Consider the following 106878-nt stretch of genomic DNA (forward strand, 5'->3'; position numbering starts at 1 on the left):
AAGAGCAAAACGTACGTAATCGCCTTCATGCGTCATCGTGCCACTAACCAAGCCAGCCAGCTCTGCCTCCCCTCCGTGGCCTTTGGGCTCCCTTCCTCAGGCTAGCTTATTCCTCTAGGTGGTCATTCCCTGGGTCAGGGTCAGAGCTGAGCGGGCTGTGGCCACCTCCCGGGCTCCAGTGCTCTGTCGGAGGGGGCCTCTTGCTTTAGCATCCTCCTGCCACGACTTGAATAATGGTTATTTACAAGAAGGTCTGTTCCCTCAAATCAGAACCCTAAAATATTAAAAACAACCCAACACACACGCAACTAAAGGTTTGATGTGAGTAAAAAGATAGCCCTTCTGCACGGTCGTCAGTAAATACCAGCACTAGAAAATCAGTTGCTTTAATTGCATTTCAGCAGGGAGCCTCAGCACCATGTGGAGGAGGAAATGGGGCGGTCTCTGACCAGCTTCTGAGTACTTTGGCTGCCGGAGGGAGGCCAGACAGGGCAGAGGGGCTCCCTCTGTGGGAGCACTGCCCACGCCGGTCACTGAGAGCGGGCAGCAGGGCGCTTCCCCACTCCCCCTCACCGCAGTCCTCCTGTGCGGCCGGCCTGGCCCGAGGGCAGGAAAGAGCCCGGGACTGGCTGTCCTCCCTGGGCGAGGTAACCAGCACCCCCCACCCCCAGGGCGTCTCCTCAGCCTGCTAAGCATGAAGGAGTCTGGGCAGAAACCATTTTCAAGCCAGATTTTTCACCTGAGGTGTCAACCAGACGTCACCTCTGCTGAAAACTCCAAGTGCAAGGCTACCAAGTGGCACAGTGTAAGTTCGGATCCTTCCTGTGCCACTCTAGGCCCAGAGGAACTGAGAAGCCACCTGCTGTCTCCGCCCCTGGGCTGCTTGGGAAAAGCCAGCAGCCAGCGCGGCAGCCGGGAGTGTGGAGTGTCTCCCTCCTCTGGCCCTGGCAGCTCAGGTCCTGGCAGCAGGAGGGCTGGTACCATGGGGGACAGGGAAACCGCTGCCCTCACATTCAAAACAGCCTTGACTGTGGCCTGGTCATGGGATTAAAAACTGTGTATGTGGTGGCAGGGAGGGTCAGAGGGGGAATCTTATTAATACAGAATACATCATAAGCCATATATATTAAAATCATTAACAGTATATAGTCCCATGGTAGCTCCAGCCCCTCACACATGCTCAGGTGGCATGGCCAGCCCTTTGCCTTGGTCCAGTCTCACCCTCGGGGGCAAAGAAGGGACCGCTTGCTCCCTTTCCCCAGGCTCTTGGCCCACAGCCCCTCCATGCCATCCGTGACGCGCTGCAGGCAGCCCCAGTGGTCATCTGTGTGCCAGCTCTGCCGTCACTGGGAAGGGGCCTTGGCCTCGCTGCTGCCCCCCTGGCTGGGCTTTGGCTTTAGCAGGATGAATCTGTTGAGGAGGTCCGTTTCTGAGCTGGCCTGGGCCGTCCCATACCCCTCACCTGTGGACACACAGGCAGGCTGAGGCCTTGGGCCCGGGACAGAAGGCCCCTGCCCAACATGCCTTGTCCTCCACAGAGCCTCCTGGCCGGTGCGGGTGGGGCCCAGCAGTGACTCACCGGCATAGCTGGAGGCCTCAGCGATGTTCTGGGAACCGGTGATGTGGTGCCAGTAGGCACTGCGGGGCAGCATGGTTGTGGGCGTGCAGGGGTATGAGTAATGTTCCGTGCCCTTGTTCAGCAGCTGTGGGGCAGAGAAGGGTCAGTGGCTAAGCCCAGAGCAGCCAGCCCAAGACCCTGCCTGCCTCTCCTGGACACACCAGCTGGAGACAGCTGCCACTCTCCCGGCCCCCGGCCCGCCCGCCAGCCTCCCCCTACCCTGGACCGAGACACGCACTGCCTCACCCTCACGTTCTTCTCCATTTCCAGCAGGACCCTCTTGTGCTGCTCGGCGATGGCCAGGGTGGCACTGTGGACCCGCTGGTAAATCTGTTCCCCATCCTGCGTCTGGAAGGTGTAGAGCCCTTCCCCAGCGTCACACATCCTGGGGACACAAGTAGCACCGAGAGCCAGGTGGTGGGTATGACCCCATGTGTGTGCACATGCAGTCAGGCTCTCGTCTGGGAACAGGCAGGGCTGTCATCTGAGGGTCTGACCACCCAGCTCAAACACGCTGAGCATTTTCTGTGTGTCAGGTGGGGGTCTATATGCTTTACAAGGATTAATCCATTCCGTTTTCCCCACCACCCCACTCTGGTCTGTGTGCTACTACAGTTTCCTCGTTATTATAATTTTTCTCAAGCCATTTTACAGATGAGGAAACTGAGGCATTCAGAAGGTAACGACGAAAGTTACACAGTGGATTATACAGAACTTGAGTCTAGGCAAGCTATACCCAGTCCTTACCGTAACCCAGTCTATGAGGTTAGGTACTTTTATTATCCCCTATTTGACAGAGGAGGAAACTGAGACTCGGGTCCACAATCACAGAGCTAGTCAATGCCAGTGCCAGCATCTGATCAGAGCCTGAGCAGTCTGACTTGGTAAACAGCTTCACTTGACCTACCTGCTGTGAGTCTCAATTTCTTCATCTGTAAAATGGGTTCCCCGTCAGCATGCTGTGCTGATAAATAACTTAAGCTTCCAGCACAGTGCCCGACACAGTGAATGGCAGCTACCATCATGACCGCGGTGGGACGGCGGGGAGGCGAGTGGGTCCTACCGGCCAGCCTCGAAGGTAAAGCGTGTGGCATCCCGGCCATAGCGGCGCAGGGAGCAGAGGGGCCACGAGACGAGCTTCACGCGGGGGTTGTGTATGTCCCAGAGGTAGATGTTCTCGTGGGTGATCTGCAGCTTGCACTCGCCATACACATCCAGGTTGGGGCAGGGCAGCAGGAAGACGTTGAAGCGATCTGGATGGGAGTGGACAAGTGGGCCTGGAGCTTTGTGGGGGGCCTGGGGGGGGTCTCCCTCTCACCCCCACCCCGTGCCAGCGCCAGGCCTCACCTGTTTGCTCGCACTGCACTCCTGGGGCCAGGAGGTCCGGCTCTCCCAGACTGATGTCGTTGAGCCTCGACCCCAGGCACTCCACAGACAGAGTCTTGTACCACTCCTCTGCCTCCAGCTCTGGAGAAGATAGTCCCTCTTCGTGCCGCCAGCTCAGGGGCCCACAGCAACCCACCCCATGTGCTTCAGCCGGAGTTACCCCACCCCGCCAGGCAGAGAGGGCAAGGCCAGTGGGTTCTGCGTGCCTGCCCCACCTCACCCTGGGGCTGCTCCCTCAAAGGTGCCCTCCACCCACACATCATACCCAGGCAGTGGACCTTGACCAGCCCACAGCCTGCAGCCGCATCCCCTCACCTGAGTCACAGGTGAAGGTACGTGCCGAGTCGTCGGTGAATATGATGGCCACTGCTTGTCTCTTGGTCTCCTTGGGGAGCCGTGTGACACACTTGACGTTGCTGATCTCTGTCACCTGGAACAGCATCCACAAGGTACTCGGCCAGGTTGAAGCACCTCCCTCTGCACCCCCCACGGCTCTGCCACCCCCAGGAGGGTCCTCTTGGCCCTCAGGACTCTGAACAAATCCCCGCTGCTTACAGGTTGGGAGAGCTAGGGCCCGGGCCCCCTAACCTTGGGGCAGCCTCGGAGGCACACTGACTTCTCATCTGGATACTTCTCCAGCCGCTGGGGCCCCTTGCTGGAGGATTTCCGGAACACCAGCCAGCACCTCCGGTAGATCTGTGGGACAAGATGGCAGGGGGATCAGACCCCGGACCACCCCCGAGGCAGCCGGTGACCCTGGAGTTACCCCTGCCTACCACAGCGGGCAGTGCCGCACAGCCTTCCAGGGAGCTCAGGCCCAAGAGATCTGGGGACAGCTGACACCAGCATGACACCCTGCCCTGGGGAAGAGGACCCTCCCCGAATTGAAGTCAGCCGTTTCTTGGCTGGCTCTGAAAGGCTGCCCCATAAAGGGCGCTCCTGAGGCACTGTTGACTGAGCTCGGCTCTGGGTGTCGCGTAGGTCGCCAGCATTCATGGGGTGCTTCCTATTCGTGCTTCTGCTATTAGCACTCTTCACATTTAATCTCAGGGTCACTCTTGAGGTCGCTTCTGTTATCATCTCCACTTTATTAGACAGGGAATGAGGCACCCCAAAATTGAGTAACAGCTAATGAATGGTAGAGCTGGTATTTAAAACAGGCTGCCTAGAACCAGGGCTGTCCTGGGAGCCCGCTGCGCTAAGGTTCTGCCCAGGGCCCCAGGAGCACCCGCCACGACAGAGGCAGTGCTGCGGGGACAGGGATTAGGCCCTTGCCCGGTCCCAGCCTGCAAAGCACCGTGGCCCTTGTTCTTAGAGCCGGGGGAGGGCTCTTGATGTGGGTGACACCCCCTCTTGTCTCTAGGACCTTTCACTAACCCTCTCTTCTCATTCTCTGACCAACCCTGGAGTGTAGGGAATCAGGGTTAGTTCCCTGTTCCAGCTGGGAAACCAGAGGCTCTCAGAGATCAAGGGGCAGAGCCAAGAAACTGGGGTTACCCCAGAGCACGGTGCCTTCCCGGGCAAGGTTCCCTCCTTGTCCCAACCACTGCCCGTACCTAAATCCACCCCAATTCTCTGTAGCTTCACGGACTCCATCCAAGAGGCAAGAGCCAGGGAGCAGGAAGCCAACCACTCTCTGGGGCTAAGGGGCAAGCTGGCTTGTCAGACAACCCCCCACAAAGGGGTGGCCCTAGCCACCTGCCTGGGCTGCTGACTCTTCCTCCCATGGCCCCCTCCCTCCCACCTTAGGCTCTCTTCCAGCCCAAAGTCTGGCTGGGATGTACCTCCTCTTTCAGCAAGCACTCCAGAAGCCTGGCAGAGCCATTCCCCGGGAATCTCCAGTGCTCCTCTCACTGGCAAACAGTGGGGAGACTGAGGGGCCCAGAGCAGAGGAGGCGAAGGGGCCTCTGGGCCACAGGCTCAAGCCCCCTCCCCTTCTCTGCGCTGCTGTGTGGGTACCAGGTCCTCGGCAGGCAGGATCCTGGGGTGCGGTGGGCTCAGGCAGTCCCCATCCCAAGAAGCTACTCACAACCAGGCTATTTCTGGCCCCTGAGACTAGGAGACATGTCTGTCCCTGCCCCCATGACCCTGGCTCAGCCCCTGGTCTATCCACCTAAACCCCAGCAGGCCTCAGCTCTCAGCTGGGGAGCTCCTTTAGGGCAGAGACTATATTTTATTCTCAGAATCCTCACATCCCAGTCGCTTCGTTAACAGACCTCTGCTGAACAAGTGAATGATAATATGAAGGGACCGTGAATGAATGGATGGATTGATGGATGAATGCAGGAATGCTGCCGACCCAGATATGCCCTGCCAGGATGGGCTCCATGCTGTCTGCAGAGGCAGGGGCAGAAGTCCTGGGGGCCTGAGCACTCCGGTTGCCTGGTTACAGGACACACACACACACACACACACATGCAGCACGCACACGCAGCACGCACACACACAGCCCCAGGGAGCCACTGCGCTCAAGAGCCCTCCTTCCCCACTTCTCATAGGTCTTTGATCAGCGCTTCAGAAACACTCTGCCAGAGCTCTGCCTTGGGAGGAAAGCCCTGGCAGGTAGGACGATCTGCTCCTGATCTCTTCCACCCCTTACCGCCTCGCCTCTGTGGGCTGAGGCAAGAATGGCTGCCCCGGGACAAGAGCAGCTGGGTGGCCGCAGCCCCTCACGGCAGGTCTGCAGGGGGAAGCCGGGTTCCCTGAGTGCGAGCGATTCCAGACCAGGCCTGGCCACGCCCCAGCCCCTAAACCGTCCCCCTGACTGTGCCCACCATGGGTTCCCAGGCCTGCCCCTGGAACAGGCCTGGTTCTGAGCCCAAGCGGCCACCCCAAGTGGCTTGCCTTCCTGGGAAGCTCTGCTCTGGACAGGGTCGCAGCCCAGCTGGCCCCTGGGGACCTGACAGGTCTGGGCCCTCAGGAACGAGTCACCACACTAGAACCTGGGCCCCCACCCCCTTGCCTCCCCACCTCAGCCTTAGTTCTTCTCCTTGTTCTGTGCGCAAAGTGGGTTCCATCCTTCTCTCAGGGCACGAACAAGGTGGCCGATGGCCACCACGGCCCAGGTTGGGATACAGTCCAAATCCAGTTAAGACCCCAAACATGCCCACCAGCTAAGCGGCCGCCTCCTGCCGGGACAGAAGAGCCTCCCGCAGGGGCCCTGGGGGTTGAGGGCACAGGAGGGGAAGGAGGTGCAGGAACCGCCCTGCTCCAAGGCCAGTCCTGCTCTGTCTGGTTCGCAGGCAGGGAAGCTGAGTATCAGAGCCCTGCTCCTCCCCCACCCCACTCAGCTGAGCCAGGAAGCCTTGAGCGGTCGGATCCCCCCACCCCATCAAGGCCATGGGGGAGGGGGGAACGGAAGGGCAGGGGACCCAGGTAAAACACAAGACTTGGGCCACCTCAGTCGCCAGGGTTTTCTTTCTACTGGGGAGACCCCTCACTGGAGGAGGGAGGAGGGTCCGGGAATAAAGCCCGCTCTCGGGACAATCTCACCAAGATTATTAAATTGGTCCCCGGGGCCCCTGCTCATGCCTTTTGGGCGGTTTCCAGCCGTACGGGGTGGGAAAGGGTGCACACCCAGCAGAGGTGTGTCTGAGGCCTCATCTCCACAGGCCCTCCAAGCCCCCAGCCACCTCCAACACCTGGGAGGAAAGCAGCCTGTCCCAGTGCCACGGGCCATCCAGCCCAGCCAGGTTCTCTCTCATAAACCACGTAAACACCGGCTTCTGCACCCCTCCCACCACTGCCCTCCCCCCAGCAACCAACCACTCTCCTTCTCAAATGCTTTTTTTAACTGGAAAAGCAACCACCAAAGATAAATAAATAAACGCCCGTACACAGAAAGCAATGGGAAGCAGGGGAGATGAGGTACTTAAAAGCAAAGAGGCCAGGAGAGGGGAGGAAGGAAACGAGGAGGTGATGGCAAGGGGAAGTGAGAAACCGGTCTCAGCTCGGACACAGCCCGGCATTTCCAGCCGCTGCCCTGGCGACAACTTCAACAATAGCAGGGGAGCCGCCTGCCCATCGGCTGCCACCGCTGGCCCAGCCGCTGGGATGCCAGCCAGCCAGCCCGGCTGGGGCGGGAGCTGCAGCAGGCAGAGCCGGGCCCAGGCACATGCTGGGCAGCCCGCTGGCCAGAAGCCTCGAGACCAGCAATGCACGATGCCGGGCCACAGGCGGGCAGCCGCACACCCCGGACACGCCACCAGGCGCCAGCCCAAGTTCCTTGGCAGGGCCCCCTGGAGGTGGCTCACCCCGAGCTTCCTGCTCTTCATCTTCACGTAGCCCTGCTTGACGATGTCGTTGAAATTGGTCGCCATGGTTTCTCCACCGTCTTTGAGGCTCTGGCCGGCCCAGGCGAGGGGAGGGATGCCCAGGTGGCCTCGGTTTCCCGGTTCCTCCGATCACCTGTTCGAGATACTCCGTCGGGGCTGCCTCAGCATTGTTCTAGCAGCTCTTTCGCCCAGAGCCTGCTGGAAGTAAAACTGACAGGGAGATTACACAGTGACATCTTTCTCTTCCCCTGGCTGTCTCGCTCTTTCTTCCTGCCTCTTCCCACACTCCTCCCTCCCTTCCTCCCTCAGCCCGCCCTTCTTCCTTCCCTTCCCTCCCCACCCCAGGACGACAGAACCATTCAGGAAAACCGAGGTGGAGGCTGCTACGAGGAAAATGGTCCAGCCCAGTCCCCTCCCTCACGGCTGGGGCTGGCGGTTAACCCCTTCCTGGGAGGACTGGCTCCGGCTCCTGCTGTGGAGGTGCGGGCAGAGGAAAGGAGGTGGCCCCGAGCTGCTGTCGGGCCCTATCTCCTGCTACAACTTAGGGGTAGACTTAGAGCAGGCCCCCCTCCTGTGCACAGGAGGCTCCACACGGGAAAGCCTTCCCAGAGATGGGGCTCTTGGGAGATGGCACAGATTCTGGGACCCATGCTCCCCGAGGTTAGACAACTTCCCTTGTCAGTCTCAGCAGACCCCCCAATCCCTCTGCCCCACCCCGTTCTATACCTGGTTCTCCTCAGCTCCAGGCAAGAGGCTGAGAATCGTCACCTCAAGCCCACTCAGGCCCTGCTCTCTGCCCCTGGAACTCTTCAGCAGCTCGTCTGGGTGCTGCTTCCTGGGTGGGAGGGCAGAGTCCAGTGGGGCGGGCTCTCAGATAAGCCTGAGGAATGTGCTGGGCAGGCTGGAGGTGGCCACTGTGGAAGCAGTCACCTCGCCCTGGCGCTGGGAAGGTCAGGCTGGTCTGTGAGGGCACTGGGTCTGGCCGGGACTTGCGGTGCCCCACATCCTGAGCACAGGCAGGAGTTAATTACATGGAGAACTAGCAATCACCTGGGCTTGGGGCAGAGGACAAAGCTGGACCACACTGAGGGGCACCCAGGGGCAGCCAATATGCATCGGGAAAAGGGGTGCCGTCAGGGGCTCTCAGAATCAGGCAGATTACCAGATAACGAAGACTCAGACTTAGGGGGGAGGTGTCTCAGTGATGACCCAGTCCAACATCCATTCTACGTCATTTTACAGTTGGGGAAAAGAAAGCTGCCCAGAGGGGATAAGCAGCACGGCCAAGGTCACACAGCAAGCCCATGGTTCAGCCAGGGACAAATAAGTTCCAGAGTGGGAGATGGAGGCAGGCCTGCGGGTGGAATGCCCTGCCACATGGCTCTGGCGGCCTGCCACCACCTAAGCCTTCTCTGCCATCCAGGCTCAGAGGCAGGGCTGTGCCAGCAACATGGCCCCCCGTGTCTCCAGGATTGCTGGGTGGGAATGGAGCAGTATTTCTGGGGTCAGCTGGGCATCTGTGCTGCCAGGACAGGGCCCTGGGGCAAGCATCCTGCTGGAGCTGCCAGCAGCTTGGCATTAATTAATCTTCTGGAGGCCTGTCGAGTCCCTAACAAGGAATAGATGTGACTACCCCAGTGAGCACACGAAAACAGGCAGAGGGACAGACGGTAGTGCTCCCTATGCCCCTTGTACCCCAAGAGCCTCTTCAGCACCCCTCAGTGGCCTCCCTGCCCATCCACTCGCTCTCTCCCAGCTCCCTGGGGGCCAAGACCCTTCCACACCCAAGTGGTCTGCTTTCCTCCTATAAGGTCTAGCGTGGGGTACCCTCCCTAGTACTGACCCCCAACATCCTTGCCATACCTGGGTGCTGGCACTCAAAGAAGAGTAAGTTTTCCCAGCTCTGCCTCTACCAGCTGGGGCTGCCTTGTCCCCACAGCGAGGACCAGCTCCGTAAAAGTCCCCTCCAAGGTGCCAGCTGGCTGGCTGCTGGCTGAGGGGCCACAGCGTGGAAGGCCCCTTTCAGAACACACCTACAGCGAGGCCCCTGGGTTCATCCAAGGCAGCCATAGACGTGGCCCAGCCAGGAACATGAATCGAACTGGCAGGTGGTCCCGCGTAAGCCATTTAACTCCTCAGCGCCTCAATTTCCCCATCAGTTAAAAAAAAAAATGAGGATAAATCCACCTATTTTAAATGAGGAAATGAATCTATGAGGCACCTGCCTGCCCACGTTGGACCCAGAGCTTCTGCCTTGAAAACCCCAAGGGCTGTTTTTATTGCGAGAGCTGCTGCCCAGCCGAGGACTGTGAAAGCACCCTAACTCAGCCTTCCACCTGCCCAGTGCAGGCCTGCTCCTTCCTGGCTCCACCAGTTACCTTCTCAGCAGCACCCCTTGAGTGACTGCCATCACCAAGCTCTCAGGAGCACCTGTGCCATGTCTGTCCACAGTCCCACACCCCATGCCCTAGCAATAAACCCACAGAGACAAACCACTGGGAAGAGCAACCTTCCAGGGGAAGCCTGGGTGTCAAAGGGCCTGGGAGCCCACACTGGCCTGGAGTCACAGGTGGTGCTGACCTTACTCAGTCCCTAATGAATATGCAAGAGCAAGACCCACGCTGGGGCCCAAAGTGGTACAGCAAAGGGGAGCTGGGGAGGAGGGAGAGAGGGGGAAGAGCCAATAGGTAGACTCACAAATTTGATGGGCAATGGGGACAAGGTGAGAGGGGGCACCCAGAGCCAACCCATGCCCCAAAGGGACTGCACTGTGTTAAGCAACAGAAATGGCCCCCAGGCTGAGCCTGTGCGGACCCAATGCGGCATCAAGGGACGGAGAGCAGCTGAGCTCAGCAGGCCAGGAACTGGGAAGGCAGCCCCCGCCCTGCTGCACCTGGGGCCACTTTCCCCATCACTCCTGAACAACCACCAGCTCTGCCTCTCACGAGCCTAGAGCAGGGGAAAAGGCCCTGATAACTGGAGAGGGCCTGTGGTCTCAGGTGTGCAAGGTTGGCTCTGAGCACCCAGAGGGGCTACGCAGGATGCCCAGCAGCCCCCTCAGCACTGCGGTAGGGAGCAGGGACCCCCGTTCCTCCTCCCAACCTGGCATCGAAGCAGCTGCTCAACCAGAGATCGTCCCCGCCCTGGACCAGGCCACCGCTGGCTCCTCCAGAAAGAGGAGGAGCCCCCCTCTCCCAGGAAGGGCAGGTGTCCTGTGCGGAGGGGGCATGAGACTCCCTGGTGCCCAGCAGAGGGGTGGGGAGCGGCCCCCTGCTCACCTGCCCTATGTGGCAGCCGTCTAAGCACCCCTCCCTGCACCTCGATTCTGCCTGGAGGCTTTGGCTCCAGAACAAACGCTACCCGCTGCTGTTGGCAACCAATGACTGAGCAGGAGCGGCTGCCTGCCTGGCTGGGCCTCCCCACCCCATGACAGATCGGATCTTATCAGGGCTTCAGGGACAGCCCTACCTGGACACTTGGACACCGTCTCACTGACGGCTCGCTGTCTCCAACCCCCGCAAAGATCCCATTGGCGGGATTCTCTCTGGCGTGAGGGTCATTTCCCATCACCTGCCTGGTCTTCTCTACCCCTGTGTGATTATTATCAGGGGCCAGGAGGAGGTCATCCCCTCCCCAGACGGCCCCACCCCTGACCTCCACCTATGCAAATCCCCACAAGCAACCACCACCTGAAACACTGCAGGTCCCAAGATGGGTGGCAAAGACAGATCAAAAACCAACGGGGTGGGGGTTCACTGGTGGCGCAGTGGTTAAGAATCCGCCTGCCAATGCTGGGGACACGGGTTCGAGCCCTGGTCCAGGAAGATCACACATGCTGTGGAGCAAATAAGCCCATGAGCCACAATTACTGAGCCTGCGCTCTAGAGCCCACGAGCCACAACTACTGAAGCCCATGCGCCTAGAGCCCGTGCTCCACAACAAGAGAAGCCACCGCAATGAGAAGCCCGCGCACCGCAACGAAGAGTAGCCCCCGCTCGCCGCAACTAGAGAAAGCCGCACACAGCAACGAAGACCCAATGCACCCAAAAATAAATAATGAATTAATTATTAAAAAAAAAAAACGAACTGGGCAGAGAAGACTGGCGGGAGGAGAGGACATCTGAACAGCCCTCCAGTTAGGAAAGTGGTGCTGTGTCTCCACACCACTGCCACTCCGCTCTCTCCAGGTTGCCTGCCCACCCGTCCAGCCTCATCTCCCCCAGGGCTGGCCTTCTTTCTGTTCTTCAACATGCCTAACTCCTACCCACGCAGGATCACCGCACTTGCTGTTCCCTGCCTAAAACTCTATTCCCTCAGATGGTCCAAGGTTCATTCTACTGCATCATTCAGGTCTCAGCTCAAAGACCGTCACTTCAGAGAGGTCTTCACAGAACATGCTGGCCAAAGGAGCTCCCCAATCAGCCTCTATCGCAACACCCAGTTTCACTGTCCCCCTATATCACTATAGGGTTTGCCTCTTCATCTGCTGATTTGCTACTCGGCCACTCTCTGTCTCCTACAGCGCCCTAGAACATCAGCTTCCTGATGGCTAGCCTGTGTCTGTCTAGTTAATGGCTCCATCCCAGCACCTAGAATGGTGCCTAGTGTGGCGTAGGTGCTCGGTATTTGGGGACTGAAAACATAATTATTTCCAGGACTTGTTCTCCTCATCCTTTCTCCCACCACCATCAATATCCACCTGGTCAGACCCAGCTCAACTTCCAGAGACGTGTGAGCAGCAGTGGGTTCCCACCTCCCTGGGCCCCAGACCCACGGTTTGGTTCAAAGCTGATCCCGGGAGAAGACAGCACTGCTGACACTGTGTCCAGGCCTGGCCAGGTGGCCCCACCTTGGCCTCGGTTGTTGGATGAGGTCATGCCCAGCTCTGCTGCCCTGCCTGAGAGGGAAGAGCTAGAAGTAGCCAGTGCCCAGGCTCAGAGGGGCAGGCAACTGGGCGGGAGGGGACACAGCTCCTGAGACCCATCCCAGGTGGGGAACAGGAATGGCCTGCACTGGAGCCACATCCCCTAAAAGGGGCAAGAAAGGAATCTGCACTAAATAAATAAGCCCAGCCTCGAACTGCTGCTGTGAACCCTGCCAGGCTTGTCACTGCCCTTGACTCTCAGCCCCCTACACCTGAAACGCTCCATCCAAGTCTCCTGGCAACTGCCACGCACCCACGGCTGGGGACAGGGAGACTGCACAGAGGCCCTGCTCTGCCCACATCACCCAGGTGCACAGGCTCCGCTCGTACACCTCTGCAGTGACAGAAAGCATTTAACTGGAAGCAGGGCTTTGGGTGTCCTGGGAGAGAAAGTGGACAGGACCCCAGGACCAGGGAAGAAGAATCAAGGAAAGGAGGCAGCTGGCTCCTCCTTTAAGTTGTAGGGTAGGAACCATTTGCAGGTAGGGTGGGCAGTACGGGGGCAGACGGAGAAAGTGTTGTAATTTGGGGGTGGGGTTTGAGAGAGCAAGAGGCCATGGGAGCAGGAAGGGTGGGAGGAGGATGGGGGCTGTGATGCGCTGGGTTATGCCCCTTCGGGATGGCAGGCCCAGGGCCAGGGAGTACAGAGACCTGGGCTCCTCCGATGAGTGAGTGTGGGGTAGGCGTGAGGTCAGGCCCCGACCTGGGCTCCCCTGGAGAGGAGAGCTGGGGGTAGGTGGAGCTCAGGGGGTAGTTTTCAGGGGCCGGGCTGGCTTTTGGAGGTGGACCCCTGAGGCCCCCCACAGGGTAGGAAGGTCCCACGGGCTTGGAGAGTTCTCAGGCTGGAGTAGCCGAGGGTCTCGAGAGTTCCAGCGCGGCCTAAGGTCCCTCCCCTCCTCGCGCCCCCCTAGTTACCTGGGCGCCGCGGCCCCTGCTGGGGGCGCTGGCTCGGCGGGCGGCGGGCCAGACTCATGCCCGCGTCACGGCGCGGCCGGCGGGGCGGCGGCGGCAGCGGCGGCGGCGCCCGGCGCCGGGTGGGGACTGCGAGGGAGGTGCAGCCGCCCAGCTCGGTTCGGGCTGGGACTCGGCGGCGCTGCCCTGCAGCCCGGCTCCAGCCACTCCGCCCCGCCCCGCCCCGCCCCGCCCCTACGGCGCGGCACTCCCACCCTGGGCGGCCCGCCCCCGCCGTATTCCTCCGAGCCGAGGGACAAGCGCTTCCGTCCCGGCTTCCTTTCCCTCCCCGTCCCCCAACCAACCCCCGTCCCCATCCCCAGCTCGCCTCCGCGGCCCCTTCAGGTAGCCCTCGGTACCCCGGCTCAGCCTCACCGCCCCTGCCTGGGCCCCAGATTCCAATCTCACTTCGCCTCTCAGCCCCTGAAAGCTGAACACGACATCAGCTCCCAGCCTCCAGATCTCAACCACCACCCCGACAACTTCTACAGGAATCATACACACATCCACTGCTCCCCTATCCCCTACAGGACTTCCGGGGCCGTCCACAGCCTAGCCAGGACCCCCAGTGACATCCTTATCGCCCCACCCACCCCCGCACAATCCTGAAGCTTCGTGCGCGCCTCTCTCCTAGCCTGTCAGCTCCCCTAGCAGTCTGCAGCCTCCCCTTCCTCCCCTGGCCTCCTCACCGCCCTCAAAACACCCAGTACTCCCATCCTACCTCCCCCCAACACCCCGAGACTTTGCCCTCAAGTGCCAGCCCCGTTGCCCTCCATCACCTCCCAGCACACACACTCTCCTCACTGCCCCTCAGTCCTGCGCAGGTGTCCTGTCATGGCCCTGCTGGAATCACAAACCACAGGCCTCCCCAGCTGTGCCAGGCAGGGATGAGGACTTTGCCTAGGGCCTCCCCACAGGAGGGACTGTGTCACCCTACTGGTTTTCTTGTCTGCACACTTCCACACCAGTGGTTTGCAAAGTGAAGGGTCAGCATCAGCATCACTTTGAAACTTGTTAGAAATGCAAATTCCCTGCCCCAGCCCAGACCTGCAAAATCAGAATCTCTAGTGGTGCCCAGAAATCTGCGTTTTAACAAGCCCCTACGTGATTCTAATGCACCCTAACCACTGCTTTACACCAAATATACAAAACTAAACAAAAGGCCACACCTAAACAACTGAAATCCTAAAAAATGAAAATGCCTCCCAGTCCAACCCTTGTCCAGGTTTCCTCAAAGGAAACCCCACTCTAGAGAAGCTTCCTCCAAGCTATCTAGGGCCCAAGAACCACAGCACTCACCCATGGAGTCCATGCCCCTGCCTCCTAGACACTGGGCCTCAGCCTGGCCTAGTCTTGCCCACGGAACTTCTTAGGGGGCTGTTTCTCTTCCCCTGAATATTTCCCAGAGAGGTCACTGTCATGCCGTGGTCACCAAGGGAGCCCCAGGGACTCCCAGCAGCCTCTGCCGTGGGCCTGAGCTAACCAGTCTTACGCGGCCAGGGGAGGAGGTGGACGTGCTCGACCTGTCCCTGCCAGCCAAGCTGGCCTGGGTCTTGACCTCCTGACCTCCCCCATGCACCTTCCAAATTTGAGCCCACCTGCTTTGCTTCAAACCACAGCTCATAAAGCCCCCAGCACTTGATCCATCACAGCAAAGTCTTTTCACCACCAGTGACCTTTGGAGGAGTTTTGGCCAACAGCAAGCACCAAAAGAGTGTTCATAATAAAAAATCATCTTGTCTGGAGTGGGGTTTCTGAAACTTCTTCATTCTCTCATTCTCCTAATTTTTGCCCAATCCACTCTCTGTCTGCAGTCTTGTCACCCAAATTTTTTTTAATTAAACTTCTTATTTTGAGATATTTGAAGATTCACATGCAGTTGTAAGTTGTAATACGGAGAGAATCCATGAGACTTTACCCAGTTTCCCCAATGTGACATCTTGCAAAACTGAGTACAATATCACAACGAGCACGTTGACATTGAAACAGTCAAGATACAGAACATTTCCATCACACAAGATCCCTCCTGTTGCCCTTTTATAGCCAAACTCACTTCCCTCCCCCTCTCACCCCTCCTTAACCCCTGGCAACCACTAATCTGTTCTCTATTTCTATAGTTTGGTCATTTCCAGAACGTTTTAAAATTAGAATCATAAGTACATAATCTTTGGGGACTGGCTTTTTTTTTTACTCAGCATAATCCTTTGGCGATCCATCCAAGCTGTTGCAAGTATCATTACTCTGTCCTTTTCACTGCCAAATAGTATTCCACGGAACGTGTGTGCCACAGTTCATTTTGCACACTCACTGAAGGGTGTCTGGGTTGTTTCCAGTTTTTGACTGTGATGAATAAAGCTGCTATAATCATTCATGTATAGGTTTTTGTGTGAACATAAATCTTTACCGCTCTGGGATAAATGTCTAGGAGTGCAACTACTGGGTCATATGGTAATTGTATGTTTAGTTTAAAAACTGCCACTCTGTTTTCCAGAGTGGCTGTATCGTTTTACATTCCCACCAGCAATGTATGATGACCTTATTTCTTCACATCCTTGCCAGCATTTGCTGTTGTTATCACTTTTCTTTTTTTTTTTTTCAAGCCATTCTGATAAGTGTGTAGGGATATCTCATTGTGGCTTTAATTCGCATTTCCCTGCTGGCTAATGTTGAACATCTTTTCATGTGCTTATTTGCCATCTGTGTATCTTCTTCAGTGAAATGTTTGCTCATGTCTTTTGCCCATGTTCTAATTTGATAATTTGCCTTCTTATTGTTGAGTTTTGAGAGTTCTTTATATATTCCGGATACTAGTCCTTTTGTGGATTTACAAATCGGTTCGGGCTGGGACTCGGCGAATATGTAAAGCACCTTTTGTGGTTTACAAATATTTTCTCCCAGTCTGTAGCTTGTCTTTTCATCCGCTTAACAGGGTCTTTCACAAAGTAAAATTTAAGTTCAATGAAGTCCAAATTATTATTGTTCCTTTTATGGATTGTGCTTTCAGTGCCAAGTCTAAGAAGTGCCAAGTCTAACAAGTGATTACTCCTCCCATAACCTCCACCCTCCAATGGGACTCTTTTGGCGGGGAGGGTGTGGGGACAGTGCTCTGTGAGGAGTTACACCCGATATATTACCTCTCCCATGCTGAGCACAGCCCAGGCCTCAGGGCCTGTCCCAGGCGTCCCGCTGGGAGGGGGTACTTGAAAATCCTCACTCAGGACAGAGGCAGGGAAGCACGTGGGGGTCGATCCCAGATGTGCTGCAAGACCCTTCACCATTTGGAGCCTCAATTTCCTCCCCCTAAAATGGGAACAATGAGAGTTAGGTAAAATAGCATCGGTGGAAGCATCTCCCCAGTGCCTGGTGTATAGAATGGAGGGAGAGCTATTATCACCCGTTACTGGGTTTTGAATCATTAATAATATACTCAGGCCCAAGATTTACCCCCAGGAAACCCAAAGCCCTTCTCTGGTGTTGACCCTTCTGGTCCCTCGCCCACACTCCTGTTTGTACATCACTTGACAGTTTTCAAAGTATTTTCACCCAAAGTACTTTCGCCTGTGCTGGAACAATATTTCCCAAGCCCTAGCCACTCCAGCCACTTCGTGATTTTTCCCAGATTCAAGCGTCTCCTGTGCTATTATTTGCTCAGTGCCTTTCTTTAAATCACCTCACATTTTTCTATTTGCTTCAAGAGCAAACTACATAAATAAAATACCTTGAAAAATAAAACAAATGCATTAAATGTGTGCTGGCTAACACTGCTGCCTAGAAAGCTAACTCCAAGGCTTTTGTTAAAAAGGAGTTTAGCAAGTGTTAGATAAACGCTGAACCTACACTTCCACCTGTCTGAGACCTTCTTGAAACTGTCAGAGGATGAAAAGAAAAATGAACACAGAATCGTTTATGCGTAGCACGATCCCATGGTGGAGTGTGTGGAGTGTGACTCCCATCATTCTACTGGCCATGGTGGTGTGAGTCCACACCTGGGGAAATGCCATCCGAGCTTACTGAACCTCATTGCAGCAACCTCGAGTAGATGTCGCAATCCTCATTGCACAGGTAGAAAAACTGAAGCCCAGTAAGTAGAAGAATTTGTCCAGGGGCTTCCCTGGTGGCGCAGTGGTTGAGAGTCCACCTGACGATGCAGGGGACACGGGTTCGTGCCCCGGTCCGGGAAGATCCCACATGCTGCGGAGCGGCTGGGCCCGTGAGCCATGGCCGCTGAGCCTGCACATCCGGAGCCTGTGCTCCGCAACAGGAGAGGCCACAACAGTGAGAGGCCCGCGTACCGCAAAAAAATAAAAAAAAAAAAGAATTTGTCCAGGATGATGTAGCCATGCCCGGACTTGAACTGGAGACCATGAAGTCTCTGTTTTTGGGGGCCTTGACATAACCTAGAAGGATGGGGATCCTTGTCCGTGCTGGTCTCCCAGGGGGGCCTCCAGCAAAGTCCTCACTCCTCCCATACCCCCAGGTCTGCTCTTGGGAAAAGGGCAGGTTTGACAGAGCCAGAGCCAGAGGAGATGAAATCTGGAGCTGGGAGGAATCCCCAGAATCCCAGGCAACCTTACCGTAGCCATCAGATTGGTGAGTTCTTTTCAAATGTTGTCGGTGACAGGCTGGCGCCCCTCCACTTGCTGTACAGGAGCACTGAGATCTGGGCCAGTTCGCCAGTCAAGATGAGGCCCTGATCTGTCTCCCTCCCTCAGCTGGACAGTGACACAAACCAGCCTCCCCAGGAACCTTCACATCAAAGGGGACTAACTAAGAGGGGGGTGGAGAAGAAGGAGGTGGGGCCCCCTTGCTCCCTCTGCTTCCTTCCAAGGAGGCTGGGCAAGGGGCAATTTCCGATGGATGCAGAGAGCAGCTCTCAGGAAGGAGGTGACATTCCAGCCCCATCTCCCAGCACATGCCTCTCTCTAGGCAGTTCTCTCTGGGCTGCCATCCTGAGCACATGTGTCATATGCTACTAGCAGGACTGACAAGCTGTTCCCTGGACAGGCATGGCAGCCAGCAGTAAAGGGAGGCCGCGTGGTCAGGTCAGCCTTCCCTCCCTCACGGATTCGCTGATTCATTCAACAAACATCTGAGCACTTAACTCTGTGCCAGGCGCTGGGCACTGGGGACACGGTGGTCGACAAGAACAGCCTGCCTCTCAGGAGTTCTTAGTCTAGTAAAAGCGATAGGCGTGGATCTAAGAACTCCACAGTTGCAGGTGCAACTCATGAGGGCAGAGAGGGAAAGGGGCTACAGGGTGCTGGAAGAGGTATGGGCAGCACCTGACCTGCCTGGGAAGGCTTTTACTGAGGAAGTGATTCTTAAGGTGAAAGCAAAAGGGTGTGTTAATGTGGTGGAGAGGGATGGCAGAGTGTTCTGAGTTGGGGGAACTGCCATGTGCAAAGGTCCTTTGGCTGAAGAGAGCCTGCCCTGTATGAGAGCGTGGGAGGAGGCCCGAGTGGCTGGAATGCAGAGGGAGATGGGGACGCACGGTGCTCAGTGAGGCTGGCTATGCAGAGTCTTGACGGCCAGTTCAAGGGTTTGGTCTCCATCTTAAGAGTAATAGGGAGCTAGTCAAGGGTTTTAAACGGGGAAGGGGATAGGATCCAATTTGCATTTTGCAAAAATCCTTCTGGCTGCCCTTAGAGAATACATGGAGGGGTCTCAATGGAATTGTGGGGAGCAAGACAGGAAGCGAAGGCAAGTCTTACAGGAGAGAGGTGGTCTGACTTAGGTAGTGAGAAGGGGTGATGGCAAGGGACAGATAAAAGAGATCCTCAGAAAGTCAAGTGTCCCTGACTCCTTGGCGACTGGCCACCAGGAGCCAGGAGAGTCAGGGATAAAAAAGAAGAAAAATAACGACCCCGACACTAACATTGTGGTGTCAGTTCTTCCACACAAACGGAGAGAAAACCAAGCCGGCATTGTATGCTATATTCAGATCTGATTTTTTACTCACTCCCTTTTCTTTAACAAGCTTCATCTTGCTGACTGTCCGGCATCCCCCTGGAGAAATGTGCTGTCATGAATTTCACCAGCCCCTGACCACCGGCTGTTTAGCTGTCTCTATTTTTGCTCTTGTAAACAATGCCACAATGAGCGCTGTGTGGCTAAATACTAGTACCCACGCTTCTATATTACACAGGCTTACAGCCTTCCTTAGGACAGGTTTCTAAAAGTGACCCGTCTTTGTTTTAGCTGCATTTTGCCAGTTTGCTCTGCAGGGATTTCTACCCTTTTACCATCTAAGGATGCACATTGATGGAGGAAAATGTTCCAACACCTATAAAAGGTCAAAGCCGTTGTACCTTTAATATCTGTTGCCTGGAGAAAAAAAAAAAAACATGGTGACTGAGGGCTATTATGAATTCTACAGATCGTTTAAATGAATTCATGTCTCATCTGTTCTGTGGTTTCCATGCTTCCACTTGACGAAAGTGGTACCAGTCTGGAGGGAACATATGGATTTGAGAGCCCCTTTGCTTTCCCCGTAGAAAAGACGCCCTCCCTAGAATCCCCTCCTGTAGAGATGCCTGGAGAAGTCATTCCCCGCTCAGAGCCCCCATAGGGAGGAGATGGGAGCCACAGGGCTTCTGAGCTGGGGGATCTGGGGAACGTGAGGAAGGGAAGATGAGGGATAAGGCCAGTCCTCTGGATGGGACGAGTGATGGTTAAAGGTAGGGGCTCTGCTCTGGGGACCCACCCTCTGGCCATTTCCTGAAGCAGGTCTGTCCCTTGACAGCAACACCAGCTACAAAATTTACCGGGCCTGGTGCAAAACGAAAATGTGGGACTCCTTGTAAAATTATTAGTAATTTCAAGACACCGACAACAGAGCATTAAACCAAACACAAGGTCCTTCAAAGTACGAGGGCCTGTGTGACTGCACAAGCCACACACCCAGGAAGATGGCCCTACTTGGCCAGTCTCTCCCTTCCAGAAAAGAGGTGTCAGGAGCATGGAGCAGCAGAGAGGGAGTGAGGGAGGCCGGCTCATGGGCAAGGCACTTAAGAAAGGGCCAGCCCATACACAAAAATAAGCTCAAAATGGATTAAAGACCTAAATATAAGGCCAGAAACTATCAAACTATTAGAGGAAAACATAGGCAGAACACTCTATGACATAAATCACAGCAAGATTCTTTCTGACCCACCCCCTAGAGTAATGGAAATAAAAACAAAAATAAACAAATGGGACCTAATGAAACTTCAAAGCTTTTGCACAGCAAAGGAAACCATAAACAAGACCAAAAGACAACCCTCAGAATGGGAGAAAATATTTGCAAATGAAGCAACCGACAAAGGATTAATCTCCAAAATTTACAAGCAGCTCATGCAGCTCAACAACAAAAAAACAAACAACCCAATCCAAAAATGGGCAGAAGACCTAAATAGACATTTCTCCAAAGAAGACATACAGACTGCCAACAAACACATGAAAGAATGCTCAACATCATTAATCATTAGAGAAATGCAAATCAAAACTACAATGAGATATCATCTCACACCAGTCAGAATGGCCATCATCAAAAATCTAGAAACAATAAATGCTGGAGAGGGTGTGGAGAAAAGGGAACCCTCTTGCACTGCTGGTGGGAATGTGAATTGGTTCAGCCACTATGGAGAACAGTATGGAGGTTCCTTAAAAAACTACAAATAGAGCTACCATATGACCCAGCAATCCCACTACTGGGCATATACCCTGAGAAAACCATCATTCAAAAAGAGTCATGTACCAAAATGTTCATCGCAGCTCTATTTACAATAGCCCGGAGATGGAAACAACCTAAGTGCCCATCATCGGATGAATGGATAAAGAAGATGTGGCACATATATACAATGGAATATTACTCAGCCATAAAAAGAAACGAAATTGAGCTATTTGTAATGAGGTGGATAGACCTAGAGTCTGTCATACACAGTGAAGTAAGTCAGAAAGAAAAAGACAAATACAGTATGCTAACACATATATATGGAATTTAAGAAAAAAAATGTCATGAAGAACCTAGGGGTAAGGCAGGAATAAAGACACAGACCTCCTAGAGAACGGACTTGAGGTTATGGGGAGGGGGAAGGGTGAGCTGTGACGGGGCGAGAGAGAGTCATGGACATATACACACTAACAAACGTAGTAAGGTAGATAGCTAGTGGGAAGCAGCCGCATAGCACAGGGATATTGGCTCGGTGCTTTGTGACAGCCTGGAGGGGTGGGATAGGGAGGGTGGGAGGGAGGGAGACGCAAGAGGGAAGAGATATGGGAACATATGTATATGTATAACTGATTCACTTTGTTATAAAGCAGAAACTAACACACCATTGTAAAGTAATTATACCCCAATAAAGATGTTAAAAAAAAAAAAAAAAAAAAGAAAGGGCCAGGGGCCCGGCCAGCCCAGCCCAGCCTCGGCTTGATGCTCTACAGCTGGGGGCCCTCTGGGGTCTCACTGAGGCTGCCTGTCAGGCTGATGGAGTGGATGGCTGGGGTCGGGAGAGAAGCAGATCTGGCCAGAGGCCAGGCAGACAGGTGCTCACAGAACACCTCTACAGCCACAATCCTTGCAGCAGAGCGTGGAGGCCGATTCAGAGCCATCCCGGAGGGAGGAGGAAGGAGGTGGTCAAAGTCAGCCTCAGGGGAGAGGGGCGCGGACCTGAGGGCCAGGAGAAGAATGCTGAGATTAACAACAGTGTGAGCACCAGCAGCCCTTCCTGGCTCTCTGTACGGCCCTCAGAGTCCCCACCTTGAACCTGGTGCCAGTGACACTCCACTGGACAGACGAGGAAACAGAGGCTCAGAGAGGTGAAACAGCAGAAGCTGGAGGTCCCAACTAGTCACTCACCTTCTCTTCCCTGTCTGCTTCTAGCCCCACCCTGCAAGGGACAGATGGGGGAACAGAGGCCAGGAATGGTGGGGAACCGGCCACTAGTGGCACGGGGGTGGGGGAGGGAACCCAGGGATCCCAACTCCCAGAGCAGGGCGTCCCCCCACAGCCATTGCCCCCACCCTTGGGGCCCTCATCTCCTGTTTCTCCTCCCTTCACTGAGCCAGGGGCAAGTGTAAGAGAGAGAGAGAGAGAGAGAGAGAGAGAGAGAGAGAGAGAGAGTGTGTGTGTGTGTGTGTGTGTGTGCACGCGTGCATGCCCGGGACGTGCAGGGGCTTCTCCTCTTCCCCAAATCCAGAGCCAACTCCACGGCCACATCACCTCTCCTGGTTGACCCCCAGATGGGTGTCCCTGGCGCCTTGGTGACTGTTTTTGAATCAGTTGTGTGGTGGCCCTTCCAGTCTATCCGGGTTTGATTGTCCATAAAAAAATTAATGGTCCCTGCAAACAAAGAAGCACAACAACAGAGGAAGGCTTTTTAGACAATCAATTAAAAGCCTAGGAGAGGGATTATCTCATTGAAATATCAATTTTTAATAGCACTGTATCTTTGAGTTTCCTCTCAAAAAACTTTGCACAGTCCATTTGCCTGCCCTGGTTTATAACTACATCTCTTTGCTGCCTTGGACTGACCTGAGCCTCTGGGACTGGCCTTGGGGAGCCCAGAGCAGGGGCCTGGGAGGGAGCATGGGCACTCATTCACCCATTCACTCATTCATTCATTCATCGAAGTTTAGTGAGCTCCTGCTATGTGGCAGGCATTGGTGTTGGGGGTACGAACGTGACTAATAAGAACCAAATCCTAGGCCTTAGGGAACACACAGGCTAGCAAGTCAGCACCAGCCAGGTGAGTAAATCGGTAATTACAGGAGAAACCATCTGGAAAAATCGACGTCAAGGGACTGAGAAGGAGGTTCATGGACACAGGAGAGGGAACATCTATGTAGCTCGTGAAGCTAGGGGAGGATACGCAGGCAGAAGAAAGAGCGTGCCCGGAGGCCCAGAGGCAGAAACGGACTTGGGGTTTTAGAGTAGAAAGGAGGCCAGTGGTCTGGATGGTAAGCGATGGGGAGAGAGTGGTAGATGAAGCCGTGCACAGACACCATCCAGACCTGCAAGGGCCCCGGAGGCCAGAGCAGGGGCGTGAGTTACAGTTAAAGTACACCAGGAGCTGCTGGGCGGTGGTTACCAGCATCCTTGCTAGAGAACAACGGCCCGGATTCACGGAGCTCCTGAGGGTCTCAACTTTGGTTTTCTCACTTATAAGGTGGGATGATACCTGGGGTCACCTCACTGGGGTGTCATGAGCATCCAGAGAGATAACAGAGGCGGACTGCCTGGCGGGGGTCCTCTTTTTTCTGACCCTACCCTTTCCCCCTTAGCTTGGCGGCTTCCTCAGTTTACCCTTTGGGGACTGGGGGATCAGATAAATTTTATCTGGTAAGGGACTCCCACCAGACAAATTCCCAAGAGATTTTGTTACACACCTAACTCCAGTTTATCAGCCAATGGGGCGGGTTGGTTGGAAGGGGGTGGTGGTCCAAGAACAGACAAAGATGCCTTTGTTCTCCCAGTGTTACCGCCTAAACCCCATTCCGTCCTGGAATTAGGATACCTGGGCGGCTGGGAAGGTGATCAGGTGGTTTCTGAGATGGGACGGAGAGCAGGGACAGCTGAGTGTGGCAGGGCAGACAGGCAGAGGCAGATCCTGGACAGAGGACCCCACCCCAGTGTGGACAAGGGCACGTTTCCCGCCTGGACAACTGGTCTTCCACACAGATATGATGGGTGTCCTTGGACAAAGGTGGACAAACAACAGTAGCGCTGGGAGCTGAAGCCCATGCTAGGGGCTTGACAAATGTCCTTTCTAATCCCCACGGCACCCCGTGTTACATACGTGGAAACGGAGGCTCAGGTAGGTGATGCTTAGTTAGGGGTCAGAATCCACAGCTCTTTGACTGCTCTCGTTATTAGAATGGAGATCAAAGGAGTAAACGATTATGAGCCTATTAAAATAAGCTGGAGATTCCTCACACGTAGTTGCTGGGTGCCCCTGCATAAGCCACTTGGCTCTCTGTACCTCAGTTTAACTCATCTAGGTAACGAGCGTCCCATCTCAGACCTGCCTAAGTTAGAGCCTCAAGTCAGGGGCTGGGTGAGAAAGAACCTTGAGTGATCTCAAGAGAAGAGGGCTTGGTGACAGCGGTTCACACCATTATTACCTTACTCTCCCCTCCCCCTCTCCTTTCCCTGAACAGTCACAGAGCATCTGCTTTGAACCAGGCTCAGACCTGGGCTGAGGGCTGTAGCCGAGAACACCCGGTCTTAGGAGTTGCCCGAATTCGAACCCTGGTTCTGTGATTTACTGGCTGGTTCCTTCCCTCTCTGGGCCTCGGTTTCCTCATCCTGCCATGGTCCACCTCCGGTGGCAGTGCATGTGCTTTGAATGCTACTCCCCCTCCTTTCCTGGTGGTGGGGTTGGGGAGGGGATTCAGGGTCCCATAGGCGGGGCCCCTGCCTTCAGAGCTTGAGGTCCCGGTGCAAGCAGATGAGGAACGCCCCAGTCCCTGTGGTGCTGCCATCCTGTCTGACCACGCCACTGGTACTCCAGCCGTGGGGCAGGCATGGAGAGGATGCTGGGGAAGCCAGTGGGGGCGGGAGAGAGGGGCCTGTCTGGACTTCATCCTAGAGCAACAGGGACCTGAGACCAAGGCCACTGGGGAACGTGCTTAAGGGCAAGTCTGAAACCCACCATGGACCAGGATGTGGAGCGAGACTTTATCGGTCCAGCAGTGGGGAGCCATGGCTAGTTCTTGAGCGGGGGTGGGGGACCCAGGATGCTCCTCTCTGGTGTGGGGGAAGCCTGGGAAATGCGAAAGCCTGAGGAAGGCTTTATGTTTACATCTTTTCTGGGCCCCTCCCAGAGCAGGAGAGGAGAGTCTGAGCACCGTGGAGACCACCCCAGCGCAGCTGGGTCTGTGGGGCTGGAGGAGAACTGGGAGGCCTTCCAGGGAGCCCTTGATCCACTGGGAGGCACCCACCTGGGGCCTGGGAGGCAGCTGGCATCTTGCAACCCTGCAATTAGTAGGCAGAGGAGCTGGGTGGTGGTAGTGGTGGGAGCAGCGGGCTGAGAGCTACAGCTGGTTCCTGGGTGCTGCCTCTGTCTCCAGCCCACCACCCACTGCCCCAGAGGGGTGCCCAGGGTGGCTGGTGGGCCCCCAGGCAGTCAGGGAGCTAGGGTCTTGGGAGACGATGCAGACCCTAAGCAAAGCCAGAAAAGTACTACTAACAGTGAAGTTATACTATGTCTGGAGAATCCAGTTGCTACTGTCCCCATTTTATAGATAAGGAAATGAAAGCCCAGAGAGGGATAGGAGATTGCCAGAAGACACACAGCCAATCAAAAAGTAGCTGGATCTAGAAGCCAAGCTTGCCTGAAGTGCTGGGGCATGGGGACTCACTCCTGGGCATAAATTTCCAGGCAGGGATCCCTAGGGGCTGGCTGGTAGGGGCAAAACAAACTTGGCTGGAGAGCAAGGGGAGGCCAAGCCTTCAGAGGACAGACTCCAGGGGCCCCAGCCTCATGCTGCAGGGGGAGGAGGGGCCGGGTGGGGCAGTGTCTGGCCCAGCAGGTTCTGCAGCTTGTCCGGGCACTCCAGGCCTGTGAGAAGAGGCCCTGGCACTGCTGCCCCTGGACTGCTGTGGCTTTCAGTGCCTCGGAGACTTCTCAGCTGACCAGCAGAAAGATACCTAGGCCTGGTCCTGCAGGTACTGCAGTGAAGCTGGAGTCAGGGGTGGGCGGTGCTTCTGGCTTCAGCCTTCCACCGTCTCATCCATCCAGCCATCCAGCCATCCTTCTTCCCCTCCCTTAAAGATGTTCTCTAGGCCTAGGGCACTGTGCTGGCTGCTGGAAGGATTCTCTGCCCTCCAGGAGCATCTGGTGGGGTGGGAGAAGCAGACAGGTACACAACCCACTAACACTCTAAGGATGAACCAAGTGGGCTGAGCTTTGAGGGGCTGGTGGGACTCTGACAGGGAAGGGGCAATTCTGGGTGGTAGGAAGGGAGTTCAACATGGCTGGAGCTGCAGGGTCTGCTGAGTGGGGTGGGGCTTCCGAGGGCAGGGGCTGCACCATCCAGGGCCTTGCCTTGGAGGGCTGGGGGAAGGGGGGCGTAACCAGGAGTGTGGGCTCTGGCCTCAGGTTGCCTGACCTGGAATGCCAGGGTGACCACCAACCAGCTGTGTGGCCTTGGGGTAGTCACCTGCTTCCTCCGAGCCTCTGCATCCTTGGTGTCAAGAGAGATGACCACGGGAGTGCCTGCCTCACAAGACTGTAAAGCACATGGCGTGGCTCAATACATGTTACCTGTTCTCGGCAGTCACCCCTGTGGTGACAAGAAGCCTGCAGGAGTTCTGATCCCGAGAATGACACGTATACTTGGCCTGGCTATACTTCACACTGACTTTGGCCAGTGCCGCCCCTCTCAGCCATTCAATTTCCTCACCTGTTCAAAGAAAGACTGGACTAGGCCAGAGGAAGGGCACTCACATGCCTCGGGGGCCAGGCGGTAATAGAGACGAGGAGGGTGCAGGTAAGGCTGCAGGGAGCGGTGGGGACTGTGGCTCACCGGGTGGCTGTGCCCCCTTCCGGAGAGCACCTGCCTCTCAGCCCTGCAGCTGCAGCCACGCAGGAGTGCGAGCCCAGCGTGGTCTGAGGCGCTGATTTCTCAAGAGGGGGACACCCACATTTTTTATGAGAAAACCTCCCATTATTAACATTAGCAATGCATTAAATACAGCTTTTAAAGCATCGCGGGAGCCAAAGCTGATGCTCCTGTTGGCAGATGTTGCTCTCACGACCACCAGGAAGGAAGGGCTGTGAGCAGGGAGGCAGCGAGAGTTCCAGGCCCAGGGAATCTTCCAGCCCTTTGCCTGCGGCTGTGCTTCCCTCCCAAGGCTTCTGGTCTCCCTTGTACACTGGAGGCGGAAGGCCAGACCCTCTCCTCTCTGATGTTCTCAGGAGCGGCCCCGCCCACAGACAGGGGCTATGATGGGGCCCCTGCCCCACACTATCTCGCTGGAGGTGCCAGGGAGTCTGGGAGAGCCTGCTGTGCCGGACGCTCTGCTCTGTGTCTGGGAATGGCAGGTCCGCCTGGGGGCCCAGGGGCGGCTCTCAGGGCTGCTGTCAGTGAGTGCCTGGATCCTGGCTCCTGGGGGTCAAAGGGCAGCACTTTCAGCCTCTGCTAGGGCCTGCTTCCTGTTCGGGAGAGAAAACAGAAAGAACCCCCCGCGCCCCCCCCCCGCGCCCCCCCCGGCAGGAAATGGTCCTCTTCCCCCAGCGCCTTTTCCCTTTTCTGCTGGCCCTGGCTTGTGAGGAAAGGCCCACGGGGGTGGGTGGCGGTGTGGATCCCGGTGGCTGGGTCTTGCCCACTCCCTCCTCTCCCGCTCAGGGCACAGGAAGGGACATGGGCCTCTTTGCCATGACAGCAAACCCCACCTCTCCAGCATGGTTAGCTTAGGTTTGGCAACAGGGGACATGACATGTTCGGTGCCCATATTTATTACCCCCTGCTGGGCTCATGGGCCTGTCTCTCCCCTCCTCTCAGCCCCCAGGGCTTGTGGCATCCACTGGGTCCCAGCACCATGGCCCCAGGGGTCCCTCAGACTGGGCCACAATAAGAGAGAAGTCCTTTAGTGCAGCTGCCCACTCTGGGGCAGGGAGCCCTTCTATCAATTGAATTTTTTTTTCTATCAATTGAATTTAACTCCTCTTTGGTGCCAGGCCCCTGATCCAAGCCCAGCCTCTCCGTACTCACCTCTGAACACAGGGAACTCGCCACAGCCCGCGTGCTAGAACAGTTCTGAGAGGGCCCCCTCCTGCAGAAAGCAGGCCCTGGTGCCAAGAATTCATGTAAAACTCCCATCAAGGGCAGGTGTCTCAAATGCCACCTCAACTTGTGAAGATTCAAAAATATATGCTACTGTGTTTTTAATAACCTTTTCCACCAGATTTAATATAAATTGGCTGGTTATAGAAGGTTTAGAAATTAAGTATCAAAAATAAGATTACCTATAATTTCACTACCTAGAGCAGGACTAGGGGAATGATAAAAGGATTATTTGTTGTGTTCATACCTACCTCTGGGTAAACACACACCAGTCAGTTGTCTGAACTTCATCCCTTACGGCAGAACCCAGCTGGCAAAGCCCCCCTCTCCAGGGCATACCTTCAAGTATTTCAATTATAACTAACCTTTACTGAGCTCCAGATGAACTCACCGAATTCTCCTGATGGCTCTATGAGACATCTAATTTATAGATGGAGAAACCAAGGCTCAGAGAGGGCAATTAACTTCCCCAAGGTTGCACAGCCAGTAAGAGGCAGAGCAGAGATTTGAATTCATCCGGTGCCAGAACTGAAGTCTCCTCCAGATTTGACATGCGCCATCCCTTTTCCTTCCCCTCAAAGGAGCTGGATTCCAGACCATTCAGCAGTTCCAGTGTTCATTCATTCATTCTTTCTCACGTTCATTCATTTATTAAGTCACTCAAGTGACTTAATATCAATATTCCTGAGCTCAGGTTCGGTGCCAGGGGTAGGCTGATCCTGTCTGTCCCCCACACTGCGTGCCCACATCTGCCACACTCTCAGGACTCCAGCCCGAGAACCTGAACTCCATTTATTACAAAAGACTGGGTTTATCACATTGTACTATGAACAGCCACAGCCCCCGCCCAACCCCTAGGGCCCAGAGAGGCAGCCTGGGTGGAGGCCCCAACAGCCCTCCTTTGACACCCGCTCCCCCTGCAAGAAGGTCATGGGGGGGCGGCACCTAGAGTGGGCCTCAGAGTGGTCCTGTGTCTATAAAACCAAATGGGTCCAAGGACCCCAGGCATATATATATATATATATATATATATATATATATATATATATATACACACACACACACACACACATATATATATAATATATATATATATATATAAAACATAGGCCATGGCTTCCCTTTCACAGAGTGTAGGTAAGGTGGGACCACCGATGCCCACTGTGGGAGAGAAGGAAGTCATCTGTGGCAGGGACCGTGGTCTGCTCCCAGAGCGAGCACAGGTAGCTGCATCAGTTCAAGTGGCGGGTCAGCCTGGGCACCCGGGGGCCCGGGCTGCTGGCCAGTCCTGCCCAGCCCTGGGAGCTCTAGGCCACCTGGATCTGCAGGTCCTCATCCTCGTCCAGGTCGCTGGCTCCGTCCCCCGCCTCCTCGGCGCCAAAGCGAGCGCTGCGGATCTTTCCAAAGAGGGGGGCGTTCTGCTGCTGCCTTCGGAGCCTGCGGGGTGGGGTGACAGGCGGGTCAGGGATGAGCCTGATCAGCTGGTGCTACAGCAGCTAAGCCGCCCCTTGCGCTTCCCTGCTGCCAGGCACCAGACTGGGCCTTTTACAAACATTACCTCACCTCACTTCATCCTCCCGGAAGCCCCTGAAATGAGGGAGGTGCTTCTGTCACCCCCATTTTACAGACAAGGAAACTGAGGCACAAAGCAGTTGAGTAATGTGCCCGAAGTCCCACAGACAGCAGTGAGAGGTGCTGGGCTCTGAGCTGATTGGCTGGCTATGGAGTGGGCCAGGGGCTCAGAGAGGCGAAGCCGCGGCTCAAGGTCAGGCTGCTGGGATTCAAACCCAAGCCAGGCTCCAGAGCCCACAGGGAGAGAGTTTGGGGGTGTGGGTTCTGAGTCCCCCACATCCTCAATGTCAGTGAGAAAGCGCTCCACTCTAGCTCTTCCCCACAGTAAAATTCCTAAAGCCAAAATTTACCAGGCAAACTTCCCTCTAAGAGGAGCTGGTGGCGGAAATGCCCATCCCCCCTTTCCCTTGGCTCCCCTGCCCCCCACCCCCAGCGGAGTAGCCGCCCAGGCTGCATCTTACTGGAAGGCATGAATTATTAACACGGCAGGGAGGGGCACAGGCGGGGGCCTCCATTACTGCACTGTGATTTAGTGAGCTGTCCCCGGAACATTAAAGCACGAAAAGTTGGAAAATAAAATGAGGCAGCGGTCCCGGGCAGCCCCGCCCTCCCCGATGGAAGCACTTGAGAGGCTGGGCAGAGCCTGCCTGCCCACTCTGGGAGTTTATGGCTCCCAGAGAACGTGGCCAAGACTGCGGGAGAGCCCTGAGGCTAGGCGGCCTTTGGAGGGGTGTGTGCTGGGTGGGGCCGGGGTTGGGGGGGGCGGGGCAGAGCTGGCCAGACACTGAGCCTGACTTGGGCTCATGCCTGGGCCCCTGAACAACACTTTACAGGCAGCATCCCAGGCAGCTGGGGAAACTGAGGCTCGGCTGGCCAGGTCACACAGCTGACAGGTCTGCCTCCCACAGCTTGTACTCTAAGCCACAGAAACTCAGCACACACAGTACATGCTCTGCAAATGAGGGCTCAGGCGGCAGATGGCGGGGGGCGGTGATCTGGCCTGACCACCCACTAGCTGTGTAGCTGTGGAAGGACTTACCCTCTCGTGCCTTAGTTTCCTCGTCTGCCAGCCCCCTAGGAAAAAAAATCTCTCCCTTTCCTTCTCTCATAGGAGCATGATTCTTATAGCACAATATCTGACCCAAATACAAAAGCTCCACTAATATTTAGCATCTATTATGTGCCAGGTACTTTTATAAGCATAGATCAGCTCATTTAATTCCCACAACCAAGAGGTAATAAAAACTGTTATCAGCCCCATTTTACAGATGAGCAAACTGACCAAGAGAGGTCAAGTAAGTGGCCCCAAATGACACGGCTACTAAGTGCAGAGCCAGAATTCCCAACCACCCAGGCAGCCTGCTGCAGAGCCTGGGCTCTGTCTATTCCATGAAATAAGAGGACGCAGGTACGGGCCTGCCCCAGGCGCGGCACAGGAAGACTCAGTCTCAGGTGGGGGCTTCTGAAATGGGGAGGGGCTTGGACTAGATATTATCTGTCATCTCATGTCTCTGAGGGGAGTCGGGGGAGCGAGCCATTCACAGGGTGTTGTGATGGAGAGGGAGGCAGCAGAGGGATGCAGAGTGTGCTGGGTGGGTCCCCCAGACCTTCTGGTCCTCCCTCACTGAGGCTGATGGGTCCTGTCTACAGATGAGGAGGTCGGGGCTACCATCAAGGCCGGGGCTCCTCCGTGGTTCCCTGCCCTCCAGTCCTTCAGGATCACCCCAGCCTGCTCATTCTTCTTATCAAAGACTCCCCAGACCCACTGTCCCTCCCTGCTGCCCCACGTTGGGCCTGACCTCTTTGGCCGCCCCTCCTATCCTCTGGACACACGACACAATTCCAAGGCTCCCAGCTGGTCTTACTTCCTGCACTCCCTTCCCCGGTTTCCTGGCCCTGGCCCTTCCTGCCTGGAGGGGACAGGATTCTGGCCCCAGGACGTCCAGATCTCTTCCTTCTCTGTCTTCCCCACTAGCCCCACTCAGGGCTCCAACCCTGACCCCTGACCCTTGGCTTCCCTCGGCTGGAAGCGCTTCTGCCCTGTTTCTGAGCCCCAGCCAGGAGTCCTCCCCCGGAGGGGCTGCACGCTGGGCCCACCTGGACTGCACGTGCTCCAGCTGCACTTGCAGGTTCTCGCTTTGCTCCGTCTGCTCGTCCAGTGACCGCTGCAGCTTACGCGCCTGGTTGTGGGCCTCGTCCAACTGGGGGGTGAGCAGGGCCAAGAGCGTGGGAGTCACCCAGGGCTGCGCCAGCCTCTGCCCCGCCATCTGCTTGGGACCAGCCACTCCTGCTGTTCCTCTGTGGGAATGACCTTCCCCAAGAGCAATTCCTGTCGCTCCTTTGAGGCCTACCTCCTCCAGGGAAACATCCGTTTCACTTCTCTTCTTTCCTGTTGCCCCTCCCTTCCAAACCTCCCCATCCTCTAACGCCCCAAGCTACTGACCCACCCATCAACCTACCTACCCTATGAACCTGTCCATCTGATCATTCATCCATGGGAATATCCTTCTGCTCATGGAGGTACCCACCACTCACCGTTCGTTAATCTCTTCAGACACCCATTCACCCTACCCTTGTGTCCTTCCATCCTTCTGTCCTTCTTTCCCTCTTCATTCATTCTTCCACCCACTGACCCAGTCAGCTGTCTGTCCATCTTTCCACTATCCACTCAGTCATCCATCTTTCCATATATCCATCCATCCAACCAATCACCCATCAGACATCTGCTGTTACATCTCATCCATCTATCCTCTCTCCCTCTCCCATCCATCTGCCCACCTATTTCCTCAGCCATCTGTTCATCCATCCATGGAGTTATCCTTCTGTCCTTCTATTTAACCAACTCCATATCCACCCACTCATCCATCCATTAATCTATTCAACCACTTATCCACCTTGTCTGTCCATTTTTCTTCCCAGCCTCCTACCCACACACCATCTGTCACCCACCCACCTGCTCTATCCTGGGTCCCTCTTGAGAGTCAGGCTTGTGCCAGGGGACCCAGCACGGACCGACATGGGAAGGCCCTGCAGCCCCACTCCCACCTCCCCCAGCTGAGGTCTGCAGGCTGTGCTTTGGGCCCCAGCAGGCGCTCACCTCGTCCTCAGCCTGGGCCAGCTCCTTCTTGAGCTCCTCCACCCGCAGCCGCAGCTTCTTCACCTCTGCCTCGTGCTGTTCCACCCGCCGGTTGGCGTGTGCCAGCTCCGCCACCTTCTCCTGGAATTGCTTCTTCAGCTTGCTGTGCACATGCTTCAGGTCTGCCAGCTCCTGCAGGGGAGCAGAGATTGGGGGAGGGCTCGTGCAAGGGAGTTCCATGAGGTCAGGCAGTTCTAGGGGTGCCGGAGTCTCTCTTGCCCGGAATCTCTCCACCTGCTGACTAAAATACCAGTACTAGAGCTGGCTGAGCAGCTGGAGGCTACAGGTGCCGTCTAGTGAGGTGAGAAGGCATGCGGGGCAATGAGGGAAGAGGTGGGTGGAACTGGTGGCTCCACTCTGGACATGTAACTCTGGGGTGCCAGCGGGACATGACATGGAGGTGTCCAGCAGCCTACTTGAGCTGAGTCATGTTTTCTGGGGAGGGGTGAAGTCGGGATTCTTTGGTGTGTAAATGGCATTAAAGCCCTGGGTCTGGAGATGAGCTAAGATGGGGAGTGGGTGTCGGAAGAAAAGAGATCAGAAGCCAGAGTGGCTGGGAAGGGGATGAGCAGCCAGGAGAGGAGCTGCCCACCCCTGAGCTCTGTGATTTCTCTGAGCCTCAGTTTTCGCATCCATGAAATGGGGACAGGAACTACCTAAAGGTCTCTTGAATCCATCCTCTTTGTTCCATCTCCACCAACCTGAGCCTGGTCCTGGCCGCCATCATCTCCCGCTGCCCCGAGAAACGGCGACAGACTCCCCACCGGCTTGCCTTCCTATCCGCCTTCCACACAGCAGCCAGTGAGCGCTGAGAACCACAACCTGCTTGCACCTACCTCTTACTCTTCAAAGGTGGCCCTGAGCTCCTGCCTCACCTACCACGTCCTTCTTGCCCACCGCCCTCCAGGCACACCAGCCACCCTGCTCCTCCAAAGTTCCATGTCCCTGTCGCCATGGGACGTTCATTCACAGTATTTCCGAATCCTCTCCTGGAATCAGTTCACTACCAGTCAACACCTGCTTTCGCTTGAGACCTGGGCTCAAACGTCACTGCCTCAGGGAAGTCTCCCCATGACCTGGGCCTAAGCCAGGTCCCCTGGTATTCCCTCTTCCCTCTTCCTGCCCAGCCACGGAGCTGTGTGACCAGCGTGAGTGTGTAAGGGAGGGAAAAACACCTGCATCGCCCTGAGCCACCAGCTCCACGAGGGGAGGCCACGTCCCTCCTGTCCGTTCACTGCTGTGTCCCCAGCACCTAGAACAAGGCTTACACACGGTGCTCAGTAAACATTTGTTGGGTTAATAAAAGGGCTGTTGAGAGGATTAAGTGATATCATGGACAAAAAGCACCGGCACAGGGCCTGGCCCACAGTGGTGCCCCATAAATGCAGCTACTATGATATCACTTAGCCTGGCCCACAGCAGGCGCCCGGCAGGAGCCGCGGCTGTGGCGACTACGACCTCTGTCCGTAGTTGTTACTTCAACGGTCCCTGGCCCCCTGCGGGGTGGAGCTGGACACCCAGGAGGCCCTCTGCCCCAGCCCTGGCCGCGCCACCCACTGCCCCACCTTGTTCTTCTCGAAGAGCGCGGCCTGGCTGGCCCGCAGGTCGCAGTCCAGCGCGCTGGCTGTCTGCCGCCGCCGCCGGGCCAGCGCCTCCTCCAGGTCCCCGACCTGTGCCCGCAGCTTCTTGTTCTCACGCTCTAGGCCCAGCTTCTCTGTCTCCAGCCGCTCACGGCGACCCCACTCGGCTGCGTTCTCCGCCTGCAGCCGCTCCATCTGCAACAGGGCAGGACAGGGGGAGGGGTCCACAGGGAGGGGGTGCGGAAGGCCAGAGCTGGAGGCTCCCCCTCCCCACCTCCTCCTGCAGCCGTTTTTTTGGCTCCAGGAAGCAGGTCCAGCTGCAGCGGCTATAATTAACCCGGGCTTATTTCACCGTGTGCAGGATGTGAGGGCGCTTCTAGTCTCTGTGTGGGAGAGAGGCCCACCCCCTGAAGACTGGAGCACCCTCGGGGTGTGGCTGGTTCCCCCTTAGTGTACAGGCCTGGTTCCTGCCCTCTTCTTCGTGAATGACTGATGGTGGCAGGGCCCCTGGTCCCCCGAGCCCCAGGCGCTCCCAGTGGCCTCACCTCGCCCCTCAGCTCCGCCATCTTCCTGTCCATGCTGGAGCGTGCACCCAGCTCGTCCTCCAGGTCTTCGGACATGCGGCCCAGCTCGTCCTGGTGGGCCTCCTTCAGGATGCTGAGCTGCATGACACAGCACAGCCTGGTGAGGTGAGGACCACCGGCCCTGGTGGGTGGGCACTGGTCATAAGGGCTCAGCAAGGAGCCTGGGGTGGTGCCCAAATGGGCCACCAGGTAACTAGAACAGACCCCAAATTTGACCACTTCTTCCTCTTCTAACATCTCTCACCTCTTATCTCATTACCATCTAGCCTCCCAGTGTCCACTCTTGCCCCTCATCTCCCCAGTCAACCCATTTTCCAACACAACAGCCCAGGAGGAGCTTTGAAAAAAGATAAACCGGGCTTCCCTGGTGGTGCAGTGGTTGAGAGTCCGCCTGACGATGCAGGGGACGCGGGTTCGTGCCCCGGTCCAGGAAGATCCCACATGGCGCAACTACTGAACCCACGTGCCACAACTACTGAGCCTGCGCTCTAGAGCCCGCCAGCCACAACTACTGAAGCCCGTGCACCTAGAGACCGCGCTCTGCAACAAGAGAAACCACTGCAATGAGAAGCCCGTGCACCGCAACGAAGAGTAGCCCCCACTCACCACAACTAGAGAAAGCCCGTGCGCAGCAACAAAGACCCAATGCAGCCAAAATAAATAAATAAATAATAAAAATTTTTAAAAAAAGATAAAAACTGACCCCTCCCTATGGTCCCATAAAGCCCTGCACGATTGGACCCCTACCTGTCTCCCCTCAACCGCATCTCCCACCTCTCTCCCTTGAGCTCTCTGTGCTCTGGGCACCTCGGCCTCCTCCCTAGTCCTCAAATACACAAGTTCCTGTCCACTGCAGGCTTCACACGTGTGGTTCCCTCTGCCTGGTGCCCCCGTTCAGAGGTATCTTGAAGGGCTGACTTTTCTCATTCTCAGGTCTTGGCCTAAATGCTCCCTCCTCAGGGAGGCCTCTCCTGTCCTCCCTGCCTAGAAGGGGTACTTCTCCACACACACGCCTGTCCCCCCAAGAATGTGAGCTTGGGAGGACAGACAGCGTGTCTGTCTGCCCGCCTTCGTATCCCTGTATGGCCTGGGCCCAGGGCAGTGAACACAGGCTGAACGCACCCAGTGGATCTGAATCCGGGTCTGCCTGTGGGTGTGGGGTTGGTCACATGAGAAGCACCTGGGGTGCTTTTAAAATAGTGCAGATTCACTGTTGTATAGCAGGGAAAACTGCCAGATGAATGCTCTTTGCAACGGCATGGATGAGCCTTAAATATGGAATGTTGAGGGAAGAGAGCCTGATACAAATGAGAATCTTTATAATTATGTATCTGTAAATCTGCATGGTTGTCTTACTCACTTTTCTTCAAAAGATTACACAATTTGAAAAGATTAAAAAGACAGATTCTTGGACCCAACCCCCAAAGATGCTGACTCAGGAGGATGAGGGTGACGTCTGGGAAGCTCTATTTTAGGAGATTCCTTAAAGAGATTCTACTTAAAGACAGGTTTTCCAGGACAGTTTCAGGCTCTGAGGTCTGTGAACCTCACGCCTTCTGGAAAAGTAGGGATCCAGCCCAGCTTTCCGTGGGTGGCTGCGCCCCCTGGTGGCCATCAGGGCCTGCACAGGAAGCAGTAAGGGAAGCCCAGCCTGACCCCTGCCTGCCCTGAGTCCCCAGAATGCAGTGGTGGAATCCCCTCTCTGCCAGCTGGAGCTTCAATTTCCTCATTTGTAAGATGGGGACATCAGGACCCAGATGTCTTGACTGCTGTGAGGCTCCAGCGAGATTTTGCACCCACTATGTGCCCAGCGAACGTCCAGACTCCTCCCCTTCATCTTGGTCTACAAGGCCTATGGGATTTAGCTCCCCTTGCAATCTCATCTCTCAGTTACTATCCTCCAGCCACACTGGCCTCTATTTCCTGAACACACTAGGCTTGTTCTGGCCTCAGGACCTTTGCATTTGCTGTACCTTCTGCCAGGAACTTTGCCCCTATCTCCTCTCAAGGGTGGCTTCTTCTAATCACTTTAGCTCTTGCCTCAAATGTCACCCTCTTGGAGAAGCCTTTCTTTCAATGACCCACCACCTCATTTCTCTGATTGTGTTTTGACTCTTTCACACCTTCTGAACTTATCTACCTGCTTACTGTTGGTCTCCCTCACCACGGCCCCCCCTAAGGTGAGCTCCTAAAGGTAAGGACATTGCCTGCCCCAGTACTCAGAACACTGCATGGCACATGGCTGGTGCTTGACAGTGAATGAATGAATGCCCTTCTTTCTTCCATTCCCTCTGCTGAAATTCAACAGTGCAGCACTGCTTCCTCCAGGAAGCCCCTGTGGTCTCCAGGACTCACTTGCTTGAGCATCTCCTGCTTGGTCTTGCTCAGCTCCTCATACTTGATCTTCCACTGGCTGAGCTCCCCCTCCAGCTTCTCAATGTTCCTGCTCAGTGCCATTTTATCCCTGGGGAGGGGAGAGGGAGGGATAAATGGGGGTGAGTCCACTGGGGCCCTCCGCTGAGTCCTCCTATGTAGTCTGCACCTGTCAATCCCATGTCCAAAGTGCTTGCCTCTGCATTCAAGGCCCTGGCGCCCCACTCTGCGGCAGGCACCCTGTTTGCATTTCTTCTGGAGCTCCACCCTCTGCACAGCTACAGGTGCCCAGCTCCCAGTGTGGAGTGACCGGGCCTCCAGGGCACTGGGCCCTGGGCTCATGTGCCAAATGAGACCCCCATTTCTTCCTATCTGTTTTATGTAGGCTTGGTTTGAACACACAGCTTTGCAGTTGGAAAAGCTGGGAAACACTGTCCAGTGACTCTCTGAAGGACGGGTCCCGTCTTGTCATCAGCACTGGGTGGCAGTCCCACGTGTTCTCGTGACCCCCACCCTGCACTCTGTCCTGAACATGAAGGAGGCGCTGTGGGTAACAAGCGTGGTATCTGGCCCCAGCACACAGTGCTTTACGACCAACCCCACACCGTGCTGGTCTCCCGTTCTGGAAGTCTAGTATTTCTTTACATTTCAGTTTGTACAATAGGTTGATTTTTGTTTGTTTTGCTTTAAAAGAAACGTATTGTCTCATAGTTCTGGAGGCTCCAATCTAAGACCAAGGTGTTGGCAGGGTTGGTTCCACGTGAGGGGTGTGAGGGGAAATCTGTTCTATGCCTCTCCCCTGGCTTCTGGTGGTTTGCTGACAATTTCTGGTGTTCCCTGGCTTATCTCTGCCTCTATCTTCACAAGGGCATTATGTTGATTTTTAAAAGACTTCTGTGTGTAATTAAGTTAAACTATCTTTGTGTTTAGTTTCTGGACAGAAAAGAGGGTGTTACAAAATATTCATCATAATCGGGCTTGTGCCCCGATCAAGGTAACTGGTGACCTCCACGTCCTAAATCCACTGGTCAGTGCTCAGTCCTCTTCCTACTTGACTAGCTGATCACTCCCTCCTCCGTGACACAGTTTCTCCTGCTTTCTCTGCCCCCCACTGGCTCTCTTCTCCTGTCTCCTTTGCTGTTTCCCTCTTCTAAACTTGGTCAGCTTCAGGGCCCCATCCTCTGGCCACCTCCCTATCCACTCTCACCCCAGCTCACGGCTTTCAGTATCATCTACTTGCCGATGACTTGCGTTTTTACCTCCAGCCCAGACCCGTCTCACAAACTCCAGATTCATTCATGTCCCCAACTGCCTCCGTGCCATCTCAAACTCAACACGTCCAAAGCCAAATTCCCAGCTGCAACCCCCCAATCTCCCTATCCCTTCTTCCCTGCTTTTATTTTTGCCCACGGCACCCTCCCCCCATGAAGGCAGGGACTTCTGGTCTTACTGATGGCTGTATCCTCACTGCTGAGCAGAGCCTGACCCCGATGCCCAACACGTATTATTTGAATTAATAATAATAATAATAATAAAAACCCTCACACTGTGTCCTTGGGCAGAGCACCACTGTTCTAAAGTCCCAAGACTGAAACAGGACCATTCCGCTTCAGTGAATCTCACCTTCTGAGACACGGATTTTCACTCTGTGATTCTGAGGACGCCCTGGAGTGGCCTGGCCCGGCCCCCGGCCCCTGCCTGCCTCCCGGGACTTACTCTCGCTCCTTGAGCAGCACCTTCTGGGACTCATCCAGCCGTAGCCGCAGGGCAGTCAACTTGGAGGCATCCTCCTCGATGGTGGCGGTGTCCTCCCAGGGCAGTCGGCTACGCTCCTGGCGGCCCGAGCTGCCCCGTGAGGCCCCAGCCCCTACGCTGCGTGCCTCCCAGCAGCCCTCGGGCTCCTCTGGTCTGCTCTTCAGCAGGCCCTCCACCAGCTCCAGCTCCTGTGGGGTCCAAGGTGGAGGCGGGGTCAGTGGTCGCTGAGTCCTCACCCCCTTGGCCTTCATCGTGGCCTCTCCTAGGCCCAGGGTCTGGCATCAGCTTGGTGGGTAACCTTGGGCAAGTCACACAGTGCTTCTGGATCCCAGTTTCCTCTTCTGCTGCCTGCTTCTTCACCCCTGGAGAGGGAGGGACACACCCTCTCCCTGCACTGCCTAAAAGTGCACACAGAGTCAGCCACTAAGGTTCCCTGAATCCTGGAAGAGTCCCCAGAATAGGTGGTAAGCTCCCTGTCAGTGGAAGTATGCAAACATTTGGTGGGACACTGGTGTGAAGGTATGTAGAAGCAGGGATTTCCTACAACGAATAAAGACTAGATTCCCTCAAAAGGAATTCCCACTCGAAGATTCCGTTTTTCAGGTGCAAACACCTGCAACACGATAAGTGAAGTGGCAAAAGATGCATAGGAAGGTGGGTGGCCTCTGCGAGCGGAACCAGCTCCCAGATAGGAAGCAGCGAGGGATTATTAACTCAACTCTGAGGCCTCTTGCTCCCTGCCAGGCTCCCCTTCCCCTCTGCCCTTGTCTGCCCCCTGGCCTGCCTCTGACTACAGACCCAAGATGCCCATGGCCTCTGTTACAGCCTGGCTTTTCCCACAGCCTTTCCAGATGAGTCTGGGCCAGCCCCTTCCCTGACTGGCCCTTGGTTTCCCTATCTAGACTGGGACAGTGGCCCTGAGGCCCCCCTGAGGAGTGAGATTCTACTCCTCTTCTATCTCAGACTGTCTGGGTGGGGGCCTCTAATGCCACCTGGTCCAAAGCTCCAATTCACAAATGAGGAAACAAGGAGGGAAGAAGGGACTTGCTGTGGGTCACAGAGGACAGGGCTGGGCTGGAGAGCAAACTCAGACTGCAACTCCAGAGCTCCCACCGCTGGTACCTGCCACCCCGTCGACTGTGACTCATAACCAGAAGAAGGAGAGAACAGGAATAGTGCCGTGAGGCTGGCTGGTATACAGGGGCTCTCATTCCCTGCCCCGAAGAAAAGCAATGAACCCCAACTGCAAACACCATGCAGGCCTGGGAGAGAGGGGCTTCAGCCACCAGGAGGCAGCAGTGCCCACTCTAGCCCACAGGCAGGAGAGGAGAGGGGGCAACCAAGAATCTTAGCTAGAGGAGCTGGCCTGCCTGGGGACGGAGCTGGGAGCAACCTGAGGCTGGACTCTATCCCTAGATGGCCTTCTGGTGACAGGCCTGCTGGTTCAGGGGAGGCTGCCCTCCGCACACACCATTAATATTCCAGATGTACTGATTACTATCACCATGGGCTCTGGAGTTCACTTGGGGGCAACTCCCAGTGACTCTAGTCACCAGCTGGGAGCCATTGGTACTTAACTTCTCAACGCCTCAGTGTTCTCGTTGGTAAAGGAAATACTTCCTGGGGCTGCTCTGAGAATTAAGCAGACAATGCTCGTGCATAGCCTAGCGCCCTGTGGAGGTGCCCATCGAACCATGGATGCCATTTCCCAAACTCACCAGGCACTCTCAGCCTCTAGGTTTTTGCACAGAATTTCCATCACCTGGAATGCATTCCTGCACTTTTCACAGCCAATTCCTCCGCAACCTCCTAGTCTCAGCTTAAATGGACTGCTTCCAGAAAAGCTTCTGTGCAGCCCCCTCCTCAAAGCCTGGATCTGGGACCTCCTCTGTGCTCCCACTGCCCGGATAACCCCCCACCCCTCAGCTTTGATTGACACCTCTTATAAATGTCTCCCCCTTCCCCTAAATTCAAATCGAACGAATGAATGGATTCAGCTCTGCTACTAATGGATGTCTTCCAGGTAAGTGCTTAGAACCTGCTCCTGCTCAAAGAGGATGATTTCTTGGTTCTGTTGACTACTCAGGTGTGGGAGTGGAGGGACCACCAGAACCGGGGACTCTCTGCCCTGCGGGCGGTCTCTGTAAAGGAGGTAACCTGGGGCCCTGCAGTGCAGAGCCTGACCCCCTGAAGAAGTGAAACCTCCCTGCGGGCCCGGCCCTTACTACCCCTCTTTCTAAGCCAAGCGGCCACCTCTTCTGCCCGAGTCAATCAGCCCCTCCCACTTCTAAAATCCAGCGCGAAGGCCCCGCCCAGCAGCCCCGCCCCCCCGCCGCGCACCTGGGGCAGCCCCGCCCCCCCGCCGCGCACCTGGCTGCCCGTGGGTCTCTCCGACCCGACGTCGCGCACTGGCTCCTGCTCCCTCTCTGGCTCGGTCTCGGGACCGTCAGGCGTCCTGTCCATGACCCCCCGGGCGCCCCGCAGCCGCGCCAGTTCGCGGCCCCGCGCCTCGCACTCGCCCTGTGCCTCCTGGCGCTCGCGCCGCGCGCCCGCCAGCTCCTTGGTGAGCGCGTCGAGACGCTGGCGCAGCTGGCGCACCTCCTCGCGCGCGCGGTTGCGCTCGGCGCGCACCTTGCTCCATTTCTCGCGCCAGTTGGCCGTGCAGTCCGACCACCAGCGCATGGTCTTCTCCATCTGCGCCGCCCGCGCGCGCGCCTCCTCCAACTCCCGCAGCCGCAGCTCCTCACGGCTCTCCCAGTCCCCGTCGGCCAGCAGCGCGGGCGCCGGCGGCAGCGGCAGAGCAGGAGGCGGACCAGGCGAGGGCGTGCCGCTCGGCGGCGTGGGCGGCAGCGAGTCGGCCGGCCCCATGCGCTCGGGTGACGGGCTGCCCAAGATGGTCAGGAGGCTGCCTTTGGACAGCTGCGGGGACTCGGCCAGCCGGGGGCTCGGCCCGTGGCTCATGGTGTGGCCGCGGGGGCGAGCAGGCTCTCGGGCCCTGGGCTGGAACTCCCAGACTCAGAGGCGGCGCGGGGCGCGCGCGACGTTCGCAATACCACTGTGCATGATGGCCACTGCTACCCGCTGCTCTCCCGGCCACGGGGCGGGGGATGCCTCCTCCAACCTGTGGGAGAACACAACCATTATTAGGAGGTGGCTACCATCCGTCCATATCCTTAAGCTCAGCCATGGGAAGGGAGTAACCGGCAGAGGGAACAGCATGGGCAAAGGTGGGAGGACTGAAAATGGTCACCTCCAGAAGCCCCAGTGAGGCTGGAATGGTGAGCAAGGGCCTGCAACCGCTTCCTCACTGGCCTCCAGACTCCTCCCTTGAGTCCCTTCACCCTGCAGCAGCTGCAGCTGATCTGAAACCTTGATCTGCTGTCCCTGACCTTCAGGTCCCATCTCACACAGCGAATGGCGTATACTATTCTCTCTCCACCCGGAATGCTGCATGCTTCCATGCTGGCCCTGCCGCCAGGAGTCCCCTCCCAGCCTCTTCCTGCACTGGGCTAACGCTTCTCATCCTTAAAACTTATCTGAGATATCACCTTCTTCAAGAAGTTTTCCCGGACCCCCTCAGGCCAGGTGGTCAGCCCCAGCCCATGTCTCCACTAGCCAATCTCACTGTACCACTTATCTGTGTCCCTGTGTGCTCCCCATCCTGACCCCAGGCTGTGAGTTTGCTGAGGGCAGGGGCTGCCTCCTGGTCTTTGTCCCAGCACTGATGACAATGACAGTGACATTTATGGAGGCCCAGGCACCATGGCTATGTGAACTATCCTCTCAACAGACTTGGGGGAAATTATAGACATTTACTGAAGAGGAAAGGGAGGCTCAGCAAAGTTAAGCCCTGGAGTTAATCCAGATACAGCACCCAGAAGTCCAAATGCAAACACTGGGGCAGGTCTGGTGAACACCTGCACGCTCTGGTCGTACGATAGAAATAAGCCGGTGTCTAGGTGGTGGCGGTGCGGTGTGGTGAGGTGCCCCCCATGCCTGCCGCTGAGCTCTGCTGTTCACGGGCCACGTCGCCTTTAAAATAAGTGAGACACATGCCCCTCTCTATCCCCAACCTGCCACACTCTCCCTCCATGTAGCTCTGTGCTGACCCCCAGGAGCAGCCCCTCGGGGCATCTCGTACTTCCTTCCCCATCCAGCTGGGCCTGTCCCACAGATCCTCACCCCGGCCCCTAAGGCCCTGCCCTGATTGCCATCTCTTCCTTTTTTCCGGGACCCACCAGGGCACTGCTGGTGGGGCTCTCAGCAATCCGGAACAGTGTCCCAACACTGTCTGGCCAACGCTCTGTGTCACCTCTTCACCCTCCTCTGGCCTCTAAGCCCCTCACTCTTGGCAGGTGATCTAATGTCAGAGTTTGCAGTGAAAAGAGAAGCTGTCAGGCTGGCACTGCCTCCCTGTCCTGCCCCAAGCCCCACGGCCCCCTCCTCTCTGCCCCTAAGAGGACAGAGGGGCTCTCCCTCCTTGGGTCAAAGTCCTCCCACATCCAGCTTCTCCCACCCCTGCCAATGATGCCTCTCCAGGGGGCCTTCCCCACCTGCTAAAGTCTCTCCTGACACTCTCACCTCACTTCTCTGTCTCCTCCCTTTCAAGGCCCATCCAGAGGGGTCCACACTTGCTGTCTCCACCCTGTCCACCTCCCTCTCTCTCTCTCATCAGGCCTTGCCAGGCTGGCTTCCGGCTCCCCTGCCCTACCCACTGGGCACATCCTAGCCCTCCCAGGTGTGCCCTCTCTAGCTCTGGGCACCTTCCATCCCTCCCTTCTTGCATCGCTCTCTCCCAGGGTGTTCTCCGGGTTTTCCTCCTCTTCTCCAGTTGTTCCCCATCACCTTCCCTGGAGTGCTGGTGTCATCCAGTCCTTGCCCCCTTCTCCTCTCTGGCTGCCCCTGCCTGAGCCATCTCGCCATGTCCTCAATAACCCTGAATCTCTCTCTCCACCCCAGGCTGCCCTCCAGAATCGCCCAAACCACCAGCATGTCCCTCAGACAACTCAGACTCAGCTTGGTCGGATGGGATTCACTGTCTCCACTCTCCCCACTACTGGATCCTCCTTCTGGATGTCCCCTCTGGGAGAAGAGCATTTCCTTACTCCTTCACGCTGTGGGAACATCCTGGAATCTGCTTTCTCCCCACCTCCAAGTCATGTCAGTCTGTCTGCCACACATCACGTGGATCTATCCACCTTCTTCCTCCTCAGCCACTAACCTGTCAAGGCCACCACCATCATCTCCCACCTGGGAGACTGCAGCCACTGCCCTCCCTGCCCCATCCCCCTGCCCCCTTTTGCCTCCTTCAAATCCATTCTCAAGAGCAGCAGCCAGAGTGAGTTTTTAAAAACACAAACCTGGGACTTCTCTGGTGGCGCACTGGTTAAGAATCCGCTGCCAATGCAGGGGACACGGGTTCGAGCCCTGGTCCAGGAAGATCCCACATGCCGCGGAGCAACTAAGCCCGTGCGCCACAACTACTGAGCCTCTGCTCTAGAGCCCGTGAGCCACAACTACTGAGCCCACGTGCCGCAACTACTGACGCCTGCGTGCCTAGAGCCCGTGCTCCGCGACAAGAGACTGCAATGAGAAGCAGTCTGCAATGAGAAGCCTGTGCAGCAACGAAGACCCAACGCAGCCAAAAGTAAATAAATAAATTTATATTAAAAAAATTAAAACACAAACCTGATCATGCCAGTGGCCACAACCTTTGTCATTACCAATAGCTGTGACCTCTCTCAAGAGGCAGTTCCAAGCTCACTCCCTCTAGGGATCCAACACCAAAAATTCTTCAATCTCCAAAGGAGCTACAGCCTACCGATCGCCTTGCCTGTTCACTGTCCCCACTGCCCACCCCGTCCCTTCTCTCCTTGCTACGTGCCACGGTCGCAACCTCGTCCTCACAAATGCCCTGAGTGCCCCAGCTGTCTCACCTGTTCTTGTCTCGCAGGTAACACCAACCCTGGTCGCCTCCACCACTCTGCCTGCTCCTGCCCTCACCCGTATAACCAGGCATCGCAGGTTTTACACCACTGTGTGGACCAGTGTCAGTTTCAATTCATGACCATCAGTGTCGTAGTTCCTCAGCATTGATCAGTGATCCTACTATATTTCTCTAGTGCATTTGCTGTTTGTTTACTGTCTGCCTTCACCAGGCACCAGTTCTGGGCCCAGCTCTGTCACCAACCTCATGTAAACCACTGCCCCATGTACTGGGCCTCAGTTTCTCCGCCTGTAGAACTGGGGTGAGAGGTGAGGGAGGCCAGCGCTTCTAGATCAAGGAGTCTTTCAGATTCACCTGGACACTTGCTTAAAATGCAGTTCCTGGGCCTCACCCCCCAGAGAATCATGTTCAGTAGGTGTGGGGCTGGGAATTTGCATTTTAATCATCCAAGTTTGGGACATACGAGTAACTGGTGATGCCTTGTCACCACCCATAGTTCCAGACACACAAACATGCATGTATCAACCCCAGTAACAACTGCACAAAGTTATGTACACAGACACAGCCATACAGACCTAGGTTCCAGGTCCCTGTACACCCCTGACTCCCCACGGGATCCCTGGAAGGCTGAGTGCCCACTGTGACTCACTCTCTCCAACTGTGCAATGAGGTGGCTGGCCTAGATTCCATGTGCATTCACAGACATGTGCACACCCAGACACACAACTGCAGACACACAAGCAATCCCATACATGTAAATATAGACACAGAGACACGGGCAGACACACGCACACTCAGAAATGGCCCCATATGCACACACAACTGTATGTATGCACAGAGAGACGCTCCCTTGTAGATACAGTTACAGACACACCTGAAGACATATACATGCCCACAAAGATGGATACACAGGGACATGCAAAGATACATATTCACCCCTAAGACAAGCACACACACACGAACACATACACGGACACGCACACTCCTCCTCGCCCCATTTTCCTGGCCCAGCTCCACATGGAGAAGCTCTTGGAAAAGAAAAACAATGTGAGAGCCTACGGGGTAGGGGAAGGAGGCAGGAAACCCGAGTGCCAGCCCGGCAGGCAGCCCAGGCAGCCCCACCAGAGCTGTGCTGGGAATGGGGGATGGGGGGTGGTGAGGAGGGGGTGCTCAGGGCCGGGCCCCTGTCTGCTGGGCCTGTCCTGCAGCCCCTAAACTGAGAGGGGGGCGGGGGCGGGGGCGCACTGACACATTCTCTCTGACACTCTGGGAGCTGCCAGGCCTGGCACGGGGCTTGGCAGGGAGCGGTGGCCCAGTCCTTCCAGGAATCCCAAGCCTGTCGCGCAGGGGCAGGGCAGGCGCCACCCCGGCCCCTAATGGCTTCCAGGCGCCCACACTAAAGGCAGGGGTGGGCTCCAGACTCAGCTCCTGTTCCCCTCCCCAGGAGCCTGGCCCGGCCCCTCCCGGGGGCTGGTGGCGGGGAGCAGTGGGGACAGAGGGGCTCTGAACAGCCCTCCCACCTTCCCTCCTGCAGGCCCAGGGTCCCCTGAAGGGTGTGTGTGCGCGCACATGTAAAGGCACGGGGGTGGGAGCCCAAGGTCGGTTTTCTGGAGAAGCCTACTCCCCAGCACACCAGGAGCCCTGCACACACACTCAAGGGCAGCTAGACTCTGCCCAGCAACGCCTCCCCTCACCCCTATCCCCACCCCACTCACACAACACAGCCTTGGGGACATGGACGGACACACACACACACACACACACCAAGCCCTGGTAACGTACACACTCACCGAGAGCTGATGCCACACAGAGGTTCAGCTTGCGGTTGTAGAGACAGGCTCCAGCTGCCCTACCCCACCAGGCTCAGCTCCTTCTTCCCCAGGGTTGCGCAGATATGTGTGGGGTGGCCTCCTGATTTCTGCAGGGTGTCACCACCTCCCAAGGATTAGGTGGAGGAGGGACCAGCCTCCACAGGCCCAGAGAGCCTTTCCCACCCACCCTCCCCTCTCTTGCCTCCCACCAGCCAGACGGGTCTATTCCTGCTTGAATCCTCAGGGTTTGTGCCCAGGCTATTCCCCCACTTGGGATGCCCCCCTCAGCCTCTAAACCCACCCACGCTTCAAGCTCAGTTCTACCCCTCCAGGAAACACCTTGGCCCCCCCAGCCTCACTCTCTGCCCGGGAGCAGAGCCCCATAACCCTCCGCAGCCAGACCTGGCCAGCTGCCCTCTCTCTTCTTGCAGTCCAGGCTTCCCCCAACCCAGGTAGGACATTTGCGCCACCCAGAGCCACTAGGACAGGCCCTGCATACAAGATTTACTCCAAGTTGACTGGTGGGGTGGAGAGCAGAAGGCTGAACCATGACTTCACATCCCCTGAGCTGGGCAGCGGGGCCACGCGGGACTCAGAGCCCCTGAACCCCATCCCTGCAGCCATCCTCACTGCTCCAGGCAGCGGCTGGCCACTCATAGGACAGAAACCATAATGTTTTGATCTGATATTTGCCTCAGGCTAGGCCCTCACCAGCCCTGTCTACACAAAGTGACCAGCGGTTCCTGCTGCTCATGGACCTGTTTGGAACGTTTGTTTCTCCTTTCTTTCTCCAGCAGCAAACTCCTATGCATCCTTTAAGACCTACTTTGGGATGCGTCTCCTCTGGGTAGCCTTCCCTGACCTTGTACAGAGTATGTTAGTGCTCCCAAAGCACTGGCACCTCCCTGTTCTTCAGCAATTGACACACTGTCAAGTCCACAAGGGCATCTTGGTCTCGCTGGCTGTCAGCACAGGGCCCAGATGCTGCATAAATGCTTCCCAGGTTGATGGATGGAAAATGAACAGTTAAGGGTTGCCTATAACCTGGGAGGGTTGAGCCATCCTAAGGATCAGGAGTCACTTTGTGGCCAGGCTCTGAGCCAGGTAAGTGTCAGAGTCTGTCTGAGGCCAAGGTCACAGTGAGAGGTCATCTCATGGCCAGGTCAAGGATCAGGCATTTTATCTGAGGAAGCCTGACTCACAGGGGGACAACTTTGTGTTTCGCCCTTAGCATGTTTAGATGACTCATATCTAGTGAGGAGAGTAAGCAATGCTGAGGCCTAGATGGGGCTCAGTTTAGGGGATTGGGGCCGGTGCGCCTGGTGGCCCTACTCTTCCCTCTAGCTCAGAAACCCTCTATGTTTTCCCAGAACCTTTCAGGTGGGGCTCTAGGGCTGGCGTGTGGCCACAGGCCTGGCTGTGGGCAGGGAGCAGAGCCCGGCAGGAAACCACAAAGGACGGCCTGATTGGATAAGTGCAGGGTCCAAGGCTGGTCAGCCCACAAACTGTGGGCGCCTGTCCCTCTGACCTGCTGCCCACGCTCCAGTCACTGGACCTCCAGGAGAGGACTGAGAAGGAGGGAGGGAGCCTGCAGGTTGAAACGGAGCCCGAGGGGGTGGCCACCCCTGGCCTGTTCCCAGGTACCCCCATCTCATATCGAGGAGCCACAGATATCCCAAATCACCGATCAGAACTCCCTTCTTTATAAATGGGCCAACTGAGACCCAGAGGTACAGCTACTGGTCCACATTCACATAGAGGACCAGCAGCAAAGTAGGGCTGGGGGTGGGGTGCTAGAATGCTGGGACGGGATGCCTCCCCTCTTGGGTCGTGATCACCTGAGGAGCAAGATGCCCCTGGGACCACCTACACAGTGGGGTCCTCAGTCATCAGGCCAAGTGGCCAAACATAGCTGGCAGAGGATGGGAGCCTTTCATGGGGGCGGACCCCTGCCCCGGGCCTCTGAGCAACTCCTTGAACTATTCACTCTTGTACAGCAGACTTCCCACGAGTCTCATCTCTGCCTCTGTTATGCTGTGTGCTATCTGCAAGTCCGTGCCCTCTCTGAGGCTGTTTCCTTACTTGTAGGATGGGGAGAGGCACTAACAAGATACCTAAAAGCTTTGTCCAACAAGTGGGAAAAATCTGCGCCAATACGAACTAATCCAAGCTCCACAACAGCCCTACATAACCGACACTTAAGACAGAAAAAGTGAAGCCCCGGATGGGGAACGGGCTTGCCGGACACCAGTCGTTCGTACAATCAGAACGGTGGGTCAACCGAGGCCCACTCCCTTCTCCTAGCACTGAGCCGTCGTTCCACCTGCCCCTACTCCTTCCAGAAATTCCCCTTCTGCCCTCCCACGACCGCTAGCCGCCTTAGACCTCTCTTCCTTGCCCCCTCCCCAGCCTCCCAGCTCACCCGAGCGGCGGGCTAAGGAAGGAGGGTCTCCCGGCCCCTCGAGACGCGGTCCCGCCCACCCCACCACGCGGTCCCTTATTGGCAGCCGCCGCAGGCCTGGGGCAGTGGCGCCGCGCTCCGATTGGACCGCGCCGCCCGTCCATCCCGCACTCGCCATGGTGACCACGTTGGGTCCCCCGGGAGAGTTCCAAATTCCGCCCCCGCCCGCTGGCGCCCCCCTCCCGTCCGGCCCCGGCCCAGTGCATTCCGAGGGCGGCCCTGCCTTACCCCAACTCCCGCAGCCCCTTCACTCCCGAGGCCCGGGCCCCAGGAGGTGGGGGAACCCGGGGAGGGGGCTAGGAAGTTCTGCTCCGAGTCTGGGGGTTGCTGCGGATGCGAGAGCCCCAGCTTCTCTCCTGTACTCCAACACGCCCCCAACTTAACCCCTTCCCTCCCGCGGAAAGTTCGCGGCCTGGAGGGAGTTCCCGGGACGCAGTGGCTTTCGGTCTCCTGCATTGGCGGCCCCGCTCACCTCGGCCGGGGACCCGCGGGCTCCGGACGTCCGACCCGCCGCGGATGGGCGGAGCGGGCACGGGGCTTGCTGCGGCCGCCGCCGGGAGGGCCGAGGGAGGGCCGCGGAGTCTCCTCCTCCCTCCCGGGGGGAGGGGAGGGAGAGGAGTCGGCGGGGCGGGGGCGGTGGGGCCCCGGCGGGTTGCGGACTGGCTCTGACCCTGGCCGTCCTAGTTGGTGGGGTGGGGGACCCAAACCTAACTTTGGGGCGAGGGGCGCGGGCCGAGCCGGCGGGATCAGCACAGAGCTTGCCGGACCCCGACATAGGCCCCACCCCAGCATGGGGGCCGAGAGTAGGGGGGAAGGAAGGCATGGTCTGGGGGCGCCCGCGGGGCTCGGCTTTCCCGCCTCAGGTTTCTCCTTGCGCCAGTGACATACTAGGCGCCCAGCAGCTGAAGTGGGCACCGGCTGTCCCGGGCTCAGCACGTGGAGCGTGTTTACCAAGTGTTCACTTTTGTTACCTGCATTCTTCCCAGTGCCAGCTCTGCCACCGAGTGGACGTGGAGGAGCAAGTCCCTGCCCCTCCTCCGGCCTCAGTTTTCCCTTTGTACAACAGAAGGGTTGGCCAGAGTAACCTCGCGCGTGTTGAGAAGTGTGATGGGGCACTTGGCCCGCCGGGCGGAGGTTTTCTCTGATGTGCCAGGGTACTTCCTGTGAAGGGTAGGGCTGCAGTTGACGGGGCGGTCCCGGGCAATTACCTTCTGGGGCCCTTGCGTGCGCCCTGCCACTTTGGGACTTCCTCCCTTGCGAGTGAGTGTTTTCGGTTTTGGCGAGATGGGGAGGCGGGCGCCTGGCGGCCCTGTTCTTACCACATCCTGTCCGCTGGAAGGCCACTGAGGTGAATCCGTCTAAAAAGAGGACCAGAAGTTCAGAGAGGTATATTGCTGTATTGGGACTTTACATGGGAAAAGAAACTAAAAATGAAGAAGATAAATTAGTTTGAACCGGTAATTAACAGTAGAGACACATCTCTTTTTATTGCCCTTCACAAGATGTTTTGTTTTAACAAATTGAAGGTTTGTGGCAACCCTGTCTAGAGCGAGTCTGTTGGCACCAACGGCATGTGCTTAATTCGAGTCTCTGTGTCACCGTTTGATAACCCTCAAAATATTTCAGACCTTCCACCAGCAAAAAGGTTATGACTTGCTGAAAGCTCAGATGATGGTTAGCATTTTTTAGCAATAAAGATTTTTAAGTTAAAAAGATTTTTTTAGACATAATGCTATTGAACACTTACTAGACTACAGTATAGTGTAAACATAACTTTTACAGGCACTGGGAAACCAAAAAATTCGTGTGACTCGACTTACTGCAATATTTGATTTACTGTGGTGACTTGGAACCGAACCTGAAATATCTCTAAGGTATGCCTGTATTTAAATTATGGTTGCAATCATGCATGCGTTAGAATGAACAAAGTATTGGCTCTTTGCAGCAAGAGGATCAGTTTTTGCAGAAGTATTTGGGGTTTCACTCCCAAGGCTCACTATGAATCCTTTGATAGTCAAACAGTTCTCTCTGGAAGTTCTTGGTCATTTCTCTTACAGAAGTTCTCTTCCTCTGTGGTCAGCTGCTGCTCCATTTCCACGGCATCACTTCCATCAACTTCATGAAATCTCACGCTTTTTGCAAGATTTGCAGTTTCACTCATAACCATTTGCTTTGTATTTGCGTGGTTAAATGTTAATAGCATCTGACAGTCAGCTAGGGACTGATTTGGGTGGGGATATGTGGTGGTTGAGAGGGAACTAACCTGTAAATGTTGCAGTGGCTGGCCTTTGCTTACTGTGTGTATTTTGGACCTGAGAGATTCAGATATTGAGTACTCAGAGGACTGGAACATCCCCATTTTAAACTTGGGGAAATGCTCATTGAGGCTCTTGGCTCAGCCTTACCCAAAGTTTCACAGCCAGTAAGGACAGCCATGACCAAGAGTCTAGAGTTCTTTACCAGAGTTTTCTGGAGGTGGGGATACAGATAGTGAAGGTGGAAGAGGCTGAGTTGATGATGAACCTAAGCTCCAATTATAACATCATCACAATAGGGCTCTCTCTCAAGAAAAGAAACAAATATACTGTCCTGGGGTGTCTCTTGCAGGGGGTGAGGTGAGAACTGCCCGCTCATAGACCCTAGCTGTGTGTTGACCATAGGCTTGGGAGTTCACATGAATTAACTCAGTCTGATAGCCCTCCTATGAGCTGGGTGTTGTTACCACCATCTCACAGTGAGAAATGTGATCCTCAGATCAGAAGCCCGGTGACAGACTCAGGTCACACGGCTGGGAGGTCTCAGAGCCCAGATCTGACTTTCAGTTTTCCCATTCTCATTCCTTTTGCTAAAACCACCCCTCCTGGCAGTCTTCTGGATGCAGCGCTAATCTGGTGTCAGCCTCCCAGTGGCCCCTGAGGGGTTTCTTTCCCCAATTTAGCACAGGAGGGTTTTGATTGAGGCTTGTGTTAGCATTTCCCACACTTCCGCAGTTCTCTGGCCTGTGTCTCTGCCGCCACTTTTTGCCATCAACATATAGCACTTGTGCTATTATTTACGTAGTGTTTTTCTTTAAATCATTTCACTTTTTTCAGGACAGACGTGTATTTTAGGCTAAATAGGAAATGTGTTATCAGGTGCTGTAACTAGAAGAAAGTCATAAAAATAAACATCATGTAAATAAACAACATCATCAGTCTAGTCTAGCTAGAAACTTTCTCTCTGTTAAAAAGGGATACAATTTGTACACCCATGTTCATAGGAGCATTATTCATAATACCCAGAAGGTAGAAGCAACCCAAGTGTCTGTCGGTGGATGAATGGATAAACAAAATGTGCTCTATACATTCAAAGGAATATTATTCAGCCTTAAGAAGAAAGGAAATTCTGACATATGCTACGGCATGGATTGGCCATAAGGACATCATGTTAAGTGAAACAAGCCAGTCACAAAAGGACAAATATTGTATGATTCCGTTTAAATGAGGTTCCTAGAGCCAAACAGAGACAGAAAGTAGAGTGGTGGTTACTAGGGGCTGTAGGGAGTGGGGAATGGGGAGTTAGCGTTTAATGGGTGCAGCGTTTCAGTTTCTGGAGGTGGAAAAGCTCTGAAGATGAAAGGTGGCCATGGTTGCAATATGAATGTACTTAATGCCACTGAACCGTATACTTAAAAATGGCTAAAATGGTAAATTTCTTGCATATTTTGCCACCATAAAAAATCACTAAAAATCAGGTGTCTTGTTTTCTATGTCCAGTAGAAGTTTGAAGAATGAAAATCAAAAGGACAGAAGGCAGTGGTAGAAAGAGGTTAGAGACAATTTAGTTCTACATGGGCGCTTCTGGTTGCCACCGGGATCGAGAAAGACTGAAAAGTAAATGACTTTTTCATGGTGTGACTCAGTAGTTTATCTAAAGGCCTGTCCGGGGTGCCACTTACTGCCCTCTCACAGATCACCGGGGGAGCAGCCCCCATGTGGAGAGACACTTCACTAGGGCTGGGGTGTGGCTCTCCCAGGCTGGGGAGTGGGAAGTGGCTTGCCTTCCTCCCTGCCAGGGGGACTGAACAAGGACCTGACACACCTCCTAAAGCGGAAGCATCTAGAATGTTTTATAGGGGAATTGGAGTCAGAAAAGGCTTCCCAGAGTAGGCAGGACTGGGCCCTAAGGGATGGAGAGGAGCTAGCGTGCCACCCAGGTATGTGTGTGTCAGAGCAGGAACAGAGCAGGGAGATGGGGATGAACATGGCAAGCACATCCCGAACTGGCTGGAAGTAGAAGTTGGATGGGGCTAGACCGTGAAGACAATGGGAGCCACTGCTGGCTTTTGAGCTGGGGAGTGTCTTGGCAGTGAGTTCCAGGATCTGGAGGGCAGGGTTATGTAACTGGCACCCCCAGTTGAGGTGGTGCATAGTAAGGCTAGCACAGATCCAGGATGGAAAATAGAGGGGCTTTTGGGGTGAGCAGGGCTTCCTCCTGGGCCCTGAGAGCAGCTGCTGGTGTTGTAACCCTAGAGGTGGCCAGGAGACCTTGGAAAGGAAGGAAGGGCCTAGAGGTCAAGGGCTTCATCATGGCCACAGAAAACCAAAGTGTGGAGGAGGGCAAGAGTTTGTCTAAGTCACCCAGCAGGAGTGTGGCCGAGTGGTCAGGGCACAGACACACAGTGTCCCTGCAAAGTCTTTGCACTGCAGCTGGGGTGGGCCTGCACCTCCCCTAAATCTCCCTGCCCTGCAAGGAGCAGCTCCCCTCCTTCCCCGCACAGAGGCCACCTGAGCTACCTGTGGGCTGTGCTTGAGCAGATACAGCAAGACCTCCAGTGTTGGGGCAGAGAAGAGGGAGACCATGTTGGGACCTGCTTCTTTCTCCCTGTTGCTGCATCCCCATCACAGCCCTGGGGGTAGAAAAGCACATTCTTGAGTCAGAATTTTCCCAGGGAGTCTGGCTGGGGCCCTGGCAAAAGAGAGCACCCTGTCTCCCCACCAACACACACAGACACTTCCCCCTGTTGCTTAGGGTTCTGTGGACGAGGTGACTGATGTAGGACAGGCTGGTCCAGACCCCTGGCTCAAGGAGAAGCTGGCCGGCCTTCCAGCCTCACAGTTCTGGCCATGTTTTCTGAGCTCTGCTCCCAGTGAGCCCTTTCTCCAAAGGGCTCTGCACTGGGTAACTCTTGTCCTCCCAAGGCCTCAGGCACCCCATCTGTGAAACCTGAGGGCTTCACGGAGCACTTCCGCTGACTCTGCAGCATTACCCTTGATAAGCCCCACACCACCCCATGAAGTGGTACTGTCATTGTCTCCATTTTACAGAGGGGAAACTGAGGTTCAGAGAATTTCCGTCACGTGCCCAAAGTTACCCAGCCAGGAAATGGTGGGCCTGGGATTTGAACCCAGGCAGCGTGACCCAGCCCTTGCCTGAGGTCCTTGCCATCATCCATCTCATTGATCGTTAGGTCAGGCAGGGATCATTCTCCCTTTCCTACACAAGGGGAAACTGAGGCCAAGAAAGGTGACGTCTCTTGCCCAAGGGCACAGAGCTGAGTGGGTCTTGGACCCCGCTGGATGCCACATTGGCCAGCCCTCCTCCCTCTCCCCACGGACGCCCAGCATCTCTGCAAATGTGCAGCTGCCCGAAGGAAGTGCTGCAGGCCCTGAGGGGGTGAGATCAAGGGGTGAGCTGGGAGTGGCTATCAGCTCAGAAGTAACAAATAGCCTTCTTCCAGTGACAGAAGAAGGGAAATGGGAGCGTGCAGTGCAGCTGTTGGGTGAAGAGAGCAGAGAGCAGTGCAGGGGCAGGGAGGTCGCCTGCCCGCAGCACAGAGGTCCCCAACTTCCCCTTCTTCGTGCAGAAGGCGGCGAGACGGCGGTGAGACAACAGCAGCTGCACAGGTCAGCCCCTCGGTCTGGGTCTTTCCATGCCCCACTCCCTCCAGATTCTGTCCTGACCCTTGGGTTCCCTAGCAGGCACTGGGCACACCCCTACCTGGGTGGTTGCTGGACTGGTGACATCCGTGGAGCCGCAAGGTAGGGACTCACCTTCATTCCCTTCACCAGTTCCTGGGCCCCTGATGACAACCCCAAATCTCAGGAATGTACAGATCTATGTTTTTGAAAAAAGGCATTTAAATTAAGGAGTGGTTGGGTGCTGGGTTCAAATATTTATCCCCCCCACCCCCCTACCCCATGTGGACTGGTGCAAGTTATTGAACTTTGCTTTTCTGCACCTGAGTTTCCTCATCTGTAAAATGGGGCTAGTCCAGTAACCTACACCTCAGGTGACAGGGGTGAGGGCCTGGCACAGAGTTTATGTTGGGCGAATCAGAGCAGATGCGGTTCCTCTGAGTGACCTGGAAGGGAGCCTGGGGACAGTGTGTTCTCAGGCAAAGGCTCTGGACCTGGCTGGGTCACAGACCCCCTGTTGGGTGCTGGTGGAGCCTCCTTTTCCCTGCCTGTGAAATGGGGCTGATAATGGCACCTGTCAGGACTTTCCTGCAGAGACCACAGGTTCACTTTTCACCCAGGCCAGGGGGAGGCCAGAAGTAGGGACTTCAGCCTTTGGTTGGCAAGAGCAGTTGCTGGGAGGGGCAGGCGGGGCCCTATCCAGGAATGCAGTGGCCCAGTGGAGCCTGGTGCTGTTGGGGAGAGGGTGGGCACAGCCAGCTCTGGATAGGAAGGCAGGGCTTCCGAGCTCTCCCGCCGAGTGTAGTCCTGGCTGGCAACCGTGGGTCAGAGCCTTAGATTCCCTGGAGTGTGGATCATGGAAATGGTTGTCTGAGTCTCTCTCCCTGGGAAATAGATGACCTTGGCCTCATTTTACAGATGAGAAAACCTGAAGCACAGAAAGGTCAAGTTCCTTGCCTAAGGTCAGACCTCAAGTGCTGAATACTGGAACTAGTTATCGAATTTACATCTTCTGAAGGCTCTGTTCTGCTCTCCACTTGTCGCCTCATCCATGCAGCAACTCAGCCACCAGGCCATCTTTAGGAGGCTGCAGCGCATTGTGGGAGAGAGCACTTGACTTGGAGTCTGGGTTTGCGTTTCGGCTGCCCACTGGCCTGCTGAAGAACCCCGGGAAAACCCTTGTGTGGTATTCAGTTTTGCCACGGTCAATGGAACCTTCTTGAGAGTCAGGTAAGGGATTTCTGTTTTCTAGAGGACCCCAAATAGCAAATCGCAAAAAGACGGAGATGGCTGAAGGTGTGAGGTAATGGTGAGTGGTGGTCTCTCTGAAAAGATGAGGCGGGGGATGTTGGAGGTTGCAAGCAGAAGTGAAGATTGTGGTTGCTCCTGGGAAAGGGGGTGGAAACCACAGCTTCTCTTTGGGTGCTTGGTGGGGAGGGTGTCACTTCTGCTTTGGCCTTAATTTCCCCAGTTGCAGGGTGGGGTTAAGCTCCTCTTCCCTCTGTGTATGGCTGGCAGAAGCATGGCCAAGGGCCTGGGGACCCCGTCTTAGGGTCCAGACCCTGGAGGTCAAATCCACATCACTGTCTGGGCCTCAGTTTCCCCCTTCGTACTGTGAGGGGGTCTTTCCTACACTCTCGGGTTCTCAGTTTTCTCACCTGAAACATTCCAAATGGTTTCATTCAGTGGTTTCCTTTGTCCCCCCAAATCTTTTCCTTTAGTCGCTGAGGCTCTGAGAGGGTAAGTGAATTGCCCAAGGTAACACAGCCAAATAAATAACCTAATAGCCAAATAAATAAGAACCCAGCACTCTATGACTCCGAAGTCTTTATTCTCTTTTATTTATTTATTTATTTATATGTGTTATATTATATGTGTTATTTTTAACCTGTTCTTTCCGCTCAATGGTATGCTGTGCTCCTCTTTTATGTGGCTATTTGCATCGTAATTCTTAATAGTGAAATGGCAATCCATCGTACTGTATTTTTTTAACTTTTAATTTTGAAACAATGAAAAATTCACAGGAAGTTGCAAAAAAGGTTTTGTGTGCGTTTCATCCGGTCTTCTTCAATGGTAACATCTTTCACACCTGAGGTACAATATCAAAACCAGGAAATTGACTTTGGTACAATTCACAGCCTTTATTCAATTTCATCAGTTTTTATGCACTGATTTATGTGTGTGTGGGTGTGTGTGCTTAGTTCTGTGCAATTTTATGACGTGTAGATTCTTGTCACCACCATCACAATGAAGATACAAAACTGTCCCATCGCCACAAGGCTCCCTAGTGCTGCTCCTTTACAGAAACACCCCCATCCCTAACTGTTGGCAACCACTAATCTGTTCTCCGTCTCTATAATTTTGTTATTTCAAGAATGTCATGTAAATCAAATCATACTGTATGCAACATTTCGAGATTGGCTTTCCCTTGAGACCCGTCCAAGTTGCGAGAAACAGTATATTTTTCTAATTGCTGAGTTGTAGTTCATGGTACAGATGTACCTGAGGTTGTGTAACCATTCACCCATTGAAGGCACATTGGAATTGTTTCCAATTTGGGGCTATTGCGAATAAGGCTGCTATGAAGTTCTGCAACAAGAGAAGCCACTGCAAAGAGAAGCCCCCGCTCGCCACAACTAGAGAAAGCCAGTGTGCACCAATGAAGACCCAATGCAGCCAAAAATAAATAAATAAATTAAATTAATTGAAAATAAATAAACTATGTTGTGTGCGTTAAAAAAAAAAACAAACAAAAACACTTAAGTGCCTGGTAGGGCTTGGTGACTGGTGAGGCTTCACCGTAAGCTTGGTCCTGGCTGTTTTATCAAGGAGCACCAAAATGTCAGTAGCTACAGGATACTTTTCTTAGAACGGTCAGTTCTGCGGAGAAGAATTTTCTCCTGCCTCGGAGCATCATTGCCTGGCTGCTGGCAGTCTTCTGGAAGCTGATTGGAGGAGGAGGTGGGGAGGGGATATGGCTTAATTTTCCTGTACCAGAACGGCACCTTGCAGATTCTCTCTGGTGCACTGTCTGCAGGGAATGTACTTTGTGTTGGAGGGTAGGGTTGAGGATGCAAGGGTGGTGAGGAAGGTTCCTGGATGCTCCAGGTGGCAAAGGAGATCTGGGGACCCAGCTGGTCATTTTAAAAACTCACAACCAGCAGGCCCCCGTTTTTAGCCTCACCCTTCATCCCACCTTCAGAGGTTCCCGATGCTTCCAGCGCTCAAGTGCTCCCACAGTGGTGAGGCTTGACCTAGCTGTCTTCCCCGTGTCCCCTCCCCGATCCCCCCACCCGCTGTATTCACCTCTCCTTACTGCAAGCGCTTGGGTTCAACGTCTTATGGTCTGCTAACTTTTGTTTTTTTAAGCAGGTGGCCACCTGCTTTGCGGCCTCCAAGGTTTCACTGATATCTCTCATCTGCTGTTGTCTTCTTTCCCATTGTTCTGTCTTTTGTGGCTTTGTGTCTGTTTTATTCATTCACTCTCATTTTAGTGGAGTTTCGGGGGTAGGCATAAATTTGCTATGTTTAAGCAGAAGTTTATTAGTTCATTTTAACGTTAAAAAAATAAATTTATTTATTTATTTTTGGCTGCATTGGGTCTTCATTGCTGCACACGGGCTTTCTCTAGTTGCGGTGAGCGGGGGCTACTCTTCCTTGCGGTGCGTGGGCTTCTCATTGCAGTGGCTTCTCGTTGTGGAGCACGGGCTCTAGTTGCGCGAGCTTCAGTAGTTGTGGCACCTGGGCTCAATGGTTGTGACATGCAGGCTCAGTAGTTGTGGCTCCTGGGCTCTAGAGCACAGGCTCAGTAGCTGTGGCGCACAGGCCTAGTTGCTCTGCGGTATGTGGGATCTTCCTGGACCAGGGATCAAACCCACGTCCCCTGCATCGGCGGGCGGATTCTTAATCACTGTGCCACCAGGGAAGTCCCTATTAGTTAATTTTAAAACCGAGGGAAATGAGGGCAGAGAGGGACAGATTCTTTTTTTTTTTTTAAAACCAAAACATTGGATTTATTTTCACAAATTTGAACCTGACATCTTCATTCATAACTAACAGCTGCCATAGATCCTGGCAGTCACAAAAATAAGTGAAAATGAAGAGAAGGTTGCAAAGCAAGTGTTGAATACAGTACTTAACAATATGTTCAAATCCCATTATACTTTAAAATGGGCTTTGGGGGAATTCTTTGTGGACAAAGGCAGTGGTTTTCCTGATGTCATCCAGCTTCTGTGATTCTTGGTGGCCTCTGACCTCCCACGATTGTCATCAAAACCAGCCTTCTCCTGAAACTCTTAGTTCTCGTCTTTTTCTCTGCTCCAACTTTCGGATTCCCCCAGCTGCTGCTGCTGGTAGTTTAATCAGAGAGGGACAGATTCTTGCCCGAAGTCACATGGTGGGTGAACGACAGGGCTGGACAGGATTAATGACAAGCAACTCCCAATGTTCCCCTGGGTAAGATCAGAGCCCCGGGGAGGCCCCCAGAGATACCATGTTTTGGGAGGAGGATGTGTCTCAGGCAGAGCTGCAAATGATCAAGGGCTCTGGAGTAACAGAGACATGGCTTCAGGCAGCCTCACGCAAAGCAAGACGCCTTGCTCGCTGAGCCACGGTTTCCTCATCTGTGAGATGCAGGAGTGGTGAGGATCAAATAAGATGCTGCGCGTCCTATTCTTGGGGTGTGCCAGATGCCTAGCGTTAGAGGTGGCTCTTTCACCGAGGTGACAAAGACATGCACCTTTTCCAGGGCGGGAGCCAGTTCTTGGAGGAGACTCGGTACAGGACATGGATCGCTGCGGGGCCCTTTTCCTCTGCCTGTGCCTCTTGATGTTTCAGAGCAGAACAGAGGGTAAGAGGGCTCCGCTGAGCTGCAAGGGCCATCCTAGCCTGGACCCCTGGCTGTGATGTGAAGCGGGGAGGCCTCAAACCAAGGGAGATTGAAAAGGGGCACTTAGGCCTCCTGGGGCAGCAGGACGCTGGGGCGGAAGGCCCAGAGGCCGTGGGGCGGGAGGCGGGGCAGCTGCAGACAGAGACTGAGGCGGATGTCTGACTCTCTCCTCACAGAGGCATCCCAAGAAATCCTGCGCTGGATGAAGAGAATGGAGACGGCAGCCAGGAGCCGGAGCCTCACTTCTTTTGCTGAGTGAGTTGGGTGTCCCTCCTCTCCCTCCCAGAGTCAGCTGTGCCTCCACCCCCAGCTTGCACCTTGAATCCATGGCCCAGGGTTGGTCCAGGGTAGACTGTTAATTCATTTATTCAACACTCATTTATTGAGTAGCTACTGTGTGCCCGGCACCAAGCTCTGGAGACGTGGGATAGACACATCCCTGTTCTCATTGAGTTTACTGTCTGGTTGGGGGCCCTTAACCATGGATGCCATGAAACCAGGCGCAGAATCACGGGTCTCCATGCATTTTTCTGGGAAGGGGCTCCAAGACTTGGGCTGGGCTCTCCAGAGTCTGTGACCCAAAAGCCTAGTAGCTCAGGGTAAGAGGCCAATGCTGATGACTGACCAGGGAATCATAGGGCTGTGGAGCACTTCAGTCAGTGGGGAGCTGCCAGGGAAGGCTTCCTGGAGGAGGTGTCAACAAACTGGAACCCAAACAAGAGTTAATGGAAGGAGATGGGTGGGGTGGGGAGGTGAGAGTGTGCCAGGAACACTCTGCAGAGGTCTAGAGGTGGGAGTGACGGGTGTGGGATGGGGGAGGCTGTGGAGAGTGCCACTCACCTCCATCCTTACCCCGGGCTCTGGCCACCTCTCTCACTTTCAGGCTCATCCATGGCCTAGAGTCAAGGCTACTCAATGCCAGCTTTGGGGGCCATAACCTCACTTTGCGGACGCATACCATCCAGACACTAGCCTTCAAGCTGGGCTGCAACTTCACTGGCCTCTCACTGGGAAGTGCTGCTCTGCAGCAGGTCCCCCAGGTCAGAGGTGGCCAGGGATTGGGGGTGGCCAGAGCCTCTACCCCAGAAATCCTCCGGGGGTTTAAGGTCTGGACTTTCCCCAGGGTCCATCGCCCACCTTCCCACCAATCAGGGCTCTGCCTTAATAGCTGTGAGTTGCCGCCTCTGTAAAATGGGGCTGACGTTCTTCATGTGAATGATGGAAAGGGGGTGCTTGTGGCCCCTCAGGGGCAGTGTCCTCTTCCTGCTTTTGCAGGTTCCTGGGGTGAGGCAGTCGTGGGAGAGGCCAGGGGAACGGGACACCTTTGAGGGCCCTGGTATGATTCCTGCTGAATACCTGGGTGCTGGGGGATCCATCCCCTCCATCTTCAGGGACCCAGCTGAGTGGAATAAATAACCCAAATTCAAGACCAGAACAGCCTGAAGGGAAGTCCTGAGATCGGGGGAAGTTTGGGTGGAGGTGCAGCCTGGCAGGAGAGGGTTCTGTGGGCGGAGGCTCCAAGGTAGGAGAGGCTCGGGGCAAGGCTGGGAGGGCTTCCTGGGGAGTGGGGAGCAGTGAAGGTGTTGTGGTGGGTCTGGAGGCTTCGGACACCAGGTGCAGCCTATCTCTGGCTCTCCACAGGCCCAGGTCCCACTCGCCATGCAGTTCCCAGCTGAGCTGACTCATGATGCCTGCAGGGTGCGCCCCAGGGAGCTGACTCTCATCTGCATCTACTTCTCCAACGCCCGCTTTTTTCAGGTCAGGGCCTGCTAGTAGGCCAAGCAGGGTGGATGTGGGCTCCTTCTTGGGGGGTCACTGCAGGCATGCATGCCACCTCCTGGCCTCTGGGCAGGGACCAGCCTACTGTGCAACTTCAGTCAATCAGTGCCCCTCTCTGGGCCTCTGTTTTAGCAAAATGGAAGGGAGGCATGATTATAATGTGCAAACGAGACCTAAGAAGTCTACTGTTTGTGTGCCTCTCCCTAGATGGGAGATAGACAAGTAGGTCACAAGATCTTTGTCCTCAGAGAGCTCTCTATCTCAACAGTTAGACCAGGACCTTAGAGACTTAATTTTAGCTTGAGGTTGATTATAACCATAGAGATTCAAAGGGATGGATGAGTCAGGGTGAGGTCAGGATGGCTCCCAATGAGCAGTCCTGGAGGGCTTCTGGAGGAGGTGTCTTTTAACCTTGGCTTTGAAAGTGAGTTAGGGTAGGGTGACATGGAGGGTATGAGGCTGGAATTCATTTAACAAATGGGAGGTGATGGTGGTGGTAGTGAGAAGACAGGGTTCCAGGTGGAGGGGGCAGCATACGCAAAGGCTGTGAGGCTGGCACAGCTGTACAAGTGAAAGCCATGCTGCTTGTTCTCATCCGGGGAGGAGGGGCTGGAGAATGGGGGCTCTTGGACCTCATCCAGGGTCTCCTCATGTCCCCTCCAGTCAGTGCTTCTTCTGTTGCCCTTCCAGAAAGACATCAATTCATCTGTGCTCAATAACTATGTTCTGGGGGCCCAGCTGAGCCATGGACAAGTGAGCAACCTCCGTGAGCCGGTGAACATCAGTTTCTGGCACAACCAAAGCCTGGTATTGTTGGGGCCACCCCCACGTCCACCCCACCCCTACCCCCTTGTGGCTGTCCTGTCGAACACTGGTTTGATCAAACCCAGACTTGTGGAACTATCTTAGAAACAAGCTGCTTTAAATCTATCATACTTTGAAAATTCCTGCCAAAGAAATGAGAGAGAAGCTTTGACACACTGCATTCATCAGGATTCTTTGAATTGCACATGATAGAAAACCAACTCAAGCCAGCTTATTGGCTCATGTACGTGAAATGTCCAGGGCTGTTCTAGCTTCAGGCACAGATATGATGCCATAATGGCTCAGTCTCCATCTCTCAACAATGGTTTCCTGCCTTGGCTTTCCACTCTGTGGCAAGGTGGCAGCTGAAGTGCTGGACCTCCTTCCCCTCTTCTCAGCAGGCTCTTTCTTGCCAGTGCAAACCAGGATCCCATAACGGATTCTAAAGGTCCAGCTGGGTCATGTGTCATCCATCCCTGACCCATCACTGTGCCCAGGGGGATGGAACATGTAGATTGGCCAGACCTGGGTCACATGGCCCAGGGACTGGGCTGGATTCATTTGACCCGTCATTGGGAGAGGGATGGGTCCCCAAGGAAACTACAGATATTGATGCCGAAAGAAGGAAGAAGGGCTGCTGGGTGGGCACAAGCCCTGATGGCATTCCCGAAAAGCCCCAGAGTCTGGCCATATCTTCTGTCAGCCTCATCAGGGCCGCTCTGCACTCCCAATTTCTCCACTGTCCTTTCCTTTCATTCTTCTGGGCTTTTGCCCCTGTTACATCCTTGCTCCACTTCTGTTGAAATCTGATGTGTCCTCTAAGGCCTCAGTGCCCCAGCTGTCCCTTCCCTTCTCAGGACTCCTCTGCCTTTTCCTCCATGGTCTTCCATGGAGTGCCCGTTTCATTTCCCTCACCTTTCCACCCACAGGGCTTGGCGTCAGGGCTGTCTGTAGATGACTGTCTCTCCCCCACTGGGATGGGTCTGGACTGTCATTGTTCCCCACGGGGAGGAGGGGAAAGCGGACATTGAGTACAGGCACCTACTGTATTGGCCAGAGCTGGGCACTCAAGATTTCTCATTGCCTTTGATTATTCCACCATCCTTGTGACTCGAGTATAAATGATCGCATTTTGCCGATGCATAAACTGAGGCTCAGAGAACCTCTGTGACTTTCCCAGGTCACTCTCAGAGTCCGTTGGGGAGGTGGGGCTGGAATCTGGTCTGTCTGATGCCAAAGCCCAGCCCGTGCCTGGTAAAATGTTGACAAGGGTGCAGCTGAGTCACCTTCGGCCCCCATAATTACCAGACCCTCCCTGATCCATGGCCCTCCCCTCCACCCCCTGGATGCACCCAATTCCAGCATCTCCCCTTAGGAAGGCTACACGGTGACCTGTGTCTTCTGGAAGGAGGGAGCCAGCAAGCACCACTGGGGGGCCTGGAGCACTGAGGGCTGTCGCACAGAGCAGCCCTCACCCTCCCAGGTGCTCTGCCGCTGCAACCACCTCACCTACTTTGCTGTTCTCATGGTATGTGTGCATCTAGCCTGGGTGAGGGTGCTCAGAGCTGCAGAGGGCCCCCTATCCAGGACAGAGGAGAAAGGCAAAAGCTGGTGCAGGGGGCAGAAAATCCAACTCAAATGGGCTTAAGGAAAAAAAAAAAAACCAGAACACCTTATGGGTTCATGTTCCCGAAAAGGCTGGGTTAGGCTTCAGGCATGTCTTGCTCTAGGGGCTCAATGTCACCAAGATAGGACTCTATCTCAGTCTCTCAATCGTTCTTGCTTTGTGTTAGCTTAGTTCTCAGACAGGATCTCCCCATGGGCTTATAATATGGCTGCTGGCATTTCCTGTTTTATGTCCTACTAGGTTCAGGTCAGTAGAACGAGAGCTCTCTCACCGAATTCTGCCAGCCAAAGCCATAGGATTGAGTCCCACAGGCCTAGACTGTGTCCCATGCCCATCCCTTAACCAATCACTGTGGGCAGGAGGAGGGAAGGCTCTGATAGGCCAGGCCTGGTGCACCTGACTACACATAGTAGGAGAAGTGGAGGGTCCACCCACGTGCGGGAGTGAGGGAGGGGAGGAAGGGGAGATGGGAGTTGGGAGGCAGAAAAGCCGCTGTGTCTGCTGTGGCTGTTTTCAAGTCAGGACCACGGCTAGGATTGTAGGGTAGGGGGGCTTGAAGCTGAGGTCTTGGCAGGTGTCTTTGATTTAGGCAGTGGAGGGCATTTCCATGCTTCTGGCTCCCCTTCCCTCCCACAGCAACTCTCCCAGGCCCCGGTCCCTGCAGAGCTGCTGGCGCCCCTCACATACATCTCCCTGGTGGGCTGCAGCATCTCCATCGTGGCCTCGCTGCTCACTGTCCTGCTGCACCTCCTTGCCAGGTATTCCCCTGCCCTCGTGCTGGGCCAGCCCACCCACTGCTGCTCAGCACCCCTCCTTCTTTCCTACTTGGGCCCCCAGAGTCAGGTGGGCTTTTCCAGAGTGCAGAGGCTGGGAAGCAGGAGACCAGCCTCCTTGCATGTGGCTGTTGTTGGGTCCCTGCCCCTCTCGACCTGTGTCCCAGTCATTACGTGTCTATGAGCCCAGGGGGTGGCGCTGCCTGGTGACGTCCGGTCACGGAGGGCCACGCCCCCACCCGCAGGAAGCCGAGTGATTCCATTACGTGCATCCACGTGAACCTGCACGCCTCGGTGCTGCTCCTCAATGTCGCCTTCCTGCTGAGCCCAGTGCCGGCCGTGCCCCCCGTGCCTGAGTCAGCATGCGTGGCACTGGCTGCCACCCTGCACTACGCGCTGCTCAGCTGCTTCACCTGGATGGCCATTGAAGGCTTCAACCTCTACCTCCTACTTGGGCGCGTCTACAACATCTACATCCGCCGATATGTGCTCAAGCTCTGTGCCCTGGGCTGGGGTAAGCACGGTCTCCCTCTCGCTTGCTTCCTGAGGCTTCCAGCCAGACTGGGCGTCTGTCCCCTCCTGTCCTCTTTCTCCTCCACTGCCATGACCACTGGTCACCACCCCTGCCAGCACCCACCGCCGCTTCCTACATGACTATTCTTATCACCACTTCCACCTCCAAAGCATCTATATCACCACCACTTCCAACACCACCGTCACCTCCACCATCCTCAGCCTTATGTTCACCACCATCTCTGGTACCACCATCATCGGCGTCTCTATCACCATCCTAGCCCCTGTCTTCATTATCTCTTTCCTCACCGGTTCCCAAACCCTCTCTCCCATTACCTTCCAGCCATCACCTCCCAGTGTGACCACTACTACTGCCGCTACTGTTCCACCCTACAGCCCTCATTCATATCAGCCTTCTCCAAGACCACCAGGCTAATTGCTCTGAGGCTGGACCACGTGACAGCGGCTGGGGACTCAGAGCGATCTCTTTCCCTCCCCTCGCCCCACCCTCTGCTTGCCCGGTGGAATCCTGTTTTAGCAGCCCCAGGAACCCATGACCAGCCCATCTCTGGGGTCTCCTGAGAGATACTGAGCCTCTGTCCCACCCCTCAGGGGTCCCGGCCTTCCTGGTACTGCTCCTTCTTGCCGTCAAGAGCTCAGTTTACGGACCCTACAGGATCCCGCTCTCCGACAGCCAGGGGAACAGCACGGGCTCCCAGAACACGTCCATGTGAGTGCGCTCACGGCTGCGGCAGGCTCCCTGGCTCTAGTCCTGGGGCTCTAGACGGGGTGCCTTGTAGGCGGGACACTGACTGCAGGGCAGGGAGGGGACTACTGCTTACACGGGGCGTGGTTTCCAGGGGTCTTTGCCACGCCCCTTCTGCTGGATCCCTAAGGTCTCCTGCAGGACGGGTTCACTCTCTATGCTAGTTCTAGGAAGCACATGGGCCTCCAAGGCCAGGCCGGGGCAGGGGGGCCTTTGCCCCTCCCGGCCGCTGGCGGCCAGCGCCCCTCTGGCTCTCAGGCCGTGCGGTGGAGCTCAGCCTGTGCCTGGCTCTTCTCTCTCCTCACCTCCGTGCTTCGCTCAGGCGCTTGGCTGTGGCCCCCCCTGACCTGTGCCTGGCATGGCACTGCCAGCCCTCCAAACCTCCTAGTCAGAGAAGAGAGTGTTGTGGGGATTGGGACACCACAGGCACCGTGCTCAGAGTGTATGTGGGGAGGGGGCGCAAGGCGGTTTGGGGGACAGACTCTGTCGCCCCTTCCCGTGCCCTCGGACGTTAACCTCTTTCTTTTGATGAAATGTTTCTAACAGTCAACATAGAGGGAGTAGCTTAACAACCCCCTGCAGACCCATCACCAGCAGTTGGCCGTCTGGCCTTTTTCCCTCTCCTGGCTGACACCAGCTCAGGACGGCTGAGGGCTGGCTCTGAATCCTCACAGCAAGGAGCAGGCCCCATTGTCAGCCCTCGTTTACAGTTGGGGAAACTGAGGCACAGGCAGCTGAAGAACCCTGGCCAAGGAGACCCAGCCAGTTGAGGGCAGAGCTGGGACTTGGCTCTAGAGCCTGGCCCCCAACCACTGCCCATCCCAGTCTCTGGGAAGTGGGGGCTCTGGGCACGGAGTGAGGCTAAGATGGGGTTAATTCCTCTCTGTGAGGGTGGGGGTGTTTTCTCAGAGCAAGTGTGACTTAGGACTCTTTAAACGTGTGTTTTTATTGTATAACACGTGACATGGCAAAAGAACTGCAGTGATGCTTCCACAGAACAGGAAGCACGTTAATGCAGGGATGTTAGCGAGCTCCCGCGCGAAGAACCATCTCCTTCCCGGTCTTCCTCACCTCTCCCTCTCCCCTCTCACCCTGGACTTTGTGACTTTTATTCTCCTGCATTTAAAAAACCCTTACTACATATATATGTCTTTTTTAAAAATTCTTTTACATTTTTTGTTTTATTTTTTAAATTGAAGTATAATTGACATATAACACTTCATTAATCTCAGGTGTGCAACATAACGATTTGGTTGTATATATTGCCAAATGACCGTGACAATAAGTCCAGTTAACATCTGTCACCAGACATACAGAATTGATTTTTCTTGTGATGAGAACTTTTAAGATCTACTCTCTTCGCAACTTTCAATTATGCAATACAGTATTGTTAACTGTAGTCACCATGCTGTACATGACATCCCCAGGACTTATTTATTTTACAACTGGAAGTTTGCAACTTTTGACCCCCTTCACCCGTTTTGCACCCTGTCCCCCCCTCCCTGGCCTCTGGCAACCACCAATCTCTTTTCTGTATCTATGAACTTGTTTTTTTGTTTGTTTGTTTTAGATTCCACAAGTAAGTGAGATAATACGGTATTTGTCTTTCTTTGACTTATTTCGCTTAGCATAATGATCTCAAGGTCCATCCATGCTGTCGCAAATGGCAAGATTTCCTTCTTTTTATGACTGAATAATACTCCATTGAGTTTATGTGTGTGTGTATGTATATAGCACATCTTCTTTAACAGCGATTTTTAAAAACCTTGAAAATAACTCCAGTGCCCACTGACAGGACACCGGACTAGTACATGCGATAGAGCCACCCCTGTCAGACAAATCATCTGGCAGTGAAAAGGAATGGTCCACCACCACACTCATCCACTTGGGTGAACCCCCAAAATCATGTTCAAGGACTCTGTGACTGCAGTGAAAGGAGCCCGAGCAGGTGATCGTGACAGTTAGGGGCTCAGGCTCTGTGCTTAGACCGCGGGGCTTCAAGTCCCACCTTAGGCAGGTGTGCGTTTCTAAGCCTCATAGGGCCACCATGAGGGTCGCATGGCTGATTCACGGAAATCACGTGACCTGATGGGGTAAAAGGCAGCACCTGCCTTGAAGGTGTTGGGGGGAAGCAGAGGCCGTGAAGACCTCACGGAGGGTCTAGGACCAGGGCTGGGGCCACTGTCAGGGATCTCTCTGACCTTCTCTCTGCCCTCGGTGGAGTTTTCCTGCTGCTCCCCCGGCTCCTCAGTCCACACATGGAGAGCGCCCCTCCACCAAGCTGTGAGTTGCAGCAGCTCAGGGAAGGGCCGGTGGCCCAGTCCAGGTGGGGAGGGGCTCCTGGCACCGCTGCACGAAGATGGGGATGAGATGTTGATAATCATGTGGTGGGTGGAAGGAGAAATTTCCAGCAAAGAGGACCATGGACCAATGATGTAATCAATACCTTATAAGTTGACAGTTGGGCTGGGCGTGGAAGGGGGAAGGGTTAGATGTTCAAGGGAGGAGAGAGAGAGTTTTCAGGTGGGTAAGAGAGGGTAAAGGAGGCATGCAGAGGCTTCAGGCATGGGGCTGAGGTGGCAGGTGGGTCCTACCTGGTGGCCTGGCTGGAAAGCTGAGCCCAGGACTTCACCACCTGTGCAGTCAGGCAAGAAATGACGGGTCTGAGCCGGAAGACCGGACCGGGTTCAAGAGGCAGTCCAGGGGCCCAGGAGACCGTGGCTTCCCTGCCACGTCTTGGGAGCCACACCAACCCCAGCGCTTCGCCCCTCCCCTGCAGATGCTGGGTGCGGGACGCCTGGGTGCACGGTATCCTGGTCATGGGCTCTGGTGGCCTCACATCCCTTTTCAACCTGGTGGTGCTGGCCTGGGCGCTACGGGTCCTGCACAGACTGCGGGCGCAGGAGAAGGCGCTGGGCCCCCGGGCCTGCTGGGATACCGTCACCGTGCTGGGCCTCACCGTGCTGCTGGGCACCACCTGGATCTTGGCCTTCTTCTCCTTTGGTGTCTTCCTGCTGCCCCAGCTCTTCCTCTTCACCACCTTCAATTCGCTCTACGGTAGGGCCTGTGGTTGACCTGGAGGAAACCCCAGGGGGGTAGTGTACAGCTGCTACATGTTTACTACTGAAGGGCTCCAGGTTGAGGGGGTGAGTCAGGGGCTGAAATCTGGGCCCTGACAAGCTGGTTTGGGGCTACGCCCGCCCATAGGAGGGGGCGCCACCTTGTAATTTGCACAAAGGCAGCCTATGGGCTAGCGGTGGCTGGTCCTCCAGCTCCTACGCCTGGTCCCTTCTGGCCTCCAACAGGAAGGGCTTCTGAGAATTACTGCTGGGCCTCAGGGAGGCCCCACTTACCCCAGCCAAGGAGGTGCCTGGATCTTGGAGGAGGCCCCACGCTGTTCCTGAGGCGCTTCCACTAACCAGTCTTTTCCATGCAGGTTTCTTCCTCTTCCTGTGGTTCTGCTCCCAGAGGCGCCACTCAGAGGCAGAGATGGAGGCATTCAGCTCCTCCCAGATGGTGCAGTAGTCTGGACTGTCTGGACCTCCTGGCCTGGAGCCCCCAGCTTCTCTGGCTGCCTGCAGCCGGAGGCCCTGGCTTCCACTCGAGAAGATGGCAGGCCAGCTGCTGGACACCAGAGGCCACTGTCACCTCCAGGGGGCCTTTTCCACCTCCATGCCTTCCCCAGGCCCAGAGGGCAGCGTGTTGCTCTCCGTCCCCAGGCATTCTGCTCTGGGGCAGGTCCAGCCCCACCTGGGGGCAGCAAACTTGTCCCTGGTGCCTGGGCCCAGCTGGCCAGGCCTATGGCCAGAGCACTGGCCTGGGAGTCAGGAGGCCACGTTTCAATGCCTTTCTCTGAGTTTCACTGTCTGACCTTGGGCCTGTCATTTCTCACTGACCCTTGGTTTCCACATCTGTGACATGGTGACAGATGGCTCTGGTCCTGCCTAATCCCAGAGCTTTATGCAGATTCAATGGCACCAGGGAGGACGAGGTCATAGTGGGGTGGGGATCCCCACCCCGGCCTGGGCCTGCCCTTGAAACACCTGCTGGGCCCTGCTTCCTTCCTCCGGGAGAGGGTCAGCCTTGGCCGGGGGTCCCCAGCCCAGCGCTTAGAGACCCACCCAGTGTGTGAGACCTCACCAGCCTGTAACTGAGGCCTCTTTTCCTTTAACCCCCAAATTATGATGACTCTAACTCCAAGTCCACCCTTCCCAAAGATCAGGAAGTCCAGTCCTTTCCAGAGGCTCCTCTTCCAGTGTTCCCCAGACCCCCATAGGCCATTAAGACCAGCAGCTGGGGCCACAGGGCTTTCTGGAGGTGGGAGGAGAGCACCTCTTTCCCCTCCATCTGAGTTCCAGTGATCTGGCTATTTGATGACTGGGCAGGATTGAATTTCACCTGGTAGGCGTGAGGGTGTGGGTTCTAAATCCCAAGCTTGTTTGTCTGTTCTCTTGGAGTTGGTGGGCACCTAAAGTATTTATAAATTGGTATAAATTATACAAGTCTTTTGTCAGGCTTCCCATTTCAGTTTCCTTCCTGTTTGTTTTGTTAGCTGTCGCAGTCGTAGAAAATCACCATTGCCCTTGACCTGTCCTGTCAGGCCAAGTGGGAGACCACTCACGAAGCGAGCGCCTTTCCCAGGCTTCACACCAGGGGGCCCTGTTGGCCAATGTCAGAAGCCACTGGGTCCAAAACCTTGTCTGGTGATGCTGTGGTCGCCTGTCTGTGGATATGACACACCAGATGGAGAGGCTCTGCCTCCAGGACTGCACCTGCTGGGCGACCAGCAGGAGGAATGCTAGCACTGCCTACACAGCCATTTCTCTCTTTCCCAACGCAGCCACCCGCTCTGGCTCTTGGGGTCTCATGCTCTGGGCATACGTGGCACTAGAGCGCTGGGCTGGGATAGGCTCTCAGGGCCCCGCTCCAGGCCATCAGATAGATTGCGATGACTTTGAACGTCACTGGGAGGGAGCTGGAGCCGGATCCCTTTTCTCCCAGGGGGATCCTCTGCCCTCTGTTCATTTCTTGATATGAATAGCCCTTCACTAATTGGTGAGTGGCGCAGGCTCCGCATACTGCCTGGGCTCAAGTGCCCGCTCTGTCACTTGTCAGCTGTGTGACTGTGGACAAGCCACTCCACCTCTCTGTGCCTGAGTTTTCCCATCTGTAAAATGGGGCAGTAGTAGTACCTATTTTGAAGGGTAAATAAAATAACCCATATAAAGAGGCGTAGCAGAGGGTAAGTGCTCAGTAAAGGGTTATCGTTATCATTCGTATTTTGTTATTATTATTACAGTGTCAACTGAGTCTCAGAGGCCAACCCTCTAAGGTCCAGTCTGCTCGGCCTCACAGGCCCAGCTCCTCGCTCAGCATATCCCGCTGTCCTTCGGCTGCGCTACCTCCTCTCCCACGTTCCCCAGAGCTGCCTTTGGTCCAGCCTTTTGTTATTTTAGGGACATTTCTCACACGGTACAGGCTCCAGGCCATTGCCACCTGTCCCCCTACCCCTTGGTTCCCAAATCCTCTGATCTATCTAAATTCTCAGGGGCTCAGTTATCATGCCTCCCATGAAATCTCTCCAGTTTTCCCACAGAGGAGGTCTCTCTCCCACTCCTACTCCAGCAGAGTGTCCCCCTGCCTCTCTCAGGGTGATGTGAGCCCCCATTCGAGCTCCCCTAGTTTGGCCAGCCCTAGCTTGTACTAGGCTCCCCAGGCCTTGGGGTGGGCCCCCGTCCCAATGCGGGTGCCAAGGATCACGGGCACGTCCGGCCTCTCTCTTGGGCAGCTCCGGGGAGCGGTCCGCAGCCCACTGAAGCAGGGCCTTGCCTAGGACCCAGCCCAGCCCAGACCTGGCCTTTTAGATCCTACCAAGCCTAGGGCTGCCCAAGGGAGGATGTGGCCACAGTGACACAGAATGGTTCTGGTAATTCTAGAAAACGGCCCCAGCTCTGTGGCCCTGAGCCTGGTTGGGGGTTCAGGCGCTGGGCAGGGACCACTTCCCGGAAACGCCCTAACCGGGTGGGGGGCAGGGCTGAGGGAGCCGTTGATGGGCCTCGGTGCCCTCCCCTCACTCCCAGTGGGGTCCTGGCCTTGCCCAGACTGGGCACTGGGCCCATCTGTCAGGGGCTTCCAGACTTAGTGGGAAGATGGAGCTGGAGGTCCCTAGGGCTCACTGCTCAGGGCCAGAGTCTCTGAGGAGGCCCGGGGGGAAGGATGACAAGTCGAAGCCAGAAAGGCCACAGACTAGCAGTTTCTATGTTGCTTTGTTGCTGTTTTTTTTCAGAAAGACAATGTGTGTATGGGGGGAGGAGGGTTGAATGAGGGTTGCCCGATAAAATACAGGATGCCCAATTTGAGGGACAGATACAAAAAAATGTTCACTGTTTATCTGAAATTCAAATTTTATCCTGTAGATCTCCATCTATTTATTTTTTTCTTTTCTTTATTTCTTTTGCTAAGTCTGGCAACACTCTTAGAAATCATTGGCTCTGGAGTCCGAGGTGTCCACTCTTTACCCTTCAAATCGATCCACCCTGCGCTGACTGGGGACCCCTCTGCCCACTGAATGAGCCCTGCACTCAACTCGAGCCTCCTCCTCCAGGGCTCCCATTGCCAGCCAAGGTTGCCACCAGGATGCTAAAGGGCTCTGCCTTGTGGTGCCCCTCCCATCAACCATGGTGCAGACCAGCCTCCATCCGCCACAGAGCCTCTTCACAGGCCTCCCTGCCTCCCCACTCCCAGTCTGAGCTTGACCCAGAAGCCAGAGGGAATTTTTTCGTCCCGTAACCTGACCATGTCCCTCTCTGCTGAAACCCTCCTGTAGTCAAATTCCCCTCCGGAGCTCGAAGACCCTGGGGGTCTGACCTGTGCTCACTTCTCCCACCCGTCTCCCACCATTCCTTCCTCATCCTCCTTGCTTCTGCCACCCTGAACTATTAATACTTCAAGTTCCCTGAACAGGTCCTTTCTCACCTCCAGGCCTTGGCACAAGCTGCCTGGAGCACTGTCCGTCAGGTCTTTCATTTGCAGAAAGATGGCAACACACCCTTATGATCTCAGCTTTGCAGCCTCTCCTGATCTCCATGTGTCTGGACCAGGAAGCTGCCCCTGACCTGTAAAATCTAGGATGGGGCCTTCTCTCGCCTCCATAGCCTTTGCCCTTCCCTCATGACAATAGTTATTTCTCTCTCTTATGAATATCTGTATCATTTCAAAAGTGAATTATCATCTGCAAATTTACTGCAACAAATCTTTTAAAAATTGGTAGACTAGGGAGACAAAGCCACCAGCAGCATGGGATATTTCAAATGCTTCTCTTAATTATTGATGGCAAAGCTGAACAAATTAGCCAAGATATGGAAGATTTGGACAACATAAGCAACAGACTTGATATAATGGACATTAATTGAATTTTGTCTCCCACGATCAGATTCTCCTTAAGCACTTATGGACTATTTTCAAAACTTGATAGTATACTAGATTAGAAAGCAACCTCCGAAAAAGTTTCAAAGAATTGCTATTAGAGCACATTCTTTGACCTCAGTGCAGTGGAGTTAGTAAGCACAAGCACAACTTTAATACTGTTTGAAGAAAATATAGGTTAATATCTTTCTGACTTCAGGGTGGGGAAACAACTCTTAAAGAAAACACCAAAAAGGTGTTAACCATGATGAAAAGATGCAACTGACCACATTAAAGATAATTTCTGTTTGAGATAGAGTCACAGATGTAGAAAACAAACATATGGTTACCAAGGGGGGGGGGGAGGGATAAATTGGGAGATTGGGATTGAGATATGCACACTACTATATATAAAATAAGTAACTACTAAGGACCGACTGTATAGCACAGCAAACTCTTCTCAATACTCTGTAATGACCTATATGGGAAAAAAAAAATCTAAAAAATAGTGGGTACATGTATATGTATAACTGATTCACTTTCCTATACATCAGAAACAAACACAACATTTTAAATCAACTATACTCCAATAAAATTTTTAAAAAATTAAAAATAATTTCTGTTTCCCAAAAGACACCTGAAAATATCTGGGAAAAGATGTAAGCACAGAGCTGGTATCAAGATCCCCTATGGATCAGTAAGAAAAGATAAACAACTTAAGAGAAAAATGAGCAAAAACCATGACCTGGCATTCCACAAAAGATGAAATGGCCAGAAAACATGATGGGATCTTAAGTTCACTAGCGATCAGGGACATGGAAAGGAAGACCACAATGAGACGTTATTTTTTACCCAGTTGGCTGGTAAAAAGGGCGACATCTGACACTGTTAAATGTTGGCTGGGATGTGGATCAGCAGGAACTCTCAAAATTGCTGTCAGGACTGTAAAGTGATTCAAGCCTCGTGGAAAAACAGTTTGGCATTCCTCTGTAAAGATAACAGTGGCACACCCGTGTCCCAGCCATTCCACTCCCAGGATTCTATCTGAGAGGAAGCCCTGCAGGTGTATCTAGTTACACATCCGAAAGTGTTCGTGAGAGCACTGCTGGCAATCGCAGAAATGCTGCAACAACGTGGTGAATCTAAGACACGTGGTGCTGAGTTGAAAAACTCAAATCCCAGAGACTATACATGGTTTGATACTCTTTAGTTTTAAACCCAGCACAGGCAAATGATATCTAAGCATGTATACTCTACTAAGCTCTACAGACAGAGTGAGTGAGTGACAGCCACAAAGTTCAGGACGCCTCTGGGGAGGGAGAGGGGAGGAGGGGGAAGGGTAGCAGAGGCTCCAGAATTTGGATTTTATTGGAAGGCAAAGGGGAGCTGGTTTCTGAGAAGAGTGATGTGATTCCAACTTTTTTTTTTAATTTGAAATTAAGTTTATTCGTGCATTAAACAGTTACAGAATACCCATGGGACATTTTTAGTCCAACAATTAAAATTGCATTTAAAAGCCAACTGGAAGAGTTTACAGACCAAAAAGACATCTGGAGTAACTACTGTTCCCCTTTCCTTGAGTTTATATATATTTACCTTTTAGGCAAGAGAGAGAACTGTGATTACTTCGTATTCCAGGGGATGTGATTTCCAGTTCCATTGTCTTAATGTGTATAAGATTCTTCTGTGAAGGCCAGAGAATATCAAAGAATTTGATGTTGATTGGAAGAATTAAGAAGACAAGACTAATGGTTGGTTCACGGACCCACAATTTTACCACAAATCACTAGATGGGGTGGGGGGGGTATTATATTTCCCATCAATAAAACCTCAGGTATGTATTTTATTTTTGGCTGTGCCGCGTGGCTGGCAGGATCTTAGTTCCCCGATCAGGGACTGAACCAGTGCCCCCTGCAGAGGAAGCATGGAGTCCTAAGCACTGAACCGCCAGGGAAGTCCCCTGAGGTATTTAAAGACTCCATAGATGTGGAGGGAATTCCCTGGCGGTCCAGTGGTGAGTACCCCAAGCTCTCACTGCCAAAGGCCCTGGTTCGATCCCTGGTAGGGGAAATAAGATCCCACAAGTTGCGCAGTGCAGCCAAAAAAAAAAAAAGAAGACTCCATAGACATGGAAACTCACTTCTACGTCTCTCACAGGTCATGGCGAGGCTGAGAAGGCTGCGGTGGGAGCTCATACCTCCTTGGACTTCTCACATACGTTGGTGCCCAAACCTAACCAGGACTGGACCGTGTCAAACACTTCTCTGAACAAAGTGGTTCATCAGTTTTCTCTTCAGGGTGCATTCCAAGGCAACAGTGTGATCCATGATGAATTTTTCCTGGTCTGTTTTTGGCTTGTCTCAGTGCTAAAGTCTATGGCAATACAAAACAGCATGATCATTTACTGTGAGACCTGCCCGAGTCAAGGAATGGGCTCTCTTAAGTCTCAGCAGTCAGGGTTTAACCTAGCTCGTTTTTCTTGGCTATTCTCATCATCCAGATGACAGGAAACTTCTGTGGGGGCATCTCTTTTATTCTCCTCCATGGGTTCCAAAGGGCAGTCTTGACCTACGGCCAGCACCTGTCCGACAGTCATGTCAGCACGAGCAGCTTTCAAGTAGCTGGCACACACCTGCCAGTCCTCCACAGAACAGGGCTCCACCACTGAGTCTCTGGGGAGGTCAGCTGGGAGAGGCGTCTCTAGGCAGCAAGGAAGGCTCTCCCCTTCTGGACTGGGAAGGACCCTCGGGACTGCATGGTTCAACAGGCGGCTGAGACCTGACATTACCATGATGTCACCGCTGTGCATAAACATGGGCGAGGGGGCTTCATCTCTTTTGAGGCCACCCAGGGGAAAGATGGCAGACTGTCCAAAGCTGAACGACAGCAGGGGTTTGGAGTGCTCTAGTTCAGATTTATCTACATGGATTCCCAGCGTGGAGTCTCATCGGTGGTAATTCAGGATACCGGCTTCAGCTCGGAAACCCTGAAATCCACAGGCGGTGTCCACTTACCCTGAGAGGAGTCAGGTCAGCAGGGGAAGGTGTGTAGTGATCGGCAGAGTATTTCTTACTGTCCCAGTTACAGTGGTAGCCTAGGGTCACCCAGTGCAGTTTCTCTGATAAACCTCAGGGTCTCCATTTATTCACTTCTTTATACCTTAGAAGCTCTTTGCTCTGTTCCCACAAATCTTGGGTCTCTTCTTAGTCACACGTGTGTCCAGGTTACATACATTGGGTTTCCGGGAATATGACTTAAGGCACTGCTTCACCTAATGCCGCTGGTGACCTGGGAGGAAGGGTTTGGGATAAAAATAAATCCGGGGTAGGCTTGCAGTCCGTAGGCTCGCCACTTGCTGGCCAGCTGAAGTCCTGCTCTGTATGCATCGTGGTCACTGGCTGGGGACACATTTAGCTGAGATTTGACTACCCTGGGGGCACCAGGCCCCATGCCTTGGGCTGCTTGGGCCGCCAAGAAGTCAGTGACCCCTCCCAGGTCTGCGGTGCTGGGGCGGCTCTGCCGGCAGAAGCGGAAAAGCTTCGGAAAGGCGTCCTCCCCAGGCTCCGCTACCAGCATCGCCACAGCGCCCACGGCCACTGCCACCTTCCTCATCTTGCTGCCTGGCCTCGTCTCCATCCTGTTGTTGAAAAACAATGAAAGTAAGTGTGGAATTGCTACACCTGTGAGTTTTCAGGCTTTTCCTTCTCTGAGCCCCATTTTCTCCCTAATAATGGTAAGAGGGAACCCTTAGTATGTACCCAATGCTCCCTACATATATTAGCTCACTTAATTTTCACAACAACTCTGTGAGGTAAGTTTGATTATTATCATGCTTATTACACCCATGAGTCAACTGAAGCACAGAAAGGTTAAGTGACTTGCCCAAGGTCACACAGCCACTCGGTGCCGGAGGTGGGATTCAAATCAGCCTCTGCTTCCTTATCAGAACAGTAGAGGGATGGGAACAACCCCGCTGGATGATGAGTCCTCTAGAGGCAGGCGCTGTGTGTGTGTGTGTGTGTCTGTGTGCCCTTGGGGAGCCACCCGGGAGTAGGGGCTGTGTGTGTGTGTGTGTGTGTGTGTGTGTGTGTGTGTGTGTCTGTGTGCCCTTGGGGGCCCAGCCGGGATGCTCAGGAAGTCAGCCATGATTATTGTCCTAGCAGGGTTTGGCAGGGAGGCAGGGAGCCAGCATGGGAGGGAATCAGAGACAGTCTGGGTTCGAATCCTGGCTCTGCCACTCACTCATCGCAGACCTTGGCAGTCCTCTTGAGGCCTCTCTGAGACTTAGTTTTCTCATCTATAAAATGGGGGCCGTCCTAGTTGCTATTTCCAGGGCTGCTGTGAGGGATCAGGGAGAGAAAGGTGTGAGTGGCCTGTTCCACCGCCCAGTGTGATGAGCAGTGCTTAAATGTGGGCTGTTATTAGTCACCTGTTCACGGATGTCCTCAGCAGCTCTCTCTAGATGATTTCTAACAGGACTTGGTCAGGAGTAGGCCCTTCAGAGTGTGAACATCGGGTCCAGCGCCTCTCACACCACTGGTGATGTGAGCTGTGCCTAAGAACATTCACATGGGAGCCTCAGCCTAAGGGCCAGAAGGTCAGCAGCTGGGGTCAGGGTGAAGGTGGGCTCCTCAGCTGGCTGGGCACCGCCAGGACCGCAAGTCTGGTGCTGGGGTTGTCATTCCTATGGTGACCACCAGGGGTCATGTTTGGCCACTTCTGCCTTCTTCCCTGGTCCCAGAGCCCATGGGCAACCTGCAGAGGGCAGCGAGGACTCCCACATTCCTGCCAACTGCGAGGTGGGGCATTTCCAGCAAGAGTGCATCTGAGGCCCTGACTTGGCTTTCCCACCTCTGTTAAATAACAAAACTGGTAAGTTTTTCCATCCCTCTGTGGGAATGTCTGCTGGTCTTTTATCTACCCATCCATTTATCTCTTTGTTCATCCACTCATCTGTTCATCCATTCATCCTTCTGTCTGTCCATCCATTCATTATTCCTCTATTTTCCATTTGTTCATGTATCCATTCATCTGTCCTTTTATCCAGTCATCCATCCATCCAACATCCAACATCTGTCCATCTACCCTCTGTCTATCCCACATGCACAAAGACCCCATGTTGAGCCAGGATTGCTCAGCCTGAGGTTCCCCATGAAGGGAGGAGGCCCATTTGCTGCTCCCACCACCCCTCTCCCCCATCTCCTCCAGGCTCACCATCTGGTGGGATCAGGGATGTACCAGGCAATGATAACATAAGATGATGTGTGTGGACAAAATTGGGGGTGCAAAAATGTCACATTTCATTATTAATTTTTATAGCACATTAGTCAGGAAGACATATTTCTATATCATTGCTCAGAAGTTTTGTAGCTTTTCACCATTAGGTGTTTAATTTACCTGCAATTGGTTTTCGTGACTGGTATGTAGTAGGATTGAATTTTTTTTTTTTTCCCGTATGGATACCCAACCATCCGAGCACCATTAATTAAAAGTCAAGTCTCTCCTCAAGTCTCAGAAATGCCACCTCTGTTGTAAATCAGGCAGCCACGTATGTATGGGACCATTGGTGAGTGTGTCAGTTTATTTCTGATGTCCCAATTAAGTTTTAGAATTTTATCTGAATTTTGTACATTTCTGGGTAGATTTACTTCTAGGTACTTGATATATTTTGAAGTGTTGTAGATGGTGGTTATATTAGTTACTTATTGACATGTAACAAATTATCCCCAAACTCAGCATCAAAACCCCAAACATATATTATCTCCAGTTTTTGTGAGTAGGAACCTAGCTGGTGGCTCTGGCTTAAGGTCTTTTATGAGGCTGCAGTCAAGCTGATGGGTAGGGCTGTGTCTTTATCTGAAGGCTTTGATTCCCACAGTGAGAAGCTGGAAGAAGGACTTCGGTTGTTGTCTTCTTTGAAGAAAGAATTCAGCAAAGAGACCAAGGCTGTTAAAAAGATAAAAACATTTATTAGAAGCAAAGTACGTGTGGAAGAAGCAAAGTATTTGTGGAAAAAACAAAATATGTGTAAAAGAGCCCACAGGTGAGTCAGATTGAGTTTCACCCAGTAGGGGCAGCTTAGATTGCTTATATAGGGGCAGTTTTCCTTTTTTTTTTTTCCTGGCCAGTCATCTCCATATTTGGTCCTGGTGTGGGTGTGAATCTCTCAGCCAAGATGGATTCCAGCTGGCGTATCCTCTCTCCTTTTGTCCTTCCCGTAGACTGAGGGTCTTCTCTGTGCATGTGTTGGGCAGGGAAATCCACAAGAATGCACCCAATCAGGGCCCAATTCTCCCACTGGTATCCCATCTCAAAGAGTCAGCAGGAGACCAGCTGCAGCTGCTCAGCCTGGGGCCTATCTATCTCCTACCTCAGCTTGATTTGTAGGTCTGCCTCATGTCATGGCAACTGGCTTTCCTGGGAAGAAGTGATTTGAGAGAGAGAGAGAACACCCAAGAATGTAAGCCACAGTCTTTTAATAACCTAACATCAGAAGTGACATCTCATGATTTCTGCCATATTCTATTCTTTTTTTAATTTTATTTTTATTTATTTTTTATTTTTGGCTGCTTTTGGGTCTTCGTTGCTGCACGCGGGCTTTTCTCTGGTTGCGACGAGCAGGGGCTACTCTTCGTTGTAGTGTGGAGGCTTCTCATTGCAGTGGCTTCTCTTGTTGTGGAGCACGGGCTCTAGGCACACGGGCTTCAGTAGTTGTGGCTCGTGGGCCCTAGAGCGCAGGCTCAGTAGTTGTGGCACACAGGCTTAGTTGTTTTGCAGCATGTGGGATCTTCCGGGACCAGGGCTCGAACCCGTGTCTCCTGCATTAGCAGGCGGATTCTTATCCACTGCGCCACCAGGGAAGCCCCATATTTTAGTCATTAGAAGTAAGTTACTAAGTGCAGCCCACACAAGGGGAGGGGATTACATAAAGACGTGACTACCAGGAAGCTGGGATCATTTAGGGCCATCATATAGTGAATAGAGTTTGTTACAGTGACCTTTTAAAAAGTTTATTTTCTAATAGTGGTTACTATATGGTATTGCGTAGTGATGTGGGGTTATTTTTGGTTTTTTAAGGCAGAGGGTTTTTTTCTAGCTTTTTGTTTGTTTGTTTGTTTTCTGGCTGCACCCTGCGGCTTACTGGATCTTAGGTCCCCGACTAGGGATTGAACCCGCGCCTTTGGCAGTGAATCCTAACCACTGGACCGCCAGGGAATTCCCCATAATGATGTCTTAACATTGATTTTTTGTCTCTGGCAACCTTGCTAAACTCTCTTATTAATTCTAATAGTTTGTCAATTTTTAAAAATGTACTCATTATAGCATCTATGAATAATGAAGTTTGTTTTTTTCTATCCAATCCTTGTCTGTTTTATTTCTCTTCCTTTTCTTACTGCATAGGCTAGGTCTTACAGAACAATACAGAACTGGTATAGTAACAGCAGGCTTTCTTATCTTGCTACCAATTTCAAAGGGAAAGTTTTTGACAGTTTCACCTTAAAGTATAATATTTGCTGTAGGGTTTTTTAAAAAAGTGTATACCCTTTATCAGATTTAGGAAGTTCCTTATATTTCTAGTTTACTAAGGTTTTTTTTTTTTTAAACCATGAATGGATATTGAATTTTGTCAAACATCTCTTTTGCATACAATGATCATTAGAATTTTCACCTTTGATCTATTAATGTTTGAACTACATTACTTTTTCTTCTAACGTTAAATCTACATTGCATTGGTTAAACCTAAGTCGATCATAACATTATCCTTTTATATGTTTCTGGGTATAGTTTGTAATATCTTGTTTAGAATTTTTGCCTCTGTGTTCTTGAGAGAGAGTAACCTGTAATTTTTCTTTCTCGTATGCCTTGTTGGGTTTTGATGTCAAGGTTATGCTAGCCTCATAAAATGAGTTTGAGTCTTCATTAAGAGTTTGGGCCAATTTAGAATTATTATGTCTTTCCAGAATTTTCTGTAGTATTTTCCAGTGACGCTCTCTGGTGATGGGTTTTCATTGTGGGAAGATTTTTGACTACAGATAGAAGTTACTTAGTGTACAGGACTGTTCAGGATTTTTTTTTTTTTTTTTTTTTTGCGGTACAGGGGTCTCTCACTGTTGTGGCCTCTCCTGTTGCGGAGCACAGGCTCCGGACACGCAGGCCCAGAGGCCATGGCTCACAGGCCCCGCCGCTTCGCGGCATGTGGGATCTTCCCGGACCAGGGAACGAACCCGTGTTCCCTACATCGGCAGGCGGACTCTCAACCACTGCGCCACCAGGGAAGCCCCTGTTCAGGATTTTTATTTCCATTTAGAATGCTTACTGCAGCTTAAGTAAGCAATGTTTTTCTAGGAATTTTATAATATTTAATTATATTAATTTTTAGATTTATTGGCATAAAATTGTTCACAAAATTCTGTTTTATATGATTACTGTTATAACATAATGTTTCTCTTTTCCAACCTGACATAGGTTATTTGTGCCTTTTTCTTTTACCTTCATAGTTTGCCAGAGGTTTGTCAATTTTGTTAGTCTTTCACATAGTCAATTTTGATTTTTGTTGATTTTCTTAATTGTAAGTGTGCTTAGTACTTTACTAACTTGTGCTTTTATCTTTATTATTTTTCTGCTATATACTTTTAATTTACTACTCTTTTTCTAACTCCTTGAGGTAGATGCTTACCTAACTAATTTTAAGCCTTTATTCAGTTCTAGTATATGCTATATATTTCCTTATAAGTATTACTTTAGAAAAATTTCCTACGATTTTGAATATATATTTTCATTACTGTTCAGTTTTAGAAATAGTTTAAGTTTTTAATTGTGGTTCCTTCTTTGTTATAAAAAGTGTGTCTTTAAATTTTCTGAATATGTGGGGATTTCCTTTTATATTGATTTCAAGCTTAATTACATTGTGGTCAGAGAAACATTATCTGAATGATTTAAATCCCTTGACATTTATTGAGATTTGCTTTATGGCCCAGAATATGAGCTATATTTATAAATGTTTTGGATGGGCTTGAAATGGGTTTTTTACATTTGTTGTGTGCAGTGTTCTATGTATGTTCAAGTCTAATTTATTAACTGAGTTCATCAAATCTTCATCTCCCTTCCCTATCAAATTGAAAAAGTTGTCTGAAAATTTATTATGGCTGTTGATTTGTCTATTTTTCTGTGTAGTTCTATCAAGTTTTGCTGTATATATTTTGAGCTTATGTTATTAGGTACATAGAAATTTAATATTGTTACGTCCTCCTAGTGAAATTAAGTTTTATTATTATCTTTCCCTCTACTAATGCATTTTGCCTTAACGTCTACTTTGTCTTTTTTCTTAAAATTAATTAATTAATTTTTGGCTGCATTGGGTTTTCGTTGCTCCGTGTGGGCTTTCTCTAGTTGGGACAAACAGGGGCTACTCTTCGTTACGGTGTGTGGGCTTCTCATTGCAGTGGCTTCTCTTGTTGAGGAGCATGGGCTCTAGGTGTGGGCTTCAGTAGTTGTGGCTCGTGGGCTCTAGAGCACAGGCTCAGTAGTTGTGGTGCATGGGGTTAGTTGCTTCACGGCATGTGGGATCTTCCTGGACCAGGGCTATGAACCCATGTCCCCTGCATTAGTAGGTGGATTCATAACCACTGTGCCACCAGGGAACCCCTACTTTGTCTTTTTATGAATATAGTTATAACAATTTTTTTAAAACTAGTATTTTTATTTTATTACATTAAACTTTTCTCTAGTCTTATGTTTTAGAGGTGTTTGTTCATTTTTTATTTTATTTTTTTAAAATATTTATTTATTTATTTATTTGGCTGTGCCGGGTCTTAGTTGCTGCATATGGGATCGTCATTGCAGCATGTGGGATCTTTAGTTGTGGCATGCGGGGTCTTTAGTTGTGGCATGTGGGATCTAGTTCCCTGACCAGGGATGGAACCCAGGCCCCCTGCATTGGGAGTGCAGAGTCTTTTTTTTTTTTTTTAAGATTTTTTTGATGTGGACCATTTTTAAAGTCTTTACTGAATTTGTTACAATGTTGCTTCTTTTTTTAGTGTTTTGGGTTTTTGGCCACGAGGCACGTGGGATCTTAGCTCCCCAACCAGGGATTGAACCCACACCCCCTGCACAGGAAGGAGAAGTCTTAACCACTGGACCTCCAGGGAAGTCCCTGTTCATTCTTAAACAAAATAAATTACCCCCATCCAGTCTGAAAATTTTGCTTTTTAACTGGAGCATTTATAATTAATGTATATGTACAGGTAAATGTAAATGTAAGGTACACCTACTGTAAATATTTGGAATTAAATCTACCATCTTATTTTGTGCTACTTATCTTATTCATCCTATTTTTTTCTTTTCTTTCTGGCTTTAAAGAGTTGTCTGTATATGTTTTATCATTTAACTCATATCATTTACTTCCTTAATAAGTTTTAAATGATATACTCTGTTTCTATTCCTTTGGTGCAGGAGCTGGCAACGTTTTTCTATAAAAAGCCAGATGGTAAATATTTTAGGCTTTGCCTGCCACAGACAGTCTGTCACACATTCTTCTTTGTTTGGATTATTATAACCCTTTTCATATGTAGAAACCATTCTTAGTTTGCAGGCCATACAAAAACAGGTTGCAAGCTGGGTCTGACCCATGGGCCAGTGTCCTGACCCTTTTTTTCAGTGTTTACCCTAGAAATTGTAACATGCACACTTAATTTATTAAAGCCTAAAATTTATCAAACCTTTGCCCTTCCCCTGAATACCACATTGATATTAGAATATTTTGATTCTATTTACTTCCCACTCCCAATTTATGTTAGATTGTCTGATATTTTCATTTTATTTTAAATTCCACTAGACTTTATGATTACTGTTCTATACAGTCATTATTTTATACATTTGTCCATATTTTTTTTACCACTTTCTCTAGTCCCTATTCTTTTTTGTATCCTCAACCCTCCATCTAGATAATTTTCCTTCTGCCTCAAGTACATGTTTTAAAATTTTCTTTAGTGAGGTTTTGCTGATGATGAACTCTCTCAGTTTTTGTTTGAAAGAAAATGTCTTTATTTTGCCTTCATTCTTAAAAGATATTTTAGCTGAATATAGATTCTAGGTTGGCAGTTATTTTGCTTTATCACAGTGAGGATTTTGTTCTATTTTTCTATGATTTCTGTCATTGCTGTTGAGAATGATTTGTAAGTCTAATTGCCATTCCTTTGAAAGTAAATGGTCTTTTCTCTCTGGCTGGTTTTGATATTTTCTCATTGTTTTTCTATTTCTGTTAAATATCAATTTCTTTGTATTTGTTCTGTTTGAGATTTTCTGGGCCACTTGTATCTGTGGATGGGCCACTTGTATCTTGCATCAATTCTGGAAAATACTCAGCCACTACCTCTAAATATTTCTTCCTCTTTCCTTGGGATTCTGATTAAATATGTGTTGGATTTTTCTCTCACTATATCCTCCATGTTTCCTATCTTCTTATCAGTATTCTCCATCTTCTTGTCTTTATGGAATACATTCTAGATAATTTCTTCTGATGTATCTTCAAGTTTCTAAAAGTTTCCTTTGGCTCTTTAAAAAACATGCGATGTCACTTTCCATAGTTTACTGCTCCCTGAAGATATCTTCAGGTTGTTCTTTTTTTTTTTTTTTTTTGCGGTACGCGGGCCTCTCACTGTTGTGGCCTCTCCCGTTGCAGAGCACAGGCTCCAGATGCGCAGGCTCAGCGGCCATGGCTCACGGGCTCAGCCGCTCTGCAGCATGTGGGATCTTCCCAGACCGGGGCACGAACCCATGTCCCCTGCATCAGCAGGCGTACTCTCAACCACTACACCACCAGGGAAGCCCCGTTCATTTTTTATAGACTATAGTAAGGATAGTTATTTTATCCTTTTTATCTGATCATTACAAAATCTGCAGTAACCATGGATCTGCTTCTACTGGTTTTGACTTACATTCTCTCTTGTCTTTATGTACTTTGTCATCTTTGACCTGGTTATGGGCATTGGCTTTGAAAAATTATTTGTGGGGCTTCCCCCAAGGAATGGATGTGGTCCCCTCCAGCCTTGTATTTGTTTTTTTTGTTTTTGTTTTTTTGTAAAATACATATTTTATATCTATAGATGCACAGAAAAAAATCATTAGAAGAACATTCACTACATCATTGTTTGCCCAGAAGGACATAATTATAAGTGATTCTCTTCACTGTCTTTTTGAGGCTTCATACATTTCTATGAGCACGTTACTTATTTTTTTTAATTTTAAAATTTTATTTTATTTATTATTTTATACAGCAGGTTCTTATTAGCCATCCATTTTATACACATCAGTGTATATATGTCAATCCCAATTGCCCAATTCAGCACACCACCATCTCCACCCCGCCGCGGCTTTCCCCCCTTGGTGTCTATACGTTTGTTCTCTACATCTGTGTCTCAACCTCTGCCCTACAAACCGGTTCATCTGTACCATTTTTCTAGGTTCCACATACATGCGTTAATATATGATATCTGTTTTTCTCTTTCTGACTTACTTCACTCTGTATGACAGTCTCTAGATCCATCCACGTCTCAACAAATGACTCAAATTCGTTCCTTTTTATGGCTGAGTAATATTCCATTGTATATATGTACCACATCTTCTTTATCCATTTGTCTATCAATGGGCATTTAGGTTGCTTCCATGACCTGGCTATTGTAAATACTGCTGCAATGAACATTGGGGTGCATGTGTCTTTTTGAATTATGGTTTTCTCTGGGTATATGCCCAGTAGTGAGATTGCTGGATCATATGGTAATTCTATTTTTAGCTTTTTAAGGAACCTCCGTACTGTTCTCCATAGTGGCTGTGTCAATTTACATTCCCACCAACAGTGCAAGAGGGTTCCCTTTTCTCCACACCCTCTCCAGCATTTGTTGTTTGTAGATTTTCTGATGATGCCCATTCTAACCGGTGTGAGGTGATACCTCATTGTAGTTTTGATTTGCATTTCTCTAATAATTAATGATGTTGAGCAGCTTTTCATGTGTTTCTTGGCCATCTGTATGTCTTCTTTGGAGAAATGTCTATTTAGGTCTTCTGCCCATTTTTGGATTGTGTTGTTTGTTTCTTTAATATTGAGCTGCATGAGCTGTTTATATATATTGGAGATTAATCCTTTGTCTGTTGATTCATTTGCAAATATTTTCTCCCATTCTGAGAGTTGTCTTTTTGTCTTGTTTATGGTTTCCTTTGCTGTGCAAAAGGTTTGAAGTTTCATTAGGTCCCATTTGTTTATTTTTGTTTTTATTTCCATTACTCTAGGATGTGGATCAGAAAAGATCTTGCTGTGATTTATGTCAAAGAGTTTTCTTCCTATGTTTTCCTCTAAGAGTTTTATAGTGTCTGGTCTTACGTTTAGGTCTTGAATCTATTTTGAGTTTATTTTTGTGTATGGTGTTAGGGAGTGTTCTAATTTCATTCTTTTACATGTAGCTGTCCAGTTTTCCCAACATCATTTATTGAAGAGACTGTCTTTTCTCCATTGTATATCCTTGCCTCCTTTGTCATAGATTAGTTGACCATAGGTTTGTGGGTTTATCTCTGGGCTTTGTATCTTGTTGCATTGATCTATGTTTCTGTTTTTGTGCCAGTACCATATTGTCTTGATTACTGTAGCTTTGTAGTATAGTCTGAAGTCAGGGAGTCTCATTCCTCCAGCTCCGTTTTTTCCCTTGAGACTGCTTTGGCTATTCGGGATCTTTTGTGTCTCCATACAAATTTTAAGATTTTTTGTTCTAGTTCCATAAAAAATGGCATTGGTAATTTGACAGGGATTGCATTGAATCTGTAGATTGCTTTGGGTAGTATAGTCATTTTCACAATATTGATTCTTCCAATCCAAGATCATGGTATATCTCTCCATCTGTTGGTATCATCTGTAATTTCTTTCATCAGTGTCTTCTAGTTTTCTGCATACAGGTCTTTTGTCTCCCTAGGTAGGTTTATTCCTAGGTATTTTATTCCTTTTGTTGCAGTGGTAAATGGGAGTGTTTCCTTAATTTCTCTTTCAGATTTTTCATCATTAGTGTATAGGAATGCAAGAGATTTCTGTGCATTAATTTTGTATCCTGCAACTTTACCAAATTCATTGATTAGCTCTAGTAGTTTTCTGGTGGCATCTTTAGGATTCTCTATGCATAGTATCATGTCATCTGCAAACAGTGACAGTTTTACTTCTTCTTTTCCAATTTGTATTCCTTTTATTTCTTTTTCTTCTCTGATTGCCGTGGCTAGGACTTCCAAAACTATGTTGAATAATAGTGGTGAGAGAGGACATCGTTGTCTTGTTCCTGATCTTAGAGGAAAAGCTTTCAGTTTTTCACCATTGAGAGAATGATGTTTGCTGTGGGTTTGTCATATATGGCCTTTATTATGTTGAGGTAGGTTCCCTCTATGCTCACTTTCTGGAGAGTTTTTATCATAAATCAGTGTTGAATTTTGTCAAAAGCTTTTTCTGCATCTATTGAGGTGATCATATGGTTTTTTTCCTTCAATTTGTTAATATGGTGTATCATATTGATTGATTTGCGTATATTGAAGAAACCTTGCATCCTTGGGATAAATCCCACTTGAGCATGGTGTATGATCCTTTTAATGTGTTGTTGGATTCTGTTTGCTAGTATTTTGTTGAGGATTTTTGCATCTATATTCATCAGTGATATTGATCTGTAATTTTCTTTTTTTGTCGTATCTTTGTCTGGTTTTGGTATCAGGGTGATGTTGGCCTCATAGAATGAGTTTGGGAGTGTTCCTTCCTCTGCAATTTTTTGGAAGAGTTTGAGAAGGATGGGTGTTAGATCTTTTCTAAATATTTGATAGTATTCACCTGTGAAGCCATCTGGTCCTGGACTTTTGTTTGTTGGAAGATTTTTAATCACAGTTTCAATTTCAGTGCTTGTGATTTGTCTGTTCATATTTTCTATTTCTTCCTGGTTCAGTCTTGGAAGGTTATACCTTTCTAAGAATTTGTCCATTTCTTCCAGGTTGTCCATTTTATTGGCATAGAGTTGCTTGTAGTAGTCTCTTAGGATGCTTTGTATTTCTGTGGTGTCTGTTGTAACTTCTCCTTTTTCATTTCTAATTTTATTGATTTGAGTCCTCTCTCTCTTTTTCTTGATGAGTCTGGTTAATGGTTTATCAATGTTGTTTATCTTCTCAAAGAACCAGCTTTTAGTTTTATTGATCTTTGCTATTGTTTTCTTTGTTTCTATTTCATTTATTTCTGCTCTGATCTTTATGATTTCTTTCCTTCTGCTAGCTTTGGGTTTTTTTAGTTCTTTCTCTAGTTCCTTTAGGTGTAAGGTTAGATTGTTTATTTGAGATTTTTCTTTTTTCTTGAGGTAGGCTTGTATAGCTATATACTTCCCTCTTAGAACTGCTTTTGCTGCATCCCATAGGTTTTGGATTGTCGTGTTTTCGTTGTCATTTTTCTCTACGTATTTTTTTATTTCCTCTTTGATTTCTTCAGTGATCTCTTGGTTATTTAGTAATGTATTGTTTAGCCTCCATGTGTTTGTGTTTTTTACGTTTTTTTCCCTGTAATTGATTTCTAATCTCATAGCATTGTGGTCAGAAAAGATGGTTGATATGATTTCAATTTTCTTAAATTTACTGAGGCTTGATTTGTGACCCAAGATGTGATCTATCCTGGAAAATGTTCTGTGTGTACTTGAGAAGAAAGTGTAATCTTCTGTTTTTGAATGGAATGTCCTATAAATATCAATTAAATCTATCTGGTCTATTGTGTCATTTAAAGCTTCTGTTTCCTTATCTATTTTCATTTTGGATGATCTGTCCATTGGTGTAAGTGAGGTGTTAAAGTCCCCCACTATTATTGTGTTACTGTCAATTTCCTCTTTCATAGCTGTTAGCAGTTGCCTTATGTATTGAGGTGCTCCTATGTTGGGTGCATATATATTTATAATTGTTATATCTTCTTCTTGGATTGATCCCTTGATCATTATGTAGTGTCCTTCCTTGTCTCTTGTAACATTCTTTATTTTAAAGTCTATTTTATCTGATATGAGTATTGCTACTCCAACTTTCTTTTGATTTCCATTTGCATGGAATATCTTTTTCCACCCCCTCACTTTCAGTCTGTATGTGTCCCTAGGTCTGAAGTGGGTCTCTTGTAGACAGCATATATATGGGTTTTGTTTTTGTATCCATTCAGCAAGCCTGTGTCTTTTGGTTGAAGCATTTAATCCATTCACGTTTAAGGTAATTGTTTTGGGTTTGTTTTTGTAGGTCCTTTTCTGCTCTTGTGTTTCGCACTTAGAGAAGTTCCTTTAGCATTTGTTGTAGAGCTGGTTTGGTGGTGCTGAATTCTCTTAGCTTTTGCTTGTCTGTAAAGTTTTTGATTTCTCCATTGAATCTGAATGAGATCCTTGCAGGGTAGAGTAATCTTGGTTGTAGATTTTTCCCTTTCATCACTTTATCATGCCACTCCCTTCTGGCTTGTAGAGTTTCTGCTGAGAAATCAGGTGTTAACCTTATGGGAGTTCCCTTGTATGTTATTTGTTGTTTTTCCCTTGTTGCTTTCATAATTCTTCTTTGTCTTTAATTTTTGCCAATTTGATCACTATGTGTCTCAGCATGTTTCTCCTTGGGTTTATCCTGTATGGGACTTGTTGCGCTTCCTGGACTTGGGTGGCTATTTCCTTTCCCATGTTAGGGAAGTTTTCAACTATAATCTCTTCAAATATTTTCTCGGGCCCTTTCTCTCTCTCTTCTCCTTCTGGGACCTTTATAATGTCAATGTTGTTGCATTTAATGTTGTCCCAGAGGTCTCTTAGGCTGTCTTCATTTCTTTTCATTCTTTTTTATTTATCCTGTTCCGCAGCAGTGAGTTCCACCATTCTGTCTTCCAGGTCACTTATCCGTTCTTCTGCCTCAGTTATTCTGCTATTGATTCCTTCTAGTGTAGTTTTCATTTCAGTTATTGTATTGTTCATCTCTGTTTGTTTGTTCTTTAATTCTTCTAGGTGTTTGTTAAACATTTCTTGCATCTTCTTGATCTTTGCCTCCATTCTTTTTCCGAGGTCATGGATCATCTTCACTATCATTATTCTGAATTCTTTTTCTGGAAGGTTGCCTATCTCCACTTCATTTAGTTGTTTTCCTGGAGTTTTATCTTGTTCCTTCATCTGGTACATAGCCCTCTGCCTTTTCACCTTGTCTATCTTTCTGTGAATGTGGTTTTTGTTCCACACGCTGCAGGATTGTAGTTCTTCTTGCTTCTGCTGTCTGCCCTCTCGTGGATAAGGCTATCTAAGAGGCTTGTGCAAGCTTCCTGATGGGAGGGACTGGTGGTGGGTAGAGCTGACTGTTGCTCTGGTGGGTAGAGCTCAGTAAAACTTTAATCCACTTGACTGTTGATGGGTGGGGCTGGGTTCCCTCCCTGTTGGTTGTTTGGCCTGAGGCAACCCAGCACTGGAGCCTACCTGGGCTCTTTGGTGGGGCTAATGACAGACTCTGGGAGGGCTCACGCTAAGGAGTACTTCCCAGAACTTCTGCTGCCAGTGTTCTTGTCCCCGTGGTGAGCCACAGCCACCCCCCACCTCTGCAGGAGACCCTCCAACACTAGCAGGTAGGTATGGTTCAGTCTCCCCTGGGGTCACTGTTCCTTCCCCTGTGTCCCGATGCACACACTACTTTGTGTGTGCCCTCCAAGAGTGGAACCTCTGTTTCCCCCAGTCCTGTCCAAGTCCTGCAATCAAATCCCACTAGGCTTCAAAGTCTGATTCTCTAGGAATTCCTCCTCCCATTGCCAGACCCCCAGGTTGGGAAGCCTGACGTGGGGCTCAGAATCTTCACTCCAGTGGGTAGACTTCTGTGGTATAAGTGTTCTCTGGTCTGTGAGTAACTCACCCAGCAGTTAAGGGATTTGATTTTACTGTGATTGCGCCCCTCTTACCGTTTCACTGTGGCTTCTCCTTTGTCTTTGGATGTGCCGTATCTTTTTTGGTGAGTTCCAGTGTCTTCCTGTCAATGATTGTCCAGCAGCTAGTTGTGATTCTGGTGTTCTCATAAGAGGGAGTGAGAGCATGTCCTTCTACTCCACCATCTTGGTTCTTGCAGAGATGTTGAGAGGATTCATTGACAGAATGTACATGAAGCACTTTTTTCTTTCCCTTTGCGCTTGTCTAGTTTCATTCGAAGTGCACCCAGCTCTTCAGACCAGAGTTCCTAGTGTGAAACGGCTGTGCCCAACACCTCAGCTCGGCAGGCCATGTGCACGAGTGCTACGCTCAACACTGCAATCTGTTTCTTTTTTTTATATTAATAAAAAATTTTAAATTGAAGTATAGTTGATTTACAATGTTGAGTTAATTTCTGCTGTATAGCAAAGTGATTCAGTTATACATATGTATACGGTCTTTTTTTTTAATTCTTTTCCATTATGGTTTATCATAGGATATTGAATATAGTTCTCTGTACTCTACAGTAGGATCTTGTTGTTTATCCATTCTATATATAATAGCTTACAACTGCTAACCCCAACCTCCCACTCCATCCCTCCCCCAATCCCCTCCCCCTTCTTTTATTTGTTTCTGATAGGCAGTTGTGACGCTTAAGGTGGAAAAATTTCCGACCGAGTTCATAGCTTGAGGTTCCCTGTCTGCCCCTGGCTATTGTACTTGGAGTGGCAAAGTCCGTGCGTGTCAGTCTATGGCTATAGTTCTCAGAATGGGCTTCTTCCCCTGCTCCTTTGCTTCTGCTCTTCTCAATTCCAAATTGCTTTCTGGGGCCAATGGGAGGGGCATGATTTAGTTCTGGTTTACCCTTTTCCCGAGGAGGGGTTCCCAACCTACATGGGAAGGGTCTGCTTTAAGACTCACCTCCCTTGACTGGCCTTTGGCCTTGACTTCTGTCCTGCTTACCCTGAAAGCCCCCAGATCTAAGCCCAAGTGGGTAACATCTGTCAATACCCTTCATACGGAAGTGGCTTTGGTGGTTCTGTTACTTTGCTTACCTCTCTGGGGTTATATTTTCTCCTCAGTTTTAGCCTGCTGCTTCCCCATGATCTTTTTAGCTCTGCAATTTAAAAAAATATTTTACTCAGCATTTTAAACCATGTTCAGAGGGTAAAGGAAATCTGCCATCACTGAAAACAAAAATCTTAATATCAGTTTTAGATGCACTGGGTCTGAGGGTCTGAGGGGACATTTGCATAAAGGAAAGTCTTCTCTTTATTTAAAAAAAATTTTTTTTTTTAAATTTTTGGCTGCATTGGGTCTTCATTGCTGCATGCAGTCTTCCTCTAGTTGTGGCGAGCGGAGGATACTCTTTGTTGCAGTGTGCGGGCTTCTCATTGAGGGGACTTCTTTTTTTGCAGAGCATGGCTCTAGGTACGTGGGCTTCAGTAGTTGCAGCATGCAGGCTCTGGAGTGCGCGGATTTCAGTAGTCGCGGCACTTGGGCTCAGTATTTGTGGCACACGGGCTCAGAAGTTGTGGCTCATGGGCTCTAGAGCATAGGCTCAGTAGTTGTGGCGCACGGGCTTAGTTGCTCCACGGCCTGTGGGATCTTCCCAGACCAGGGCTCAAACCCATGTCCCATGCACTGGCAGGCGGATTCTTAACCACTGTGCCACCAGAAAGTCTTCTCTTTATAATGCCAGTCTCTACATATATCCAGCCTACAACTTGTCACCACTTTGGTGTACCATTGCCAGGATGCTGTGTCCTCTGAGATGGTGTGAGCAGAAGTGAGTTAGATACGACCGGCAGAACTCAAGGAAAGATCAGATGCCTTCCCTTCCTTGGGGAGGCAGGAAAGTGGAGCCCGACTCCCCAGCTCGTGGCACATCTCCCAGTGACCTCACCTGTGTCCACCTGTCCCCAAACTGCTGCCGTAAGGACCTCTTGCCTCCTCCTCCGTGGATGGCTGGTAAAATGGGCATAGTGCTGTGGGCTGACTGCAGCAATAACTAGGCAGAAATCCTAGCTTCCTCACATACGAGTTATGCAACCCCAGGAAGCTACACCTAACCTCTCCCAGCCTGAGTTGACAGATCTGCAATATGGGACAGTCATAATAATAACTAGCTTATAGCATTGATAGGAGAATAAACTAGTTAATAACTGTAATGCCCTTGAGAGAGTGCCTGCAACATAATAGGCACTATAAAATCTTTTTAAAAATGGGATGATAAAAAGTGTCTCACGTACCTCTCTAGGTCAACTGAAATAACAGAGAGAATATTACTATTGCATTTACTCTTTTAATCTCATGAAACCCTTCATTTTAGATATGAGAAACTGAGACCCAGAGAGGGCATGGACTCCACCAAAGCCGCCCAGAAGGCCACCGGCTCCCTAATCTGCAAAGGGGCGCTCCAGGGTTCTAGCCCCAGCTCTGCCACCACTGTGTGATTGTGGCCTGGTCTGTTCCGTCTCTGTGCCTTGGTTTCCCCATTGGTGAGGGTGTTCGGACCAAGCTCCAAGGTTTGTACTGGGAGATTTGGGGGTTGCAGTTGCCAAGGTGACTCGAGGACCCAAAAGAGCTGGGAGGGTGTGCGCTGGATGATGAGTTGAAGCTGCCTGCCGGGGACCCAGAAGCTTGAGAACACGCAGCCTCAAACCAGCTGCCTCTACCACCAGTAGCAGCGCTTAGGAAGGTGTAACCCAGCCACAGTCTTGGGTAAGTGGCTTCTCACAGGGGGAGGGGTGGATAACAGCGAGGGGTGAGAATTCGCAGCAGCCCTCTGGCTGGGAGGCCCCAGGCAGGCACGCTGAGCCCTACTCAGACTTCTCTTCCCTGAGCTGAGGCAGGACAGCTAGGCTCCGGCTTCTGACTGTATGTTTCAAGCCAGTCACCGCCCACTCTGGGCCTCAGTCCCCTGTCAATGAAATGGGACCAGAGACAGCGTAGATAAGTCTCAAGGGCCCCCCATGACCTGCGCATCAGGCAAAGGTGTGACTGTCCCTCCTAGTGTGGACACTAGGGTCTCCACCTGCCCCAGCACAGGGGAAGGGCAGCACTGAGCCTGAGCAGGGGCACTACTGCCCTGACCACCTATCGTCTGACCTCTCTGAGCCTCAGGGCCCCTCATCTGTGCGTGGGGAGAGCAGCAGAACCAACATGGCAGGGCTGGGAGGACTACCTGACACTGTCACCCAGGGCCTGACAGCTGTCAGTGCAAAAAGGAATTCCCACTCACCAAGGCCCCCTCCTGCCAGGCCTCAGGGGCTAGAGGCAGCTCCCATGCCCCGGCCCCAGACCTCCATGCCCAGAGGGAGCAAGACCTCGGAAGAGGCCTTGGCTGTGGTGGTTCCAGAGCAGGTGTCGCAGCCCCACTCCTTGACCAGGGCTCCCACACACCCATATCCTGCCTCCAGGCCAACCCCAAATTAGTTGTCATTTAGTTAGGGCCACCAACCCGCAGGCGGTTAATTGTGCCCATTAGCAAAGCAAGAAGAACTTCTTTTAAAAAATGAATTTATTTATTTATTTTTGGCTGCGTTGGGTCTTCATTGCTGTGCGCAGGCTTTCTCTGGTTGCTGCGAGCCGGGGCCACACGTCATTGCGGAGCACGGGCTCCAGGTGCGCAGGCTTCATCAGTTGCAGTTCGCGGGCTCTAGAGCGCAGGCTCAGTAGTTGTGGCACACGGGCTTAGTTGCTCCGTGGCATGTGGGATCTTCCCGGACCAGGGCTCGAACCAGTGTCCACTGTATTGGCAGGTGGATTCTTAACCACTACGCCACCAGGGAAGCCCAAAACAGGTAGAACTTTAATGAGCAATTCATTAACAAAACTGGGGACTGCCAGAGCCGCTGCTTTCAGGAGGGACTGATTTCGTTAACCACTTCATCACTCAGGCAAAGGCTGATGATATCGGTGGTTTGCATCCTCCAAGATCCTAGGGGAAATAAAACAACTGCTTCTCATTTACAGAGAGCCAGCTCTGCCCAGCGGTGTGCTTTGCAAACCCCTGCAGATTCAGTCCTTCCAGTGAGGTACTACTATAATGGCCATTTTACAGGTGGGGAAATTGAAGCTCAGAAAGGTTATTCTCTTCCCCAAGGACACATAACTAACTACAAATAGATCCCAGTCTCTCTGACTCCAAAAGTATTTTCTCTTTGACCCCTCAAATACATGTTTCCTTTTATGGATGGAAGGTCTCAGAACCTGTGAGCTAAGAAACTGTCACAGGCTTGCAGGGACGGGGGATGTGGACTGAGTTCTGTTCCTAAAGCAATTCCACTGCTTTAGTGCAAAGGGAAGCCCTTAGGTCCTGAGACACACTGAGGCTGGCTTGTCCCCTCCAGCCACTCTCTTGCCCCTCAAGCCACCCGCCTCCATCCTCAAGTTCTGGATTCTTCCTCTGCAGCTCACTTACCTCTTCTGTGTCTGTGGCTCTTTCCATAAGAGGCAATATGAATGGGAGTTTAGATGGCACAGGGCAATTAATTTTTAACTTTAGTCTAATGAGTAGCTTTTCATTAATTATGGCATGTGACCCTGGTCATTTAACACAAGATATTGTGTTTTCTTTTAAAAGCAATCATTTGGAATTAAATTTTAAAAGATCCATAGATCTAAAAGAAAATATTAAGTAAATATTTGGCAGACTTGATTTCTAGACTTGGAAAAAACTGTGAAGACAAACTTGCCTGCCTGAGTTGGGGATACCTAGCCTGGGTTACCCTCCTACACCCCCTTCTTAATCAAACAGGTCCAAGGAGGTGTTTGTCAGTCTCAAGAGAGTAGTCCTTTCCTGGAGGGGAAGTTGGCCTTCCTCCTCAGCCAACAGGCTCATGCTGCAGCCGCTTTAGTTATTTCTCTGAAAATGTTATCAATGTACTACACGCACACAGTTTAGTATCATGGTTGCCTGGGGTGGGAGTGGAGGGGAGGTTGACTCCAAAGGGCACAAAGGAAGTTTCTCGAAAGATGAAAATGCTCTATATCTTGATTGGGGTGTTTGCTACACAAGCGTGCACATTTGTCAAGTCATTGATTTGTACACTTAAAATGTGGAAATTTTATTGCAGGGAGATAAAACCAATTGGAAAACAAAAACCAAAGCCACAGATATTCATTTATACTGGGAGCCACTTCATGTTCACTGCCAGTTTTTTTTTTTTTTTTTTCACTGCCAGTTTTAAATTCTGAGATTCGTGCTTTGCTGCATGATAGTATATGCTGGTCTCATTTAGCTGTCATTTCATTTGCTCCCAAAGTCAGCAGTTACAGAGTTCTGCCACGTGCCGGTCACAACAAGGGTGCTTAAAATGCCAGAGAGTTACATTTGGCAAAGGGATATCGCAAGTCAGCCGGGAGAGGATGGATCAATCAGTAAATGTTGGGACAACTGGCTCTCCATTTAGAAGGAAATAAAACTAGATCCTTACCTCACACGTTATACACACATGTAAACATTCCAGATGGATTAAAGATGGATGGATTAAATGTTATACAAAAACTATAAAAAATTAAAGTAAAATATAGAAGAATATTTTTAATAAGGTCTAACCAGTAAAAGCTAAGACATGAGGGCCAAAATTCATAAAGGAACATTATGTTTGACTATATAATAATGTAAAACTTTCTATGACCAAAGAGAATTTAGCTAAAAAGCATACAGTAGACTACTGGAAAATATTGCCTCGTGTGTATTAAAGAATTAAGATTTTTAATATGAAAAGAGGTCCTATAGATCCGTAAGAAAATAAATCAGTGACAAAAAGCCCAATTAAAAATGGGTAAAGGATAGATACAGTTGTTTCACACAAGAAGAAATAAAAATGGGAAGTAAAGTTATGAAAAGATGTTCAGACCCCTTCACAATTATGGATAGGCACATTAAAATAATGGCGTCAGCCCTCTCCGGATTGGCATAAAAAACCGTGGTATGAGTATGGGAAAATGGGCATTTTCACACAGTATTGGTGGGAATCTAAGCTGGTACTGCTTTTAGGGAGGGCAATTTAGCAGTATCTATAAAAGTTTTAACTCCACGAACTCTGACCCAGCAATTCCCCTTACAGGAATCTATTCTTCAGAAAGAGCCCCACGTGTGCCCAAAATATATATTCATTGCTGTGAAGCATATTATACTAAAAATTGGAAACTGCCTAAGTTTCCTTCAGTAGGGGGTTACGGAAAAATAAATTTTACATTGTGTGCAATGGAATTCTTGCGTCAATTAGAAAGAATGAAATAGAACTCTATGTACTGGCCTGGAATGATATCCGTTATGTCTTAGCAAGAGAAAAGAAAGCAAATTATAAAACACTATGTATAGCATAATTACCCTATTTTTGTAAAACAATTGCTTATACGAGTTATAAATATATAATGATAATGTCTCACAATTATATGTGCTAGCAGCCTGGAATTATTATTATTCCTATTCAGTAGATGAGGAAACTGAGGCACAGAGTGGTTTAATAACTTGCCCAAGTGGCACAGCTTGCCAGTTGCAGAGCAGGGATTTGAACCCTAGCAGCCTGACTCCACAACTTGAGTGGAGTCAAAATAAGGCTTATTTTGACTTATTTTGGCGTTGTAGGCCCCAAATACTTCTGTTAAGAGTGGTGACCTCCCGGGGCTTCCCTGGTGGCACAGTGGTTAAGAATCCGCCTGCCAGTGCAGGGGACAGGGGTTCGAGCCCTGGCCCAGAAAGATCCCACATGCCGCGGAGCAACTGAACGCGTGTGCCAAAACTACTGAGCCCGCGCTCTAGGGCCCACAAGCCACAACTACTGAGCCCACGTGCCACAACTACTGAAGTCTGCGCTCCTAGAGCCCATGCTCTGCAACAAGAGAAGCCACCGCAATAAGCCCGCGCACCGCAACGAAGAGTAGCCCCCGCGCACAGCAATGAAGACCCAACGCAGCCAAAAAAAAAAAAGAGTGGTGACCTCCCAAAACAACACTGCAAGGGCTGAGTCACTTTTTAATAAATACTTTTAAGAGATAGATATTTGGGCTTCCCTGGTGGCGCAGTGGTTGAGAGTCCGCCTACCGATGCAGGGGACACGGGTTCGTGCCCCGGTCCGGGAAGATCCCACATGCCGCGGAGCGGCTGGGCCCGTGAGCCATGGCCGTTGAGCCTGTGCATCCGGAGCCTGTGCTCCGCAACGGGAGAGGCCACAACAGTGAGAGGCCCGCGTACCGCAAAAAAAAAAAAAAAAAAAAAAAAGAAATAAATATTTAAAAACACGAATTGGTAAATAAGACTTATCAAAAGGCCCAGTTTCCTGCAAACCCCCTCCTCAGAGTCTACCACTTACTTTAATTTATGTGGTGGTTACCTCCAGGGCACTAAATAACATGCTTATACTGCTATTTCTTGACTTATTAACCTTGGGCATAATTTATGGACTTCGGCAAGCACTGGAAAAGAGAAAATTCAGCTTATCTTTTTTTTTTTATTTCTCCTCTTCCTGTTGTGGTGCAGTTTGCTGCTCTAACTCTAGGCTGGACCCTGGGCTGGGCACTTTATTTACTGTATTGTTGCTAAGACTAGGCCCACTGAGGCTCAGAGTCAAAAGGGACTTGCCCAAGGTCGCTGTGAGTCAGTGATGGAGGGGGGACAGGAGCCTGGTCTGCATGTCTCCAGGGCTGGGCTGTTTCTGTGACATCCTGTGGCCCACCCCATGGGTGACTGTGGTACATTCCTGGCCTCTCACTCTGGCAGAGGCTCAGCATGGCTGGGGCGTGGCGGCCCTGGCTGCATGCCCGCCAGGGGCTGACCTCAGGCCTCCTGCTGCTCGGAGGCGTGTTTGTGGAACAGCAGGTGCAGCTTCTGGGTGTCTGGCCAGCAAAGGTTTCATTTTCCACCGCTGATGGGCACAGACGTTGACTCTCTGGGCCTCTGCCTTCTGGATCATTTGCCCCCAAGTACCCTATACCTCCAGTGGAAAGGCTGAGCCAGTGACTGAGGCTGGGGGAGAAATGGGAGCCTGATACCCAAGACCCTCCGGAAGAAAACACAACTCTTCCTCTTCCCTAACACTGAAGTCACCTGGTAGGAGAGGCTTGAACAAAATGACCAAAGCTGGGCATCATCCAAAACCGATTAACTCAGAAACTATGGCAGGAGGCCTTGGGTCTAGATGGAGAAGAGCCCAGAGAGGGCAGTGATTCTCCAGAGGTCACACAGCTACTGTGGGTTGAGGACATAGGAGTCCAGTCTTGAAGGCCTCCTCTTCAGCCTGGAGAGAAGCAGGTTGAATTTAGCTATATTTCCAATAAGGAAATGCAGGGCTGGGGCAGAGGGGCCGGGTCTGTGGCCGGGTCTGTGTGTAGTGGGGGTGGTCTTCCCAGCGGGGCCTGGCATGACAAAGATGGGAGAGGGAGGGCAGGGACAGCCATGAAGGGGGCCACACGGACGGTGCTCTAGCTGAGCCGGGCCCCAAGTCACTTCATCCTCTGCAAGAGCTGCGTGCAGGTGGTGGGAACGGCGCCCCTTTCAGGGATTCAGATGGGCTTCTCTCCATGGCAGGGCTCTGAGGCAGGGCATGGAGGGGGCAGTGGGGATGTTGGGGGTGCAGGTAGGGGAATAGGAGAAATGTGGCCCCACAGACCCAAATCCCAGAGCCTCCTCCTCCTCCTGAACTGCAGCACTCAGCACCCCTAATCCCATCCTCCAGGTGTCCCAGGGAACCCCTCCTCTGACTCACAGCAGATGGGGCATCACGTGAGCAAACCCAGCAGCTGGGAGAACCAGGACAGATGGCAAGTGGGGGCAGGGCAGGGCTGGCACAGAGGGACCTCTCAAACGGGGTGGGGTGGGGTCCTGGCTGGGCCCCAGCCTCCCAGGCTTGCCCTCCACCAGTCTGGTCCTCACGTCCCATCAGGAGTTCCTTGAGACCCATGGGGAACCCTGCAGATTTGGGGGTTAGGACAGGGCTGCTGAAGGGGAGAGCTTGGAACATACATTTTCTGATCCCTGCCTGGTGCCTGCGCTGGCACCAGTGGGTGGAGACACCCCCTGCAGGCCCCTCAAGCCCCCAGCTCTCCCTGGTTCCCTGGTGGCTCGGCTGGGCTAGAACAGTCCTGGACCCTCCCTGCCCTCGGACTCTGCTGGACCCTGGGCTCAGTGCTTTGCACGCTCCTTTATTCCTGCCAGGCACAAGCTCCTGATGTACCCATTTTAGAGATGAGGACACTGAGGCACAGGAGGCTTACCCAGGAGTGACCTCTTTTCTTGGGGGCTCCAGAGTCTGGGCTGTTGTCCACTGTACTCTCCTGCTCCCCTCATTGGCAAGGGGCCTCCCCAGCCAGGCCAGACTCTGTGCTGGGGGCCCAAGGACATGTGCTCTTGTCTTGAACCCCATCCCTGCTGCTGCCAAGCCCAAACCTGTCTTCTGGGGTGAAAGGACCCACTGAGATAGCAAAGCTGCTTGTCTGAGGAGAATCCTGGCTTTGTTTCTCTCTGGTTTTGTGAACTTGGGTGTCTGTGCTTCAGTTTCCTCATCTGGAAAAAGTGGATGAAATAGTATCTACTGTGGGGCTGCTGTGAGCATGAAGGAGTTAATGCAGTAAAGTGTGGACAACAGCACGTGGCCCATATCAATGTTAGCCTTTGTGATCTCCCTGTCGGGCCGATGGAGCACTTGGTCACGTGGCCACATTTAACTGCCAGGGAAACCAGGAAATGATGTCTTTATTCTGGGGAGCTATGAGCCCAGCTAAAAATATGAGGTTCTATTCCACTAAAGGGGCATATAGATATTGGGGAACACCCAAAGGCTCTGACATGGGGTCTGGAGGTTGTCAGTGAGAGGCCCATGGGCGGTGTCTGGCCCTATGTAGGCTTTGACTCTCAAAGGCTTGAAATCCATTTGAACTCATTCTCAAATTTTAACAATTTAGATTCAAACATAAAAATCAGCTTCCGGTTTCTCTCCAAAGACTGAAGGATCAGGCCACACGGGGCCCAAACCCCCTCAAGTGACATTTGGCTGGAGCTGGGCAGTCATCCCCAAGTTGGCCCGTGGTCTCCAGATCACCCCGGGCTCCCGCACTCCCTCTTGTCACCCACGTACCCCCACCTCCCTCCTGCCCTCACTAGCTTGGTCTGCCCGGACCTGGTGGGCACTGCAGTTTGTAGCTCCTGCTCTGGTACAGCCATCAGCTTCCGCAGACAATGAAACTGAGGCACAGAGAAAGGAAGGGACTTGACCAAAGTCACGCAGTGAGCCTGGACAGAGTCGGGACCCCAGCTCCAGCCTGCAAACTCAGCTTCAGCGTGTCTTCTGCCATGCTGGTCACCTGAGGTTCAGGCAGATGTCCACGTGCCCAGGGGGAGAGGATGGGTCAGTGGTTAAGCCAGTGGGCATTGGAGCCTGTCGGGCCTGGGTTCAAATCTCGGCTCTGCTACTTTCCGGGGCAAGTTAACGTTGTGCTCTTCTCTGAGGCATGTGCTTTTCATTTTGTTTTGACTTTGAGATGAGATCATAACAGAGCCTGCCTCATAGAGTCCGAGGCAGATTCGAGCAGGTGCAGGGTCATTGGCTGCTGGCAGTGAGGCACCCCTCCCCCCACCCCACCCTGCACAAGGCAAATCTAATGTTAGGACAGGAGCTCAGAGACGAGGGAGAAAGCAGATTGGGAGGGCATGGCTGCCCCCTCCGTGTACAGGGGCGGACTTTCCTCCCTCCGGGGCCACGGCAGCCCTAAGTTGCTGAGGCCTCTCGCTGCAAGGCGCCGTCAGTGTTGAGGGGAACGGAACCTGTGTCAGCTGTGCAGGTGGGCCTGAGTCGTGCCTGTGCTGGGCTTCCCCAGAAACAACAGACACTCTCTCTGATGCAGGAGCTGTGCGTGCTCACCTCCTCCCATTTCCTCAGCTTGCTGAGGATTTTAGTTCTGACATGGGTTAGCATAACCTCAGAGAGGCGACCAGCTGCATCTCCTATCAGCTGCTCTAAAGCTATACCTCCAGGAATGGCACGTTTTGGGGCCAGCCACAGCATCCTGGGAGCAGCCCCCATCACACACCCCTCCACAGTGTAACATTTGGTTTCAGGCTCTATTCGTATACAGCTATGTACATAGATACCTATGGTTTTCGTTTTGTTTTGATTGCATTGCGCAAACAACCTTAGAACAGCCCTAATGGAAATAATTCTAAAATGGAAAAAAATACCCACAATCCTTCCAACTGGCTTTGCTTTCTGACAGCGCTGCCTAAGTGCTTGCCGCATGCCGGGTACTGTGCTATCTGTGGTTGCTGTCACTGAAGCTGCACAAACCAAGGTGGTAGGAACAGTTTATAGATGGAGACACTGAGGCACAAGGCTGTTAGGTTACCTTCCCAAGGTCACACAGCAAGTGTGTGGTAGAGCTGGGATTGAACTGGCTCCAGCGTCCTGCGCTTACCCACCCCTCAGGGTTGCCTCCCCTTTCCCCACATCTCTGCTATCTGGAAGCTGGACCCAGAGACACAAATTTGATACCACTGGCTCTTCAGAGTATTTCTGAGTAGCCCCTGGGTACCAGCCCTGCCTCAGAGCAGAGAAACAGGTCCTTGGGATGGGTAGAGATGCCACCTTTGTTTTCTGCTTATTTTCACTGAATTTAGTATTTATAAGCTTTTTTTTTTTTTGGCCCTGACCATATGACCATGAGGTGGGGATGGCCAAATGCCTGGCTTGTCAGGGACCGAGGCATTTCCTGGGGCCCAGAACATTCAGTGCTAAAGCAGGGACAGGCCGGGGCGAATAGAGATCGTCGGTCGCCCTAGGAGGGGCAGAGCTGGGCTGTGCTTTCGGAGCCATTTCCCGGTGCTGGGCCCTTGGACTGTTTCCAGCTCTTGGGTGGTTGTGTTGGGCGGCCCTGAGACCACAGCTTGTCGCTGGAGCACCCTTCCCTCAGGACCCCTTCCTGGTAAGGAGAGACCAGGCTCTCAGGGTTCCTCAGAGGGTATGTTCAGGACTTAGACCCAGCTTTCCTGACCTGTCCCTCATCTGAGCCTGCAGGGAGGTCGGCTGGGGACTTGGGACAGGGCTGAAGGGAGGTGAGGGCCACTGGTGAGCTGGAGCTTATCCGTACGGGCTCGCAAGAGCCGGTTATTGGTGGTGAAACACAGCCGTTGTTAAGAATTAAATGGTAAATCTTAAAATTATAATCAAAATAGTAATAAATATTCAAAATATACTACTTTCTAATTATTATGCCACATTTTGCCATTATCTATTGTTATGGGTTTGTGGAATTGTGTCCCCCAATTCATAGGTCGGAATCCTAACCTTCAGTACTTGAAAATGGGATCTTATTTGGAGATGGGGGTCTTTACAGAGGGAAACAAGTTAATATGAGGTCATTAGGGTGGGCCCTAATCCAATATGACTGGTGTTCTTATAAAAGGGAGTCATTTGGACACAGACACACACAGGGAGAATGTCATATAAAGGCAGAGATCAGGGTGAGGCTTCCACAAACCAAGGAACACCAAAGATAGACAGTAAACCACCGGAAGCTAGGAGAAAGGCATAGAACAGATCCCTTCTCACAGCCGTCAGAAGGAACCAGCCCTGTCGACACCTTGATCTTGGACTTCCAGCTTCCAGAACTGTGAGACAATACATTTCTGTTGTTTAAGCTGCTCAGTCTGTGGTACTTAGTCGTGGCAGCCTCAGCAAGTGAGCAATCTATGTCCTTGTGGTTTTTGACATCCATCCCACTGGTACAGTAGAAATGCTATAGAATAGTGAGCCTCAGCACATCTCTTCTCCGGTTCCACGTTCAATGCTTGCATCTTGGAACTGGTCATGGTGGGAGTATTTATACCACGGAAGTCTGCAGATGCTGCAAATCAGGCCTTGATATATCATTTTGTTGATTGTCTAGCTAGACTTAAGGAAGTGGGCAAAATGTTAGTAAGGCACATTCAATCCAGTGTGTCACATCTGTGGTTGTTATCTCGTGAATAGCACAAAACAACAGAAAACTGTTATCCCATTCAGCAGTGTATTCAAAAGCTTTTATGAGTCAGCAAGAATTCCAGGATTCGAGGACTATTATCATATCCAGCAAAAAATTGCTCATGTCGTTGATGAACAAGTGAAGTTCCAACATGTCTTTGTCATTTCAGTTTTGTCTTAAATGTTGATGTAAATGAAAATATCAGTTATGGACTTCCACGCTCCCACTGCAGGGGTCATGGGGCTCGCTATTGGTGAGGGGCAGAGGAGGCCATCTCTGGACCCAAGGCTGCAGAGGGCTGATGGGTAAATGGACAGACAGACTGCTGATGGATGGACAGATGCCTGCCTTCCAGCTCTGTGGGAACCAGATATTGTGGGTGGACAAGAGTCAGTGTCTTCCTCCTGGATGGGTTGGGAGGCTGCCCCACTCTCTGCCCTTGGGGACTTCTGCAGGGTTCCTGCCTGCTGACCTCTGTTAGGATCCTTGACCCAGCCTTGACCAATAGCCTTGACCTGGGCAGGGCAGAGCCTAATCCTACAGCTACTCTCCTTGAAATGTAAATCCATGCCCTCACCCCCTGCTTAAGTCCACCCACGACTTCCTACTGCTCTGGGATCAAGATTGCACCTCCCGCCCTGTCTTCACAGCCCTCCTCTTTGGCCTCATCTCTCTTGCCCCAGTGCTCCAGCCACGCTTACCAGCTGCCTGTTTCCCCAACGCTCTGAGCTCATTTCCCACTCTGAGCCTTTGTACATGCTCTTCCTTCTGCCTGGTACACTGTGCCCCAGACCCACTCTTTCCAAGGCTGGCTCTTCCTCATCCATCAGGACTTTGTAACAAATGTCACCTTCTCCAAGAAGCCTTCCCTGATTACCTGGCTAAAGCAGGTTCCCTGTTGCATGCCATCTCTGCCCCTATGTTTTTTGGTTAGCTTTCTTCATTGCCCTTACATTTTATGTAATTATTTTTCTTCATACTTCTTGAATTACTTGATTCATTAATTACATCATTGATTTTTTAAAAAATTCCTCACCCCATCACGCTATAAACTCCATGAGGGCAGGGGTGGTGTCTGTCTCATGTCCACAGAGCCCAGGGTGAGGCCTGGCACTTAGTGGGCACTTGGAAAATGTTTGTTGAATGAATGAATGAAATACATTTACTGAGAAGCTGCCTGAAAGAGACAAATCATGGTCCAACACAGATATGGGTTCAAATGCTGGCTCTGGTACTTACTGGCGATGTGTTCTGGGGTAGGTCACTAAATCTCTTTGGGCCTCAGCCTCCTCGTCTGTAATAGCACCCCTCCGTAGGATCGTTATGGGGATGAAATGAATCAGTCCATGCAGAGTTTAAGGAAGGGGCCTGGCACGGAGGTGCTCAGGAGAGTTGGATGGTAGTATTCTTGTAGATAAAGTGCTGCAGGACTTTTGAGACGTTGGGGCTCAGGGAAGGCTGCCCCCAATACGTCACAATGGCACATTGATTATTTTGAATTGAAGTTGCTTGAGAAGCAGCCGATGCAAGAAGGAAGCTCTGACCCTCCTCTGTTCCCCTGAAAAGCAGGAAACAATTCTCTCATGTGAACAGTGCCCTTCCTGCATCTGGAGGAGTAAGGACAGCCTTATCGCCAGAGAGGGAGAATTTGGGGCCAAGAAGCCTGCACAAACAAACCTTGTTACTTCTTTACTAATTTACTGCCCCAAGCCCAAACTCTGTTTAGATTCTTCACTAATTAAGTGCCCAAACCTAAGTTTCTTTATCCTGTCAATTCCTCACAAATTTATTGCTTCTCTGTCTAAAAGGTATAAAAGCTGCCAGCTTTGGCCATTTCTTGGGTCCCATTTTTATTTTTTTTTTGGCCACGCCGTGTGGCATGCGGGATCTTAGTATCCCGACCAGGGATCAAACCCACGCCCCCTGCAGTGGAAGCATGGAGTCTTAACCTCTGGTCCGCCAGGGAAGTCCCTTGGGTCCCATTTCTGAGATCTCCCTGCACACAAATTAAATTTTGTTTCTGTTTCTCCTATTAATGTCTTGTGTCAATTTTATGATTAGTCCAGCCACAAGAACTCAAGAGGAGCAGAGGTAAAACGTCCCCCTTCCCAACAGAGGTTTGGAGGCTGACTTCCCGTAGGGAAGGATGGGATAACTCCAAGAGGGTTTCTTGGAAGAGGGCGCATTTGAACTGGGTTATAGGGGCGGGTGGGAGGGATTTGTCTGGGCAGAGATGGGGTGGGAGATCAGGAGAGACGAGGGACACCCGATCCCTATAAGAGACCCATGGGCAGGTCAGGGCCGTGCTGGGGCTGTGATGAGATGCCCTCCAAGCTTCTCCCAGACACAGGCCCGGCATGAGCTGTTCTAGGCCCACAGCTCCT

General features: G+C 52.0%; 3 protein-coding genes and 1 pseudogene across 6 annotated transcripts; 1 reads left to right on the plus strand and 3 right to left on the minus strand.

Annotated features, from left to right (window-relative positions):
- Positions 1-1324: 1324 nt before the first annotated feature.
- On the minus strand, positions 1325-13316 carry DOK4 (docking protein 4). Of its 2 annotated transcripts, XM_082677984.1 has the most exons (10): positions 13118-13316; positions 8005-8113; positions 7258-7488; positions 3593-3700; positions 3320-3434; positions 2966-3085; positions 2682-2871; positions 1865-2003; positions 1580-1703; positions 1325-1462 (listed from the first exon to the last, which is right to left on the minus strand). In XM_082677984.1, the coding sequence occupies exons 3-10, from the start codon at positions 7321-7323 to the stop codon at positions 1344-1346; spliced, it is 981 nt and encodes a 326-aa protein (XP_082534110.1). In that variant the 5' UTR covers positions 7324-7488; positions 8005-8113; positions 13118-13316; the 3' UTR covers positions 1325-1343. The 2 variants fall into 2 exon arrangements, with proteins under 2 accessions (XP_082534110.1, XP_082534109.1); XM_082677983.1 differs by having other exon boundaries at positions 1334-1703.
- Positions 13317-28127: 14811 nt separating this feature from the next.
- On the minus strand, positions 28128-49638 carry CCDC102A (coiled-coil domain containing 102A). Of its 2 annotated transcripts, none has more exons than XM_082677655.1 (9): positions 49611-49638; positions 41290-42040; positions 38881-39107; positions 37147-37255; positions 34753-34869; positions 34193-34402; positions 32589-32759; positions 31589-31692; positions 28128-29356 (listed from the first exon to the last, which is right to left on the minus strand). In XM_082677655.1, exons 2-9 carry the CDS (start codon positions 41878-41880, stop codon positions 29227-29229), a joined length of 1659 nt encoding a protein of 552 aa, XP_082533781.1. In that variant the 5' UTR covers positions 41881-42040; positions 49611-49638; the 3' UTR covers positions 28128-29226. The 2 variants fall into 2 exon arrangements, with proteins under 2 accessions (XP_082533781.1, XP_082533782.1); XM_082677656.1 differs by lacking the exon at positions 49611-49638 and adding an exon at positions 46657-46780.
- A 10182-nt stretch (positions 49639-59820) lies between these two features.
- On the plus strand, positions 59821-69710 carry ADGRG5 (adhesion G protein-coupled receptor G5; the record flags this gene model as incomplete). The annotated part of the gene is made up of 11 exons (XM_082677964.1): positions 59821-59884; positions 60100-60178; positions 60807-60963; positions 61565-61681; positions 62366-62509; positions 63882-64034; positions 64770-64891; positions 65152-65420; positions 66032-66149; positions 68965-69242; positions 69622-69710. The coding sequence occupies 11 exons, from the start codon at positions 59821-59823 to the stop codon at positions 69708-69710; spliced, it is 1590 nt and encodes a 529-aa protein (XP_082534090.1).
- Positions 69711-76035: 6325 nt separating this feature from the next.
- On the minus strand, positions 76036-77201 carry LOC309836269 (nucleic acid dioxygenase ALKBH1-like; annotated as a pseudogene). The gene has a single exon. The product of its transcript is annotated as a nucleic acid dioxygenase ALKBH1-like (transcript).
- Positions 77202-106878: the final 29677 nt, after the last annotated feature.

The sequence above is a fragment of the Grampus griseus genome (genome assembly GCF_964374135.1).
Source record: "Grampus griseus genome assembly, chromosome: 19".
In the NCBI taxonomy this organism is placed as follows: domain Eukaryota; kingdom Metazoa; phylum Chordata; class Mammalia; order Artiodactyla; family Delphinidae; genus Grampus; species Grampus griseus.

Excerpts from the sequence above, each read along its gene's own strand:
- DOK4 (XM_082677983.1), bottom strand. The coding sequence starts at position 7,323 with ATGGCGACCAATTTCAACGACATCGTCAAGCAGGGCTACGTGAAGATG. Across the intron at positions 2,872-2,965 it reads AGTGCAGTGCGAGCAAACAG|ATCGCTTCAACGTCTTCCTG; the intron begins GTGAGGCCTGGC and ends ACTCCCATCCAG. Across the intron at positions 1,704-1,864 it reads AAATGGAGAAGAACGTGAGG|CTGCTGAACAAGGGCACGGA; the intron begins GTGAGGCAGTGC and ends TCTGCCCCACAG.
- CCDC102A (XM_082677655.1), bottom strand. The coding sequence starts at position 41,880 with ATGAGCCACGGGCCGAGCCCCCGGCTGGCCGAGTCCCCGCAGCTGTCC. Across the intron at positions 39,108-41,289 it reads AGAGACCCACGGGCAGCCAG|GAGCTGGAGCTGGTGGAGGG; the intron begins GTGCGCGGCGGG and ends TGGACCCCACAG. Across the intron at positions 31,693-32,588 it reads TGGCCCAGGCTGAGGACGAG|TTGGACGAGGCCCACAACCA; the intron begins GTGAGCGCCTGC and ends CTCACCCCCCAG.